Source organism: Homalodisca vitripennis, chromosome 2 (genome assembly GCF_021130785.1).
Source record: "Homalodisca vitripennis isolate AUS2020 chromosome 2, UT_GWSS_2.1, whole genome shotgun sequence".
In the NCBI taxonomy this organism is placed as follows: domain Eukaryota; kingdom Metazoa; phylum Arthropoda; class Insecta; order Hemiptera; family Cicadellidae; genus Homalodisca; species Homalodisca vitripennis.
In genome coordinates this window covers 153,310,771-153,454,949 of record NC_060208.1, presented here as the reverse complement: position 1 = coordinate 153,454,949, position 144,179 = coordinate 153,310,771, and positions in this window count along the sequence as shown.

Here is a 144,179-nt window from a genome sequence, read left to right as displayed (position 1 = left end):
TTAAGTTTATTATATACAATATGATAGATGAATAATCTACAGTAGTTACTTATGTAGCCTACTTGTGTTTGTGAGCGTATTATCAAATTAATAGTAAATCTAAATAATTTGTATTATTAATTATATTATTTCAGTATTTTAATATCGCAATAACGTAAAAAATGGAAGTTAAATTTGACTTCTAATACTTGGGGATTAAAATCAAAGTTATACCTTTCACTTCGAATTATAAATGATATTAAATGTATATGTATATGTATAAGTGTGTGTGTGTTTGTGGTGTGTGTGTGTGTGTGTGTGTGTGTTTTGTGTGTGATATGTTGTATATATATTTATAATCCTTTTTTATGATATAGACTACGATAGATAAATAATCCACAATAGTTACTTACACGCTCGTGTTTATAAGCGTATCATACAACTAATAGTAAATCTAACCTGAATTGTACGATATAGATACGTATATAGATACTGTTTTTAGGTTTAATTTTAATGATATAAGAATATAGCAACTAGAAAGGTAGATAATGCTATATGTCATTATGAAATTAGTAAATATGCATAAATTCAATGGCATTAGCAGTTTATGTGATTATTTCGATGTTAAAAATCTCCGTTAAGGCTTAATACCTAATAAATTTTACTTCATCATGTAACGAAATTTAGTTTTAAGTTATTTTCTAAATGTAGTACCTTATATTTTTTACCTTTAACTGTTCTAGGTTTTGGTTCCTATTCGCTCCTCAAAAATCATATTTAGTTACTAAAAAACTTCGCGTAAGTTTTTTGTAAGATATACTCAGGTCACGAGTTTTTTACCGCGTTGCAACGAAATTGTATGAGAAGCAAATAATCACTTAAAGTGATTTGTATGTTTATTATTTAAGTTTAGCCACATAGAATTTTTTTTCAATAGTGCTTAACGTAATGCTGAGTTGTGTTACGTTAAGAATAACATCAATTCTAATTTAGATCTATCGAAATATTTTATTACGGATATCTTTTCCGTTATTATATTTACTAGGTGTATAATAAGGTGAGAATATGTTTGCTCTTTTATATCTTTTTTGATCCTGTGTAATTGGGTACGGTAACTAATAACAAAATAAAAATGTACTGTGATATCAAAACCAAAACGTCGAATTTCATTTCACACCAAAATAATTATCATATTAGTAGTATGCCGGAATATACAGCAGTGAATGCATACAGTATAAGGAAAACTATTTTGTGAGTTACTGATATCAAAGTTCCAAGTCACAACTATTGGTGATTGTGAGAGTTGGTAGTTACTTGTTTGAGAACTAATGCTCACTTGAGATATTTAGAGTTTCGAGGCATTAAGGTGAATAACAATGCTATAGTTTCACAGACAATAAGTTGTGAAGAATCAATTTATTACGTCAAAAATTTTACAACGTATTAATATTCAATTAATTAATAAGGTGATTATATAAAATCAACCAGTAAGCGTAAAAACCTCTATGTTAGCACAAGAGATTATTCTCGTTTGTTTCATCATTGATATATTTCCTGTTCTATAAAATGTGTCACATTGAATTTGTTCTAGTCGCTCATCTGTGTCAGCAAACTTTATTGGTGTAGGAGAATTGCTTTGTGGACATCGACCTCACATATCTACCGTCCACCTCCTTGTCATTACATTAAAATCCTCTGGGTTTTGGCTTGAAAGAATTTTTTAAAATCAATTAACTATTTTTTTCGATAGACTAGTTTATAATTTCCTTTGGTATCGACCACAAGTATCTATTAAGTAACCTACTTTGTCTAGTGGTTTCAATATAAAGGATGCAATAAAAGTCGGACTGCTGTCTTACTCGTCTATTATGTTTTAAGTATGCACTTGCAAGGTTTATTAGCTCTTGTTCACTTCCGTTAATGTTACCTACACATTCATGTGTCAATTAAACAAATTAATTAATATATAAATGTCTGAACGTTTAAATATAACGCTCAGACAAGTGACGATGTAGACTAATTTGTGTATGTATGATCGTAAGTTAATTGTGAATAACTTTATCTATATGGTTTAAATTAGGTAAAGATCGACCTAAACTGTATCTATATTGCTGTTGAAAATGGTTCATAACGGTCAATTGGAGGGTTCAATTTCTACTAGGATAGAAGCGAAAACCGTAGAATAATCAAACTAGGAAACAAAGTATATTTTGAATGTTGTTATATGACATATTATAATAACTGGTCAACATATGTGAAGAAGTTAGTTTGCTTGATTGGATGGTTTCATACCAACAGAATCGTTGTCTTTATATCAAGCTAAACTATAAAGGGCCTTTCTAATCTGCTATGGTGACTGTGATCATTGATGAAAACTAGAATGAACAACAAGCCGGGAGCAAAAAAACATTATTGTCAGTTGAGAGGCATTTATTTTGACATGTTTGTTGCTCCGGGCTGTCGAAGCGTACCTTTAAAGTGGTCAGGCTCGCTTATGCCTTGATGGAATTCGTTGGAAAATGTTCTTCTAGGATTGTAATAACATTTTAAAATATCTCGTATCTAGTAAATGTTTTCATAACTATGTATATATTTTTTTTTGTTAATTTATTTTACTTACAATATTTTCAACATGTGCCCATTGTTTAATGTTAAAGAAAACAACACAATTTTATATTTGTAAAATCTCTCTCTTATTTGCCAAAACCTACGTGAAAACTTTGGAACTAGTCCTGGAGATAATAGATTTTTATAAGGAAATGCAAAAGGAAGGCTAGTGGCTATAGGACAAATTTCTCAGCCTTTGTTTATATGTTATATTTTATTTAAAATTATGGGTAGTATGAGCTAGAGAAGTTTTTTGTGCCGAACTCTTTTTCAATATAGCAGAATTCGCATTAAGCAAATATTTGAGTTTGACTAATTCCTATCATGATACATTGGAAAATATATGAGGAATTTATAAACATCTTCGAAATTTAAAATTTGTCCTTCTGTCATAGTGGCCATAAAAAGTTTGGAAAAGAAATTATTTGTGGAACAGTTCTTATAGCTTATAGTGCAAAACTCAAAAAGGTTTTAGAATTACGAGGTCAAAATATTATTGCTATGTTCTAATATTTCCAAATTGCTGACGTAAAAAGTTTTCATTAATATACGACATTACATGAATAAAAGTGAACACGATAAGTACCGTATATGTATGTATGTATATATATATATATTATACAGTGTGTGTAACTTAATTCCTGAAACGTCAGAATATATTCCAAACTAATTGAGATATGTAGAATTTTCATAATATAGATTAAAATAATTATTTTTCATTTTTTAATGATAACAATATCTCGGTCCACTTTTTCAAAAGGGAATTGAGCGGTTTCACTGTAAAATATCAAATTACAACCCCTATCTTGTATCAACATTTACCTTTCATTTCATTTGAAAGGTAAATTCAACAAGAAACATAAATACATAATCAAAGCATCTCTACGACAATCCTACCAAAAGTTATGCGCAAAACACAAATACCATTTATATTTTCTACCATTGGGATATTGAATTTAGTATCTCGCGAATCATTTAATTTACCAGGACCCTTCATATTTTCAAGATTATTTTCATTTTCATGAAAAAAACGCTATTCATTTTTGGGCCTGGAACTTGTTTTACGTTCGTGGCCTCTAATGTCGAATTCCTAATGGATTCAGGATAGATATATTTAGGCTTTCCTGATATCTGTGAGAACACATTATGTTTTGGCATTGCTTTCTATGTCGAGGAATTAGAAAATAAACTTGTTCTACTAATTTTTATTCTTTAATAGGAGTACAACGAAGTAAAACGCTTTCTCGAAAGATATGTTCAAAAGAATATCAAAGTAGCATCATTTTGTAATTCCTCTGCCCCAAATTTAACTTTCTGCTATAAAGCTTACTTATCGTCATAAGGAAAATGACAGCGCGACTCTTGACTACAGTGGCTACGAAATGTGAATCTCTAATATCAGTGAATTGATAGTTCCTAGCATCAATAATTCGTTATAGCTTACTTACTAATCAGCTTATTAATTGGCATAATATTATAAGGATACCTGTACTGCTCTTCATCTATTAAGAAAATAGAGAAAAATAACATTCTTTTCGCAATGCAATAGTATTGATTCTGTCCTATTGGAATATTCTATTGAGTATCATCTATTTACACAGCTATATAAGATATAATTTTTATTTTAAACGACATAAAACCAATAATAATACAATTTTTATTTGCAGAATTTAAGTTGTTTGAAATAAATCTCTAGTATAAATACATTTAATTCGCCCATGTATACTTACTAAACCTATGAATATTATGAAATTAACTAACAACGCTGTAACCCGTCAATGTGAAAACAAATTTAAAAAAACTGTTCAACCTCTAACCTGATCTATATTAAACAAATCCTCATTTACTGCAATGTTTTTTGTTCTTTTATACTATTTCCTCCTTTGTAGGGCAAAACAGAATTCCAGAGTATAAATTCCATTGGATTATTTGTTTTAATTTTATAACCTATGCGTACAGACAATTAAATGAAGTTTTAGTTACGATTCCTAGTTACTTAATTAGAAAAATAAATAAGATCAATTACACCGCAAGATGCATTTTTTTCCTAAGCAATTAACTTTAATTTTTGATAGATTAAATACTAGTAGAAAGATCTGGCTCTGAACTTTATTTATAAAGGTTCGAGGATTACTAAAAAAAATCTAAGTAACCTGTACTAAGTAATCTTAAAAATAAATATCCTACTTAAGGAGTATGGTATGATATACTTCTTGTTATTGTATTTGTAATATTCTATATTTAAATAATATTTAAAGCTTCCTTAATGATAATGTTTAAGAATAAGCTCGCTATTTAAGGAATATAGTATACATATTGTTTATATAGTTGTTATAATAGATGCATAATAAAATTTGTACAATAACTTTAACAACAATGAATATATTCATTGCCATAGAATTTCAAAGTGGGACTTATGATGGAATGTTACTCGTTATCAGCAAAACAATAACTCAGATCATATGTTTGCTCCTCCGTAATTTATACTACCAAGGCAGTTTACAGACACTGATTTATTGTGTTCAAAACATAGTAAAATATGTTTCAACTGTACAATAGTGTTATTACTTATCCTCCTTCTTCAGTTTTCCTGTTATTTTTTAACATTAAAATAACTGGCTTACTAAATGCAAAGAATATAATACACGTTAAATAATGTGTAATATGCAAACTAATAAAACAGAGTGTACCTTAGGTGAAACTTGAAATTTTTAGAAGTATTTAGCCTCGTGGCATAATACTTATTAGATTTGTTAGTATTATAATTAGTTGTATATTTCAATAATCGTGCCATAATTGTGAATAAGTTTTTGCAGTTATTAAAGATCCTTCTTAAAATCGTATTTTTCAGCATTCGTTTGTCCTCATTTGTGTTGAGTCTTCATAGAAATATCTAGACTTGAAACAGAAAACTTTGTAAATAGGTTTATATTGACCCAAAAAAGTTGATTGACCCAATCAGTAAATCGTTTTTGGCTCAATAGCTCAAATTATAGTCTGCCTTTTATATGATAACTATTAATATAATGTTTCTAGAAACGTGAAGCAATAAACATAGGTTTTCTTCATTTATGGAGAAACTTTATTGATTTTGGCACCAAAAGGCAAAATGGTAGTCCATACGTTTGCCTGTAAGTATGCGTGTTAAGGCTTGACAGAAACGATAGTCTTGAAACTTGATGTTTAAGTAGTTTAAGTTTGTTTTTGACAAAGAAAACCGTATTGGTTTTAAAGCCATTGGGTCAAAGCGCAGTCCGTCTGTTTGCTTAAGAGAAATAAAAGTTTTGTTACGTACTGTCAAGTCTTTCGATAATCCATTGTTTTGGTTTATTTTATACCAATGGTTCTAACAAACATTTTTCAAACAATGGCCCATATGTGTGTGCGTACATATATATACACACACACACATGTTTTTTGTCTTTTTTAACTGGTATATATATATACACATATATATGTAAAACCTTCAAGTAGATAGTAATATGGGGTTCCTGGCGCACTTTCGGAGCCGACCGAAAAGCAATGTAAAATACTGTTCAATGTACCATAAAGGAAGCTGAGAAATAACACAGCAAATCTCAATGAAAAATTAACCGAATCTACAGTCGTTCGTCTCCAAAAGCGATCGGTACATTACTATCTACTCTGTGGAATGAAAAATTAACCAAATCTGAGCTTCTACTTTCTTAAGCTGTGCTTTGTAAAATGTTGTCAAATCTGCTACGAATAAAGGATTTATCTTAATAAAATTTAATCAATTTAAAACATTTTTACTAAAAACATACTGTACTTTAATAAAAAACTTTTCTACTAAATAAACAACATGAACTCACCAAGCTCTCTTCAGTTTCTAGCATTTCAAAAACTTACAAAGAAAGACAATTTTAACGAGTTCAACGAATTACCAAAACATTTTAAAGAACAGTTGATACTTTCCTTAAATGATACAGAATTCAAAGAACTTGTAAAGTCTTTTGCAGAAAAAACGTCTAATGGAGTGTTTTACTATCGGCAAAAAACTAAAAAAGTAAGGGATTACATATTTAATATAATTACGAAAGATATTGAAAAGAAAGTAAAAAATAAACAAACAGAGAGTTTTTCATCGTTTTTTTATGACATTTTTTCCCATATTATACGTTCTTTCAAGATAATCAAGACTTAATTGATGAATTTCTTAGGAATTTTTGTGAGTATCAAGATTTATCAACACAATTCATTAAAGAGCATTATAGAATTTTTCTTATAGAATATAGCCACATTTTGTGTGAAACAAAAGGTATTACTGTAGATAATATTCCATGTGATTCCTATGAAGAAAGACACCAACTATGGTTATCAAAACAGTACTATGACGTGGGGAGGGACTGCAAGTTTTAGAGTTAAGACTTTATTCTACAAAGTTAATTGTTATAATTTCTTTATCTTTAATAGTCTTCTTTCCAGTAACAATCAAGTGTAATTTTTCATTTTTGTTTAATTCTTTAATCTTTTTCTCATCCAAAACAGTCAAAAATCTGTTCGGCAAGTGTACTTTACAATCTTCCAACTCGGCAATTATTGTAAACCCGAATTTATCTTTCATTTTTCTGTTTCTCCAAATTCAAGATTCTATGTTTCTTCCTTTCTTCCAATTCATTTAACTTCTTATACTCTTTAAACTTACATTCTCCAATATCATTTAACTCTTTCAAGAACTCCATTTAAATAGAAAAAATTCAAAGTCAAAAAGTGCAAAACCATTTCTCGGTCGACCTTTTCTCCTCCCTCTGTCTCTTTCTCTCTCCCTCTCTTTTTATGCCTATGACACGATCACTTCTGCCGTTTATATAGGCTAGGATCTATATTCAGGCTAGAGAGAGAGAGAAGAGCGAGATACGGATAGAGAAATGGTTCCGGAATACGATCTGAATACTTCTGAACTTGGTGTTTTCTCCGCTATGGCCACTCGCATTGAAACAGTTCAGAAGTAAACTTCCTAACCGACCAAACCGAATTCGCGGACATATATACTCAGCAACACAATACAACAGCCCATCGAGAAGTAAAAATTTAAGAAATTAATTTAAAATATAATTTGAAAATTACAAGTAACAAAATGTACGCATATTTAAAATAGGTAAAATTATCTAACATTTTGAAAAAGAAAATGTTATAATAGTAAACGGGAACACAATTTTTATTCTTAAAAGCAAATCTGCATTACCGACATTTTAGTTTCCGAAAGATTGCGCTGTGTGTATCAATGACAGTCGAGGTGTGCTACTACAGACCGACCATCACGATAATCGCTTCGCCTGCGTCATATCCGTAGTGATATCACGCCGTGAGAGGCGCAATCGTTGGTTTACAAGCACCATTTAGTTAAATAAATTTTTCTATCTAAATGGAGCGCGATAAAATATCATGTCCGTTCTGCAAAATAGAAATTTTAAGAAAAAACTATGATCGCCATTATAATTCTAAAAGTCATGAAAAAAACAAGCAAATTTACAATAATGAACTAAATTATTTAAGACAGTGGGCTAGAGAAAATAAAATTGCCGATCACGAAAACATGTTTAATATTGAGAAATTACGTGAATTAAAGAGAAATTTTAAAGTTGAAAAGAAAGATCTTAAAGTATTTAGTGATGAAAAAATTCAATCAATCGCCGCTACGAAAAGTTATCTATCAACACTAACGAAAAAACTAAGTCTGAAATGATCGAACAAATAGATAAACACAAATCTGAAAATATCATCGATGTCGAAGTTTTTATCCTCTATGCACGGTCTGTTCAAACAATACATTTTAACGAATTTGAACGACAATTCCATGTCAATTTACAAATATCTTTCAATTATGCGGTCAGAAATTAAAAGTTTAATCGAGAAATTTCAAGAAAATGTTAAAAATATGAAGGGCTATCTCTCTTTGGAATGTGAATACGAACGAACTTTAGTGAATGGTGAACCGCAAACATGTCTAAATGTATTTTACTATCAAAGCAGACGAAATCTTTGACGTAAACGACTTTATTACTAAGCAATTTAATAAATTAACACATCGAGAACAAACGAATAATCCAAATAAAGGTTCCGGATGGACATTTAAAAGTTGTAAACAACTAGTTTTGAGCCTTAACAAACACGAAATGATGAATGCAGGATCATACATCGATTTACCAAAGAATATCAAAGATAAAAAAGCTTGTATAAATATAAAAAATAGAGATGATTTTTGCTTTATTTACTCAATAAGATGTGCTATTGAAAAACCAGAAAGAGACTGTGAACGTGTAAAGCAATACGAAACATTTGTGAATGACGAAATATTTTCAGGTTTTGAGTATCCAATGTCTCTGAAAGATATACAAATATTTGAAAAACGAAGCTACAATTCCAAGTATAAGTATCCAACAATGTCTATCAATGTCTACAGTTTTAATGAAAAATATTAACATTGTTCCGTTACAAATTTCTGAAAAATATGACGCTGAAACAAACATTGATTTATTGTATGTTAAACAAGATGATAAATCTCATTATGTTTTGATAACCGATTTAAATAAGCTTGTTTCTTCGCAGTTGTCTAAACATAAAGAAAGAAAATTTTTGTGTAGAAGATGTTTAAGCCATTTTTACAAATCTGGAGATTTAACAGATCACTTAGAAATTTGTAAAAATCATGAAGTTTGTAAGCCAATTAATGCCATTTCCAGGTCAAACAACTAAATTTACTAATTATCAAAAGAAATTTAACCATCCGTACGTAATTTATATGGACTTTGAGAGCATATTGGAAAAGATTCCGACATGTAAGAACAATCCAGAAAGATCAACTACAACCAAGATTCAGAGGCACATTCCTTATGGTTTTACTCTATATTTAGTGTCGAATGTGACCAATCGCATGTACAAACCGATATGTTATCGTGCCAAAAATGAAGAAGATTTGAAAAACGTCCCGACAAAAATTGTTTGAAGAACTCAATAAATTATCGAAATACATAGCGAAAAAATATAATTCTAAGAACATGAAACCTATGAAATTGACAGAAGAAGAAGAAATTTCGTATCAAAATTCAAACGTTTGTCATATCTGTGAATGGTCTGCTTATGATGTTGGGTCAATTCAGTATGGTTTTACTCCTGATAGTTGGAAAGATAAGAGTTATAATAAAGTGAGAGATCATTGTCATTTAACCGGCAAGTTTCGAGGCGCAGCTCATGCATGTTGCAATCTAAATTTGAAATTTCCTCAGAATATTCCCGTTTTCTGCCACAATATGTCAAATTACGATACTCATTTGTACATAAAAGAATTGGCTAAACAATATGGAAATGTTGATTTGATTGCAAACACCGATGAAAAATATATAAATTATTCTGTAAATTCTGGATATGGCTATGAATTCGAAGGTGATAAGCCAAGAAAATTCATCAAGTTTTTCGTTTTTTGTAGACACGTTCAGATTCATGGCCTCGTCTATAGAAAAGTTAGCTAAAAATCTAAAGAGAGAAGACTTCAAACATACAAATCATTTTATACAAGATGGACTGAATGAGATAATAGAAAGACAGCCAAATGACGACGACGAGATTTTTAAAATTCTATCTGGAAAAGGAATATTTCCCTATGAATTTATCGACAGTATTGAAAAACTTGATTACACAGAAGAATTGAGAATTCAAGATTTCTATTCACTTTTGACAGATGAGAGCATATCTGAGAAAGATTTTCAACACTACTTAAATGTTTGGAACAAATTAAAAGAGAAAAATCTTGGAAATTACTCTGATTTGTACAATATCCAAGATGTTTTATTGCTTGCTGATATATTCGAAAATTTCAGAAACATTTGCCTTAATTGTTATAAACTCGATCCGGCACACTATCTAACAGCTCCCAGTCTCGCATGGGACGCAATGTTAAAACTAACGAAGATAGAATTACAATTAATTAGTGATTATAATATGTATTTGATGATCGAAAAAGGTATTCCGCGGAGGCATTTCTCAGTGTATTAAACGATATGTGAAAGCAAATAACAAATATTTAAAAGATTTTGATAAGACAAAGCCCGAAAACTATTTACTCTATCTCGATGCAAACAACCTTTATGGGTATGGTCTTATGCAAAAACTGCCGTTTAGTGATATCAAGTGGATGGATCCTAAAACGTATACAAAAGAAGAGTGGCAAGAAACAATTTTAGAACTCACTGGCGACGAAGATTATGGCTATATTCTCGAAGTCGATCTTGGATATCCAACAAATTTACACGAACATCACAAGGATTTACCTCTTGCTCCAGAACATTTTAAAAAACAAACTTTGCACAACTCTACTGGATAAAACTGAATACGTTGTTCATTCGAGAAATTTGAAGTTCTATTTGGAACAAGGTATGATTTTGAAACATGTGAATAGAGTTATTGCATTCGATCAGAAGCCTTTTATGAAAGAATACATTGATTTTAACACAAACATGAGAACCAAAGCTACAAGCGACTTTGAAAAGGACTTTTATAAGCTGATGAACAACTCAGTTTTTGGAAAATCTATGGAAAATGTGAGAAACAGATGTGATATTAAGCTTGGAAATGAAGAATTTTCAATGAAACAAGCTAAGAAAACAAATTTCAAATGCTTTAACATCTTTGACGACAACTGTATAGCGAGTCACATGTACAAACAAAAGGTTAAATTTAACAAACCGATTTACATAGGATTTTCAGTTCTCGACCTCTCAAAATTGCTAATGTACGAGTTTTATTACAACAAATTAAAGAAGTTTGATCCAGATTTGAATCTGTGTTACATGGATACAGACAGTTATTTTCTAGAATTGAAACGAGATCCTTTTAAAATTATTAAAGAAAATATAGATGACTTTGATACAAGTGATTATCCAAAAGATCATGAATGTTTCACTACTAAAAATAAGAAGGTAATAGGGAAATTCAAAGATGAGTTAAATAGCGAAGTTTTAGAAGAATTTTGTGGTTTAAGGTCTAAGATGTACTCGTACAAATATCTAGATAAAAACCCAGTTAGGTGTAAAGGAATTAAGAGAAGCGTTGTAAATAAAACAATAAATATCGAAAACTTGAAGAGATGTTTGTTCAAAGATAAAGAAGAATTTAGGGAGATGACAGTCATCAAAAGTTATAAACATGAGTTGTACACTGTTACCATAAACAAGCTGGCACTGAACGCTAAAGATGATAAGAGAATTGTCCTAGAAAATAAGATCGATACAGTACCGTATGGCTATAAAAATGAAGCAAAATCTGATATATTAGACGAATTAAATAAACTTGGAAACTTTGATATGTAAATGGAAGATGATTTAATTCACTGTCACAAGTGTAAAAAGAAAACGAAAAATATAGATTCAAAAATCGTTCAAACTCAAAATGGATTGTATAGAATCGCTGCAAAATGTTCAAAATGTAAGACAAACAAGAGTAAGTTTATAAAGAATCCAAATCCAAAACCTGTTAAGCAAGAATTGAAGACTAAAGATGAGATAGAGATTGAAGCTCGAGAAATTCATGCACCAGTACGAAAAAAGTTTAAAAAGAGAAAAATTATAACATTAGGAATTGACGATTTATGGGCAGCAGATTTAGTTATAATGTCTAACTATTCAGATCAAAATGATGGATTTAAGTATATGTTAAATGTTATTGATACTTTCTCAAAATATGCTTGGTCAAGAGCTATCAAAAGAAAAAACGGCAAGGATATTTCAAAAGCTTTCGAAGATATAGTAAAAGATGCCATAAGGATCAATCACAAACCTCCTAACCTACTTCATACAGATAAGGGTTTAGAGTTTAAAAAATAAAGAATTTAACGATGTTTTGAGGAAATACAACATTAAGATTTATCATACTGAAAACGAAGAGAAATCAAGTATTGTAGAGAGATATAACAGAACTCAAAATGAGAGAATGAAAGTAATTTTTGAGATTAATAAAAACTTTAAATGGATCGATATTCTTCAAAAAATCGTAAACAATTATAACGATACAGTTCACAGCACAATCAAAATGAAGCCTAAAGACGTAGATAAGGATGCAGAAAAGGAGTTATTAGAGACCGTTTTCAAGTATGTTCCACCTGAAATTCACACGAAAACTAAATTTAAAGTCAATGATCATGTAAGAATTGTTAGTAAAAAACAAACATTTTCGAACAAATATAAGAACAATTGGTCAAGAGAAATCTTTGTGATTTATCAAATTAATAACACAGATCCTGTAACTTATAGTATAAAAGATTTAAATAATGAAGAAATAACCGGAAAGTTTTATGAATATGAATTGAAGAAGTCAAAACTGTAATATAAATTTTCTATATATAAATGGCGCATCAAAAGAAATGTACAAAGTGCAAAGAATTTAAAGATTTAAATGAATTTTATAAAGATAAAAATAGGAAAGATGGAATGCATTATAATTGCAAAGATTGTGAAAGGGGAATATCATAAAGAATTATATGATAAAATAGAAAAATTAACTTTGAAAGATAAAGAATGTCTTAAATGTAAAGAAACTAAAAAAATTTCAGAGTTTAATAGTGATCACTATAGTAGAGATAAGAAAAGACTCATATTGTAAAGATTGTGTAAAGAAGAATCACCATAGATTATATTATGAAGATACTCAATGTGAATGTGGAAGAACTATAAAATGGTTAAATAATTATCAAAAAACATTTACAAACAAAATATCATAATTCAAGAGTTTAACATTTTCATCGTGTAATAATTTTTTCTATATAAATGGAGTCTCAAAAGAAATGTACAAAGTGTCAAGAAGAGAATAGAAAAGACTGTTATTGTAAGGAATTATACGTTAAAATGGACAAATTAACTTTAGAAGAAAAAAATTGTTACTTTTGTAAAGAAATTAAAAATATTTCTGAATTTAATAACTGGCAGTATAGTAAAGATAGAAAAGATGCTTTTTGCAAAGATTGTGCTAAAAAAATTTTCGGCGAAAGTTATAAAAACGAAATGCCTTTGTGAATATGAAAAAAAAATTCTACGATGGTTACCTAGTTATGCTAAACATTTACAAACAAAATATAATAAATCGAGAGTTTTTAGTAAAATTTAGAAACATTTTCATCGTGTAATTTAGATATTCTATAAATCAGTCGAGATTCTGCCATATTTGTAGTAAAATGATTTCCGTTGTATAAAATATTCAAAGATTCTTTCATTTGGTTATACAGATTGATAGAATTTGGTTCGTCATCAATGAACAAAATCTCTAATTCAGGATAATTTATTTTTAGATGTTTTAATCGGTTTGGTATTTCTCGTTTCTGAGCTCTGATAACGTAATAAGGCCATTCCCACATGTGATTCTTCTTAATTAACACAAAAACATGGTGTTTTTTCTTATCAAAATCTTTTACATACCATATCTCTCTTCATTAATTCCATTCGCAATTCTTGATTCTCTATTTTCAAGGATTTCATTTGACCTGAAATTTGTAACTGTTTTATTTCATCTTTTTAAACTGCTTATTTTCGTTTTCAAGTTTGTACACACCAAATTTACGAATACTTGGTAAAACTTCTTCTAAAACCCAATCTTGAAACATTTCTGCTATTTTCATTTTAGATTTCAAGATTAAAGAATATATGCCTGCTTCATTTATGAAAACAGTGTTTTTTTGAAAGTTTGAAGGCGGGGGCGAATCACCCCTACCTTCAGAATGTATGTTTTCGAAGCTTTTTTTATATTTTTCTTTGACATGTTCTTTAATTGCTTTCTTCGTATCTTTATATTCTAACACCTCTGCAACATCTTTGGCCTTAAACCAAAATTCATTATTTTCGTCAACAAATGTTAAAATTTCTTTATTATTGAATTTGAGTAGATTCACAACTGACTCCATTTAGATAGAAAAGAAATTTAACTAGTAATTTGTATTTCGAGAATAAAATCCAGATTCATTAATGAAAATAGTGTCAGGATGAAAGATTTTGAAAGGGTCTATGGCATAGACTCTTGTAATTTATATATTTAAAGGCTATTTTCTTGAAAATTTGAAGGTAAGCTATTCAATAGCTCCCCTTGATTCATCATTCTTTCGACAATCTTAAATAAATTGTTGTTTTACTCTCATTATTTAATAAATTTCCCTCAGAGTCTTGAATAGTCAGAACGATTTTTTGAATTCTTTTAATATTTTTTCTAATTGGAATATAATCGATTTCATTCGGTTTTTTCACTGATTTTTGATCCATAAGCAACATTTGGGAAAAATGTGTACAAAATTTCAGATTCTTTGTGTAAGTGTTCGGTATGATTTTCAAAACTAGGTTCAACGAGGATTACAATGTACTTCAATTACATCGAACGGTCTAAATTTTGGCGTTTTTATTTTTCCTAAATATACCTGATTTGGCTCAATAGTTTCTTGAACAAACCCTAATAAATCTACAATAATTGCTGAAAACATTATTCTTACTGGTGATTTTATTTGAATTTTATTAGAGAGATAATTTTTTTTGCATTTCAAACTTGTTTTCGTCAAAGTTTAAAGATTTATCTGATTGTTTGAATGTTTTCAGATAATTTTTAAGGGAATTTTTTATTTGATCGAAAGTATAATATCCTTTGTTTAAACCATAGTATTTTGTTATGTTCTTCTCACTAAATCCTATGCAATAAGGAGAACTTTCACTAATATTTATTACAAAATTGTCGGAATAAAAACCGCTTAAGCCGATAAAATAATTTGATTCTTCCTCTAAGTGTATAGGATGTTCCAAGTTTAAAAAATAATTGAGAGCTTTCTGAAGTCAACTTGAACAGCTTCATTTTTCGCAAGCGTTGCTTCAAGATGAAAAATCTTCTATTTAAATGGAGAAATTTTTAAAGCAAAAAGATCAGATAAAAACTTCAAACGTTTGAAGAAAATAAGAAAGATCAACCAATCAGATTGTTAATTGTTGGTTCAAGTGGATGTGGAAAAACAACTTTATTATTGAATTTTATCTACAATAGGTTGATTCCTTATTCCAATTTGTATGTTTTTAGTAAATCTTTAGAACAAGACGCATATAAAAAATTACAAGAAAGATTTGAGAATATTGAGAAGAACTTAAGTAAGAAAATATCATATTTTTATAATGCTTCTGAGGACATAGTTCCGTTAAGCGAATGTAAACCGAAATTCTTTAATCGTTTTCGATGACTGTATTTTAGAAAATCAAGACGTTATTAAGGAATATTTCGTAATGTCTCGTCACAAAAACATATCTTGTATCTATCTTTTCCCAATGCTTTTCAAAGGTTGATAAACAAGTTATTAGAAATAATTTGAATATGTTGTGTGTTTTTAAGCAAGATGATCACTATTCGAGAAAGATTTATAACAATTATGTGGGATCTGATATGAGTTTTAACCACTTTAATGAATTATGTGATAAAATTTGGAAGGAAGACTACGGATTTTTAACTATTAATCTAACTTTGAAGCCTAAAAATGGCAAATATTTGAATAAATTTTCCAATATAAACGTGTGATAATCTAGTTGTTTTCATGTTTTTACGTTCACGTTTACGTTTCGTGTTCTCGTTTTTACGTTCCACGTTCACGTTTTACGTTTCACGTTCACGTTTTACGTTCCACGTTTCGTGTTCTCGTTTCGTGTTCACGTTTCCACGTTCCACGTTCACGTTTTACGTTCCGTGTTCACGTTCGTGTTCTCGTTTTCACGTTTCGTGTTCACGTTTCCACGTTTCCACGTTTTACGTTTCAAAATTTTCCTAAATAAATGGCGAACGTAACTTCAGAAGAAGCAAAAAAACTTGATCAAATAGAAAAGAAATTAATCAAAGAATTTAAAGAACAGATTCGAATTGATGAAAAAGAACAAGAATTTATTCAAAAAATTAATCAACCTGTAACATCTGCAATAAAAAATGTTGAGGGCAAAAATTGAAAATGTTTTAAGCGATAATCAAAATTTGATGAATTTGGTTCCAGTTGTACGACAATTTGCTGATATTTCGATACCAGAATCTGAGTTTGAATTGCCAAAATTACCATCTTCAACACCATTTAGACCTCGAATCATTGAAGACTCTACCATAGTTGAACCCAATAAGTCCTGGAACAACGGATATAATAATTGGTGAAATTGATAAAAAATTTCTTCCTAGAGCAAAGGATGATAAAATTTGGTTTGTATTGGGACAGAAAAAAGAAAAGTTTTTATGATTGGAAATTTGCCCGTGAATTTTGAGCATAATGATATCATTATTAATGAAAAAACATATGAAGGAACTCAAGGTTTATGGAGAATTATTAACAGGCACTGATGTTCCAAAAGACGGTTTATATTCTGAAGAAGACTTGAAAAAGTATACTGAAATTTTATGGAAATCTGATTCAATTTACAAAAATAATGATCCATCAACTAAGAAAACCAAAGTCAAGTAAAGGTAAAAAATATCTCAATTTGATTAAACCAATTTGGGAAAAAAGAATCGAAGGATCAGGTGTAAGAAAAATACAGTGATAATAAGATTGAATACAGATATATCGACGATTTGACAAAAACTCGATGGAATTATTAATTATATTTATGCTCAAGAAAAGGCTGGAAACAACAATTTTTTGAACGAAAAGAAAGCGATTAAAGATTTTATTTCGATACAAACTTGATGAAATGATTGAAAAACCTGATGGAATTAAATATTTTAAAAACGAGTTTTGCCGGCAATAAGTTCATTCTATGATTGAGGGTAGTGGACTTTTGAATGATTTTATCAACAATTTACCTTTTGAATTACACGTACCAACTTATCAGTATCTGGGGCCTGGCACAAAACTCACGAAAAAAAAGACTAAAAAGAGGAGATCCTGGTATAAATAAATTAGATCAAGCTGCTATGGAACACGATATTTTTTATGCAAAACATAGAGACACAAATTCCAGACATATCGCAGATAAAGTTTTGCAAGATAAGGCAATGGATAGATTTTTATCAAAAGATGCTAGTTTAGGTGAAAGATTTGTTGCGCTTCCAACAGCTGGAGCAATGTTTTTGAAGAGAAAACTAGGAATGGGAATCGAAGAGAACTTGAAATTTTAACTATATAAATGGAGGTGAACGTAAACTTCAGCAAAAATCAGAAAGAAAAAATAAAATCCGCTTTTAAGAAGAAAATACCCGTTAGTATTCAATTTAAAATAGATCAACTAAAAAATGGCGAAGATAAGATATTTTTAACAAATAGACAATACAATAAACTCGAAAAACATAAGAAAAACAATAAAGGAACCAGAATAGAATTTTCTTATAATCAGTTGAAAGAACTTAAAAATGGTGGACTTTTGAAAGATTTATTAGATTTTGGAGAAAATATTCCAGTTGTTAAAAATGTTGTTCCTTATGTTCGTAAAGCTGCTCCAATCGTTAAAAAAGATGTGATTCCAATTGTTCGAAACATTTTAAATTGGTTAGATAAAGAGTTGGAAGATGTTACAGGATCTGGATTAGATGAAAAAAACTTTGAATTACGTGAAATCAAACATTGAAAAAAAAATTTAAACCTTTAACATTCGGGGAATTGAAGAAATCTGTAAAAACATTAAACATTTTAGAGGAATTTTTATGAGAGATACATTACCTGAAAAAGTTAAGAAAATTTGAATGTGGAATTGTGAATTTAGACTCGATTATGGGAAGTGGAACACATTGGATTTGTTATTATAAAAATGATAAGAATGCATGTTATTTTGATTCGTATGGAAGAATTGAGGACAAACCACCTATAGAATTGATTAAATATTTGAAAAAATCAAGCGTCTACTACAATGACTCTCAGATTCAAGACTATAAAGATCCCCCAATTTGTGGTCATTGGTGGGGGGGGGGGGGGGTGGGGGGGGGGGGGGGTGGGGGGGGGGGGGGGTGGGGGGGGGGGGGGGTGGGGGGGGGGGGGGGTGGGGGGGGGGGGGGGTATCGCCTCTCCAAGCCATCAACAACACAGTGAATGAGTTTTGTTACAGCATCAACAGTCGAATTGTTTTTCCTGAATCCGTACCGCTCAGGGTTAAGAATTTCAAACCGTTCAAGAAAACCTTCAAGCCTTCCTAATGAAAACCTTTTAGAACATTTTGCTAATGACTGGAAGAATGGAAACAGGACGGTAATTACTTGCGATGCAAGGATCATCCTTTTTAATGATCGGAATCACTCTTGCTGTCTTTAAAGCTGAAGGGAAAACGCCTTGGGCGAAGGACAAATTTTTTAATTTAGTAAGTGGTGTAAAGATGTGCTTGGAGCAAGGCTTGATTAGCCACACTGACATATCGCGTTGATGTCGCTGGACTTCTTCGGCTTGAGGTCTCTCAAGACGACTGCCATCTCCACCTCCCCCACAGGAAACAGGACCATGGAAGAGACCGGTCTCACTATTAAATTTTCGACAAGATTTTCACAAGACAAGATGTGTTTGAGTACAGCCACAGCCAAAACAAAGTATTAAATTCGTAAAATTAACTAGAAAGGGGTCGTCTGTTAAGTAGTTGTATTGTATTGAGTAGTTTGTTTGTGATGTAACGCTTTTTATTACTTCCCACGCACTTTTTTAAAAATTATCTGCGTTCTCCAATTTTTGCTCAACATCCCATGCTTAAGCGGCTTTTATTTCCTTGAGATAATTTTGTTTAAATGTTCTATAAGAAGTTTTGAATTTGTTATTATTATATTTTAAATAAATGGAATGGTAAAATTTTAGCCTTTCTCGTAAGCAGAGAATATCCTGAGTAATCAGGTATTACTCTTTTTATGAGATCGCTCCTTTATCATTCTATATGGGCAAGTAATCTTTAGGTAATAATTAAGACAGTCATTGAACGCATTTGGAATGATTCCTCTACGTGTTCAAAAAGCGTCTACAAATGACCAAGATTCTCCTTGGAGGAATCTGTTGAGAAATTGTCCAATGTTTTCACTTTTTTAAATCTCTTTTAAATTTTGCTGAAAGTGGTTCGTATTTAGGATTGAATGGTTTGATTACAGTCCCCTGTGCGATGTGGTCAGGAGATGGCCGCGTCGAAAACAGTAACAAAGGCGCCCGGTAAGTTTGTGAAATGGACGTTGTCGATGGCTGGTACTCGATCTAGCAGTCCACTCGACGTTGGTGTGTTCACGGACCAGTCAAAAGAAGGTGTGAGAAACATTGCGAAACCGCTGGGTTTGAAGGGGTTGGTGTGGGTATAATAGCATCAATGTTGAAGATCTAACCAGTCCATAAATGAATTTCAAAATGCCACGGAACGTAACAAATTTAGAAGGGACTCGAATTGTTGCAAAAAATTTTGTGGAAGCCAACCGTTTCGGGGATCAAATATATAGCAAATTATTACAATGTTTTCCAGCAAAATGTAGACTGATTTTTGTACCTTCCAACTCAGTGGTCGTGGTCAACTCTGAAGGGGTTTGGTAAATACCAGTTTCGATTTGACAAAAATGTGCCACACCTCCCCCCTTTGTATTGCGTTTGATTAAATATACGTTTGCCAATTGAATTAATGTCAATTCTTGAATGGAGCAGCACTTTCAGGGTGTGAAACACTATGCTTAGAACATAATGAAAATTATCAGGTTAGCAGTTTCGTCTGCCATGAGACCGATAGCTCCTCAATTTTTGGATGCAATCTATTGATTTTGATGCAGCACTTGAAAGTGTTTGTAAAGAATTTTGAATTTTAGGTTGTTAAATTTTGATTTTGCAATTCGAAAAATATTTACCCAATCGTTTATTTTTTTTTTTTTTTTTTTTTTTTTTTTTTTTTTTTTTTTTTTTTTTTTTTTTTTTTTTAGTCATAGAGCAAAAGTCTCGTTATGGCACACGTATAAACAAGGCTCGGATTCGCGAAAGCCGACGAAGACCTTTTTTTTCGGGGCTTTTTCAACGAGGATTGGTCTGCTTCGGGTGTCTCTATGAGGTGAAGGAGACGGTTGCTGCACCAGCCCAAAATGTGACTCCAAGCTCCTGGCATGCATTTTGTAACCAAGTGCCTTGCCTAAGTAGTGGCTTACTTTTTGGTTTTTAAAGATGCATTACTCGTGGTCATTGTACAATCCACCCCTTCTAATAAGAATAGAAGCCTAGTGCAGACAGTTCTGTCAATGTAGGGGGGCGTTGACTAGTTCCGTTTCGTCCTTATTTATTGGATGGTCAGTTTGGCACGGTCGTGTCGGTGGGGCAGAGTTGAGACGGATTCACCTTAGCAGTTTTTCAAGCTTGGCAGTGATGCAGGAGCTTCTAGATGTCTTATATAATATTGTACTGGCTGCCACATATGGCAAAGATCGTTTGGTTACCCGCTATGAGAACATAGTCAATCTACCAGGTGGAGGGGGCTAGTATCTAGGAATTTCACGGTCTGCAGCTTTGCTCCCGGCCTGCAGGCGTACTTACCAACTGTAGTAATCCCCAGTTTCCACTCCATACTTTGAACTAGTTCGGCAATATCCGCGGCCATGGCTGTACCGCTTTGATTCCAGTTACCATACAGGAAAGTGCGAGTAGTGATGCTTTTGGTTTAAAAACAGGTTGCTGAGGCCTTCTTTACCTTGGAGTTGGTTTTTGGAGTGTCGAGTCATATTTGGCTGTATTCGTTCACCGCTCGAGTGTTTCGGCTTTGCTTATAAATTTTAATTTTGTTTCCGCTTTCCTTCGAAATTCAGTACTTCAGATGCAAGCAAACCTGTTGTTTAATTTGGAGTGGTGTTTTCTTTAACCACTCTGCACCGGTCCTCTCGGATCAACACCATTCTCCGCCTCCCACCACTTGCCCACAACCACCCTGTGTCTCTCTCAGATTCCGCGCAGCTCCGGCCTCAAGCCATCCTCCACCGTGAGTCCTCAGGTTGTTGATGACAGCCACGGGCCATTTTACACACTGCTCATCCATACAGATAGCTGGCAAATTCCACACTGAAGTTAGCCGACTCCGAACTCACGAGGTGTCATGACAGGACTGTGGCGAGTTATTACAAACAAATACTCTTGGTTCTGTGTACTGGCAGAACATGTCGCTTATCGTTTTCTTATTGGTATGGTCTAATTACATTACACGGCAAGTTGTTCCTTTCTAGGTTCAGCAATATTTTCCTGAAGAATGGAGTTTTCCTTTACCAGATCCTCTATAGTTGGGATAGCTCAAGGCTGGGTAGGGTAGACGTAGAAGAGGGAGTGTCCAGAAATCGGAAATTAATTATGGGAGAGAGTGACACCACACAGGGCCGGTTGAACATTTAGCGGATTGCCACAGGCACACATCGAGCGCAGGTGGGGCATCGAGGTAGAATGTCGGTAACCACGTGTGTTCACAAATAGGCGTCGTGGAACATGTCGCCTGTGACGGTAAAGGATGGCGAGACGGTGGGTGTAGTGACAAGCGGCAAGCTGCAAGGCGCTCCAGCAGACGGTGAACGCTGCGGCATCGACAGTCGTCTCATAGTGACGGGGTGAGGCCCAGAGTGCTTGGCGTTGCCTACTGTCATTATCTTATAGCGGGAGTCCGTTTTAATGAAGCATCGCAATCTTTTCCTAGAAAATCCATGATATATCTCCAATAATCAATAATTAACAAATTGAACAGTAAACATTGAACAATAAAATATTATAACAACGAATTTAACAATATAACGGTAATAATTAAAATAAACAGGCAATAAATTTAACAATACGAAAAATAGAAAAAGTCATGAATAAAAACTAAAATGAGATAAAATTCTTATTAGATTTAATAAAATAGTCCTTTGGTTTTAAGCAAAAAGATAAGCTTGACACGGATTCGATCCGTGTAGGCAGAAGTCATAGATGCCAGCGCCTTAACCACTGACCTACGAGTGCCTTGGAGGGTAGATGTAGGCAGTAGTACATAGGTTGTGTATTATGGAGAAAAAAAAATTGAAGGCACGTTGTATGTTGCTCTGCAGTTCCGGTTAGCACAATAGGTGAGGTGATATGCAGAACACAGTACATACCTTCATGTCCGTTTTACTGCAATTATTTCAATGTTTAAAGTGTCCACAGTCTTATCGGAACCATAATGCACATCCGAAACTAAGAGTTAAAATTGTTCAACATAATTCATTTAAACCGGAGACATAAAAACTACCTGTAGTTCATTGGCGCATCACCACCCCCTCAATATGAATATGACCCTCATTACGTTAGACTCACATACAGAACTTAACATTCTGTATGGCGGTTATCAGACATGTTATAGTATGAGATATATAATTGGAAGCTTGTGTTGTAACAAATGAACTGTTGTTTAGTGCTATGGCATTAAATATATACATGGATTGGAAAGGAGATTAGTTTTTGCTAATACCAATATAATTAATTAGGTAATACCAGCATTAACGTTTTAATTAAACATCTATTTACATTATTAATAAATAACAAAGCTAAAAGCTTTAGCTTGCAATATGTCTCTTACTATAGTGATGAAAATATCTGTTATAAAAATCTGACTTTAATATATTCACGACGTACCAAATTTTAAAAACGATTCCTTCATAATAGTACAAACTCCAAGACAATGTGAATTAGTTTTGTTATTATAAATCAATGTATCTGAAAATGTAACCGTAGATAAAAAATATTATCTAAACGATATGGCATGAATTCAAATTAGTAAAATCTTTAAGATAAGAATTGTATTTTAACTATGATATTTTGACAGTAAATGCCAATTTATGATTTATAAAGTTAGAATCATTTAAAACAGGTTATTTACCAACTTGCAGATTAATAAATTTCATAATGTTTTTTTTTTTTTTTTTTATAATTTTATGTAAGTCCGTTATTAAAAATAACAAACACAATAATAAAAAAACGTTGTGGGAAGAACAAGAATTTGAACTTTTGGAAAAGAAACCAATTTTTTTTGGAAAAATAAAGAAAAAAAAAAAAAAAAAAATTTTTTTTTTGTATACCTTTTTTTACCCTTTAATTCAACAAACCTACAAACGCTCATTAGTCAGTTGAATTAACCAAACCGATTCTTCACAGTTAGTTTTGATACTCTATCTTAGGCCCAATTTAACGAGTTTTGTTTTTGGTGGTAAAAGTTTTATTGTCTGGTTTGGATATAAATTAATTCCATTGCGTCTATTTCTCCAGCCAAAGTAATTGATAATTTTCAAAAAGTATCTAAAAAGCTTGATTTTCATTGTTGTCTATCCCTCTGAAACAAACCAGAACTTTACAGATAAAAATGTCATAACATATTGTAACCGATTTAACCTATTTTACTCGTTCACACTTTATAAATTAAGAAAGCGGTTAATCACTAAATAGAGTTAGCAGTGAAAACAAACTAAACAATACATTAACTAGAGCTATTAAAATCGTATGTTTACTGCTGATAGTTACGTTTGTGCATTCTTATAATCAATGTATTTAAAATACCTGAAACACGATTTTAGTGTCCAAAAGTTAAACACAAAACAGGTAACTTTAAGTGTATACTTCTTTGCTGAGAGCCATTTACAGGTTATAGATTATAATCGTATTAAAATGCCATTTTATGAATTGTGTACATGTGTGTTATTTGATATATTACCACTAACCAAAACAAGTAAGACAGTAGTTTAGGAAACAGTACTATAGGAGATGTTGGGTACTAATGACCTCAACGCACCTGGTTAAATGAACGTCACACTTACCAAGATTTACTGTTGCGATATCTATCTCGGTTAGCTCTATTAATCATTTCAATTTTGAGACAAGAGAAAACCTTCATGAATTTATTGCGTAAAATAATAATCCCAATAAATTCTCTCCAAATTCTTGTTTCACAAATTGCGCATACTATTATTAAATTTTATTAAATGAATATTTTAAAAACCGTTTTACATTTTTTCAACACTGTAAATATATTTGACTGTCATAAAATTTACGTTCGTTCTTTAGTTTCCTTATATTTTCTGTAAGTGTATATTAGGTACGAAATACACCTCACTAATGAGTAGGAGGATTGAAAAGATTAATATAAAGTTATTTTCAGTATAATCAAATTTGTTTAAGTTCCGTATGAAAAATGATCATAACTTTTATTATTACTTTTACTCAATTTTTTAAATAACGCTAATAACGAGTTTATTCAAAACTAGGGTAGTGTGAGGTTTTACTTAGGGGAATAGGGAATAGGATGGTCAAGAAGCAACTGAACTTGCTGATTGTTTTGACAAGTAGCCTCAAGGGGTATTTTTCGACACGACGTTACAATCTAAGGCTAAGTAGTTTAGCTGTTGGCAAATTGTAATTTGTTTTTTAAATTAAGTTTTAAAAAACCTAATTAATTCATATAGATAGAATTTTATTTTAAGGCCTTAAATTTTAATAACTTTTACTGTCCAAAATGAGGGTGGGTGGACGGATATTAAAATTAATGAAATATTTGTAAGCGTTAAACATGTTATCAAGTTATAAGTGATTGAAATGTTCTAGATTTTATTTAAATTGTTTGGGGGGGGTGGGGGGGGGGGGGGGTGGGGGGGGGGGGGGGTGGGGGGGGGGGGGGGTGGGGGGGGGGGGGGGTGGGGGGGGGGGGGGGTGGGGGGGGGGAACTTTTTCCTTAATGTTAAAATAGTAAAGTTAAATCTTAGCTTTAAATAAAAAAATAATATTGAAATAATGTATCATTTCACTTCCATGAACGGTTAGAAACAAGAGTGACAAAATATGTGAGCAACTCGCTCAGCTCATTGTTGTTTTTATTCCCCTGCCGTGTATGAATGCTCCGCATTTTTCATTGGATAGCATAAGGTAGTTCTCTTTCTTTTTATTTAATTTTATAATAACGTATGGTGCTTGAGTACAATATAGGTATTCTTGTAATTAGATATACTAGATATTGAGATGTTTCTACAAGTTTAATGTCAATCTAGTAGAACGGTATAATTTTGAAAGTGATTGAAACATAATAGTGCATGTGCCTTATAAGTACAGTGTATATACTATTTGAATTTAATTTACACAATGTATTTAGGGGACTTCAATTAAATGATTTCTCCCAGTTTCATGATGATTTGTTAGTTCATCTTTAGCAGAGCCTATCACTCGTGGGGACTGGAGCAATTTGATTTCTCCGTCTGTCTCTTTGACTGACGGCAAGATATCTCGAAAACAAACTATACTATAAACTTGGAACTATACATGAGGTTTCGTTTTTTATATGAAAAATACTGTATTCGATGATGGTGCACGGTCACTTCAAGGGATTTACCTGAGCGTTAAGAATATGTTTACTTTGGTTTTATGAGTATCCGCATTTTTGCAACGAAAATATATTAAAAAATATAAATGTATAAAGAAATTCAGGATACGCACAAGAGATTCAAACATGTGACATAACACATGTAGCCTAAATATATAAACATATACATCATGTTATAGTAGCTTGATGTGTAGAATTTACTATTTGATCACATTATATAAAAACCGATTTAATGAATAAAAATGTGAATGTTTTGTGTAACATTAAATGTTGCGAAAGATATCAAAAGTATAAATTAAATGTTGCTTGAAAACACTATTTCTATAATAATGAGTTACAGATAACTTTTGTGTTAAAATTTTTTATGGTTGTTTGTCTTTCTAGCTTACTGCAGTACATCTAGAAAATAAAATTAACAAACTATAGATTTAAAGTTTCGCATGTAATCTCAGCAAAGTCTGTTACGACACTGGTATAAAGCAACACTACCTATTTAGAGTTATTAGGTAACTGTATACTCCAAGTATACTGTTTAAGTGTATCTTTCTCCTACATTTAAAGAGCTAATTAAACATGAATGTACAATTTCACAGCAGACTGGCATGCACTGTAGTATGAATCGCATTGACTGTATTCCATTGAGAGTGTTTTTGTTCTTTCCTTATCTATCTGTATGTCCTTCGAGTTTTATAATTAAATATCATCACATTGATCATTGTTGCATTAAATCAACCCTTCCTACTACGTGATATGTAGAAAACTTTGTTGCTCCACCGTACTTAGAGATTGTGTCTAAATCATCGTAGTGTTTTAGATCAATGAGCTTTAAAAAAAATTAAGAAAATATAAATCTTTTACACTAATTACTACTATTATTTTAATTATTATTACTATGTTTAGTGCTGACGATACCGATATATTCGTTGTCACATCAGGTAAAGATTGTGAGATACCATTTCAATACCTCTTAACTTAAAATACGCTTTAAAGTAAGTAAGTTAGTTTTGGTCTAAATGTCTCTGAAGTCCAAAAACATGTAAAACGTTAATTTTGATCTTATTCATCGCCTACTATTTAAATATTTTAAACGATCATGACTCCAGATTCTAGGAGTTAAGTCTCTGAGGGTCAGGTTCCAGACGCTGCACTAAGAGGACTGTGGGCTGGAACAATGACTAAAATTGCAATAAAGTTTAAATGGTGGACTTTTTTTATGACTGATAAAATTATGATTTTATAATTTTAAAATTAAATAATGCTGCTATTTTTAGTAGTGCAAGTAACTGTAAAATTTCCTACCGTAAACCCTCTATTTCAATCTCCTTTTCTTGAAAAAAAAACATGTGTAACGTACTTTTTCGGGAGATATAACTCAATGTGGTTTTAAACGAGAACCGTTTGTCAATGTTTAAGAACGATAGAGTCTAGGAACTGTGTCATATGGACATGGTTTTAAATATATGTAAACGGAAAACCTTTCAATAAATATGCAATAATTCAGGAAAAATTTAACCTGAAAAATATGGTTATATAGATAAACTATAGATAAACTCCTACTGAAGTAGCTCGGCTGACGATAGTTCCTCCTTAGACAAATTAATATACTGATGTCAATGAAAATCTGCTTGTGTGATTATACAGTCTGTTCAGCTGCTAGACTGGCACATTTCACTATCAATTTCTACCTTCTGTAAGTATCCAATAGTCATTAAAACCTTAAAACTCTGTTAAAGACTTACAATATACGTTGAAGATACCTTAATGAAGTCCAAAACCACTCCATGTAGGTAAACGGAATTTCCTATTAAAAGCTCATCTTAATTATAAATGAATTTCATGTTTGGATAGTGACTGTCATCAGTAATATTGTCCTGTTACTGTTTTGCTTTAGGGCCGGGACAGAAACTAGTTCAGGATTGTGTTAATCTTTCACAATTCTACTGTGAGTCTTGAATGTTATACAACGAACTACAAACTACTAAATAAATGTTTCATTTGTCTGAGATTAAGGAATCTTAAATCTCCTTAATACGCAAGCGATAATACTCGGATGATATAATTCCCTTGACAATAAATACTTTAAGTAGGAGTACTTAAGTTAAATTACCAGATTGTATCACTCAACCTCTCCGAGTTATTCTGTTCTCTGTTGTTGTCAAAAAGTTTCATGAAATCAATAATTAAAATTTCTATAATTATATTAGTTTTCAACTAGTAATATTACTGTGCTTAAAGTGAAGTTATGTAATAAAATAAAATATAAGGAGCTAAAAGTGAAGGCGATTATTAAAACTATTAACACCAGAAGAAATCTGAAACTGGAACAGTTAGGACGAAATATTCTATATAAAGTTATAAAATAATTTGAAGCATTCAAAACTTTTAAAAGTTTTTTATCAGTTTTATAGTATATTTTTGTATTTTTAGTAACATATCCTTCAGCGCAATATATCATTTTCTACATGCTTTATGTTTATGGTACCATAAAGGTCTGCTTGAATTGTTGACGTATATAATTTTGAAATAATACGTGGAACATAAAAATGTATCATTCGGATACGATCGTATTTATAACGTTACCTTTTCACTCGTAGCAAGATAGATAGTCCATTTTAGTATCAATAATCGTAGACATCACTTAGCTGTGAAGTATATTAATAAATATATTGTTATATCTAAAATACATTAGTAATAAATCACATATAATTTCAAAAAGGTTTCTTTTTCTTAATTGTCAAACGCCGTATGTCGTTAGTGTCATATAAATAATATTCAAAAAGAATGTGTGTTGAGTTATTGATATTAAATAGTTCCACATCTCCTTCCGCTACTGCAGCGTCTGAAATCTGACACCGACACAGAATATTTGTCACATCTAAATCCCATAAATTTTGAAACATCCTGCAAATTATTTATATAGTGTTGTCATCAGCGTAAAAAAGGCTTCGATTAACTGGTCTTTCCATGCTTTATTTATACTTTATTTTTCATGCTCAAGTTAGGTATATTAGAAGATATCTGTGTTGGGGGTAGCAACACCCTTCATATCCATAATCTTTCTATTACTATCCCTTTCCTTTACTATTAGTTAAGGTGAAATAAATTTATATAGATTGATGAGGCAGACTGCCGGCATTTGAACAACTCTATACTTACTTATACTTTGTTAGTTGCATAATTGTGTTCCTCTTGAAAAGTTAATATTTACTACATTTGAGATGTTCATTGTTTTATAAAATATATTTACATTTTATTTATTAATGTAACTAAACTTGAGCTAAGCTACACTTTTAAATGTTTTTTCATTAAATTCTTTTCACATCAGAATGTTTAAATAAACAAAATTCTGATGAGCTAGGTAAGGTTACATATCACAAAAGTGCGCTGAAATCACACCTCGACACCGAATTATAACATTCACTTTTCGTTCTATTATTTATTATTTTGCTCTAAAAAAGGGATACGTGTTACTATATCATATGGTTGTAATCTGCTGGTTTTACTAATTTTATTTTTTCTACTGTTTTCTTATTGCAATCGTGAGTATTCGTAATATCAATTTAAAAATATTCATACATGCTCAACGTAATCATACGGAGTGACATGCATCATCATCGAAGTTAGTGCTGCTAATATATTAATGAAGCTTCATGCAAAATTTAGTCTATATTTCAATTATATTTTGATATATCGTGTGGACAGGCAGACAAAATATAATAATATTTGTCCAGCTTCACGAGTATTAGGCCTAGTTTCCCCTCTGGCAATACAATTTACTTTGACACTAAATAATTTACAATATAAAATTTATAAATGAGGAACATTGTATGGTGAACACTGAGCTAGATGATGGTGTGTGTCACTTTAAGGGTTTAGGCTGTCTCAACGTACCCTTTTACATTCGTCTTAACGGCACCCATGTTGGCAACGATAACATAGCAGAATAAATAAATTGAAATTAAACAAAGTACTTTCTTAAGAGATTTTTTACATTTTGTATATTACTACGTGTAATATAACTATCCCAACACATAACATTTCATTTTATATTTTTACACTGATATGAAATCTAATTTGAGGAAGAAGTTTGGACGTATCATGTGGAGGGATATTTCGAGAAAGATTTCATGTGTAGATTTTTAAATTTGTCTGAAAATTTACCTCTACATTAATAATAATGTCTAACTATGGAATTTCCCTGAGCGTCGTTGAAGCCTAGTAATCAGATGATTGGTACAAAAGCTCTTATTTGTTTGCCGAAATATGTAGAAATTTCTATTAGGTATGATTGTGTGTTTCGCTATCTGTCAATAATGAACGGAGGACTTGAAACTTTGGAAGTATCACCTCAGCAAAGCATATTTCGCAACTCTTGGGGTATTCATACCTTTTAATATTAACTTGTTCGTGACCTCTTACTTTATATTTTAATACACTTGAACATTATACCTTTTCTACGTAGTTTAACCACTATATTATTGGTTATGACCTTTTCTATTTAATTTTATTATAATGAAGCCACTGTTTATACATTTGAAAACAGCTGTTTAATAATCTGCGTTCACAGTTAAAATTTTAAGCCTACTGTAATAGTAATATAAGTATTCTACGATAACCTTATTATGGTCATGCAAAGCTTCTGCATCAAACATTGAAGTTACAACTTCACCATTTCAATATTGCAGACCAACAGAGATGGGGACACTGGCTCACTGAGTCTGCAATCCGATTACAATCGAAGGATTGTTGTACGTTTGAAGTATATTGCATCAGTATTTCGTTACCAACCGTATCTACTCAGAGTGCCTTACGTTTAACTTTATATTAACTTGGAAACAGTTATTTAATGCTCCTATCACAGACAAATTGCCTTACGATGTAAGTTAAATTAAGTTTTAAATGATTAAACAAGTCTTTCGGTAAAAAAGTTAGACCTTAACTCAAGCCATATATTTATTGTAAAGCTAATTTATTAATTAAATTAAAATATTATTAAAATTTTAACTTACCTTTATATTCTTTGTTTTCCTATAGTCACTACTTTTACATAATAGAATAGGAGTGTGGAATTTAAATGGCTCTTATATGTTTTTCCAATTTCTCACGATATTATCTTTAAAATTCTGCTGGTCATTGTACAATAATAGTATATAACTCTGATTTCTTAAAGGCATCATACCTTTTGTCCAAAACCACTCCATGTAGGTAAACGGAATTTCCTATTAAAAGCTCATCTTAATTATAAATGAATTTCATGTTTGGATAGTGACTGTCATCAGTAATATTGTCCTGTTACTGTTTTGCTTTAGTGCCGGGACAGAAACTAGTTCAGGATTGTGTTAATCTTTCACAATTCTACTGTGAGTCTTGAATGTTATACAACGAACTACAAACTACTAAATAAATGTTTCATTTGTCTGAGATTAAGGAATCTTAATCTCCTTAATACGCAAGCGATAATACTCGGATGATATAATTCCCTTGACAATAAATACTTTAAGTAGGAGTACTTAAGTTAAATTACCAGATTGTATCACTCAACCTCTCCGAGTTATTCTGTTCTCTGTTGTTGTCAAAAAGTTTCATGAAATCAATAATTAAAATTTCTATAATTATATTAGTTTTCAACTAGTAATATTACTGTGCTTAAAGTGAAGTTATGTAATAAAATAAAATATAAGGAGCTAAAAGTGAAGGCGATTATTAAAACTATTAACACCAGAAGAAATCTGAAACTGGAACAGTTAGGACGAAATATTCTATATAAAGTTATAAAATAATTTGAAGCATTCAAAACTTTTAAAAGTTTTTTATCAGTTTTATAGTATATTTTTGTATTTTTAGTAACATATCCTTCAGCGCAATATATCATTTTCTACATGCTTTATGTTTATGGTACCATGAAGGTCTGCTTGAATTGTTGACGTATATAATTTTGAAATAATACGTGGAACATAAAAATGTATCATTCGGATACGATCGTACTTATAACGTTACCTTTTCACTCGTAGCAAGATAGATAGTCCATTTTAGTATCAATAATCGTAGACATCACTTAGCTGCGAAGTATATTAATAAATATATTGTTATATCTAAAATACATTGGTAATAAATCACATATAATTTCAAAAAGGTTTCTTTTTCTTAATTGTCAAACGCCGTATGTCGTTAGTGTCATATAAATAATATTCAAAAAGAATGTGTGTTGAGTTATTGATATTATATAGTTCCACATCTCCTTCCGCTACTGCAGCGTCTGAAATCTGACACCGACACAGAATATTTGTCACATCTAAATCCCATAAATTTTGAAACATCCTGCAAATTATTTATATAGTGTTGTCATCAGCGTAAAAAAGGCTTCGATTAACTGGTCTTTCCATGCTTTATTTATACTTTATTTTTCATGCTCAAGTTAGGTATATTAGAAGATATCTGTGTTGGGGGTAGCAACACCCTTCATATCCATAATCTTTCTATTACTATCCCTTTCCTTTACTATTAGTTAAGGTGAAATAAATTTATATAGATTGATGAGGCAGACTGCCGGCATTTGAACAACTCTATACTTACTTATACTTTGTTAGTTGCATAATTGTGTTCCTCTTGAAAAGTTAATATTTACTACATTTGAGATGTTCATTGTTTTATAAAATATATTTACATTTTATTTATTAATGTAACTAAACTTGAGCTAAGCTACACTTTTAAATGTTTTTTCATTAAATTCTTTTCACATCAGAATGTTTAAATAAACAAAATTCTGATGAGCTAGGTAAGGTTACATATCACAAAAGTGCGCTGAAATCACACCTCGACACCGAATTATAACATTCACTTTTCGTTCTATTATTTATTATTTTGCTCTAAAAAAGGGATACGTGTTACTATATCATATGGTTGTAATCTGCTGGTTTTACTAATTTTATTTTTTCTACTGTTTTCTTATTGCAATCGTGAGTATTCGTAATATCAATTTAAAAATATTCATACATGCTCAACGTAATCATACGGAGTGACATGCATCATCATCGAAGTTAGTGCTGCTAATATATTAATGAAGCTTCATGCAAAATTTAGTCTATATTTCAATTATATTTTGATATATCGTGTGGACAGGCAGACAAAATATAATAATATTTGTCCAGCTTCAAGAGTATTAGGCCTAGTTTCCCCTCTGGCAATACAATTTACTTTGACACTAAATAATTTACAATATAAAATTTATAAATGAGGAACATTGTATGGTGAACACTGAGCTAGATGATGGTGTGTGTCACTTTAAGGGTTTAGGCTGTCTCAACGTACCCTTTTACATTCGTCTTAACGGCACCCATGTTGGCAACGATAACATAGCAGAATAAATAAATTGAAATTAAACAAAGTACTTTCTTAAGAGATTTTTTACATTTTGTATATTACTACGTGTAATATAACTATCCCAACACATAACATTTCATTTTATATTTTTACACTGATATGAAATCTAATTTGAGGAAGAAGTTTGGACGTATCATGTGGAGGGATATTTCGAGAAAGATTTCATGTGTAGATTTTTAAATTTGTCTGAAAATTTACCTCTACATTAATAATAATGTCTAACTATGGAATTTCCCTGAGCGTCGTTGAAGCCTAGTAATCAGATGATTGGTACAAAAGCTCTTATTTGTTTGCCGAAGTATGTAGAAATTTCTATTAGGTATGATTGTGTGTTTCGCTATCTGTCAATAATGAACGGAGGACTTGAAACTTTGGAAGTATCACCTCAGCAAAGCATATTTCGCAACTCTTGGGGTATTCATACCTTTTAATATTAACTTGTTCGTGACCTCTTACTTTATATTTTAATACACTTGAACATTATACCTTTTCTACGTAGTTTAACCACTATATTATTGGTTATGACCTTTTCTATTTAATTTTATTATAATGAAGCCACTGTTTATACATTTGAAAACAGCTGTTTAATAATCTGCGTTCACAGTTAAAATTTTAAGCCTACTGTAATAGTAATATAAGTATTCTACGATAACCTTATTATGGTCATGCAAAGCTTCTGCATCAAACATTGAAGTTACAACATCACCATTTCAATATTGCAGACCAACAGAGATGGGGACACTGGCTCACTGAGTCTGCAATCCGATTACAATCGAAGGATTGTCGTACGTTTGAAGTATATTGCATCAGTATTTCGTTACCAACCGTATCTACTCAGAGTGCCTTACGTTTAACTTTATATTAACTTGGAAACAGTTATTTAATGCTCCTATCACAGACAAATTGCCTTACGATGTAAGTTAAATTAAGTTTTAAATGATTAAACAAGTCTTTCGGTAAAAAAGTTAGACCTTAACTCAAGCCATATATTTATTGTAAAGCTAATTTATTAATTAAATTAAAATATTATTAAAATTTTAACATACCTTTATATTCTTTGTTTTCCTATAGTCACTACTTTTACATAATAGAATAGGAGTGTGGAATTTAAATGGCTCTTATATGTTTTTCCAATTTCTCACGATATTATCTTCAAAATTCTGCTGGTCATTGTACAATAATAGTATATAACTCTGATTTCTTAAAGGCATCATACCTTTTTTGTTAGTATTTTATATGCAGTACTGTCATTCTTACAATGTAGATAATATATTTTTATTTTATTTTATTGATTTTTCTTTATTTTTTGTATAAATGCATCAAGAAACACACAATTCTAATGCGTACCTTACAGGGGTGTCAATAACAATTATTTTACTAAAGGAGCAAACAATTCCCTCAACTGGAACTTTCTTTACCTTACGTGTTAAAGGGAGACTCAACTATACGTGCCTCAAGCAGCAAACAATAATAATTAGGTGCGCATTTCTCAATTGACCAAGACATTGACATTTTGGACTCACACAAGAACATCAGTGTGGGGTATTTGTCACGTTAACACGACGCAGCGCAACACCAGTAGCTCGTGCTACCTGGGGAGAACGAACCTCCTGTCTGGTCGTTACTCAAGTATTAACTTGCTCACTAGAGAGGATTTTCTCCGTAATCTGAGATGAGATATATTTATCAGAGTTGAAACGGATTTATCGTGGCCTTATAATGGCTTCTAAGGCATAAATAGCACCTGAACTGCTTGGTCCACCAAGTTGGACCAAAGGAGTAGATATTTCCACCTTGTGAAAAATGTTTGGACGTTGTTTTTATCTCTTAAGATACATATAAAACGCAGATTTAAGATTCCACTGTCTTACAGCGTACTCACGTAACTGAGCACTGCTCTCACTCTGCTAGTACCATGCCAGCGCAAGACACTAAACTCTAATTTAAATATTTTTTTTTCGTAAAAAACTTTTAGTTTGAACCACTCGAAAATTGTTTAATTTTATATTCACCTAAAAATAATTTAAATAAAATTTATATAGTAATATGGATTATAACCGATAAGAAATGGTTTGTTTCGAACATTAAAAAAATTAACTATTACTGGTATATGACAAACGCAATTTATAAAGATAACTCCCAAGTAAATTTGTTTTAAAATTGATATTTAAAATTATTCCTCATATACAAATTGAGTAAATCTTAAAAAAAAACTTGTTTCCTAAAAAATAAAAGTGTAAATATCGTTTAAACTAAATAAAAAAAGGGTTCTAATATATGGAAAATATATTTTTACTAACCGCAATGTTTTTACCGAAATATTCAAGCAAGTAGCACGTCTCTAACAAAGGCTCAACTGGGAGAGAGGGTGCTTTGTAAACATAGCCTGGAAGCCGCCCAGGTTAAATATGGACAGTAGAATATAAAGCTGGTTTTGAATACCACCTTTTGTTTAAAATAGTTTAAATATAAAATGCATACTATTCAGTTGAAATATACATTATAGTTTACGCTTACGCGCATTCTCCGCAAGCGCAAACTCTTTGTCTATTCGTAGAAGAAATAAAAATAAAGAATAAATAATGTTTTAATTTTAAACTTTGCAATATACTTATTGAGAGCAAAAACATTGTGAAACAAATGTTTTTTAATTATAACTGAAGTAAATTGATCTGAAATCAATCCTTATACGAATATAAAAAATAACTTTTGAGGAAGAAAAAATAATATACTTCAACTAATCAACTGAACTTAGTTTCCAAGCAAGTTTGTACAACATTATTATATTAGACCAATCAAAGTGTAATGTTGTGATTTATTATGAATTAAATGAATTTACATCTATAGTAAGCTGTTACAAGTAATTAAGGTTTATTGACACGTCTATTAAAAACATTATGTATAAGCACCACTGAAACGAAAGTGTACATAATTGAAGTATATCTTATTACAATGTTCATGATTAAGAGCTTCAGATGGTATTCATAAATAGCTTGTGGTTTTGCAAAATGTAAAGCAAAATTAAGATACTAATTTTGCATTCCATATCTTCATTACACTACGGATGAAGCACTGCATGCTTAATATTTCATAACATTATCAACTAAAAGTACATTTTTCCTAAAACTTTAAATTTTATTATCAGGATAACCTCGGCGCTTACTAGTGATAAGGTTTAAATAACAAAGGTTAAACAAACTCAATGTTTTCAAGCTATAAATTTAAAGACATTGAAAATGGTACTTAAATTAATTGAACACAAGATTACTGAAATATCTCAGTAAATGTTAAGAAGAAGTTACATTTTATCAGCTCTTTCAATTAAAAACATACGTTTCCTGCAAATGCATTTAATATAGAAATTCTCGCAATTTTAAAGATCCAGCTCCAGTTCACCTTCCACTTAGTTAAGCGTCTGAAATCTGACGCTGTCACAGACTTCAGCACTTCTTGAGGCAATGGGAATGCCTATTACCCTGGATTTCGCAATATTTTTGTTTATTTTGTAATCTAGGTGTGTCTTTTGTCAAAACTATGTAAATTGTTCGTTTTCAGCTTCATATAATGTACTCTAAAAGAACGTAAACTTAAAAAACTGCCATTTAGAAATTCATGTTTTCTAATGAAATGACGATCACATTTTAACTATTGAAAGGTTTACATTAAAGGTAATCAAAATTCCATGATAGTTACAACATGGCTTTGGTTTCATAAAATGGTTTTTATTCATTAAAATAAAACTACGTGTTATTAAAAATCTTGTCGTGATCTGTAGCAGTTTATAATTCAATATAAAACTTTTAGACAGTAAACTGGATTCTCTAACTCATTCAATCGACTGGTGACTTCCTCAGTTACTATATTTTTACATTAGCAGAATGTAAACGAAATGGAAAGAACGAAACAATTTAAGAGTTAGATCCTCACAATGACCTAATTCTTCTCAATAACGCAGCTCTGATAATCATTTTATTTCTTTACGTCTGTCTCAGGAACACTTAGTGAAGAATCCCTTAGCGGCTGATATTTTGTTTATAAGCTCATAAAGTATATAAACTTATCAGGTGATTCGAATTACTCATAGAATATAGGATGATGCTATTGGTGCCGAGGTAATGTGAAATCAGTAGCTAGTTATCTATATGTAACCCCGAAATTTATTTCAATTTAAATCACGAAATAAGCTCGTCAGACAAACTCAATTTCCTCCAGCACTAGCAAGTTACCACGAATAAATAAAGAAAACTTCTATCTCAGAAATTTAAAGTTCCCTGCAAAATATTCTGATTCCTATTCCGGTTCCGACTTAATAAACAGTACCACCTGTACTGGGATATATGATAGTCAATGAAAGATGTTTAGATCTTATGATTATTTTTATATTGAAATGTATATTTAAGTTTAATGAGCATTTTACTGGAGCCCTGAAGTCGAAGAGTTAAACAGTTTTTATTAACTGCGAAATGGCTAATATTTTTTCTCCAATACTCCATGCTATTTGATTAAATAGCTTCAATGGTTTCAGTTAAAACTGAAATATTTCGTGCCAGTGATAACAAAATTTATTAATAAATTAATTTTATTATTTAACACACTCATGATGCGTTGAATAATATTTATGAGGCATATTCTTTTACGTAATATTTCAATGTTTATGTATAAGAGCTTCAGATGCTAGGTTAAATTGCAAATGGTTTTTATTTTAGCATCTACAAGTGAGAACCTCCAGTTCAAGTTAATTTAGTTTCTAACGCTATACATTAGTATGCCTCTGTTCCTAAACGAGTTATATCCATATAATTTTAAACGCATCCCTTATTTTATTATTAAAAAGCATATGAAATATTTTTAACGAATTTCTTAGCGTAGTGAAGTAAAATTTAAAATTTGTCTTAATATATTCATCGAACTATTAATGTGAAAAATAAGGTTAATTACAGTGAACCATGTCAAATCAGGACAATACGCAGTAGACTGCATTAAGGGATTCTGTATGTATGTATGTATGGGAAACACAGCTGGTCGGTCAGTACTAAGTGAGGTTTACTATGTTATCATTACAAATACGTATTATATTTGTTCTCGATATGATATATGAATGACGAAACTATATAAACTTAAATTGTTCTTAGAAAGCTATTAATTTAAAATTAAGATCTATGATTTCATAGTGGTTATAATAGTCAATAGACGATATATTATTGCCGTGAAAATTGGAATATGCCACTAGATGAGTTACTTACGTGCATAATATATTTGACCATCTCTAAAGATACCGACTCAGCTAGTAATTGCTAAGTGCGTGCTATACCAGCCAGATAATTAATGTCTTGGTCGCTTTACTAATATGTTGTGTAGACTATTTGCTTTATTAATACGCTTGTAGATTCGAGTTTCTGCAAGTAAGAAACGATAAATCAAAACTTTTTAGAGTATGTTAGTTTAATCTATTACGGGCTAAATATCTTTGCAAGTAGGCAGATTTTGTCAATAGGGTAAGTTTGTATGGGCATATGGCCCAGCAAAACCATACTCACAGCAGCAATTGGTAGTGAGATGTCCATAAATACCTTCTATAAAGACTTATTTAGGATAAAATAAACTATAAGATAAACAGCATTTAAAAGTAGTGTTAACTCAATACTTTTACATTAGAAGCACATTACAACACTACACCTAGTACACGAGAACAAACTTTAAATGTAATTAAATTTATTCCATCATAGGCAATATTAGTCATAAAAACATTATTTAGTTATTTCAAGCTCATAACTTTTGAAATTTCCACAGTTTCATTGTCAATTTCTCTATTTAAATTTCAATGTTTCAATAAGTTTAATTTTCCAATCACTATATTTATACTTTATGAGTATAAATGGAACTGTAAAATGATATACCTTGGATTGTTTTATTGATACGAGCTGAAACAAAGATAGTGGTATATTTTTAACAAACAATCGTATTAAAAGAGTTTCCACAAACTGTATAAGTTATTACCTTTTACTATACAACTCCACAGTACACAACACCTCTTTAACAAGGTCTTGAGTGGCGAAGAAGGTCCTTTGTAAACATGAACTGGAACCCGTCCAGTAATATATTGTGATTTAAGGACAGCAGAATATTCGTTTACTACTTTTACTATACAACTCCACAGTACACAACACCTCTTTAACAAGGTCTTGAGTGGCGAAGAAGGTCCTTTGTAAACATGAACTGGAACTCTTCCAGTAAAATATTGTAATTTAAGGACAGCAGAATATTCGTTTACTACTTTTACGTTTCTTTCATACAGAACAATGTGAATTTAGGTAATTTCTGGCATGCCGATGACATTTAAATTTAGTCATAATTATAGCTAACTTTAACTTATTTCTTTGTAGAACTCAATGTATATAATTTAAGTGCATTTAATGATTAACCTATTTTAATCTTTAATTCAGATGTTATTACTAATTTTTAGACCTCAAAAAAGAAAATCTCTCGAAAAACATCTTAAATAGACTTTGATGTGTATGAAAATTTTAAATACTATTTTTCCTGTGGTATACTTCGCAAATTCGTAAAGGGAAATATATATGAGTTGTATCCCAGTGAGGATAGTTTGTAGCTTAATATTATAAAACTAAAACACAACTGACAGAATTGCTTTTAGGTCTAATGTATGATATATATTTTTTTCTACGTCTCATCGTTGCAATTATATATGAACTAATACACCTGTCTCTATAATTAATTTTACTATGTTTTACTATGTTAGTGCCCATAAAAAATAATCTAGTTTAAGTTGCACTATATTAGTCTGGAATCTAATGTCATTCAATAACTTTTATAATGTCTGAAAGTTCTATAATGTTTTTTTTAACGTGTTAGATTACTTTTAACTGGGATAAAAAACACTTTTCATCTACAAAATAACCAAATAATTAAAATATTTAGTAGATTTTCACCTATATCACCCTACATGCAGCTTATTGAACGAGAATGAATATAACATATAGAGAATGCATTCGAAATTTAACTGCAAGATGACGGGTCGACAACATTAGAAAACTAATTGGCTGACATCACCTCCCAAGATTAAAATAATTGTTAGATTTCCCATTCTAACTTTTAAGTGTAGAGATAAATAGTGTTTGCTCGGGCTTAATCGTTCCTAGTTATGTTTACAGCGATATTGTATTTTCAAATTTTTTAGCAAAGGAACAGTGTAGCGGTTACAGAGGTTTTTCCAAGTTAACGAATCAAGCAATGTCGAGCGTGGCTGCTGCTTGTATGGGTGACAGCTGAGGGATCTTGCAAGCAGAACGCCTGTCCGGCCTTTTGAAATTGGTTAAAACCCCTAACATCGCTTATTACAATGAGACATCCTTTACTTTTTTTAAAGTTTTATTTTTACTTAGTTAGTAACGTCTTAAAGATCACATCTTTAGGATTATACCAAAACTACTTGAAATTATTGCATACGTTGCTTTTTGTCATAGTAAAAAGATTTTGTGAGAATAATGTCTGGAGATTGTTTATAGTCGCACTGTATGATAAAGGTAGAAGGCGAATGTTGTTCAATATCATTCTGGTGATAATATATTTCATTGGACAGAGTCCAGTCTATGTTTACAAAGCACCTTCTCTTCCACTTAAGTGATCGTTAGGGAAGTTTTGTTTTTCTGGATGAGCTATTCAGAGCCACATGAAAAGGCAGTGGATTCATCTCTCATCTGATCAGATTCTTTGTAATGTTCCTGAATAATGCTTTTAGTTTTGTTATAACTTTATTTTTAGCACTATTTTTTACAAAACTGTTAAATAATCATAGTGCTATTGATAATTAGCAAAACATGCAAAATTTGGATACTGATATTTCAGTATTACTCTAATATTTCAATTGGAAAAATAGTTTCCAGACGTATGTGATGAATGTTATCGTATGTTGAAATACATTTTAATGGGAAATACTTTGACTGGATTTGTTTACCTCACTTATTTAAATATTTAGACATCATATGTTTCACACAGTTATCTCATTAAATAATAAGAATAGGAGTTTTGTTTAGGACAATACGTGTTCACCTGAAGCAGTACACTAGAACAAACGAGGCTTAAATTTCGAGATCAAAGTATAAGATTTTTACCAATGAAAAAGAATCAAATATAGGAAATATGTTATCATGAGATGAATGCTTCTAAAGCTATTACAATTCTCTTAATAAAATATCATGATATAGTTTGAATCGATTTAAAATGTATCGCGTGTGCCAAAACTAAACTTTCATGGCTACTTATTTACTGTTAATAAATGCAATATTCTGGTATTTTATAAGTCTTTTCACTGATATCTATCTAAATAAAAAGCCAAATTCTAAAAAAACTTAACGAAAATATTTTGGAAATGGAAGTTAACAGAAAGTAAAGTAAAGTAATGTTTTATTTTACCAAGCGATGTTAGGGCTAAGAATCCCTCTCTAACACTTAACCTGGGGACCAACGGCTTAAAGGTGACTTCCGAACCACCACCACCAATGGCCGGGCAGGCGGGCTGCTTGCAAGGACAGGATCGCTCAGCGGCCACCCATCCAAGCAGCAGCCACGCTCGGCGTTGTTTGATTTAGTTATCTCGCGATAACCGCCATACCTGCTACACTACACCATTGGCAACAGAAGAATCGTTCGCAAATTTGGAACTTTAGTTTCATATTCTATGATCAATGTAATCTGACAAGTTGAGCAATCCAATATGATTATTTATATAGAGCGTGATCCAGATATAAACACGAGGACACAGAGCAAGCTCATTCAGTTATCTGTAGGTCATATCTTGTTATAGCTTGTTCACAGGAAGTGCAGACTTGTTTGTACATATGGGCATTAAATGTCACATCACAGTGGTAGATTCCTTTTGGTACGATATATTTTCCCTATTGAATCCCATAGCGGGCAAAAACACCAACCAACTTGCGTTGTATTTTTTGAAATAATACTCTGTATATTACTTATGTCTCTCAATCTTAACTGTAAGACTTATACTCAATATTACGATGTACCAGGTATTTTGTTTAATTAGTTAAATTTATTTACAAGTTAATAAAGTCAACATTAATAAACTAGTCCTATTAATACCAGTATGTATTTATTCATTGTACATGTGAAGCTGAAAACTTCAGTGTCTATTCTAGTCAGTGAATGTATATTGCTGTGATATATAATGAGGCAGACACAAGTCAACTGCTCAAAGTTACAAGTAAGCAGTGATTTGCATTGTCAGCATCCTTGTGATTAGTGAGGAGGTTAAGATAATAATCAGCTAACAAGGTCTCTGTGGCACAGGCTGTTGATTGTTCTATCCTGCAAGGCTGGAAGTACATATACGCAAAGCCTACACATGTTTAAATTATGTGACAAACTAAACTTATCTGTAGACTTTTCCGAGGAATTCACTAAGTTCAAAATTCATAATAATCTTCTTTAACAATAAAAGATTGTTAGTTATTTATGTATCATTGGGTCCTATTCCTATTTTTACTTTTCTATTCCTAGACTTTTTCTGATTTTTCGTTTGTGTTACAAGCAAAATCTCAAATGTCAATCTCAAACGTTTCAGTTTAATAAAATATCTTAAGTAATATTGTATTCAAGAGAAACATTGTTAAACACTATATTGTTTTTTGTTGAGTAGAAATTTGATTCCACTGAAGTTAAGAATCTTATATTTTAATTTATATTTTACAGGACGATAAAAACAATGTTTTTTCAACCCATGCAAGTTTTAAAATGTTTATGAATGTAATACAAAGACATCAAATGGTGACGATTGTGTACTCTATAAAAATACATATCAGAACTCATATAAATACGTCACCTATATTGCTCTAACATGTGTAAAAGTAATAAATTGTGATTTTAATTGGGAAATAAAAATAAATACAACACAAACAATCTAATCTAAACAATATGTAAATTACTTATATGTAAAGTGACTTGCTATAAAACTAAGTGTTAACATGTTCTAACTGAACTAATTAAACAATGAAACATTAGAAAAATCAAAGTGTGGTATTTAATAACGTTTAGCAATAGAAATATAAAACCTATTTTAAATTTTTTACTAACACTTACCCCTTGACTTACACGTCCTGTAAAGACGTCATAAGCATATACTATTTAAATGGATTTAAACCCCTCTAGAGATAATGTCGTAAAAGTAAAGTAGTAAAACAAATGTTACAAATAGCCAAGTTTTCAGCTTCACATGTACAATGAATAAATACATACTGGTATTAGTAGGACTAGTTTATTAATGTTGACTTTATTAACTTGTAAATAAATTTAACTAATTAAACAAAATACCTGGTACATCGTAATATTGAGTATAAGTCTTACAGTTAAGATTGAGAGAAATAAGTAATATACAGAGTATTATTTCAAAAAATACAACGCAAGTTAGTTTGTGTTTTTGCCCGCTATGGGAATCAATAAGAAAAATATATCGTACCAAAAGGAATCTACCATTGTGATGTGACATTTAATGCCCATATGTACAAACAAGTCTGCACTTCCTGTGAACAAGCTATAACAAGATATGTCCTACAGGTAACTGAATGAGCTTGCTCTGTGCCCTCGTGTTTATATCTGGATCACGCTCTATATAAAATAATCATATTGGATTGCTCAACTTGTCAGATTACATTGATCATAGAATATGAAATTAAAGTTCCAAATTTGCGAACGATGCTTCTGTTGCCAATGGTGTAGTGTAGCAGGTATGGCTGTTATCGCGAGATAACTAAATCAAACAACGCCGAACGTGGCTGCTGCTTGGATGGGTGGTCGCTAAGCGATCCTGTCCTCGCAAGCAGCCGCCTGCCCGGCCATTGATGGTGGTTCGGAAGTCACCTTAAAGCCGTTGGTCCCCAGGTTAAGTGTTAGAGAGGGATTCTTAGCCCTAACATCGCTTGGTAAAATAAAACATTACTTTACTTTACTTTCTGTTAACTTCCATTTCCAAAATATTTTCGTTAAGTTTTTTTTAGAATTTGGCTTTTTATTTAGATAGATATCAGTGAAAAGACTTATAAAATACCAGAATATTGCATTTATTAACAGTAAATAAGTAGCCATGAAAGTTTAGTTTTGGCACACGCGATACATTTTAAATCGATTCAAACTATATCATGATATTTTATTAAGAGAATTGTAATAGCTTTAGAAGCATTCATCTCATGATAACATATTTCCTATATTTGATTCTTTTTCATTGGTAAAAATCTTATACTTTGATCTCGAAATTTAAGCCTCGTTTGTTCTAGTGTACTGCTTCAGGTGAACACGTATTGTCCTAAACAAAACTCCTATTCTTATTATTTAATGAGATAACTGTGTGAAACATATGATGTCTAAATATTTAAATAAGTGAGGTAAACAAATCCAGTCAAAGTATTTCCCATTAAAATGTATTTCAACATACGATAACATTCATCACATACGTCTGGAAACTATTTTTCCAATTGAAATATTAGAGTAATACTGAAATATCAGTATCCAAATTTTGCATGTTTTGCTAATTATCAATAGCACTATGATTATTTAACAGTTTTGTAAAAAATAGTGCTAAAAATAAAGTTATAACAAAACTAAAAGCATTATTCAGGAACATTACAAAGAATCTGATCAGATGAGAGATGAATCCACTGCCTTTTCATGTGGCTCTGAATAGCTCATCCAGAAAAACAAAACTTCCCTAACGATCACTTAAGTGGAAGAGAAGGTGCTTTGTAAACATAGACTGGACTCTGTCCAATGAAATATATTATCACCAGAATGATATTGAACAACATTCGCCTTCTACCTTTATCATACAGTGCGACTATAAACAATCTCCAGACATTATTCTCACAAAATCTTTTTACTATGACAAAAAGCAACGTATGCAATAATTTCAAGTAGTTTTGGTATAATCCTAAAGATGTGATCTTTAAGACGTTATTAACTAAGTAAAAATAAAACTTTAAAAAAAGTAAAGGATGTCTCATTGTAATAAGCGATGTTAGGGGTTTTAACCAATTTCAAAAGGCCGGACAGGCGTTCTGCTTGCAAGGACAAGATCGCTCAGCTGTCACCCATACAAGCAGCAGCCACGCTCGACATTGCTTGATTTGTTAACTTGGAAAAACCTCTGTAACCGCTACACTGTTCCTTTGCTAAAAAATTTGAAAATACAATATCGCTGTAAACATAACTAGAAGCGATTAAGCCCGAGCAAAAACTATTTATCTCTACACTTAAAAATTAGAATTGGAAATCTAACAATTACTTTAATCTTGGGAGGTGATGTCAGCCAATTAGTTTTCTAATATTGTCGACCCGTCATCTTGCAGTTAAATTTCGAGTGCATTCTCTATATGTTATATTCATTCTGGTTCAATAAGCTGCATGTAGGGTGATATAGGTGAAAATCTACTACATGTTTTAATTATTTGGTTATTTTGTAGATGAAAAGTGTTTTTTAACCTAGTTAAAAGTAATCTAACACGTTAAACGAAAACATTATAGAACTTTCAGACATTATAAAAGTTTACTGAATGACATTAGATTCCAGACTAATATAGTGCAACTTAAACTAGATTATTTTTTATGTGCACTAACCTAGTAAAACATAGTAAAATTAAGTATAGAGACACGTGTATTAGTTCATATATAATTGCAAAGATGAGACCTAGAGAAAAATATATATCATACATTAGACCTAAAAGCAATTCTGTCAGTTGTGTTTTAGTTTTATAATATTAAGCTACAAACTATCCTCACTGGGATACAACTCATATATATTTCCCTTTACGAATTTGCGAAGTATACCACAGGAAAAATATTATTTAAAATTTTCATACACATCAAAGTCTATTTAAGATGTCTCTTTTCTTTTTAGAGGTCTAAAAATTAGTAACATCTGAATTATAGATTAAAATAGGTTAATCATTAAATACACTTAAATTATATACATTGAGTTCTACAAAGAAATAAGTTAAAGTTAGCTATAGTTATGACAAAATTTAAATGTCATCGGCATGCCAGAAATGACCTAAATTCACATTGTTGTGTTTGAAAGAAACGTAAAAGTAGTAAACGAATATTCTGCTGTCCTTAGATCACAATATTTTACTGGACGAGTTCCAGTTCATGTTTACAAAGGACCTTCTTCGCCACTCAAGACCTTGTTAAAGAGGTGTTGTGTACTGTGGAGTTCTATAGTAAAAGGTAATAACTTATACAGTTTGTTAACTTATACTCTTTTAATAAGATTGTTTGTTAAAAATATACCACCGTCTTTGTTTCAGCTTTAAATAACGTATCAATAAAACAATCTTAAGTAAATCATTTTTCAGTTCCATTTATACTCATAAAGTATAAACATAGCGATTATAAAATTAAACTTATAGTTCATTGAAATTTAAATAGAGAAATCGACAATGTAACTGTGGCAATTTCACTACAAGTTATGAGCTTGAAATAACTGAATAAGTTTTTTATGACTAATACTACCTATCAAGGAATAAATTTAATTACATTTAAAGTTTGTTCTCGTGTACTAGGTGTAGTGTTGTAATGTGCTTCTTCTGTAAAAGCATTGAGTTAACACTTCTTTTAAGTGCTGTTTATTTTATAGGTTATTTTATCCTACATAAGTCTTTATAGAAGGTTTTTATGGACATCTCACTGCAAATTCCTGCTGTCAGTATAGTTTCGCTGGGCCATATGCCCATTCAAACTTACCCTATTGACAAAATCTTCCTACTTGCAAAGATATTTAGCCCACAATAGTCTAAAAAGTTTTGATTTATCGTTTCTCATTTGTAGAAACTCGAATCTAAAAGCGTATTAAATAAGTGAATAGTCTACACAACATATTATTAAAGCGATAAAAACATTAATTAACTGGCTGGTATAGCACGCACTTAGCAATTACCAGCTGAATCGGTATCATTAGAGATGGTCAAGTATATGCACGTAAGTAACTCATCTAGTGGCATATTCCAATTTTCACGGCAATAATATATCGTCTATTGACTATTATAACCACTATGAAATCGTAGATCTTAATTTCACATTTATCTATTATATAAAAATGAAACTGTTCGTGTGTAACAGCATCACTCACAAACGGCTGGACGGATTCGCCTAATTTTTTTTTTATTTGTTCGTCTTGATCTGTAGAAGGTTATAGGATACTTTTTATCCCTTTCCCGATTCAGGATTCCGCCCCACTGGTTACAGAAATACCCGTAAGAAATGCATTGCAGCAAACATATGTTATTAAGTGAAAGAGTCTTTTCAAATTTTTAATCAGCTGTTCTTTGTAAACATATATAATGCGACAAAAAATATATTTATATATAATTTAATTACTACACTTATAGTTTTAAAGCATAGAGTAAGCTTAAGAGAAACGACAAATTTTGTTTAAACTGTTTCTGCAATCACTGTTAAACATAGACTTTACTATCCAGATAATACAATTCAAATTTGACGTAAAAATTCACCTTTAACTGCAATATTTATTTAATATAAACCATGCTCATGCTTGATCAGAAGAGCAATGCAGATATCATAATTACTATCTTACGTTGGCTACAAATATAAAGAATGTTATAAAGTCAACCTTAGTTGTTTTTTTTTGACAGAAGTATCAGGAATGTGGTACATACCTTCATAATGCGCCCAAGAAGCTCACGAAGGAACGACTATCAATGATCTCAGCAATGTTTAGAATGTGATAGAAAATGAATAAGTGAATATAGTGTACTGTTTTCAACGGGAAATTGCGTGCGAAGCCGCGGGAAACTTATTGAAATGCGCAGCGAAGCGCGCCGGGTCCGCTAGTAACTTTCTAAGAACAATTTAAGTTTATATAGTTTCGTCATTCATACATCATATTGAGATAAAATACGTATTTTAATGATAATATAGTAAACTCTAGTAAATCCTATATAGTAATTGACCGATCAGCTGTGTTTCCCTTACATACATGCATACATACAGAATCCCTTAATGCAGTCTACTGTGTATTGTTTTGATCTGACATAGTTCACTGTAATTGACCTTATTGTACACTTATTGTATACTTAACTACGCTAAGAAATTTGTTTAAAAAAATGTCTTGTATTGTTTAATAATATGAAGGATGCGTTTAAAATAATATGGATATAACTTGTTTATGAAACGAGGCAAACTAAAGTATAGCGTTAGAAACTAAATTAAATTATACTGGAAGTTCTCACTTGTAGATGCTAAAATAAAAACCATTTGCAATTTAACCTAGCATCTGAAGCTCTTAGCCATAAACATTGAAATAATACGTAAAAGAATATGCCTCATAAAAAATTATTCAACGCATCATGAGTGTGTTAAATAAAAATAAATTTAATTTAATATAAAATTTGTTATCGCTGGCACAAAATATTTCAGTTTTTACTGAAACCATTGAAGCTATTTAATCAAATAGCATGGAGTTTTGGAGAAAACAAATTTAGTAATTTCGCAGTTAATAAAAACCGTTTAACTCTTTGACTTCAGGGCTCCAGTAAAATGCTCATTAAACTTAAATATAAAAAAATCATAAGATCTAAACATCTTTTATTGACTATCATTTATCTCAGTAGGGGTGGTACTGTTTATTAAGTCCTCCAGGACGGTGTCCATCGTGAGCGACAGTCATGCCCGACATCTTGCCGGTATGATGAGGGCGATGGTGGACGGTGACACTGATGTGAGTGGCACCTGCAAGCCCGGCGTCGGCCTCCTCAACACCACCCCAGACCCCGCCCCTCCTCCGGGAAACTGCTTCGTCTTGGTCTCCGGGAATAACGATGTGGCGGCTGGGAGGCAGAATATAATCTTCGGCAACCTTGAAGAAGTGATTAAAAACTGTAGGATGACGTCCAAGGTACTAATTACACCCTTGTTTCCAAGGTACGACCTGCCCCCTGACAGAACCATACAGAAGAACATCAGAATCGCCAACGCCTACATCAGCGAGCTCTGTGTCCGGAGGGAGGGAGTGGAGATGGTCGATATCAGCCGCATCGGTCGGCAGTTCTTCACCGCTCACGGCCAACATCTTCGTGCGAGTGGGAAGCGACTGCTGGCAGGCCTCATGGCGGAGCACCTGGCCTCCATGACTTCGAAGCCTCACTGCCCGCGGCCCACTGCCCCGTGGAACACCGGAGGAGCACCGGACCCTAGCCGTCGTGGGACGCCGGGGTTGCCGCCGTGTGACCCAAGGAGGGCTTCTCCTGGGACTTCTGCTGCGATGGCCACGTCTTCAGCCGGCGCCTCTGCACTGGCGGTTGTCGGGAGGGAGTCTACGGACGGGCGGCGGCTTCAGCGTGTCACCTACGCGGAGGCTGTCGGTGGATCCCATGGCGGAGAGGCGTCGCCTGATGGTACATGTTTTTTAGGGGCCCCACCTGCAGCAGTCGGAGTGATCTGACTGTTGGTCAAAAAATACGATTGCTTCACCAAAATTGCCAATCAGCAACCAACAAACTTGATGAAATTCAATTGATGTGTGAAGTCCACAAAACAGATGTTTTGGTTATATCCGAAAACGGCTTTAACAAACAAAACATCCACATCTGCAAAATTCCAAATTACAAATTCGCAAATGTTTACTGTCGACACCACTCCAAAGGAAGAGGCGTTGCTATTTTCCTGAAGAACCACTTTTCATTTTCCACATTTTCAATTCAGGATACAGTTGACCGAGATTTTGAAGCAGTCGGTGTCAAAATTCAATCACACAACTCAAATCTTTTCATCATTGGAATATATGGGTCTCCCAGTAGAAACGAAGAAGTCTTTTTTTCAACCCCAGAGTCTCTGCTCAAAGACCTGACGCACAAACTCAATGAATTCGTCCTGGTGGGCGACTTCAACATCAACGCAATGGACAACAATCATCCAACCACAAAAAAATTTGAAAATTTGTTGAGGTCTTTCGGCTTAGAGTTGTTAATCAGGACTCCAACGAGAGTAACTGCAACAACTCACACAGCCATAGATAACGTCATCACCAATCTTCCGAGCGTCGTAGTTTCCATGGTTAACACAGCAATCTCGGACCAATACGGCCAAGAGGCTATAATTGGTGGAAAGAGATTCGAAAGGGAGCCCAAAATTATCAAAACAGTAAGAGACATACGGCCTGAAAACATCGCTCTTCTCAATGCAACCCTCTCAAAAGAAAAGTGGAATTTTCTAAATTCAATGCAATCCGTAGAACAGCAGTTTAACATTTTTAACGAGGTCCTTCTCTTCCATCTGAATGTTTGCTGTCCTACAAAAACATTAAGAGTTTGTTCCACAAGGACAAACTCCAAGTGGATCACTAGAGGCATATTGTTCTCAAGAGAAAAACTTAGATTTTTCTCGGAAATCAATAAACCTTCAACGAGCAAAGAATTAAAGTGTTTTTTTTTCCAAAAATATAAGAAAGCCTACAAGAAATTGATCCTTGCAGCGAAAACCTACGATGTCTCTAAATCCATAACATCATCAAAAAACGTTTCTAAAACTGTTTGAGGCATCATTAACATTAAGAAAACCCTGATAAACAAATTAAAATTGGGGATAAGCTTGTGGATGATGCAAAGGAGGTGGCAAATGAGTTTAACAGATTTTTCGCTTCTGTTGCTTGTGAGCTGAATCCAAGACCATTACAGCCCCGAGTGAACCCTACGCGTATGCAGAGTCCTGTATCCTCAATGGGTTTAGCGCCTGTCGTTGAAGAAGAGCTCGAACGAATTATTCAGCAGCTCCCAGCCAAAAGTTCAAATGATTCCAATTTAATATCAATGCGTCTCTTTAAAATATGCTCTAAGCACATTTTGAGACCTTTAACCCTTCTAATTAACTTGTCTTTTGACCAAGGAGTTTTTCGCTCACTCCTTAAACTCGCGAAAGTAAATCCAATTTTCGAAAAGGACGACCCCAGTTCCACAAACAATTACCGGCCTGTCTCAATTTTGCCAGTAATGAGCAATTTTTTGAAAAGATTTTTTTGTCAAGAATGCTACAGTATTTGAATATGCACAACCTACTTTCAGAAGACCAATTCGGGTTCAGAAAGGGTAAATCGACAGAAGACGCGGTAGCAAGTCTGGTGGATTTGGTTGTAGAGGGATTTGAAAATCGTAGGTCCACCCTAGGTGTGTTCCTCGACTTGTCTAAGGCATTCGACTGTGTTGACCACAAAACGCTGCTCAAAAGGCTGGAATTCTACGGCATCCGAGGCGTGCCACTCTTATGGCTCAGATCATTTCTGAGTAACAGAAATCAAGTTGTCCAAATTTCAGACCAACTCTCCCAACCAATTCTGCTGAACTATGGAGTCCCTCAGGGATCAATCCTCAGTCCAATCTTGTGTCTCATTTATGTCAATGACATTGGGTCATCACTACTACATGGAAAAATTGTGCAGTATGCTGATGATACGACTCTCTGTTTCAGTGGAAAGACAAAATCTTTGTTGGAAGAACGATCTTTTGTTGATATCAGCAACTGTGTTCAGTACTTCAACAGCCTCAATCTCATAACAAACACACAAAAATCCAACCCCATGAACTTTTCTCTTCGATCTGTAGACTCAGAATGTGACCCTGCCATCATGTTGGCAGATTCCATTCTGGAAGAAGTTTACAGTATCAAATTCCTTGGAATACACCTCGATCGGGGGTTGAAATGGAATGTTCATATTGGCCATGTTTGCAAAAAATTGACTTCAGGCATTTATGTCTAGAGGTCTTTAGCCAAATATTGCCCTACTCAGGTCCTGATGACGGCATATTATGGTTTGATCTACCCCCACCTTACCTACGGAGTTTGTGGGGTGCCAGTGCAAACAACCAGTTGATAAGAGTGTTCAAACTGCAAAAACAAGCGGTTCGGATAATCGCTCATTTGAATTTTCGAGAGTCCTGCCGAGAAACCTTCAAACATTTGCAGCTATTGACTCTGCCTAGTCCCTACATTTGCGAAACGACGCTGTTTTGTACGTCTAAGTGTGCCTTGGCAACTGGCCGAGACATTCATTCGTATGAGACCAGAGGCGGGGAAGCCTACCGAACTGGACAACACAGAACGGGAGTTTATGAACACCTGCCCTCACAAGCAGGTGCATTTCATCAACAAGCTGCCCAATGGGATCAAAAATACACCATCGCCCCAGGCGGTCAAAACTCGGTTGAAAAGCTTTTTAGTGTCACAAGCTTTTTACAATGTAGCCGAGTTTTTGGCATTTAACTGGGAGACCACCCAACAGAGAGATTGACTTTGGCTGAGGAGGTGGGGAAATTGGCGAATGGATGTGCGATGAGTGAATGTGGAATTGTATGTATGAGTGTGATCTCGATGTGGTGAGAGTGGACAAAATTTTAGTTATTATAGTGACGTTTGCTATACATGTTATACATGTCTATTGCAATAAAAAAAGATTGATTGATTGATTGAAGTCGGAACCGGAATAGGAATCAGAATATTTTGCAGAGAACTTGAAAATTCTGAGATAGAAGTTTTCGTTATTTACTCGTTGTAACTTGCTAGTGGTGGAGGAAATTGAGTTTGTCTGACGAGGTTGTTTCATGATTTAAATTGAAATCAATTTCGGGGTTACATATAGATAACTACCTACTGATTTCACATTACCTCGGCACCAATAGAATCATCGTATATTACATGAGTAATTCAATTCGGATCTCTTTCAATCAAATCAAATCAAATCAAATTTCTTTATTTGCCAAGACATGGTTAACATGTATAGCATGCGTCAAATGACGTTATTGTGACTAAAATTTTTCCATCCGTTCTACATCAAAATCCTCAATCAAACATACAATTTCACCTTCATTCATTTCCCTTTATTCGCCAATCATCCCACCACCAGCGACGGGGAGACATACCTATTGGCTGGTCTCCCAGTTTTTTGCCAAATACTCGTCGACATTATAAAATGCCTGTGTCGCTAAAAAGCGTTTTAGACGAATTTTGAACGCATAAGTTTATATACCTAATAAGCTTATAAACAAAATATCAGCCGCTCTTAGGATTTATCACTAAGTTTTCCTAAGTAAAGAAATAAGATGATGATCAGAGCTGCATTGACTGAGAAGAATCAGGTCATTATGAGGATCTAACTCTTAAATGTTTTTGTTCTTTCCTTTTCTTTTAAATTCTGCTAATGTAAAAATATAGTAACTGAGGCAGTCAGATAATAAAATTTACTATCTAAAAGTTGTATATTGAATTATAGATTGTTACAGATCACCACAAGATTCTTAATACCACGTAGTTTTATTTTGGTGAATAAAAACACCATTTTATGGAACCAAAGCCATGTTGTGATTATCATGGAATTTTTATTACATATAATGTAACCCTTTCAATTGTTAAAATGTGATCGTCATTTGATTAGAAAACATGAGTGGCTAAATAGCAGTTTTTCAAGTTAACGTTATATTAGATTACATTATATAAAGCTGAAAACGAACAATTTACATAGTTTTGACAACAGACACACCTTGAATACAAAATAAAAAAAAATATTGTGAAATCCAGGGTAATAGGCATTCCCATTGCCTCAAGAAGTGCAGAAGTCTGTGACAGCGTCAGATTCCAGACGCTTAAGTAAGTGGAAGGTGAACTGGAGTTGTATCTCTAAAGTTGCGAGAATTCCTATATTCAATGCATTTGCAGGAAACATATGTTTTTAATTAAAAGAGCTGATAAAATGTAACTTGTTCTTTGTAAACATTTAATGTGATATTTATATTAATATATATGTTCAATTAATTAAAGTACCAATTTAAAAGCTTGAAAACATTGAGTTTGTTTAATTTTTGTTATTTAAACCTTATCACTAGTAAGCGCAGAGGTTATCCTGATAATAAAATTTAGAGTTTTAGGAAAAATATACTTTTAGTTGTTAATTTTATGAAATATTAAGCATGCAGTGCTTTATCCGTAGTGTAATGAAGATATGGAATGCAAAATTAGTATCTTAATTTTGCTACACATTTTACAAACCACAAGCTATTTATGATTAGCTTCTGAAGCTCTTAATCATGAACACTGTAATAAGATATACTTCAATTATGTACACTTTCGTTTCAGTGGTGCTTGTACATAATGCTTTTAATAGACATTTTAATAAACCACAATTACTTGTAACAGCTTAATATTGATGTAAATTCATAATAAATCGTAACATTACATTTTGATTCGTCCAATATAATCATGTTGTACAAACTTGCTTGGAAACAAGTTCAGTTGATTAGTTGTGAAGTATATTATTTTTTCCTCCTCAAAAGTTATTTTTTATATTCGTATAAGGATTGATTTCAGATCAATTTACTACAGTTACAATTAAGAAACATTTGTTTCACAATGTTTTTGCTCTCAATAAGTATATTGTAAAGTTTAAAATTAAAACATTTAGTGTTATTTTTCTTCTACGAATAGACAAAGAGTTTGCGCTTGCGGAGAATGCGCGTAAGCGTAAACTATAATGTATATTTCAACTGAATAGTGTGCATTTTATATGTTCATTAATGTGACAACGTTTATAAGAATTTAAACTATTTTAAACAAAAGGTGGTATTCAAAACCAGCTTTATATTCTACTGTCCATACTTGACCTGGGCGGCTTCCAGGTCATGTTTACAAAGCACCCTCTCTCCCAGTTGAGCCTTTGTTAGAGACGTGCTACTTGCTTGAATATTTCGGTAAAAACATTGCGGTTAGTGAAAATATATTTTCCATATATTAGAACCCTTTTTTTATTTAGTTTAAACGATATTTACACTTTTATTTTTTAGGAAACAATTTTTTTTCTAAAGATTTACTGAATTTGTATATGAGGAATAATTTTAAATATTAATTTTAAAATTTTAAAACAAATTTACTTGGGAGTTATATTTATAAATTGCGATTGTCATATACCAGTGATAGTTAATTTTTAAAAATGTTCCAAACAAACCATTGCTTATCGGTTATAATCCATATTACTTTATAAATTTTATTTAAATTATTTTTTAGGTGAATATAAAATTTAAAGAATTTTCGAGTGGTTCAAACTAAAAGTTTTTTTACGAAAAAAAATATTTAAATTAGAGTTTAGTGTCTTGCGCTGGCATGGTACTAGCAGTGAGTGAGAGCAGTGCTCAGTTACGTGAGTACGCTGTAAGACAGTGGAATCTTTAATCTGCGTTTTATATGTATCTTAAGAGATAAAACAACGTCCAAACACTTTTCACAAGGTGGAAATATCTACTCCTTTGGTCCAACTTGGTGGACCAAGCAGTTCAGGTGTTATTTATGCCTTGGAAGCCATTATAAGGCCATGATAAATCCATTTCAACTCTAATAAATATATCTCATCTCAGATTACGGAGAAAATCCTCTCTAGTGAGCAAGTTAATACTTGAGTAACGACCAGACAGGAGGTTCGTTCTCCCCAGGTAGCACGAGCTACTGGTGTTGCGCTGCGTCGTGTTAACGTGACAAATACCCCACACTGATGTTCTTGTGTGTGTCCAAAATGTCAATGTCTTGGTCAATTGAGAAATGCGCACCTAATTATTATTGTTTGCTGCTTGAGGCACGTATAGTTGAGTCTCCCTTTAACACGTAAGGTTAAGAAAGTTCCAGTTGAGGGAATTGTTTGCTCCTTTAGTAAAATAATTGTTATTGACACCCTGTAAGCTACGCATTAGAATTGTGTGTTTCTTGATGCATTTATACAAAAAATAAAGTAAAATAAATAAAATAAAATAAAAATATATTATCTACATTGTAAGAATGACAGTACTGCATATAACATACTGACAAAAAAGGTATGATGCCTTTAAGAAATCAGAGTTATATACTATTGTACAATGATCAGCAGAAGTCCGGAAGATAATATTGTGACAAATTGGAAAAACATATAAGAGCCATTTAAATCCCACACTCCTATTCTATTATGTAAAAGTATTGACTGTAGGAAAACAAAGAATATAAATGTATGTTAAAATTTTAATAATATTTTAATTTAATTAATAAATTAGCTTTACAATAAATATATGGCTTGAGTTAAGGTCTAACTTTTTTACCGAAAGACTTGTTTAATCATTTAAAACTTAATTTAACTTACATCGTAAGGCAATTTGTCTGTAATAGGAGCATTAAATAACTGTTTCCAAGTTAGTATAAAGTTAAACGTAAGGCACTCTGAGTAGATACGGTTGGTAACGAAATACTGATGCAATATACTTCAAACGTACAACAATCCTTCGATTGTAATCGGATTGCAGACTCAGTGAGCCAGTGTCCCTATCTCTGTTGGTCTGCAATATTGAAATGGTGAAGTTGTAACTTCAATGTTTGATGCAGAAGCTTTGCATGACCATAATAAGGTTATCGTAGAATACTTATATTACTATTACAGTAGGCCTAAAATTTTAACTGTGAACGCAGATTATTAAACAGCTGTTTTCAAATGTATAAACAGTGGCTTCATTATAATACAATTAAATAGAAAAGGTCATAACCAATAATATAATGGTAAAACTACGTAGAAAAGGTATAATGTCGAAGTGTATTAAAATATAAACAAGTTAATATTAAAAGGTAGGAGTACCCCAAGAGTTGCGAAATTATGCTTTGCTGAGGTGATACTTCCAAAGTTTCAAGTCCTCCGTTCATTATTGACAGATAGCGAAACACACAATCATACCTAATAGAAATTTCTACATACTTCGGCAAATAAGACAAATAAGAGCTTTTGTACCAATCATCTGATTACTAGGCTTCAACGACGCTCAGGGAAATTCCATAGTTAGACATTATTATTAATGTAGAGGTAAATTTTCAGACAAATTTAAAAATCTACACATGAAATCTTTCTCGGAATATCCCTCCACATGATACGTCCAAATTTCTTCCTTAAATTAGATTTCATATCAGTGTAAAAATATAAAATGGAATGTTATGTGTTGGGATAGTTATATTACACGTAGTAATATACAAAATGTTAAAATCTCTTAAGAAAGTACTTTGTTTGATTTCAATTTATTTATTCTGTTATTTTATCGTTGCCAACATGGGTGCCGTTAAGACGAATGTAAAAATGTACGTTGAGACAGCCTAAACCCTTAAAGTGACACACACCATCATCTAGCTCAGTGTTCCTTATACAATGTTCCTTATTTCAAAATTTTATATTGTAAATTATTTAGTGTAAAAGTAAATTGTATTGCCAGAGGGGAAAATAGGCCTAATACTCGTGAAGCTGGACAAATATTATTATATTTTGTCTGCCTGTCCACACGATATATCAAAATATAATTGAACTATAGACTAAATTTTGCATGAAGCTTCATTAATATATTAGCAGCACTAACTTCGATGATGATGCATGTCACTCCGTATGATTACGTTGAGCATGTATGAATATTTTTAAATTGATATTACGAATAATCACGATTGCAATAAGAAAACAGTAGAATAAATAAAATGATTAAAACCAGCAGATTACAACCATATGATATAGTAACACGTATCCCTTTTTTAGAGCAAAATAATAAATAATAGAATGAAAAGTGAATGTTATAATTCTGTGTCGAGGTGTGATATGTTACCTTACCTAGCTCATCAGAATTTTGTTTATTTAAACATTCTGATGTGAAAAGAACTTAATGAAAAAACATTTAAAAGTGTAGCTTAGCTCAATTTTAGTTACATTAATAAATAAAATGTAAATGTATTTTATAAAACAATGAACATCTCAAATGTAGTAAATATTAACTTTTCAAGAGGAACACAATTATGTAACTAACAAAGTATAAGTAAGTATAGAGTTGTTCAAATGCCGGCAGTCTGCCTCATCAATCTATATAAATTTATTTCACCTTAACTAATAGTAAAGGAAAGGGATAGTAATAGAAAGATTATGGATATGAAGGGTGTTGCTACCCCCAACACAGATATCTTCTAATATACCTAACTTGAGCATGAAAAATAAAGTATAAATAAAGCATGGAAAGACCAGTTAATCGAAGCCTTTTTTACGCTGATGACAACACTATATAAATAATTTGCATGATGTTTCAAAATTTATGGGATTTAGATATGACAAATATTCTGTGACTGTGTCAGATTTCAGACGCTGCAGTAGCGGAAGGAGATGTGGAACTATATAATATCAATAACTCAACACACATTCTTTTTGAATATTATTTATATGACACTAACGACATACGGCGTTTGACAATTAAGAAAAAGAAACCTTTTTGAAAATATATGTGATTTATTACCACTGTATTTTAGATATAACAATATATTTATTTATATACTCCACAGCTAAGTGATGTCTACGATTATTGATACTAAAATGGACTATCTATCTTGCTACTTTCTTTTTCAGGACGATGAAGCAAAGAAATTTGAAACCGTAAATAAATTCGCCTGAGTTAATTTTAGCGGCCTGAAGTTTACACTTTTAAGAGTAATACTAGCTGTTTCCCGCGGCTTTGCACGCAATTATTTTCATCAAATTCCGTAGCCTACTAAATCAAAGCACATATTATGTAATATAATGGTCTAATATGATATTTTGCAAATTTAAGTAGGCATGTATATATTATTTCTTCGTTCATGTTCAGATGACCAGAGTTACGTAGAAGGACTAACTCATATAACAAATTTTGTACTTGCATTATAGTTTCTGGTTTCATTAGATGAATATAGATTTATTGTCTTTTAAAGGATAAGTAACTAACATAACTAAGATTATTTATAAGTCTATATGTCTTTCTAAATCGTAAAGTACTCGTAATATACTTTACTAATTAAACTATTCACTAGAATACTTATTTTTTTATATCTTATTACTAAAGGGAACTTTTTCCTTAATGTTAAAATAGTAAAGTTAAATCTTAGCTTCAAATAAAAAATAATATTGAAATAATGTATCATTTCACTTCCATGAACGGTTAGAAACAAGAGTGACAGAATATGTGAGCAACTCGCTCAGCTCATTGTTGTTTTTATTCCCCTGCCGTGTATGAATGCTCCGCATTTTTCATTGGGTAGCATAAGGTAGTTCTCTTTCTTTTTATTTAATTTTATAATAACGTATGGTGCTTGAGTACAATATAGGTATTCTTCTAATTAGATATACTAGATATTGAGATGTTCTACAAGTTTAATGTCAATCTAGTAGAACGGTATAATTTTGAAAGTAATTGAAACATAATAGTGCATGTGCCTTATAAGTACAGTGTATATACTATTTGAATTTAATTTACACAATGTATTTAGGGGACTTCAATTAAATTATTTCTCCCAGTTTCATGATGATTTATTAGTTCATCTTTAGCAGAGCCTATCACTCGGGGGACTGGATCAATTTGATTCTCCGTCTGTCTCTTTGACTGACGGCAAGACATCTCGAAAACAAACTAAACTATAAACTTGGAACTATACATGAGGTTTCGTTTTTATATGAAAAATACTGTATTTGATGATGGTGCACGGTCACTTCAAGAGATTTACCTGAGCGTTAAGAATATTTTTACTTTGGTCTTATGAGTATCCGCATTTTTGCAACGAAAATATATTAAAAATATAAATGTATAGAGAAACTCAGGATACGTACAAGAGATTCAAACATGTGACATAACACATGTAGCCTAAATATATAAACATATACATCATGTTATAGTAGCTTGATGTGTAGAATTTACTATTTGAACACATTATATAAAAACCGATTTAATGAATAAAAATGTGAATGTTTTGTGTAACATTAAATGTTGCGAAAGATATCAAAAGTATAAATTAAATGTTGCTTGAAACACCATTTCTATAATAATGAGTTATAGATAACTTTTGTGTTAAACTTTTTTATGGTTGTTTGTCTTTCTAGCTTACTGCAGTACATCTAGAAAATAAAATTAACAAACTATAGATTTAAAGTTTTGCATGTAATCTCAGCAAAGTCAGTTACGACACTGGTATAATGCAACACTACCTATTTAGAGTTATTAGGTAACTATATACTCCAAGTATACTTTTTAAGTGTATCTTCCTCCTACATTTAAAGAGCTGAATGTACAATTTCACAGCAGACTGGCATGCACTGTAGTATGAATCGCATTGATTGTATTCCATTGAGAGTTTTTTTGCTCTTTCCTTATCTATCTGTATGTCCTTCGAGTTTTATAATTAAATATCATCACATTGATCATTGTTGCATTAAATAAACCCTTCCTACTACGTGATATGTAGAAAACTTTGTTGCTCCAGCGTACTTAGAGATTGTGTCTAAATCATCGTAGTGTTTTAGATCAATGAACTTTAAAAAAATTAAGAAAATATAAATCTTTTACACTAATTACTACTATTATTTTAATTATTATTACTATGTTTAGTGCTGACGATACCGATATATTCGTTGTCACATCAGGTAAAGATTGTGAGATACCATTTCAATACCTCTTCACCTAAAATACGCTTTAAAGTAAGTAAGTTAGTTTTGGTCTAAATGTCTCTGAAGTCCAAAAACATGTAAAACGTTAATTTTGATCTTATTCATCTCCTACTATTTAAATATTTTAAACGAACATGACTCCAGATTCTAGGAGTTAAGTCTCTGATAGGGTCAGGTTCCAGACGCTGCACTAAGAGGACTGTTGGCTGGAACAATGACTAAAATTGCAGTAAAGTTTAAATGGTGGACTTCAAAATTTTTTTATGACTGATAAAATTATGATTTTATAATTTTAAATTTTAATAATGCTGCTATTTTTAGTAGTTTAAGTAACAATAAAATGTCCTACCGTAAAACCTCTATTTCAACCTCCTTATCTTGAAAAAAAACATGTGTAGCGTACTTTTTCGGGAGATATAACCCAATGAGGTTTTAAACGAGAACCTTTTGTCAATGTTTAAGAACGATAGTGTCTAGGAACTGTGTCATATGGACATGGTTTTAAATATATGTAAACGGAAACCTTTCAATAAATATGCAATAATTCAGGAAAAATTTAACCTGAAAAAATATGGTTATATGGATAAACTATAGATAAACTCCTACTGAAGTAGCTCGGCTGACGATAGTTCCTCCTTAGACAAATTAATATATTGATGTCAATGAAAATCTGCTTGTGTGATTATACAGTCTGCTCAGCTGCTAGACTGACATATTTCACTATCAATTTCTACCTTCTGTAAGTATCCAATAGTCATTAAAACATTAAAACTCTGTTAAAGACTTACAATATACGTTGAAGATACCTTAATGAAGTCCAAGACCACTCCATGTAGGTAAACGGAATTTACTATTAAAAACTCATCTTAATTATAAATGAATGTCATGTTTGGATAGTGACTGTCATCAGTAATATTGTCCTGTTACTGTTTTGCTTTAGGGCCGGGACAGAAACTAGTTCAGGATTGTGTTAATCTTTCACAATTCTACTGTGAGTCTTGAATGTTATACAACTACTAAATAAATGTTTCACTTGTCTGAGATTAAGGAATCTTAATCTCCTTAATACGCAAGCGATAGTACTCGGATGATATAATTCCCTTGACAATAAATACTTTAAGTAGGAGTACTTAAGTTAAATTACCAGATTGTATCACTCAACCTCTCCGAGTTATTCTGTTCTCTGTTGTTGTCAAAAAGTTTCATGAAATCAATAATTAAAATTTCTATAATTATATTAGTTTTCAACTAGTAATATTACTGTGCTTAAAGTGAAGTTATGTAATAAAATAAAATAAAATATATACCTGTATGTAGGCCTCAGAATCATACTTATTCTAATTACGTCTCTTGCAATCTTCTTTTTTCCACGATAATTCCAGTGCCATAGTTGAGTTTGCCTTGTTGTCTCAATGAAGAAAAGATATATGCAAACTTAGGTCTGAAAGTATACTAAGGTCAAAAACCATCTACTCCCTTTGTAAGAGAACACTTTTTAGGAAGTTTTATTCAAAATGTTAGTAAATATTTATTATGGGTTAATGAAGCCTTTGTTTTTTTAACTGTAGTCTGGGAAAGAATGGATCTTTACAGCATTTCAGTTTAAAGATGTAACTCAATCACGTACTGTTATCAGTAGCCAATTTATGAGTAGATGGTTAAGTACGTTTTAACTTTTATTTTGTGTTTTCCACAACGGTAAGCCATGGCTGGACTCTTTTAGGGATAGTTGAACCAATACTAACTCAATAATATCATAATTACAATAACTAGAACTCTCAATTCGATGTACCTTCCAGATTAGTATTGCATTTGATCGAGGTATATACATGTGTTTTTTAGGAACGTATTGTTATAATAATCAATATTGCTAGATCTTTACAAGGTAAGTTATATCAGAAAATGATAAATAGAATAATAATAATAAAATGCTAATTTTCATCCCAGCGGCCCATCGTAAACTCATCAACGGAGTAAAATGCCTTTGACAGCAAAAAGTGTCTTAATCGAGATTTTAATTGCTTGTATTCATTAATTCGTTTGAGATCTCCAGGGAGCTTATTGATTAACGTGACACCCTTTTGAGATGGCAAGTGTTCGAACATAGTCGTTCTATGGTGTTCAGTTCTGAAGTTGTTCATGCCTCTGGTTTCGTACTGATGGATGTCCCTGCCCTGAACCAGTTCATATTTGAATCGCCAGTACAAGGTGACGTCGAGAATTAAAGAGGCTGGGTAAGGTTATAAATCCAAACTCCCTGAAGGCAATTTTTCACGACTCTCTGGGTTTTAATTTCGAAATTATTCTAACAGCTTTCTTTTGTGTTCTAAATACTCTGTCAAATTTGTATTCAGAACAGCTGCCCCATAGTCTCGAACCGGTGGTCAAATGTGGATGTAATATGCCAAAGTAGGCTGTTTTCAGTATATCCAATGAGCAGAATTTTGCTAGATTGCGTGAAACATAATTGCCAGAGGAACTTTTGAGCAAACACTGTCAATGTGATCGCTCCAGGTCAGTACTCGATCCAGGTACATCCCCAAAAACTTGGTGGACTTCATCTTAGATAGCTTCATCCGCCATCACAATTGGTCTGTATTCATCTTCTTGTTGACGGAGACAAACTTTTATTACGTTAGTTTTGGCATAGTTAGTTTTTAGATTTATCTTTGAAAAGTGCTCGATGTATGCGTTTAGTTCAAAAAAGGCTTTGATCTCAACCTTGAAGTACGTTGATCTTGTTTCGTACTTGATCTGATGCATATTGAATCACCTCTCAATTTTGAATTAATGAATTCAATCTGTTGACGTATATGACAAAAAGTATGGGCCCCACAATTGAACCCTTGGGAACACAGTACTGCAATTTTACTTTGCCTGACAGGGTATTCGCGATCTGCACACGAATGAGGTATGACGAAAGCCATTTATGCGGCTGACCTCGGACACCACATGTCCATAACTGATGCAACAGTGTCCCGTGATTAACACAGTCAAAGACCTTTGAAAGGTCGAGAAATATGCTGAGCACTTGTTCTCGCCTCTCCAAGCCATCAACAACACAGTGAATGAGTTTTGTTACAGCATCAATAGTCGATTTGTTTTTCCTGAATCCGTACCGCTCAGGGTTAAGAATTTCAAACCGTTCAGGAAAATCTTCAAGCCTTCTAATGAAAACCTTTTAGAACATTTTGCTCATGACTGGAAGAATGGATACAGGACGGTAATTACTTGCGATGCAAGGATCATCCTTTTTAATGATCGGAATCACTCTTGCTGTCTTTAAAGCTGAAGGGAAAACGCCTTGGGCGAAGGACAGATTTATCAATTTAGTAAGTGGTGTAAAGATGTGCTTGGAGCAAGGCTTGATTAGCCACACTGACATTCCGTTGATTTTGCTGGACTTCTTCGGCATGAGGTCTCTCAAGACGACTGTAAAAAGTTTTAAAGATTACACCTACGCCTCAGTCTACAGTGAATTACAATAATGTTTCTAAACTTAGTGTCTCACATTTAAACTAAAGTTTAACGACAAAGAAGCGATATCTGCTTGTAAATATGACGTTGATACAAATTTAGGCAACTGTTATAGTAGTAAAGGTGATGAAAACTTCATTTGTCAGACTACTATATCTAACAATTTGACTGATGATATACAAATCATCCATCTCAATGCTCAAAGTTTTAATAACAAAGTTGACATCATTAATGTATTTTTAAACCAACATCAACCTGATTTCTTTTGCATATCTGAAACTTGGCAAAATGAACTCAATAGTCATTGTGTTTATTTTAATGGCTATTCTCAATCATCTGCAACTACTCGGAAGTCCCATATACATGGCGGTGTTGCGATATTTTCTAAGAATGTTTACGACACAAAAACACTACAAAACATAAATGAGCTCTCATCTGAAATGGACATTGAGTGTACAGGAATCTCCATTTTGAAAATTAACATGAATTTAATAGTAATTTACAGGCCACCTAATGGAAATTTTGATGTCTTCTTAACCATTCTAAATGGCATTTTTTCTTTCGCTCATAAGACATCGTACCACACCACAATATGTGGGGACTTCAATATAAAGTTTTTAGATAAGACTTGTAACAAAGACAAAACTTAGTTGACTTACTAGATTTAAACTATTATAACACTGTTATAAAGGAGCCCACTAGAATAACTTCTCATAGTGCTACTCTAATTGACAATATAATTACCAACTTGCCAGTACAAAATATTATTAAGTCGCATGTTATAAGAACAGTTTTTTCTGACCATGATGCTCAAGTTATACATTTTGTTAACTCCAGTAAAAAGTTAATACCCGAAACCGCAACAATAACTAAGCGATATATTTCTGACAACAACTGGAAATATTTTGAAACACTTTTAAACTCAGAAACTTAGAATGATGTATATAACTGTAGTTTAACGAACGAAAAATTTGAAATGTTTACTAATACATTTAATTATTTCTATAACTTAGCCTTTCCAGTGGTTAGTAAAAAGGTTAATCTTAGGAAAAGAAACTAGCTTGAACTGGATAACTAGAGAAGTAAGAGAGGCTAATCTTAATCTTAACTATCTTAAGTCATTTCCTAGGAATTTAGTACCTGAGAATGTTGTTGAGGATGCTAGGAGTAAGTATAATGGTCTTGGAAAGAATACAAAAGCTAAGTTCTACGATGAACAAATTATGACCTCAGACAACAAGTCTAAAGCAATGTGGAATGTTGTTACTGTAATGACACAGTACCTATGAGATGTAAAGAAAAAAATAAATTTAAATATGAACTTTTTGTAAATGGATTGAAAATAATTTATGGCAGCTTGTTAGCGAGCACTTTTAATAGTTATTTTTCAGTAGTAGCCGTGGACATGGTGACCAGCATTCCACACCCATCCGAGCCTGCGGTGCTTGTACCCCCCAGCCCGGTTGGCAGCATGTTCATCAGTGAGGTGTTAGTCTCTGAGGTGTGGGATGTTGTGAGGCGGCTGAGGAGCACGCGTTCAACTGGGATGGATGGTATCCGTGTTGGTATTATAAAAATGTGTTTTCCGTTCATTTCTATTGTTTTCACTCATTTGGTAAACTCCAGTTTAACCCATGGCATTTTTCCATCTGTATATAAAATAAGCAAACTCATACCGATATTTAAATCAGGCTCTAAATATCAGATAGAAAATTACAGACCAATCAGTATCCTATCGGCATTTTCAAAAATCATTGAAACTATTATGTGTAATAAACTTATCCAATTCTTTCACCAACAAAATATGTTAAGTCCGCACCAACACGGTTTCCTAAAAGGTAAATCTACGTCTTCTGCAATTTTTAATCTCATTAATTCCATTATAACTTCTCTTGACCACAAGCTGTACTCGATAGGCATCTTCTACGATCTCAGCAGGGCGTTTGAATGTGTCAGACATGACGTTCTGTTGAGTAAACTTGAGGCATATGGCATTCGAGGTGTTGCGCTTCAATTATTTGCCTCCTATTTAAAAGACAAAAAACAAGTCGTAGAAATATCCACAAATACAGGTATTCACCATTCAAATGAGGGAGTCATTAAGTTCGGCGTACCACAGGGCTCTATTTTGGGACCAATACTGTTTGTCATCTACATAAATGATCTTCCCAAAAACATCAACCATAGTAAGATTATCATGTATGCCGACGACTGCACTTTACAAACATCAGAGTCTACTGCGTCAGCAGCAGTTGATACTGCCAACAATAGCCTCGCTCAAGCTTCTGAATGGTTTTGCAAAAATGGGCTTGTTCTCAATCCAATCAAGACTGGCACTATACGTTTCACAATACTTAAAGCACCCAACAGTCACATATTCCCAGGCAGTGGACTCACCTACAACAACAACTCATTGCAAAATTTTTCTGCATTTGGACGCCCATCTCAACTGGGAATCTCATGTGGATGTCATCTGCAAAAGGCTCCGCCCAGTCTGCTATGCTCTCGGCCGCCTTGCTCAGGTATGCAGCATCCGAGTCCTTCTCGCTGTATACTTCTCCTATGTTGAATCAATTTTAAGGTATGGAATTATTTTTTGGGGTATGTCAAGTAACAAAAATTTTCAAAGAGTTTTCAAAATTCAAAAATGGTGCATAAGAGCAATGTTGAAAATGACCAGAAGGGAATCTTGTCAGTTGGTGTTTAATGAATTAAACATAATGACGTTGGCTGGTCTGGTGGGGTATGAGTGCTGCATGTTTGTTAGAAATAATCCCACTCTGTTTACTGCTGGCGCGGCTTGCCACTCGTATTCAACGAGGGGCGCGCAGCGACTGACAGTGCGGCAACATTCGACTACATTTTTTCAAAAAGGGCCACAATACATATGTACTGTAGTATATAACAGGCTGCCACCAAACATAAAAAAAGAGACAGGTGCTTATACTTTTAAAAGACTTTTAAGAGAGTGTTTTGTAACAAAAGGCTTTTATAAGAAGGACTTTATACAAGACATGTAAACTGTATTTTCTTTGTTATATATTTGTTCTTACTTTGATGTGTTCAATTGTATTGTAATTTGAACGAATAAAATATTATTATTATTATTATTGTTAAATTTGTTGTTATAATATTTTATTGTTCAATGTTTACTGTTCAATTTGTTAATACTAATTATTGTAGATATATCATGGATCTTTCTAGGAAAAGATTGCGATGCTTCATTAAAACGGACTCCCGCTATAAGATAATGACAGTAGGCAACGCCAAGCACTCTGGGCCTCACCCCGTCACTATGAGACGACTGTCGATGCCGCAGCGTTCACCGTCTGCTGGAGCGCCTTGCAGCTTGCCGCTTGTCACTACACCCACCGTCTCGCCATCTTTACCGTCACAGGCGACATGTTCCACGACGCCTACTGTGACACACGTGGTACCGACATCTACCTCGATGGCACCCGCTATGTCAACGCCTGTGGTGTCACTCTCCCCATATTATTCGATTCTGGACACCTCTTCTACGTCTACCCTACAGCCTGAGCTACCCACTATAGAGGATCTGGTAAAGGAACACTCCATTCTTCAGTAAAATATTGCTGAACTAAAAGAACAACTGCGTTATGTAATAGACCATATAATAGAAAACGATAAGCGACTGTTGCAGTACACAGACCAAATATTTGTTGTAAACTCGCTACAGTCTGTCATGACCACTCGTGCGTCGGTGGCTAACTTAAGTGTTATTTGCCAGCTATCTGTATGGATGAGCAGTGTGTAAATGGCCGTGCTGTCATCAACAACCTGAGGATCACGGTGGAGATGCTTGAGGCCGAGCTGCGGAATCTGAGAGAGACAGGGTGTGGCAAGTGTGGAGGGGAGAATGGTGGATCCAAGAGGACGGTGCAGAGTGGTAAAGGAACACCACTCCAAATAAACAACAGGTTTGCTGCTCTGAAGACTGATTTTGAGGAAAGCAGAAACAAATTAAAATTTATAAGCAACCGAAACTCGAGCGGTGAACGAATACAGCAAATATGACTGCTCCAAAACCAACTCCAAGGAAGAAAATTCAGCAACCTGTTTTTAAACCAAAAGCATCACTGCCTTTCCGTATGGTCTGGATCAACGGTACAGCCATGGCCGCGATATTGCCGAACTAGTTCAAAGCATGGTGACCGGGGATACTACAGTGGAAGTAGCCTGCAGGCCGGGAGCAAAGCCGTGAATTCTGATACTACCCCTCCACCTGGTAGTTGCTATGTTCTCATAGCGGGAACCAACGATCTTGCAGCTGGGCAGCAGTACAATATTTATAGACATCTAGAGCTCTGCATCACTGCCAAGCTGAAAACTGCTAAGGTGATCCGTCTCAACTCTGCGCCACCGACACGACCTGCCAACTGACCATCCAATAAATAAGGAGACGGAACTAGTCAACGCCTACATTGACGAACTGTGCACTAGGCTTCTACCTTATTAGAAGGGGTGCATTTACAAGACACGGTATGCATTTTAAAACCAAAAGTAAGCGACTCTTGGCAAGGCACTTGGTACAATGCATGCAGGAGCTGAGTCACATTCCTGATGCAGCACCGTCTTCGCCTCCTATTAACACCCGAAGACATCCTCTGCCAGCCGAAATTCTTCGTCGGCTGGCGAAACCGAGCCTCGTACGCTGCCATACGAGACTTTTGCTGACGCTTTCGAAACGACGAAGAATGACTACGATAGTAAATATGTTTCGAATTGCAAATCAAAATGTAACAACAAAATTCAAAATTCTTTACAAACACTTTTAGTGCTGCATCAAAATTCATAGATTGCATCCAAAAAAATTGAGGAACTATCGCTCATGGCAGACGAACTGCAACCTGATATTTTCATTATCTCTGAGCATGGTTTCACACCTGAAAGTGCTGCTCCATTCAGAATTGACAATTATCAATTGGCAACGATATTTAATCAAACGCAATACAAAGGGGGAGGTGTGGCAATTTTTTTCAAATCGAAACTGGTATACCAACCCTTCAGAGTTGACCACACCACTGAGTTGGACTTTGGAGCGGAAGGTATAAAAATCAGTCTAAATTTTGCTGGAAAACTTGTAATAATTTGCTTATATAGATCCCCGAACGGATGCTTCACAAAAGTTTTTGAACAATTCGAGTCCCTTCTAAATTTGTTACGTTCCAAGGCATTGAAATTCATTATGACTGGTGATTTCAACATTGATGTATTATACCACACCAACCCTCAAACTCAGCGGTTTCGCAATGTTCTCACTTCTTTTGACTGGTCCGTGAACACACCAACTCGAGTGACTGCTAGATCAAGTACAGCCATCGACAACGTCATCACAAACTTACCGGGCGCCTCTGTTACTGTTTTCGACGCGGTCATCTCTGACCATATCGCACAGGAGACTGTAATCAAACCATTCAATCCTAAATACGAACCATCTTCAGCAAAATTTAAAAGAGATTTAAAAAATGAAAAGATAAAAATTCTCAATAGATTCCTCCAAGGAGAATCTTGGTCATTTGTGGATGCTTTTAAACACGTAGAAGAATCATTCAATGCGTTCAATGACTGTCTTAATTATTACCTAAAGATTACTTGCCCATATAGAATGATAAAGGAGCGATCTCATAAAAAGAGTAATACCTGGATTACTCAGGATATTCTCTGCTTACGAGAAAGGCTAAAATTCTACCATTCAATTTATTTGAAATCTAATAATAACAAATTCAAAACTTTTTAAAGAACATTTAAATAAAATTATCGCAAGGAAATAAAAGCCGCTTAATTAAACATGGGATGTTGAACAGAAATTGGAGAACGCAGATATTTTTTAAAAAAGTGCGTGGGAAGTAATAAAATGCGTTACATCACAAACAAACTCAATACAATCAAATCCAAAACTAAAAATTGACGGTAAGTTAATAGACGACCCCTTTCTAGTGAATTTCACGAATTTAATACTTTGTTTTGGCTGTGGCTGTACCAAACACATCTTGTCTTGTGAAAATCTTGTCGAAAATTTAATAGTGAGACCGGTCTCTTTCATGGTCCTGTTTCCTGTGAGGGAGGTGGAGATGGCAGTGAGTGAAACGGTAACGTTATAAATACGATCATATCCGAATGATACATATTTATGTCCCACGTATTATTTCAAAATTATATACGTCAACAATTCAAGCAGACCTTCATGGTACCATGAACATCACACATGTAGCAAATGATATATTGCGCTGAAGGATATGTTACTAACAATACAAAAATATACTATCAAACTGATAAAAAAACTTTTAGAAGTTTTGAATGCTTCAAATTATTTTATAACTTTATATAGAATATTTCATCCTAACTGTTCCAGTTTCAGATTTCTTCTGGTATTAATAGCTTTAATAATCGCCTTCAACTTTAGCTCCTTATATTTTATTTTATTACATAACTTCACTTTAAGCACAGTAATATTACTAGTTGAAAACTAATATAATTATAGAAATTTTAATTATTGATTTCATGAAACTTTTTGACAACAACAGAGAACAGAATAACTCGGAGAGGTTGAGTGATACAATCTGGTAATTTAACTTAAGTACTCCTACTTAAAGTATTTATTGTCAAGGGAATTATATCATCCGAGTACTATCGCTTGCGTATTAAGGAGATTAAGATTCCTTAATCTCAGACAAGTGAAACATTTATTTAGTAGTTGTATAACATTCAAGACTCACAGTAGAATTGTGAAAGATTAACACAATCCTGAACTAGTTTCTGTCCCGGCCCTAAAGCAAAACAGTAACAGGACAATATTACTGATGACAGTCACTATCCAAACATGACATTCATTTATAATTAAGATGAGTTTTTAATAGTAAATTCCGTTTACCTACATGGAGTGGTCTTGGACTTCATTAAGGTATCTTCAACGTATATTGTAAGTCTTTAACAGAGTTTTAATGTTTTAATGACTATTGGATACTTACAGAAGGTAGAAATTGATAGTGAAATATGTCAGTCTAGCAGCTGAGCAGACTGTATAATCACACAAGCAGATTTTCATTGACATCAATATATTAATTTGTCTAAGGAGGAACTATCGTCAGCCGAGCTACTTCAGTAGGAGTTTATCTATAGTTTATCCATATAACCATATTTTTTCAGGTTAAATTTTTCCTGAATTATTGCATATTTATTGAAAGGTTTCCGTTTACATATATTTAAAACCATGTCCATATGACACAGTTCCTAGACACTATCGTTCTTAAACATTGACAAAAGGTTCTCGTTTAAAACCTCATTGGGTTATATCTCCCGAAAAAGTACGCTACACATGTTTTTTTTTTCAAGATAAGGAGGTTGAAATAGAGGTTTTACGGTAGGACATTTTATTGTTACTTAAACTACTAAAAATAGCAGCATTATTAAAATTTAAAATTATAAAATCATAATTTTATCAGTCATAAAAAAATTTTGAAGTCCACCATTTAAACTTTACTGCAATTTTAGTCATTGTTCCAGCCAACAGTCCTCTTAGTGCAGCGTCTGGAACCTGACCCTATCAGAGACTTAACTCCTAGAATCTGGAGTCATGTTCGTTTAAAATATTTAAATAGTAGGAGATGAATAAGATCAAAATTAACGTTTTACATGTTTTTGGACTTCAGAGACATTTAGACCAAAACTAACTTACTTACTTTAAAGCGTATTTTAGGTGAAGAGGTATTGAAATGGTATCTCACAATCTTTACCTGATGTGACAACGAATATATCGGTATCGTCAGCACTAAACATAGTAATAATAATTAAAATAATAGTAGTAATTAGTGTAAAAGATTTATATTTTCTTAATTTTTTTAAAGTTCATTGATCTAAAACACTACGATGATTTAGACACAATCTCTAAGTACGCTGGAGGAACAAAGTTTTCTACATATCACGTAGTAGGAAGGGTTTATTTAATGCAACAATGATCAATGTGATGATATTTAATTATAAAACTCGAAGGACATACAGATAGATAAGGAAAGAGCAAAAAAAACTCTCAATGGAATACAATCAATGCGATTCATACTACAGTGCATGCCAGTCTGCTGTGAAATTGTACATTCAGGTTTAATTAGCTCTTTAAATGTAGGAGGAAGATACACTTAAAAAGTATACTTGGAGTATATAGTTACCTAATAACTCTAAATAGGTAGTGTTGCATTATACCAGTGTCGTAACTGACTTTGCTGAGATTACATGCAAAACTTTAAATCTATAGTTTGTTAATTTTATTTTCTAGATGTACTGCAGTAAGCTAGAAAGACAAACAACCATAAAAAAGTTTAACACAAAAGTTATCTATAACTCATTATTATAGAAATGGTGTTTCAAGCAACATTTAATTTATACTTTTGATATCTTTCGCAACATTTAATGTTACACAAAACATTCACATTTTTATTCATTAAATCGGTTTTTATATAATGTGTTCAAATAGTAAATTCTACACATCAAGCTACTATAACATGATGTATATGTTTATATATTTAGGCTACATGTGTTATGTCACATGTTTGAATCTCTTGTACGTATCCTGAGTTTCTCTATACATTTATATTTTTAATATATTTTCGTTGCAAAAATGCGGATACTCATAAGACCAAAGTAAAAATATTCTTAACGCTCAGGTAAATCTCTTGAAGTGACCGTGCACCATCATCAAATACAGTATTTTTCATATAAAAACGAAACCTCATGTATAGTTCCAAGTTTATAGTTTAGGGATACGGGTTTAGGCATATTTTAGGTGTAAAGTTTATAGTTCAATTAAATATAATGAAAAATGTAATATCGAAAACAAATTAAGTGCAATTACAGGAGAGTTGAATAAAAGGTTCGAAGTCTCCTGTTCAAACATATTTTAACTGTTGTTAAACACATTTCATTTTTAAACACATTTTATCAATTTTTATTTAAAAATAAAACACTGGAAGGTAACATCTATTAATACACAGAGACAGAAACTTAAATATTTTTAGAGATTTTTGCTTAATAAAACTCGATATGGCCACCGTTTATGGATTTGCGGGTATCAAATCAAAATTCAATCTCCCACCAAACATTTCTTGAGTAACTATTGCAATAGCACCCCTTACTTGCTCTCATGGATTGTTAAGGTTTCCAAACTCTACCAAATTATTTGGTGTTTAGTCTGGACTCCTTAATGACATTGTATCAGTCATCCTCTCCCAAAACATTCACGTCACCATAACTTGTCATCCAGAACATAGCGTACATGGTATTGAAAATGTGGTCTATCAATCAATCAATCTTTATTGCAAAGCCATGATTTACATGTATAGCAAACGTCAATATTAAAAGTTCAGAGCTAATATTTTGCATATTCTCCCCATATCAGGATTACATTCAAACATACTATTCAACAATATTCATGCATTTTACATCCTTTGTCAATTATCCATCTACAGCGCCAAAGTCAATCTCCCGATTGGGCGATCTCCCGGTCAAATATCAAAAACTCGGAAACATTATAAAATGCCTGTGACGCTAAAAGCGTTTCAAACGACTTTTTTACACATTGGGTGTTGAGGCAATCTTTATCCGATTGGGCAGCTTGTTGATGAAGTGAACCTGCCTGTGAGGGCAGATATTCGTAAACTGGTGTCACAATCCTGCGTAAACTGGGCTTTCCGTACTTTTAATTTCGCCTATTTGGGGAAATGTACAAATTTACATTATTTCACAATAAATTATAACTTTTAAAATTATATGTAAAGAAATATGGCTGAAAACATTTATCTTGCAATAACGCAGACTAAACGTTAACTTTTAGAGATTCACGTTCATGCTTGATAAACTCATGTGGTGGTTCTAACCCCCAAATTCTACAGTAATGTATATTGACATGACTATTAATGCGAACAGTTTCTTTGTGTTAAAAAATTACTTTTGTTAAGAAACCATCACCTTTATTCTGGAAACGTCTGCGATAAGCTACATTTCTATAGGATAAGAGGATTTTGGATATTTGTCATCGTTATGGTTAGAAAAGGTATAACACGTCAATGGGAGGATAGGAATCTGTTCTCTTATCAAGTGGGGGAGGTATAAGTACATACAAAAATAGAGAACATAAAGAAGAAAATAAGGGAAAGAAAAGTGTTTAAACATACCCAAAAGCTCGTTGGAGTCTAGTCCAGGCGTTGTGACTGCAGAGAATGCAAGTCCTCAATTCAAGTCACGAGTAAGAGAAACACAATCACACAGGCACGGATAAAAGTAGGATACTAACACAAAATTCGAAACGGCTCATTCTTTGGCACCGAGTCGTGTCCTCTGAAACAATGGACCAGGAAGGCTATGGTCAGGAGGAGGCAGTGGTAAAGGCAAGTCGCTTCCGGCTCTATGTTATTTTGGTTACGCCGAATTGTATGTGCAAATAATATATTCAGCTCTTTGAAATATTGTGAATAACTTCAAACCACACATTAGTTGTTCATAATGTTGTATGTACTTACCATACATACTTGTGCCTGAGAAGCCTACTATATTAAAAAGGCGTCTACTGGCGGCTTGATTTCCACCTCGGATATTAGGGGTAGAGTGAAAAATCCTATCCAAGAGGCTGTCTGAGTCTTCAACAGAACTCCGTTTGTGCTAAATTTCTTCTATATACGACACCGGTGTTCGAGGTGATGTATAGATTAACAAATAAAAATTTGATCAATGTACACTTTTATAAATGTTTGGATCGGCAATAATAAATATCGAATATTGACACAGGAATATTTATTATGAAGTCTATGTTTATAGTTTACCATAACACGTCTCATCATTATTTTTCAGTATTACGCTCACTAATATGTTTCAAAAGAACAGACTCTATCAGCATACGTTTTATCAATCCCAAAATTCAAATCCTGACTTTATCCTGACATTTCTGTAGGGATATAAATGGATTTAAACCTGATTTAACATGACAGATCCGATTCTTTTAATTGAATTCCTGAACTCGTTTAGTACCCTCTGGCGTTCTCTTCTCAGCCTCAACAAAATGGTATTTTAATATACGGGATCCTACTTTAAATATTTTTGAGTAATTTGTAATTAAAAGTGAATAAATTGAGCAGCTTATAACATAATGATTATGTGTACTATCTGGTAGATAGGTAGATGAATGATAAGTTTTATTTAATGTTTCTTTTACATTATCAAAAGCTATCAAAAGTATTAGTATCCATAAAGATTATTCTATAGAACATCGCTAAGCTCATACTGAACATAATGACTAAAGGAGGTTGAATACTTTGGTTTTATACATGTACCAAGTCAATAATTTTGTAAAAATATCACATTTTGATGATTTGTATATAATAATATGATTCTTACTGCAATTCCAGTTTAAAAGAATTTATGTAATTAAATTATATTCAACTTGAAATGGCACATAAATACCTGTACTGATTGAACATTGTAATATTGAAAATTTTGGGCTCTAATAACGCTAAAAATTAAATAACTCCTTAGCGGTCTAAATACTCTATCAGTTAATAATTTTCATAAATAGTCTTTATTTTTAACCGATTTCAAGAAATAACAACTTGCACCATCACCTCCTTCCGCTTCTATACCTTGAACACAAACTCACCTCCTTTCCGACTGTCCACTCCAGTTCCGCCGTTCCACAGCCTTTTCAGTCATCGCTGGTCACGACGATAACACTGCCACTGCTTGGCTTGTTTTCGCTTTGGTGGGCCGTATTCCCAGTAAGTGAAGCTTTATCCCCTTTAGTAAATTAATCTCTTTACATACATAACCTACCTCGAGGCAATTAAAAACATACAATTTCTATTAGTGGTATTTAAACTTATGCGTTATGCTCCATATCTGCTTAATAGGTTCTTCAGTCTGGCACGTTTCTTACGTCTCCAAAAGGATAATTATTCAAGACGCTACTAGTGATCATGAGAGTACGTATAGAGTATGTATAGTACCGTATACCATGAAACAAGATAAGAGTACTGAGAACGGGAATTATTACTGTAGCCATTACTGAGTCTCTGTCTCCGTTATAGAATACATCGCTGTTCAAACCGCAGCAGAGGGAATCATGGGATCTGTCTTTAAAGCGGGAGAGCCTTTTAAGATCAGAGTCTTAATACGTACCTGATAGGTGCATACAATATATAAAGATATTAAATTAGTGACACATGCAATACTAAATCCCAATCAGTATATTTCTTTCAGAGACTTTCTTACGTTTTCAATTTAGAAGCAAAATAATGCAAATTTTTTAAATTCCCTAGTTATTATTGAAGAAACCACATTTCTCTTTAAATCACTTAGTACTCAGTACTATTATTTCTTTTACATACAAAATTGTCAATATTAAAAAATCCGCACCAATATTTGAATTCTGAATAAACAAACACTCTCAATCAAACTTTGCGATACGGAAGATATTTCTGTATTGGTCCAATAACTAATAAGTCTAGATATCACATCGACCGTCCACTCATAGATGATATACGGTTATATAGCAGCTTAATCTCGACATCTGACATATATGGTGCAATATATCCCACAGTAATGGCACGCTATACCATATAATGGCTTAAGGTATAACTTAGCCTCAGTGTAAGGAATAACTAACTAGATGTTTGACGCTTTCGCAGCGTAAGAATAAGTTTTATTCGTTAAATAATGCCATCCATACTAAAACCTTTATACTTGTGTATATTTTGTGAATAATGTTTAGCGATAACATGGTAAAACAATATTTGCCTAAAAAATAATTTATATTTTAGATTCTAATTTAAAACTTTAACAAACAAAATAAATACAATACTATCGCAATTGAGGCTGTATACAGAAAGCAAGATGTATATCTTACATTGATTAGTTCAACCTTTCGTACAAATGAAAAGATCTTAACATCTATAAGGTGTTAATATAATCAAAGGAGTTGCATTTTGTAGCCCATACCGTTAGTTTGCACACCAACTATTTATTTATTATTTTAATAATAACCAATACATTTCCAAGTTTACTCATCCTTTCAATTGAATAGAATATTCTACTTAAAATCATTATTATTTAGATTTAGTATCTATTCCTCATAAAACACTGATGTTTTCACCAAAGTCCCGACCAGAATTAGATTCTTAGAACTGCCTAAAACATTTATTTGCAATAAGTTAAGAATTTACCTAACTTATAATCTACTGTATGTATGGGAAAAACTAGTTTTTTTACATTTTATTAGCACATTAAATAATATACACTATTTAATGTTTTAATATCTTATGTTTAATATCTTAATAGTAATATTGTTCTATTTGAAAAGCTTAAGTATATAAAGAAATACAATTTAAAAAGTATTTTAAAGCCTACAATGACGTGTATTTCCTAATCAAATACGGTAATACCTGTGCTTATTAGGCTTTTACAGTCAATATTCTGGGATAAAAGCAACAAAGTTGTTTCTATGCTAAACTGAGCTTGTTTAATGGAAACGATGGGAAGCTGTACCCTTAGCATGGAGTTGTATTTTTGATTGCGTTAGCATCGAGATGATTAAGTACAGGTTTATGTAGGAGAGTTTGAACTGAAGGTGGGTAAAACTAAAATGTTAGCTAGAACTACACTACTAATATTTAATTTCTTTAAAATACCAATATTTGTGAAGGAGGTCATGCAAATGCTTCTATTTTCGGTTCATAAAAGACTCCAATGTCTTTCTTAAATCCGAGTAAAAGATAACATTTTCAACCATTAAAATAATAAATATTTGCACATGGAATATCACCAAAACCTTTTCTAAACTGTGACATCCATCTGCCTCCGTGTAGAGAATGGTGAGAGAATAAAATAGGTCAAAAATTGAGAGAGTTGTCAGGATCAAATATTTTTATACGACTTTTTTCAAAGTTTGTGGGTATTATGCCATTACAGTTTTCCCTACAAGATTCAACACTGTGGTAAACTATGGAGTACATTTTGTTGCAAGACCACGTATAGCTTTTTAGGTTGTGTTATTTTTACCCCACCTCAAAAACAATTTTAGTTAACAGAAGGTTAAAATTAAAATAAAATAATAAATTTTATTAATTATATTTTTTAATAAGTGGTAAGGTGTTAGAGTAGTAAACAATATTTTTTTTATTTAATGAGCAACTGCAACTCCACTGTACGTAATATTTATATGTAAAACTTGATTTAACGTAAATAAACGCTGTTTTAATTTTTTTATTAATTTTATCTTAAATTTAGATTTAAACATGTATCCGTATCAATTCCTTCCTTTTTTAAAACAGTAAAATAATATTCTATTCTTTGCATTTTATAAATATTGTAAAATCAAATTTACAGATTTGTTCTTTCTTTAAAACAGAAATTTTCAACCGTGTGTGTGCCAATCCTCGCTCGTCCAATCAGCTGAAACGACTAGAATTCATTTAAAATGGATACTCGAAACGATAGCTATATCGTGCATTAAGTATAAATCCAAGTGAAAATACGAAGAATAAATTAAGTATAATAATTAACGGTGTCTCCAGGAGCAGCAAACCCCCAATCTCTATTCTTCCGATGGCAAAAGCATACGAAATGTAGTGAATCACGACACAGTTAGGTAAATTGTAGCATTTTACGATATTTCACTTAAATTTATATTACTTACAAGATATAATTCGTGGTAATTATGTGTTACACATAGTTACGCAGTTACGTAACAAATACACATAATGTAACCCGTTTAAGCTGATTGTTTTGATGCTGGTTCCTTACATGATTAAAACCCTTGCAGTTCCACAAATTAAAGTTTTAACTGATAAGAATAAGAAAAACGCCATAATATTTTTAGGGTATTATATAAGAAGTTTGAAGAGGTTTGAAAATGTTTTATAAAAGAGGATATAAAATTATTTTTTACGGGAAACCGTAAAATGCTTATAGAAGCATCGATTTTAGTGACAAAGTAGTTATTTCAGTGTTATTAATTAGGAAGAAACTATATAAATTTCACAAATACCGGAATATTTGCCAAATATATTGTATAACATAGGCGTTTTTTTTCTACCAACAAAGGACTACATTAGATTCTGTAATAAGGAAAAATATTTCATTCCATATAATCTATTTTATTAACTGGGTACCCCATATAGAGTATGAAAGACAAAGGATTATTCCATTTAATTATCGTCTATAAATAAGCTGCAGACACGCTTTTGTTTCTCACTGAAAAGCAATTGTCCTTGTATAGGAAAATGCTTTGTCATAAAATGGGAAATGGGTATCCTAAAAATACACACTATTTTAGTACACCGGAGTTTACTTGAGTGTATATAAATATCACATATATACATGTATAACGTAATATGCGTAATATAACGTACGTCATTTGAACATATTCTGATACAGCTGTTGAACATTTTCAGTCTGTGTGAGACAAAGCGATCAGTTGACACCACCATAGACAGCTCATTAGATAATTAAAACCTTAGACCATCCGCCAACCACATAGCTGCTGAAAGCGTCCTTTAATGTAGTTTTCCTCATATTTGCAGGTAGTTTGTGGAACAACCTTTAAATCTGTATATACTGAACAGTGATGAGAGGAAAATTTGATTCATTACATTATTAAAACATGTATTTGATAAACTCTACAAATAATAGTGAACTTTCAGTACAATGTTTTATCTCGTGATTTACATCATTTAGTGGATTACACTATAATATATCAATACACAACTCAATTGATATACAACAGAAAACAAACATATTTATATACCAGACTTGTAAAATTTTATTGTTAAATCATAGATATATAATTTAATCTTTCTTCTACCATGGATTTAGACTGTATTATTACAAATGAGTATTATTTATGTGCACACAATACTAAAATTCTCCTCATTCATTTCATAAAACTCATGGCTTACAAGCTTCATGAAGCTAATAAAAGTGCAAGTAAACGCTACCGGTAACAGGGCTCCATTCAGTGCAGTCGCGGACTGCTCAGGGGTGCAAACAGACATTAAGAGGGCTAGTATGGGCACTACCAGTTCATGCATGTTCACTGTAAAAATCATTTTAATCACTCTATTCAGTATCGCCACGGTCTGTGAAGACGTGCAAGCAGCCAAAAAGAGTCGAGTTAGGTAACAGTATTGTAGTACTACTTACTAATTTTGCGATGTGTATGTTGTAATGCTGACTAGTGATGTGGCATACAAAATACTTACTACAAAGGGAAACACTAATAAATTTCGAGGAATATTGTTAATCTGTTCATCTATAACATATCCTCTAAAGGCATTGTATCAAGTTACTTGCCATTTTTATTAAGAAAAAAACTGATTTAGTTGAAAGTATAATAAATTTAAGTAAATAAATATTTTCTTTTTCTAAATCTGGCAAATTCCAGGATATGTCGACAACAAACTGTGGGTACGGCATTTAGAGGTAGCTGTTGGTCAGATTTAAAATCATAAGAGTTAAGGGTTTAAGAATATTCATAACATGTTTCACAAATTTCAATTTCCTAGCTTATAGTAATTTCAAACTATATGAAATACACATACATAAAGAGACCGAAAACAAAGAATTGTTAGGCATATCATTCATAATTATTGTTCTTTATTGTTTTGCCTTGAAGCATTTGGTAAAACAATTCTTATGGAACAATCCTATGGAAAAAGATTATGTGAATCATAAAATTAATAAATACGACAATAGACTTTGATGTGTGGAGCCTGAGATTATCTTCAACGACACATATTCTAGGCTGTCTACAATCCAGTCACTATCAACCTTTGAAACCTGGAATAATAAGGTAGATCCAATAAGAAAACAATAAAATTTGTAACATATCATTTTTTCAGGGGCTTAAAAAGAATGTTTTTTTTTTATTTAGAAAGGGGAATATTTTTAGTTTAATGACACGTTAAGATCTTTATTTCTTCCACCTACAATTTCACAAACTCAACGCAGAAGACGTCAGCTGGCGGGGTCAGGCTCGACCAGGTATGACACGGAGTTTCAGGATAAGTCCGTTGGAGATCGCTTCAAGGGCTGAAGCGCCTTGCAGCGGACGGCTCAGTCGCCGTCACCGCCGCACGATACGACGCGATAAGGTCCAAGTAAGTCCAAGCCGTAGTAGGTACTCATTTTGCCTGCTATAACACGTTTTTGCCTACACTTGCCTAGTCACTAACGATACGATCAGTAAATGGGATTACGTATTAAAACTGCTAATAGAATATTATTTTAGATATAAAATATAGCGAGAAAATAAATCAGTACGAATAGGACTACATTTTATTACTAGTAGTAATAAAATTTAGTAGTAGTAAGAGTTTGAATTTTGTTTTATCTAGTTTAACGTTTCTTTTCGAGGCCGCTGGGTTGCTTGGCGTTCGTTGGCACCAGCGTTCCTTAGTTTCGAGCTCAAGTCGAGCTAGGCGTGATTTCGAGTGAACTAGTGTTCGCATTTAGGTTTTATTTAGTTTATCGTTTTTTTCGAGGTCGCTGGGTCGCTTGACGTACTTTGGCACCAGCGTTACGTAGTTACGAGCTCAAGTCGAGCTAGGCGCGATTTCGAGCGAACTAGTGTTCGCATTTAGGTTTTATTTAGTTTATCGTTTCTTTTTGAGGTCGCTGGATCGCTTGACGTATGTTGGCATTAGCGTTTCTTATTTTTGAGCATGTGTTGAACGCAACTGTCGTGTTAGGAAACGTTTAGGTACGAGAATAGTCATCCCAAAGCATATTCTAATGCCTTCCCTTTATTTCCTTTCGTTTCCGAGACGGAGATGATGAAAGTCTGTTGATACGTTGATCATCGGTGCTGTATTTGCTTCGGCTTCTGTTTTTACATTAATTGGGGTCTGAGCTGAACTTGGAAACTACCTCTCCCTTTCGAACCCTGGATTTTACCCCTCTCGGCTGTTCTATCCGGTTATATAGTATGATAAACCATCCCTACCCGATAATCGTTATATATGCACCATGCACAGAGTTGTAGAACAACATACCACTTTCTCATCGAATAAGTAAATGGTTTTAGGTTACATGGCACTAGCAACCATTTACAGATATCATTTTTAAACCGTATGTCTTTTTCCTGAATGTATTATTTATTAGTCAGTAGTAATTACTGCCTTGAAAAATAATTAACTTTAAAATTATGTTTAAATCCAATACACTTCTTTTATTTCAGCAATTATATTTTTGCCAAAGTATATTTATGGTTGTTCTTTTTATATTAATAAATTACCTCACCACCACTTATAGTAGGCAGAAATATATAGTATTAAAGGTAGAATATCCCATTATTTGTTATTACTTTTTATTTGTTGATTTTTGTTATTACTATCGTTCCTCTCTATTTAAAACGTACTGGATTTAGATATGAGAGGTAAATTTATTCAAAATTAACCGAGGAACCTATAACCATTGAATACAAGCTTCCAATCCCCATGCAGTAAGTCAGATAGAATTGAATGTGGAAATAAGGTCATTTCCCAGTGACCGACACATATTTACTTAGATACTCGAGATTATGTTAGCATCCAGACGAGCCAGATAACTCATTGTTATTTGGAATCTGACAGAATCTGCAAGCTTGTGACATTATGAGGTGGATTTGGAAGTTTGCAGTGACGATAATTTACAACAAAGGCGTCTTTCCGTAAACATAGCTTATTCTGACACTTTTATAGCATTCATAAAAATTGTTTAATCATTCGTTACAACCATTTGATTACCATTTATTGTTGTTTACCATTTGCAGATTTCAGCTTCAAGCTTTTGTAGTTTATACAGCCCAAACAAATCGTATGGGCTTTTTCCATTGTCTGATTCATTGTCAGTTTTACCTTCCTGCCAGCGAATATTATTTTAATGCATCACTACCATGACGTAACATACTGTAATGTATTGAATTACAATAATAATTATAATAATAATTATTATACATATTATAAATTGTTACTGGCAAGTTAAAGCCACAGCCAAAGACCAACTGTATGATCGTATGATGCTGTGACGTCATATGGGGTGATCAGTTTGAATAAATGCCATTGGCTGTTCTCATCACGCCACCAGATCATACCACCACTACCACTTCCAGTGTCCTGCCCTTGTCTCTCTCTCAGTTACCCTCCAACCTTAACCGAGCATAGTCGATGATGTAAACTAATTCAGTCTTTTATTCCGATTCCCCGTAACCCGTACACAACAATTGGCGACGAGGTATTAATGCGATCCCGCGAGTGCAATGCAACCTGTTCGATTGTGCGTAAATAATTTCTCCGAAAATTATAGTGGGAGGAAGTGTGTCTGTAGTTTGGCGTCACGTGGACTCAAAATCGGTACATTTTGATGTTGGAAGACAAGGTCGTAAATTGGAACATTTCGCCTTTATTTAGTGAAACAGTAAAAATGGCGGGAATTATTGGCGGAATCGGTGACTTCGACAACAGTGCAGAAACTTGGAATTCGTATGTTGAACGATTTGAATTATTCGTTGACTGTAACAGTATTAGTGACGACAAAAAGGTTAGTACGTTACTAACAGTCGTGGGTGTGAAAACGTACAGTTTGTTACGAGATTTATGTACGCCGGAAAACCCTTCAGTGAAAAAGTTCGATGAATTAGTGAAGTTAATTCTGGACCATTTGTACCCGAAGCCATCATTCATAGCTGAAAGGTACAAGTTCAGCAAAAGGAATCAGCAGGAAGGAGAATCAGTCGCAGAGTACATCGCCAGCCTCAAGAAGTTGTCTGCATACTGCGAGTTTGGCGCATCCCTCAACGACTATCTCAGAGACAGACTGGTGAGCGGCATCAGGAGTGAGTCGACCAAGCAGAGGCTGTTGGGAGAGACCACCCTAACCTTCGACCAGGCTGTGAAAATCGTCTGCTCAGTGGAAGCGGCGGAGAAGAATGCGGCGGCATTGACAGTGAACGGCGGCAGCCGGGTCCAGCGGATGGCAGCGCATCACCACCCACATGTGAGAGTCGGCGGCAGCGGTGGCAGCGCGAGCTACAACGCAAGGCACGAAGTCAAGGTGCAGTGTACGTGCTGTGGGCAGTGTGGTCACTATAGGAAGCAGTGCAAATTGTTTGGTGTTGTGTGTCACAAATGTGGTAAAAGAAATCACATATCTAAGGTATGTCGATCTACTGAAATTAGTAAGTTACCAGACAATCAGCTTTCGAAAGTTAAGAAAGGTATATCTTATCAGTCTAATTTTCAAAACAAGAAAAACAAAGATTATAAGAAACATAATTTTGTAAATGATAGTTCAGAACTGTCAGATTCAAATAATTCTAAGAATTATGTTCAGAGTGATGAAAATCTTGAGAGTTATGTCGAGGACATACAGAATTTATTTAAAGTAAATGAAACTCACGGTGAAAGAATTAGAGTTGACCCAATTAAGATTAAAGTCCTAGTGCAAGGTCGAGAAACCATATTTGAAGTTGATACTGGAGCTAGTGTCACAGTGTGTAGTGAGGATTTTTATGAAAATAATTTTAGTTCTTGTAAATTGTTAGAAAACGACCTAACTTTGAGTTCGTACACTAATGAACCTATTATACCTGTGGGCAAAGTTAATGTTGATGTTTGCTATGAGAAAATACATAAATGCTTAGATTTGTATGTGATTAGAGGAGGTTCACATCCTTTAATGGGTCGTGATTGGCTTAAAGTACTGGGAGTTGACATTTCGTTTAAAAATAACTTGTGTGTTATAAACAGACCTATAGATAACAAGGCTAATTTCGAGACAATGACGTCCGAGCTAACTAATCAATTTCCAGAAGTGTTCACTGAGAAACTAGGTCAGTATACAGGCGAACCAGTTAAACTAAATCTAAAAGAAAATGCTAGACCTAGGTATTTTAAGGGTCTTTTCTCATGTTGTAGAATGCCTTATGGAATCTCATCAGCCCCAGGCATATTTCAAAGAGTTATTGAACAATCTTTGCATAATTTAGAAGGCATATCAGTGTTCATGGATGATATTCTTATCACCGCACCTAATAACGAAACTCATGTAAGTAGGTTGCAAGAGGTTTGTAAACGCCTGAGTGAAAAAGGATTTACCGTAAAGAAAGATAAATGTACGTACTTTGTAGACAAAATCGAGTATCTTGGTTTTAGTATCGATAAAGATGGACTGCATACCTCTGAATCTAAAATTAAAGCTATAAATCAAGCACCTGTACCTAAATCTGTCACTCAAGTCAAAGCTTTTATTGGCTTGGTAAATTATTATGGAAAGTTTATCAATAATTTGTCAACAATCTTGAGTCCGTTGTACAACTTGTTAAAAAAGGACGTGCCATTTGATTTTGATGAAAAATGTCTCAAATCATTTAGCCATGTCAAGGATGTTTTGACTAAAGCACCAGTTTTGGCGCATTATGATTCAAAGTTGCCTGTAAAACTAGCAGTAGACGCAAGCTCGACAGGGCTGGGCTGCGTACTTAGTATCATAACTCCTGAAGGCGTTGAGAAACCTATTGCATACCACTCTCGTACTTTATCACCAGCTGAATGTCAATATTCACAAATAGATAAGGAAGCTTTAGCAGTAGTATATGGAGTAATGAAATTTCATCAATATTTGTATGGCCGAAAATTCACATTGTGTACTGATCACAAACCTTTAATTAGCATATTTGGACCGAAAAAGGGTTTACCTGTTTTCGCAGCAAGCCGATTACAAAGATACGCATTATTTTTAAGTGGATACAATTTTGATGTACAGTATGTAAGGTCAGAAAAGCATGGTAACGCAGACGCATTATCACGCTTACCATTAAGCACTAAACACGTTGTAAATAATAACAATGAACCAAGGTGGAAAGGTACCTATTTACACTGTTCGCTGAAAGTTCAGTACCTTTAACTTTTGAAGATGTAAAAGCTGAAACCCAAAATGATCCTATTATAAAACAAATACATAACTATGTGATGTACGGATGGCCAAATTTTTTGTCAGGAGAGAATAGGGAATTGTTACCTTATTTCCAAAGGAAGGGCGAGCTAACAGTTGAGCATGGCATTGTTATGTGGGGATATAAAATTGTTGTTCCTAACAAGTTGCGTAGCTACGTATTAAATGAGTTACACGCGAGTCACTTGGGAATTGTAAAAATGAAGTCAGTAGCAAGATCCTATATTTGGTGGCCAAATATAGATGAAAACATTGAAAGCCTAGCGAACAATTGCTCTTCCTGTCTTATGGAACGTTCTAGTCCTAGTAAGAGTAATCTACATGTTTGGCACTATCCATCTATGCCATGGGAAAGATTGCATATTGATTACTTGGGTCCTTTCAAAGATAAGACCTACTTGGTAGTAATTGATGCTTACACTAAGTGGTAGGAAGTATTTGAAGTAGGCTCTACTTCAGCTAAGCTAGCTATAGAAAAGTTAAGAGAACTATTTTCTAGATTTGGATTACCTGTCACTATCCATAGTGATAATGGACCACCATTTACCTCAGTTGAATTTAAAAATTTCATGCAACTTAATGGTATAAGACATACATTTTCACCAGCTTATCATCCTCAGTCTAATGGTCAGGCTGAGAACTCAGTTAAGTATGCTAAACGTAAAATAAGATTGGCTTTTCAAGAAAATATTGATACTAAAGTAGCCTTGAATAGGATGTTATTTGATTACAGAAACTCCGTTCATAGTACTACTAACGAGACACCTGCCAAATTAATGTTCAATAGACCACTAAAATGCAGGCTAGATTTACTCAGACCTAATGTAGCCAGAACTGTGCAATTAAAACAGGACAAACAAAAAGAATATTTTGGCGGTAGAAAAACGAGAATTCTATTTCCTAATCAATCTGTATTAGTGAGAGATTATCGCTCTAAAGACAAATGGATAGAGGGCATTGTAATAAAACAGTTAAATAATGTGATGTATTCTGTTATGACAAAAACTGGTTTAATTTGGAGTAGACATATTGATCAGCTGATAGGACTACACAGTAGTATTGTTGACAGTGACAGTCAAATTCCACCATCTCAGGACCGTACAGTTGCGGAGCGTGAGACAGGCGCTCAGTGTCCGCCAACTCCAAGCCCAGTCAGAATTAGTAACACTGACCTCACTAGATCAGCTGGTCTCTCCCCCTCCTCACCGCATCATACCTCTCCATGTCACATCACTACCCCTCATTCTAGACCACGTCTTTCTCTACCCTCAGCTGTTCCTTCTCCTGTCACTAGAACAGCTGATCATACAAACAGATACCCAACTCGTATTAGGAAACCTGTAGAGAAATTAAACTTGTAAATAACTTACAGTACTTAAGGATGACATTTACTAATGATATGTGTTATTTATATTTAAATGTGTTTATTATATATTTATTATTACACTTGTATTGTTTAATTTATCTATGACCGTAACCCGTACACAACACATACCACGAGGGCCTTTGTCACTCCAGTAGTATGTAAGCCCGATTTGCATACCTAGTATCTGTAAGACTGGTAATACAAACATAGTAAACTATTATTCGATTCACTCAGTAAGGTTCACAAGGTTAAAAATATAAGAAAGTATACTTCAGAAATATAAATTCAAACTACAATGTGAGTTCCAAATGTTGCATCGTCTTAACTACGTTCTCATTGTGCAGAAACGTATGTATCCAACAAATTTCAGCATGAACATGAAGTACAGTCATATTTTTAGCATAGGATATGAAAAATAACCTAGACTTACATAAGTTCAACAGTAAAAAAAATAGCAATACGTTTTACATCTGTTTTTACATTTTTCAATAGGCATTGCGCCAGTTTTCCAATAACGAATATCAGAAACACAGAGATACATATGTATGTTTGGCGCGCTAATTAAAGGCAAAGCCTCCGAGGGTTAATTGTGCTGTTTTATATTACTATATGCGCCGTTTTATATTTCTCTATAAATAAGAATAATTAAATCTACTTGGAATAAATTATTTCATTTACATATGCACTCAGTACAATGTTACACAACGTACACATGCAACTGCAAGTGAGTTAGTGACTTATGAATAGTAATAATGTTTTATTAGCCTCTCTACATAATATAAGTCCGCTAGGGTAATTTCCTTCTAACATAAAACATTATTTTAATTTCAAATAAAACTCGGAATTTGTTTCAGGAAAAGTGAATCATGCATAAATGTATAAAAATGAAATTATAGAATGCAATATTGTAAGTTTACACGGTGTTCATTAATTTAATGCCATTGCTATTACTTAAGTGATATTTACTCGTATGTATTTATATCCATACATGTGATTGAATTCATTTCTATCGATAAATGGATTGGCTATTGGTAGTTGTACTTATATTTCATGAGCACTGCGTAAATATAGCAGCTTACCTCTAACTGAGATACTTTAAATAGTCTATAAAACTAAAACATATAACTGTTCGATTGTCCGGAGTCTATAAAAAATGTATTTTATCTGGTTTAGGATATTGTATTTTTGTAATTCTATCCATCGCAAAAACCGAGGTATATAAGGTTATGTAAATAAATGACAATCGAAAAAAATTAGTAAATGTTTATCAGTATAGAGCAAGGAAGAACATTATTTCCATTCCATTAGAGAAGTTTTAATTCATTATGATTTTCCTGTTGTTCAGGGCATTCGTGCGTATGAAATCATGCAAATCAGTATTTAAATGTAACCATATTCAAATTCTAAGAAATATTCACACGACAGAGCTCTTTCAGATAAATGTAACAATTGCATTAAGTTTTTTGATTATTAAATGTATTCAGAGAATATTTTCATTAGAGTATGTAGTGCGAAATTATATAATCAAGTAAAATTACACAAAATACTACCGATTTACAAACATATATAATATTAGCGTATATGTTATTTGCGTTTGATCACACATGGACATTTACAATTCTACGAGTAGCGGGTTTAATAATAGTGAAAATTATTAAATAAATGTACATTCTCCTTCACCTGACCTTATACTTATACCTTTACACGAATTATTACTTAACTAAGATATTCCTTCTGGTACTGTTTACTCTATTCTTGTAAACCATGAAAAGATTTAAATGAATTGTGAGTATAACATATACTCCTATATTAAATGTCAACTCTACTCTAATTATAGTACATTATATATACGCTAGACTCCTGAGGAGCACAGTGTGAATAGTGCCACTACCTTCTATAGAAAGCGGGGGTTAAACAATTAGGCAGTGTTTGACAACGCTAATACTACTCTATCTATACTGAATAATAATAACACTTGACTCCAACGGGTCTCAGCAAGACAGATTGAATAAAAGTGTAATACTGACCTATATTTCTATTATATTTATTTATAGGTTTAAATACGAGTAGGTTAAAATATGCTGATATTACATATTCTATTTACTAAACTACTGCTTAATGTAATGTAATACAACGTTTCTTATTTATTTATCTTCAACTAATAAAATGTCTTGGAAATTACCTTATCGATTACTTCGCCAGTACACAATCAAGTAAGGCCAGCCTCAAGCCGACTGCCCAGTACAACAGATAGCCTACTCTGGTAATTAATTGGCACACCCAGCCCTGTTACTGAGGAAACAGCCAATAATTAGTTAACAAGCTCTCTCAGGTACAGCCAGGTGATTGCTCTGTCTAATCTGGGTCTGACTTACGCTGGTGTTATCAAAGGCAATCAAACAGTAAGTGGCTTCTAAATTAATGCGTTACCCCAAACAGGTCTAACAGTCGGTATAAGTTTTAAGTACTGAATTGTAAGGCTTTTAGTCTACGATTTATTTATATACCTCGGCTTAAACATTTCCTGTTGGAGATTCACCACTTAGTTATTATAATTAGTTTTTTTTTATAAATTAGGTCTCCAAACTCACCACATTCATCAAAAATAGTCATACTAAGTTGGTTTTCAAGTATCGGGATTGTTTTAGGACGTTTGCTACTTTATGTGTTTGATTTAAAATGTTTCGTTTGTCTTGAAGGACCTAAATATATTGATAGTTGTATTATTATACTCGTTCAATCGTATTTAATGAAATGAGGTCATCCACAAACTGTATACTCAGACAAACAATTAGCGTCACAAATAATTAATCGACACAGCCTGTCAGCCCTATTAAAGAAAAACCGGTAAATAATTGGCTAAAAAGCTTACTACGGAACAACCAGCTGATCTCTGTTTCCGACGGGCTCAAGTTATACAGTTTTATCAGAGGGAATACATTAACAGATAACTCAGGCAGAAATAACTCAGGATTGTTTTGTTAAAGTTGTAGAAACGTTATTTTACTACCTTATTCGCACGCATTGACCTTTGCCCTTCTTGTTAGTAATATTGAAGAGGATTTAATATGAATCTGATTTTTAATACTGTACTTAATATCAGTTAATAATATCATAGCTCTTTCTATGTCAACTCATGACAATTATATTGCCCTTATTTCTGCTATTTTAGCATGTTATCGTGAAGTGTTATCGTTATTGGTGACTTAAACCCCAAAGTGGTTGGAACGAGAAAATATCACGTACAGATAACGGGTGCTGCTGGAAATGGCGTCCAGTACTGGTCTTGTCACGGCTCATCACAATATGATTCGAGCATCGCAAGGCTTCCAAAAGGAACTTGTGTCTTAGATTATAGTGTCGATTATTTCATGAACCATCTGTATCGTTTCTGATATTTTTGCCCTTGAGATACGCTAATTTAAAAAAGCCTTATTTTAGCAAAATTAAAATATTAAAGATTGATTTTTAAGGAATTACAGTAAAACTTTGTTCTGATTGTTATCTTAATTCACTTATATACTAATATAACGTAATGATATTTTATATTAAAAGCTTTGTATTGTTTTGAAATAAACACCTGTACGACTTTATTTTAATTATAAACACTTTAAATTCTTTGAGAGAAATAAATTCTTAAAGATTGAAGCCGAACAACTTTGAAAAAAATAAAAAATAACTAAACCATTTATGAACTGAGTAGGTAATCTTCTTAGTTAATTTAGATGTGCAATTCTAAACTTTAATCATAAAATTTAATGAGCGCTTGTTTGTAACCAAGAAAGCGTAAAGACAGATAGACCCCACCCAAACCATTCTCACAAACTCAATTTTACAAATTATTCACCACTTTCTTGATATTACTTAGACTCCTAAGGTGTCACACAGTATTGCATGTTCTTCAGATGTCTAACATCAAATATATAAGTTTATAATCATCTTAATAATTTCACTGCCATGGTAATAACACAAAAAAAAACAAATTCATACTTTTATTAATTGTTACGTGTTGAGGTTTAAACAGCTTACACAATTTACTACAAATAGCAAAACTGTTATTTGTAAATGGTCCTGAAATTGTATGAGTTAACTATGCGTAACATTTTCTTTATTTTTTTCATAAATTTAATTGGTATTGTCAAAAACTTAAATTTGAAAAGTTTTTTCTTATAATACTTGAAAACAACTATATGCGAGCATTATGTTCTAAGCTCATAAAGTTTGTTTTGTGTTTATTGTTGTTTTTTGGAATTTTTCAAACCGAAACAGTTAAAGCGATTTAAAGTGACTTCCGTTGACCGTATATTGACTGGTAACTTTAAAGTGATTGGCAAGACAAGTTCACTGTTAGAGAAAATCCGACGCATAAGACTAGTTACATTAATACTTTTATAGATTATTAATATTGAAGATGGTGGAAAGAACGAATTTAATCTTTTATATATCTTCTAACATATTACAGTCAGAAAATAATAAAACTAAGAAAGAATAAGAGAGTAAATAAGACTAAATGGGATGAAATATGTATATAGTCTATAAAATAAAAGTAAAATACATAAAAACAATAATTATACGTTGTAAATATAAGTAAAGTATATATTTCATCACTTTACAATGAGTATTTCGTTTTGCCGAAGGCATGTTTGGAGTAACTATGACTGACAATTATGGACAGAAGAGATGGTTTGCGGTAGCTTCATTGCAGCACGTGGTGTGGTGAACCACATCAGACACGGTGATGTCGCTGATGGTTGACAGCTTACAAACTTTGCTTCTAAACTTGGAAAATGTTAATATAGTTCATCCTTTTTTATTTAATAACTGCAATAGATTAAATAAAAATGTATATAAATATATAAACTTATATTTGCTATAATGTGCAGTTATATTCTCAAATTGTCTCAGTTCAGGTATATTAAGGCTCTTGTTAAAAACGCATTACTGGCCGTCTATGTGATAAATCTTAATAGATTGGTGTTAGACTCTTGAAACATTGTATAACGTTCCTCTTAATCTAAAGAAGAACCCTATTCTTTTTGTTATAAAATGGTCAACATTAGAGGTAAATATATAATATTCTAACATTCTTAGCTTGGCCTTAAATTGTTAACCATACAATAAAATTACAGAATAAACAAGTTTTTAAACAAACGAAACAAACATTTTCATCAAACTACCAACACGTGAAGATACTGTTGGCTGGGTCGGTAAGACATTCGTTATGTTCTTTCGGGTTCTTCGATACTCAGTTGTATCTTCGGTGATGGTGGGTTAATTGTATCACCTGTACTAATAAGTACTCCTTTCTAAAGTACCATCATATATTTTAATTTACGTTACAGTATTTATATGTAGCATATATGTTACAGTATTTATGTGAAAAATGTTTAAATAGATGATTACTTTGGTCATTGATGTTGTGAAATGAGTAATGGATTTAATACTAATAAATGTTACTTTTAATTTATTGGTACATAATGTATATATTGTCAGTAGGTTTAATATAAAACCTAAACCTATGGCTAAACTATGAGCAAAAACGTTATGTGACATATAATGGCAAATTTATATAATGATTCACCACATATAATGATTTACTATTCATTGCATAAGTTAACTTTCGTTTGATTTATTAAGTTCATTATTTTAAACTATTGTTGTTTTTTGAAGTAAATTAATATAATTTTAAGTTCAAGCAGCAAAAACTGTTATATGATTTTTGTTCCTTAATTTTTACAAACTTATTGCTAATTTTAAATCTTGGAGAGTGGATAGTTATCGATGTGAATTGCAGCGAATTAACACACCAACTTAACACTTTAAACAGGAGTCAATACGAAGTTCCCGGGGGTAATAAGACGGTCGGTCAACAACTTAACTTGTGAGTGTTTTGACATGTAGCCCCAGAGGTATTTGTAACGTCCAGTTCACAGTGGCATTTGAATCGTCAAGTAAATATACTTCCTCCACTACATGTTAAACTATATTTTTCTTCGCATAATAAAATGTCATTGCAAAAACCAATATTTAATGTTTCTTTTGTATCTATAGTCGTGATAAGAAATAAATGTGGTTACAAAAATATATTGTTAATGGATTTAGAGATAGCTTCTTAAAATATTTTATTAAATACTGCCATACAATTTCTTACTTGTTACCTTTAGTAATAACTATCTCTCATTGGGTAAAGTTTGTCTTCTGTTTAGAACAGGAGTGATTAGTAGTACTAATAAATCACTACTGCAAGATCAATCTAGTTTAACCTCACCTGAGTGTGGTTTTAACTTTCCTAAGTCATGTACAAGTCAGCAGTAGTGTTTAACCGAGATTGAAGTAGATTGCAGTTGAGCAAATTACGGCTTAATTGGCTAAAGCTACATTATATAAATATGTGTACTATAACTGAAAGGTTACAGATATTAAACAATAAATTATAAATAATATGTAAATAAAAAATGAACATAATACAATGATAAAACAATACTTTTCCTGTACGCGATTTTTCGACGAAGACACATTTGTCGTCGAGTGCATAGATGTCATATTTGGATTTAAGTAAAACATTCATTATAAAACATTTTGTACTTTGGTTGTGTCTTTGTCAATGTGTATTTTTAAGAAACAAACTACGGTACATGGAATCAATTAGTCCAACAAATGGAATCGACCAACGCAATAATTAAATTAAATTAAACTTAAAAAACACTTCTCGGACAATTATACTTCATAAAGTTCACGTAATTGTTTGTATACTTTTCATATATCAACAATGAATATAGTTAGCAAGTTAATTCAGGTTTACTGGTTAAACGCGGAAACTTTATTTACACTCTTTATTATGTAAAATTAAAAAATGCAAAATGTTATTAATTTAGTTCAATAATTGTATTAATTAATCTGTGATACAACTATAGATAATGCTATGCAATATTGCATCCTGATTTTATTAAGGACGGTTACCAACTAAAAGCCCATCAAAATGCAATTTAAAAACATGTAATTTTCATCTTTCAGTGATACAAAACATCAGTAACACTTCGTTCCGAGATTATAGGTTGTGAAACAACTTTTAGACCCGCCAATGACCACGTCATTAAAATTACATTTAATCGATGCATAAATATAATACCGCTATTTAAAAGAAAGTATCACTGTAAATATGATATTAATGGCTCGATGTCAAAAACTATAAATGCTTGGTTTATTTTGATTAAAAATCTTTTTGAACGTTAAAACTTAAGAGTATATTTTTTTTGGATAAATCATTATGATCTTACTAAGCTTTATATTAAATTAATTTTTATTTTTAAATGTAACGAACATATTCAACTTTACAGTAAAATAAATGTGTTTTACATTATTTTTGTTTCTGAATGTTTGCAAAATATAAACATTATTTTATGTTTAAGAGATAAAAATGATTTTGCACATGCAGAACTGTCGTTACAATGGCAACTTTAAAGAAAAAAGGGTTCAGTAAACAACAAGGACATAAGTAGATTTCTTTGTACGCGTTATAACCTAACAAATATGCTCATCCTATCGCAATAGCCCATTTTATTTTTACATGCAGATTTGAATTTGTTTCATATGAATTTACTTACCTTTTTTATGTTTTTAACACTGGAAGGAGCAAAAATAGGTTAAAAAATAAGGTTTACATTATTTTTATATAATATAATGAATTATTATTACTATATAAGAGAACGATTATTATTCGATTTTCGTTGGAATACTAGATTCTGTAAAATGTTAAAGGAGTTACAGATCTGATTATACTGAAACGTGTATGGATTAAACTTTATTAAAATGTTCCATTTTTTAATTCTTTAATTCTCATATATTACTAAGATTTACACACTGGTCTTTCATAAAAACATAAGTTTAATTACAAATAAAAATAATGCAGCGTTCAAAAATATTGTATGAGTGTTAAAAATTTAATTGTAGAAAATATAACGCATGTAGCTCATTAATCTTATAAATAAACGGGTTTGTTAAGAAACCATATCAGGGTGAAAATATTAAATCACAGTTATTATTTCACTCAATATTGAATCTTGAATTACGGGTCTGTAACGATATCGGTTCATTGACAGAACTTTCACAGTAACTTCAAAGTGAATCCGACTTCTTTTAGAAGATTTAATACTTTTACTTTCTATTGATTGGTTTTTTTTAATATTTACGATATTCCTTGTTATAATCCTGTGTTTTTTTATTGAACGTTTCAATAACAAATTAGTAGTAAACAAATTTGTTTACTCTTGGCAAGACCTTATCGTGTTATAACTAATATTCGAACACACAAAATAAAGACGCAACTGTGATATTAAGATGTCATAACAGTTACATTTCCAAAAGAGTTGGATAGTTTTTTTTATCGATGTAAAATGCGCCGAACAGGGCAATGATTTTTAGACGCATAGAATAATTAAAACAAATAACTAAACCAATGCAAGTTGTTCTTGTACTTCAAACATAATTCTATATACTTAACTAACTAACTATCCAATAGTTAGTATTTAGATACGAGGGCTTAAGTTCATAATCACTAACATACTTATTATTACATACTAATTATATTATTAGTTTTTTTTTTTTTTTTTTTTTTTTTGGCTTCTGTCATTGAGCATGGGTTCTGAAAGTACTGTTGCAAGAGGTTATGCGGATGCAATTGAGTTGTAAATAACACATCTATTTTGGTTTTTGAATCAATAACAGAATTTTAATACTCACTAAAAAAATATAAGGGAATCAAAACATTAACAATATTTAGTACTTAATTTATTAATTCCAAATCGGAAACACCAGAACATTGGTTTGGCAGGATGTTTTTTGGCAACTCAAAGGACATTGATTTTATTATAATAAAGTTCCTAAAGTTCGTTTAATTCGTTTATATGTATAGCTAAGAAGGCCCTAAACCTATGCATACATACTTTTTATCTATTAACTATTGTACGTTTAGAATATGATTGCATGAATATGGATTATTGTTAATGTATATTGATATTGTTATATGTATATAAGTACAGCTCATGTAATATAATTCTGGGTACGTGGTGAAATAAGGAATGATCCTGTATTTTTAATGCATGCGGTGGCTATGGTGCAAAGAATGGCATAATCTGAAAAAATATATAATGCATCCATGTATCGGCGTAATATAACGGATTTTGAAAACGATAACCCGTAATATTTTTTAAAATATCCAGGCTAAACTTCGTCTACAGCCAGTACTTGCAAATAGCTAGGATGAGTTAGTTAGTTAATCTAATTAATACAAAATTTCAAGATGGCAGCCATTCACCGCCATATTTTATTAATGGTAACATTAATAACAAATAATATACGCAACGTGCTGATCTAGTTCGTTCACCAATTTATAAAACGTTTCCAACGGAATCATTCGCATTTGGGCAGAATTGTTATATTGGTTATTTCATAACATAAATTAAAATGTTATACTTTTCCTTACATTTTCTGTCAACTTCGAGCAACATTTATTCTTAATTATTTTTTAACATGTTTTTTTATAACTCTTAAGGTTTGAAGATTGTGAGCTTAAAGGTATTTTAACTTTTATTCATAACGGCTGTTATATTTAAAAAAAAGATTAGTAAGAAAACCACTGTAGTAATATAAGGTTAATTTTCAAAATCTTATTAAAATTCAGACTTTTTATTCATCAATATTTTTCTTATGGAGATTTCCTTATCTTTAGAGGCCAGTGAGGTGGACGCTGGGTAATTCAAACACTTTATTTTTTATCTTTTTGATTATTTGTTATGGTATTTAAATTTAGACACAGAATTTTACTTTGATTAAGTAATGAAAAGTGGTTAAATTTAAGCACTTCACTTTGCGTAATAGCGATATATTCACACAAAAGGTTACAAACCAACAGTACAAATTGTAAAACTTTTAATTTGCATATCACTGACCAAGCACACTTGCGATTGTTGTTTCATTCATCTAACTCGGATTCGAATTTAACATAAAGCTTCAACCAAATCTGATATACACTGATTTAAAGCCCATATATAGTGATGGAAAATGTCAAAACCTCATTATCCTTTCAAACCTAGTCAATAAAAAACTATAAACCAAGAAGCGCTATTAAAATATTTAGAAAGAACCGTCAAAAACTAGTTTTTTTTTTCAAATAACCAATAATAGATCTAGAGTTAAAAGTAGTAGATAAATAAACTCTCGTTTAATGTATGAAAATGTTTAATATATACCACACCTCGTGTCACGTAATAGGTTTCGCTATAGTTGCTTGTAATATTTCAAGTCCGTAGTTCAATTTATTTTAAAGTACTCCTGCGGACAGAGAGAGAGGCAGTTGGTTTTGCTGAAAACATTGTACATCCCCCTATCGGGTAGTACGAAATTTTGTAAGCCACCTGAGGGACAGGCTTCAATGAATTTCAGCGAACTCTATGGTTGGATATGCACTATCATAAATGTATTTGTACTATATCGAAAAAGCTTCGTACATAAATTAATATCTGCAGATTAAATATTTTTCGATACATCTTGCCATGTTATGCATTCATATTTTTTCACTTAACTGGATTTCATAACAGTGTTTAAATAATAAAGTCCAAACCCATTATTTGTACAGTATTACACTGAATATGTCAGTAAAATATTATGTTCCACGTGTTGAGGTATTTTGATAACGCGTATAAATACCTCGCATATTCTGCTTTTTTATCGTTGTCATCATGGTTATTTATAAGAGCAATGTATCTCTGTAAAACTTTATGTAATGTTTTACATATATTTGGGACAAAAAGTCAAATCATTCATTCATTAAAAATTATTTGGCCAAACAAACAGGTAGAATATTTTCCCAGCCTCTCGAGTGATGGCTTCTCTGAAGCTCTTCCATTTATAAAATATTATTTAATTTTTATTCCAAAACATCAAGCACTATCTGCGATATTACATAGCTTGAAAGGTATAAAATATAAGAAGAACATTTTTACACATAAGTCGAAATAAATTACACAAAATTACAAAACTAAACAAAATTGCATGTTATCCTGTTTATTTCAGTTTTAACCATACATATTATGTACTGGTTTCAGAAAATATGGTCAAACCGGACATGATAAACATTACAGTTTGAGATTTATAAACTTTTGATAATGAAAGCTGCTCTCAAATTCAGCAGATTGACAAAAGTTTAAGAAGCGTTATTTCTGAAGAGAAACATATTGTGAGGTTAAATGGGAAAAAAATAAATTTAAAACCTGTTTTTCACAACTTTACATAGAAAAAGTATCATAATTTTAACCATATTAGCGTTTATATTATAGATATATTTGAAATAAAAACAAATAAGATATATATATATATATATATATATATATATAAAATAACAGCTACATATTGTATGTTCAATCTTTAGTACTAATAGTAATGTCAAAGTAACGAAAGAGAAAATAATAATACATTTTACAAACTAAACATAGAACATATACAATAAACAATACACAATTACAACATAACCAATTTAAAGTACATAACGTACACGTAAAGTACATAATAAAGAACATAAAAAATTAAAAGTAAGTCTTCAACCATTATTTTGTTATTGTTGAAACTGAGACTATATCAAATAATTTCAGTGTTTTTAAAGTATAATACAGTAAATAAAAACTACAAACAGACATCATAAATATAGTTATTTTATACAATATAGGACTATCTATGCAGTTAAATAAAACCCTGGAGAACCATGTGCTGATACTTCTAAGGACGTAAACTACAATATTATTATTGTAGCATCATCATTGTATATCCTAGTAAATAATTAATATAGCATATGACTATGATTTTCGAGGTACTAGTAAGTATCATACATTGTATCAAAGATCAAAAGTATGTGATGTCACAAAATATTTACAGACAGACAGAATAATTTAATCACTGACTTTACTAACGATTTATGTTTCTCATATTGCATGATTTATACAGCTAGCAGTAGGAGATACCGCAACAGTAAATCTCGTACGTGTGACGTCACTAACCAGGTGCCTGAGACTATTAGTACCCAACTCTCAATCAGTACCAAGAGTCGAATAACTTAGACATTCAATAAACACAGTATGGGTATAAATGGAGTTATTTTGTGCAATATATCTAGGAGGAAACGAAAGATTTTGTTAAAACTAGCTTCAAGGTGTAAAGTATTTGTTATATTTTTGTAGCTCGGAGCAATGTTTAGTTAAATCGGAAATATTAAGTTTTCCAAGATTGGATCTGTGGTTAAAGACGAGTATTTAATAACTTTAGCTGCAAAAATTCAGAATATTGCTGGTAGTATGGATTTCAGTAAGCTATTTTAATATTCACGTTCCCAGACAATATACCTTTGATTCATTCAGTAAATTGTACTTCAATTAAATGTACCACAGTACCAGAATCATACTTATGTACATTTTTAATATTAAATGGATGTATATGTCTTTCCGTAACAAGTTTCGTGAAGTTAAGCGATCTGACTTTGGTTTTGGTTTTTAATTGGTATATTCAGTGCAAAGGCGCATTTCTTGTTTGATGAATTATATGTCCGGTACCATATTTCAGTTTACCTCTTTCCCTTTCAAAAAGCCATATATGTAAGTGGGTTTGAGAGGCTTCAGGCTTGATTCGGTCGCAAATCTTCTATTTCGGGCCTTTGTAATCTACTTCCAGTCTATGAGCGCTGTTAAAAATTAAAATTTACTGCTTTGTTTTTCTATTCATAAACAGAGTTTATTATGAAATATGTTTGTTTTATATCAAATAGTTATCTAGATAATGTGTACGGAAACTAATGTGGACATACACTACTTCATGTTTAAGAAGTGTAGTTTTCCTATTCTCAGTAAAAGTAACATTGTATTTTATAATATAGAACATCTTTCATGCAATATCTGCTAGTTAATATATATTTAACTACAATATATTTCAAATTCTTGAAAATCCATTGATTATTAAATATGTATGAATAAAATGTTTATTTTCGATCTAATTTAGAACAAGACTGGTTTTCAGAAGTGAAGCGTTTCCTGTAGGAATTAAATAAATTGTTAATAAAAATTGAAATTATTTATAATACTAATTAATTGCTATATAACCAGTAGAATAAATAAACATTTTTGTCAGAATTTTATCCGAAAATGTATTATCAATCGTTACTTTCTATTTATATGAATCGGTTAGCAATGCGAGGTATAAATGCATTGCAGCAATACATAAAGGAATCTTGGTAAAGTGCAGTAAAATTCATTTTTATGACACATCTGTAAGTAACGACTCTGCTGAGTCTGATCACCGTCAAGTGAACAAGCCTCACTAACTATCTCCCTACTTCTAACGCCGAAAGAGACGTGCTGACGATCTCCTCACCTCCAATATTGTAAGACACGTTCTAACGATCAACGACGACCTTAAGCTTGTCTCTTAAGTACTTGTGTACTTTTGTCAGATCATTTTTGTACAGATTTGAATATTCAAAGTATATATTTTATGTTGAAAATTTACACTAAATATATTGTTAAGTGACAATTTATCAATATAACTTAAACAAACAATTATTGCAAAGAGAAAATCGTCACGTGTTATAAAACCAAAATATTTATTTTTAAATGTGTATAATATATTCTCTTTTTTTGACAAAAGTCTAAAAATAAGGTTAAAAGTATGTAAAAGCGTAAAAAAAAACACTACATCTGGTTTGAGTTTAGTCGCCGCACATTCTAGATAAGCACCGTCTATAATAAACTTTCAACAATAAACAAACAATATCATTTTTGTAAGTAATCCTCAAAAATTGTGTCATTAAATATTGAATAAAATATTACGACGTTCAGCTAAGCATTTTTGAATCATATTTGAGTTATATGGCCATTAATAGTTTATTTATATTAAACGCTAATGCTATTTTTTACGGTACACAATCAGTTATGTCCTAAATAAGAGTTATTACTAAACAAATAAGTACAAATTAGCAAACTATTTTTGATACATATATTTACAAAAATTTGTTTCTTACTTGATTTGAAACTTTTAACACCTCGAGTATTGGGTAGTCTTGGAATTCAAAGCGGCAATCAGGCTGTAAAATTAAGGTTCTATGTTTTAATATAAATCCAAAATTCTTGTCTAGCCCATAATAGGTAAATATTGCTATATCAAAAGTTGTTACTAAAAATATAACAATATTATTTTATTGAAGAAGGAGCCTTTCTCATTGGAAAACAACTTTTTTCTTTACCACATTTTTTGACTTACATATGGACACTGAGTTCACACTAAACGCATTTTAAACTAAGGCTAGATAGTACACACAGCTTTTTCTAGAAAACGTAATAGTAAATGAATGTTGATACGATTATTCTATAGCTTATCCCAATATAAATATATTTAAATGGAATCAAACCTAGTGATTTCGGAATATTATAATCTTTGATCACCTCATTATGCAATTAAAATAGCGTACACCTATGGAACCTAGCTTGTAACAATTTGAAAATTGAGTGCAATTTTACCTAATTAAACTACTGGTCACAAGCTGATACAAATATGGTTTGTAAATTCAACGGTATTGGTTTGTTTATCTACATAATAAAATACGTGCACATAACTCTGTATTGCAGCGTTTATTGAAATAAAATTAGTATTATATGTAATGCTTTTGAAATATATAAGGATTAGTAGAAGAAATATAACCTATCGTCAATGGCAATACTTAGATCCTTACAAATCATGAACGTAGAACTAACTTGGTATCACAAGCGGTTTATTAAAGATGTTTAATTTACGAAAGAAACATTACTATAACAACGAAGAAACTTGAATTATAAAATACTAACCTCTAGTAAACTTAAATATACTATTTTAGTCATCTAATCGAAGTTTTAATTGAAAACAGCAATAAAATAGAAGGAAAAGTTACTTTGTTTCGTACACCTTAATTAGTAAGATGTAATTATAAAAGTATCTTAGAACTTTCAATACAAATTGATATTTTGAAAGTAATTCTTTTGTTGACTTGAGCTTACTTTAACTCAACTTCCAGTTTGTTTGTGGTTCTCATCATTCTCCCGCAGGCCAACTTGGTAATTAGACCGTTCTCTGTTATACACAACAGAGTAGTTCACAGTCTATAGCGACAATTTTCCTTTAAAACAAACCGCCTCCTTGTATCAATTACAGACATACAAAGTCCAATAAATATTACACTACGTGAAAATAAGTAAATATAATGAGTGAAAAAAGGGTTTTTTTAATCGCGGGTTTCAATTCTCTGAATTTTGAGTTATATTCATTATTGTTTTCCAGTATAACATAAATAAGATGTTCTTCTAAACAGATGGGATTACTTGAAACTTTGATATAAACATCGAACTACTCCTAGTGTCAATGAGATTTTATATGCGCATTAATACTATAATTATAACGGTTACGGAAAAACAACTGAACTGATTGATGTTAAGTTCACAACACTGATAATCCTTCTACCGAGCCGATGGGATTATAATTTTAGTAAAGACAGAACATTTTTAAACTTCTAGAAATTAGGATAAACGAACTGGTAATAATTTGACTTTCATTACGACAAACGACAGAATAGTTTATTGGCTATCTACAGAAGTCTCTTTACTGACGATGAATTATTCAGTTATGTATGTTAAATTGTTAAGCAGTACAAACGCAGTCATGTTTGGGTAAGGAGGGAATGTTTACTGGCTTAATCTAACTAAACATTCAAAAGATACTAAGGGAAATAGCAAAATAGGATTGCACTGTAGAGTGTAGGATCTACAACACATTTTCCTTACCCTCGTATTGTAGGCTTTGGATAATATGAAATATTAGAATATGAGTATCAAATTAAGTAGAAAAATGTATCAGTATAACGTTAAACAATTATACAGCTCAAATATTGTTTTTAAGTCAACAAACATTGTTACTCGGTATCGTGATTGATAGATAACACGAACACATCTTGGTATAATGAATATAAATAAAGTTTTGACATACCTTAGCAACGAATCCAATGTCTAAGTGTATTCATAAAACTTATTCGGTATTATAAAATATCATAAATTTGGTATGTGTTTGGTTGAAATGAAACAAAGACTAATTTTTATATAAAAATGAATTTAAGATACTCGGGAGTATAACTAATAATCGTTGGCAAAAATTAATAAAGAGTATCAATTTGTTTACCTTTTTTAAAATTAGTTTACAACTTAAACGCATGGATATTAAGGTGATATATATATATATATATATTCATATAAGTGTATATGAAATATACGATCTTGTAAACTATGAATGTGTTGATGTATTAAAATAAGATCCACATAAAATGAGAATACGATTCAAGCGAATGTTTCGGTGCTGAATTGGACTTCATACTCAAAGTCCATAAAGTTACTGCGAGGATCAAAGCCTTTGAAGGAGAGAAAATGCGATAGAAATTCTCTGAACTCTATCAATAGGATTGTTAGATGTGTTTCCCGACTCAAGAGGATTTATATTTCTGTTTCTATTGTACTTTATTTTCAAATTTTATTGTTACTAACTATCTAATGAAGGAACACTGTATTAATAAGCATCTCTATAACACATGTTGGAATCATATATAGGAATATTTTCCCAGGCTGTGACAGTAACATTATTTATCTCCTGCGACTTTATTATTCATTTGCGGTACCAAGTTAAACTTAGAACTTTCAAAAATTGATGTTGTGTAAATAGTAGGAAAATAAAAAGTTTATTTGAACGTAATTATTTTTAAATTTATTTGAACGTAAATGTGCTTGTATTTAAAATTGGTCACAAACAAGCCCAAATATACATTAAGCATCATTACGGAATTAACATAGTAACACCTTGTCTTAAAAAGTTATCTTAATGATCTGTGTAATGACTAGGATTGGCAGTATTTTTTCGTAACTTAATGTTTTTACATGTATGTATTAAGATGCCGTTATAAGATTCACTGTTTTCATGTTTGACTGATCCACATATTCTGGAACACTCACATAAACCTAGATCAACCTAACTATGAACTAAAACCAAGTAAACTTCTGTCACATTATTTTTGCACTGGTCAGGGTAATACAGCAATAGTAATCGTTTTCAGGTATGGATTTATTTGGGTGACATATTGTATTGCAAGACGTTTATTTACTTTACAACTAGAGATTACATGACTTTACACTACAAAATTTTAAATCACAACTAATCTGTTTTATTGAATTCCTAGTTATTAATTTACTTATTTTACTGTCATATATTTAAGGAATGATATAAAAATTGAATTTTGCTTTATAATTGAAAACATTAGCTTACTAATTAACAGAGTTTATATTGTAGCATTGTGATCACAGGAAATTGAAGAGGACTCGTACAGCTCTTTTGAATGTTATAGTTTATAAAGGTTTCGACATAAAACCATTCTAGGCATACTCAAACACGGAAATGAGCATTCTTACATGTATTTTTATCACTGTGTACCGTTATTACAGCACATATTTTGTAATTTATATGGAGCAAATACTTTATAAATTAAACAACTTTTCGGAAATACTTGGTTTATTCCGAAATTCAAGTTCACCCAAAAGTTTACAAAGTTTACAAACTTTTGATTCAATTTTATTCAAAAATCACTCAATCAATCAAATCTAATTAAGAGTCTGATCAAAAGGTACTGAAATTAAAATTAAACTAAAAATGTATACTTCTCCAAAAATGGTTTAAATTAACAAAACAAAATAAAAGTTCTCTTCTCAAAATACTCAAAATTAATATAACACAAAACTTGATATTTACTTTATCACCAAAATTTAATTCACAAAACTTCAAAAATTTGAATTAAATTTTCAGACTCTGAAAGATGGGAAACTTTAGAAATTTTTAATACAGTATTATAAAATAAAAGATATTAACTATACGCTGGTACGGGACTTACTACTTTGAAGATTACGGAGGCAGATCGGATCTTAAAACGCACTAAAAATTTTAAATACTTCAAATTGACTTTACCCACGAAAAATAAATTACTCTAAATCCCAACTATTGGGTTAGAGAAAGAACTTCAGCTACTAACTCGACCGCTACACGTACTCCTCAATCGCCAAGACTAGACTGACCGCTCCTCCAGCGAGCCGGGAGGAACGCATCACCCGATACGTCACTGACCGATCAGCTGATTGCCGGTCCAACTGAACAAACAATGTCCCCGCACCGCGTCTAGTTAATAAGAGCCTACTTCCTACCGCGATTCAGCATAAATGAATTTGAACTATGGTACAACTGCTAAAAATTTCTGAGATTTATTCCAAATTTTCAAAATTCTATATCTTTGCAAAGTTAGTTTAAAATATAATTTTAAAATTTTTATAATTATCAGACGGATAACAGTGAAAGTTAATATAGACTTTCAAACTATCCCAGTCGAGGATCCTAGTAATATTAAGATTTGCAAACTTACTTAGTGATGGAGTTTATTATAACACAGTTTATATTGCACGGAGTGCATTGATAGTGCGTTCGGATTTCCACCAAGAACATTCTTCTTACTCTTTATACTTTTAGATATATTAAAGATTATTTTCATAGATAATTTCATATTTAAAATTCTCAATTAAACTGTAATTTCAATAACACCATGAGGGATTGTTTCCATTTAAAAGTTTCGTATTTTTTATGATGTCGGTTATAAGGAAATTGATATCAGTAATACTTAGAGCCATTTCGCTGACCGTGAAATGTCTCGCATGTGTGATATTCGCTATTAAACATCAGGGTGCGAATGTTTGATGACGATACTTTTACTGATCATGAGTTTCTTTTTGGGGGCCATTAAGGAGGAATGTGATCCACAGATCGGCTCAGCGATTATTACGAGAATCTAACCAGTCAGTTTGGAACACACATTGGAACAACTACCCTGTGAACAACTACAAGCGTCTAGTATCCAAATCAGTGCCATCAACATGTAACAAAGTAAATACCAATACGATTTTCCCGGTTTCATAGCACACGAGGGATTTTAATAAATCATTTTATCAACAACCATGTCATATCATTTAAAAATATGTTTTTATAAAGTTATGTTATTATATGTTTTTATAGATTCTTGAAATCTATGACAAACATTGATCTGGAATTAAAGCAACGGAACTCTTAGAAGAGATTCTATTTATTACAAAATACAATTTCATAATGTGAAGGTTATTTTTAAAGTATTGGTTACGTTACGATTTATCACTAATGAGACAACGGAGAGAGAAAAGTTAGTATTATTTATTTAACGATTAACACTTGTCTTAATCCATATTCAAATAGTCAGTAATACTGTAATGCCTTAATAACCTTTGATTCGTATAAAGAAAAGAATCTTGGAGCTAGGAAACTCTACAGAATACGTATTCTAACGACTGAAGTTATAGTCGTTTACGCAAGTGTCGTGTTCACCATAACGTGCGAAGTTAAAGTGATTTACTCCACAAGACCTGGGAAGCTTCGTACATAAACTTCAATGTGCCTCTTTGTTGTGTATAACCTGAAGGTTTTGTATATTACTTTACTATTGTACTGTACATAAATCTAAAGCTATTGACATTATGAAAACAAATGTTTCCAACAATTTCATTTATTTTACTATTCTAATTTTAAACACTGCTGAATGCAATAAACAACAGTTTATACCCCTAGTGGCAGTACTATGAGGTGACAATGTTGAGTATAAACATGGGATTAAACTAAGAATGATTACTCTTAATCTAAGTACTTAACTATAGCCTCTACTAGTGCATAATGCATATATTAAAACGGAAATTTAGTTCTTAAAAATCTTGAATGGATTGAGCTAAGCACAATACTGTAATATTAAATAGACATATCACTTCCGGCTTAGTAATATACTGCATATTAAAGGTGTATCTGTCATTGCTGTATGTTGTAATTGCCAAACTGAAGATTCGCATCAGCGTTTAAAATTATTTAATTTGATCTATGATGCATAGTAACTGAGATCTAAATGTTGAGTGATTAACGTGAAACCTTAAGAGTTATCATAATATGAGTAATAATAACAGTTGTTTGAAACTGATTGAAAATTTTGTTAAACAGGTCAATGTTGATCTTTGTTTTAAAGTAACCAATAGAAACATTGTTCATTAATCCAAAAACAACAAGAAATATTTCAATTTTGACACTAGCTAATGAACTTATCCAAGTAATGTGTAATGTTTACTAGTAAAAACAGTATACAATCGTTATCTGTAATTCATGAAGGACATTTAAATAATTTAAAACACACTAAATTAAGCAATATTTCAAATTCTAAAACTTTATTACTATACGACGCATTATACAAGAAATTGAAACTTTATTCCTTTACAAAATGAAAATGGCCTCCTTAAAACCTTAAAAATATACAGAACAATGTGCAAGTCTGGAACTGATTTTAAAATACCTAATATTTTGTTATATTGTATTTTGAGAAATAATTCAATACCATCATTTCATATCTGGCCTTGAAGCCTGAATATCTTCAAACACAACAAATAATCATATTCCGTAACAGTGGCGTTATCGACATAGTGGTAAGCTACATTTATTTCTCGATATTTATAGTGATTAGTAAGATTAGTAAATCATTCTTCCTGTACGTTCAATCTATTAAAATATCAGTAACATATCAGAAAAGGGATCAGGTGACTACACCATTAGCTAATGATTATTCTTGTGACCTCGTTACTAACAGGCGGTTGATTGAGGCAGATACTTAATATTTATTTATCAATCACTTTCGTGTACTTAGCTTGTACGGATAGATAGCCGTAAACGCAAGCATCTCAAACAAACAGTAAAATAACTTAAAACAATATAATATTTTAGATGGACCAATTCTTAGCTCAACCCAAATTTATAGAGTAAACGTTCGTAAATAATGAAGACTTTTTGCTTGATCTATATCTATAAAAAAATATAAATTAAAAAAATAAAAATATAAAATATAAAACAAAAGTGAGTGTGCTCTCAATTATTAGTACAGTTTACTAGTCGTAGAATAAAGAAATGTGATCCTTATCTCAAAGACTATTCTTTGATTTTTGTCAGTGTGTTGAGTTCAGGAAATGGTATTATTCACGTCAGTAAACATTTCCCACTTATTGCCCACGTAGTCGATGGGTAGGTAAACAACATTAGTAGTTAAACCATAATCCACTGTAATGTATCTATCATCTGTTGCAACTGCTCATGAAAAAAATCCTTCAGACAAACCACTTCCCAAGGCCAACGTAATAATTTCGTTACATCTTTAAATATTTGCTACCTAAACGCCTAATGTTTCAACAAAAGTTGAAAAAGTTGAAAGCTATTGTATTAGTAGAGTATATGTGATCTCATTACAAAAAGCGCACTTAGAGAATATACACGACAGGGCAGATTTCCTTGCTGTGCTATGAATATTAACTAGAATATAGCTCCGGGCTTGTTTCATTGTGTAATAATTTTGTCCGTCATTTAATTAATGGAAGTAAATCATTTAAGTGTGTATTTATTTAATCCCTATTTTTAAATCTTAAACAGTTGATGATGCTACTTCAGGTATATTTATTTTTTCTTAAAGCTGTTAACACAACAATGTGCTCAAGAGAGCAATAAATACTAGTTACTTTTGTTTCGTACTTAAAGGACTAAGTGTTTTAGACTAATGTTTATATTTAGTAATCTTTGGTTTAGTGAAAGATATTATTACTATAATATCCTTAAATTTTAGGTCTAGTTAGAATATTGAAGAATCATTTCGATATTCAAGTGTCAAACAGTAAAATATATTAGAGTGGCTAGTAACAAAGTTTAAAAATATTGTTTTTATTTGATTACATATATTACTATTTTAATCATAAAAATAGTGTAGCATAAGACTAAAAACGTAAAATAGTTTCTTGAGAACTCACCTAATGTATATATCGTAGCGTGCCGAAGTATAAGCAGAAAACCCTATCACTAATTAAATTTTTCTCTTTAACTATAAATAATCTGCTAGTAGGATCTGTGTCTCATTTTACTAGCTACGTCTACCAACAGATTATTTTTATTTTCTAAAAACATTATTACTACGTTATTATTTTTATTAATAATTCCAGTACGAGAAGTGGTAATTAGTATTTCTCTTGAAATGCTATAATGGTTATTGTGTTGTATTTATGCAGGGTTTATAGCATAGAACTGAATTATAAATATTGTAAACATCCACGGCGTAACGGTCAGTATCGTCCTTCACTGAGTAGTTTGCGAGCAAAAAGAATAAAGCAGTTTACTCAAATTAAATATATGGTGTCTTAAAAGTCCAAACACCCCCCCATTAAATTTTTTTTAATAGACAGGGGGGAGTAAAAAATTTTCGTACGTCAAAATACTTCTCATTTGACCATATACACAACCCCAAAAATAAATGGTTCTAACTCTATAAAAAGTTAATGGAGGGGGGTCTTTGAAGACACCCGGTATTAAACACATACTCTCAGACATGTGGCCATCAGAATCTAAACAATTTAATTCAGTTTTGTTAAAGTAAAATACTAACTACACATATTTGTAACTTCTAATCCTGTTATGTTCCAACTAAATTTAAAGTTCAAACAGTTTTTGTAAAATGATGGATATAGTTTACTGCTTGGCTAAAGAGAGAGAACATTTCACGACTAGACACAATGCACATGAGTTGCCATGTGCATATGAGTGTCACTGTAAACTACACGTCTGCGGACAGTAATGATTATGTACATCACATGAGTCTAAATAGTTAGTTTATTGCTGTATGCTGTATGTTCTGTCCCTCTAATTGTACCTTGAGTTGATTGTAGTTTTATATTTTAAACCTATTATATTTTTATGTTCGTAAAATAATTTTCTATTTAAGCAGCCATTTTTACTGTTTGATTGCTCTTCCCAAAACAACACCGTGATTTTTGTTCTATAACTACTACTTAAGTATGGTTCTAAACTTACATACTACGCACCTGTTTACACACAGCTGTCATCCAATAAATCATCAGTTGATTCTAATTTAAATACAAATAAATTTACTATCGTATAAAAGTACAGGTTGTATGTCAGTGTTAATATTTAACAATTCCTTATAACAGAGTTTAAAGTTAAAAACAAAGACCTTAAATTTATCTTGTTATAAAATAAATCAGACTAGACAGAAGAATCCAATTAAGACAACCAGTCTAAAGCATACCTGTATAATAACCGTCTTCGTAAAACTCTCTCCCTTAGTAAAATCATTCTGCAATGAAGTGTTCCCTCAATCTTAGTTTGAATTCCGTTTTATTGTGGACACACTACGTAATCAGGGAGCCTCTAAAACACCTGGCACCGACATTAAAGAAGCAGACCTGCAGCTAAAGCCGACTGACGTGGTGTCTGTAGGAGATTCACACGTGATCGGGTGCTGTACCCGTGTACCACGGACCCATCAATTATTGATACGATTTATAATTTTAAAACTTAACAGTTTCAAAAATGTGTAGTAATCGAAGTGTAATTTAAGTCCTCGAAATAAATTTTAAAAGAGTCTTGTTTACCTAGGCCATAAAGAATATAAACGCCTTTTTTTTGTAAAACAAACTCTATTAATTTGTACTAGGGTAGCGGCGCTATACAACCAATAAACTGTAAACCAATAAACTGTATCATAGGAAGATTCAAAAAGAGAGCACTAAGCAAGTTTGAGAAGAAAAATTAAAAATAATAATAATAAACGTCAAACATTGTAACTTAAAAGTAAAATTACACTTGAAAGGAGCCGATGTACTTTGACTTTTGGATGATTTAAGCTTTAGTCTGAAGTTATTAATAATATTATTTCAGGCCAGATTCAGGAGTTATTTGGATGCGTGCAAAGAGTCCATGTATGGTTTTTTAGGATTTCTGGAAAATATATTTATATGCAACTTGGCTATTCAATTAATTCCTACTGGACGTATTATAATTGAATATCGAAAGTGACAGAAACACTTTCAGTAGTTAGTACTTTTAATTTGGCTCAGTAAAGGAGCAACGTATTTCAAAATGGTTCAGGTATACGTCTGCCAATAATCATTTTTTATAGGATAACAATACAATATATAATCTGTACTAAATTTTCATTTAGAATTAGGCTAAATTGGTCACGTCTGTCACATATAATAATAATAATTTATTCATATAATAGAACACAGAGGTGTTTTGTACAAGTGAAAACATCAGTATACAAAGTAGTATAGAAAAACGACAGAACAAAACTGTTTAAAACAGAGATCATAGTCTACATTTAAAACAAAGTATATTCTTGTAACAATTTTTTAATTGTTCCTACTACAAAACACTATTGGTCTTTCAAGACACGGGTATCACAAGAGCCTCTTGGAGACTGAAGAAAGCCTTTTACATCGAGTACGTTTTTATTTTTGAATTTTGATTACATTAGGAAATAAATTGTTTAGAACTAAAATAAAAATTGAATTTATGAAATTGTTGAGTCTGAAATTGTCTGAAAACAGGTCATTTTTGCGCCGTGTGTTATGATCATTATTTAAATATAGAAAAACGATTTTTTTTTAAAAACGAACATTGTAATTGAAAAATGAGAATTGAGGCTTAGGTTAGGAAACCACTAGATCGGAAACGCTATCTACAGTTCTCATCTTCGATTCTCAACGCTCTCTTTTGAAGAGGGAATTATTTTATTAAAGTGGGTGTACAAAAATATTATTCTTTACTTCAAATTTGTCTAAAATAAGCCTAATTAACCCAGCTTAAGAACTTGTTCGGTGACAAATGTAGAAAGGCACCTCAGGGGAAATATATCTGAATTTATCTGCTTCAATAATGTATTTATATGAGTATTCCATTTCAGGTCAAGTATTAGGACATTTTTAGGGGTTTAGGAATAAAATTACACATAAAAGTTTAACAACAGTTTAATTGGTACAGAACCAGATATGGCTTTATACTTTTCTAAATAGGGTTTTAAAGTAAAATTTATTTAGAATAAGGCAGGTGTTATCTGCGAAAAGAGAGTTTTTTTTCTTGAAATGACTTTCAATATGTTTTGGAAGATCATTAATATATATGAGGAAAATTAGGGGTCCAAGGATCCTCGAAGCTCTCCAATCAATATAACAGAAAAATCTGAAAAATACTTCTAGGAATTATTGCGGATTTTAACACATTGAACGGGTCCCAGCAAGTAAGTTCAAAACCACTGAAGTACCAATCCTCGAAATCCATATTTTTCAAGTTTATTATGAAGTATATGATGATCTACAACATAAAATGCCTTGCTGAGTTCACAAAAAGGCTCATGTGTGCTCTTTAGAATCAAGAGATTATATAATTATTATTATATACTTAGATATGGTAAGTTTAATGCTTGATATAGGTTTAAAGCGATATTAATTTTGGGCTATAATATTATTCATTTCTAGGAAATAATACATTTTTAGACGCATGATTTTTTTTAAATACCTTTTCAATTATTGCGATTATGGCTATTGGTCTAAAATAATTAGGATTTACCTTTCCCGACTTTTTATTAAGGTATAATTTTAGTTACCTTTAGATTAGATGGAAATATCACCACACTTAAAGCAGTATTAAAAATATGAGTGAGAATAGCACAGTTTAGGAACAAACTGCGTTAGTGGACAAAATCTTGAAAACCTCAAATATCGTTTGATTTGCTATTTTTTTAACATAATAAATGCTTGTTTGATTTCATTGTAGCTGACATTAAAAAAAATAAAGATTGGCAGTATTGTGAAAAACAGAGTGTCGATGTTGAGAACGCTTGGTGCAAGGGGTGTTGAATGAGTATTATTAAGAGATGAGGCGATCAGGAAAGGATCTGTTATTATCTCTCTTTCGATTTTCAATCTACAAACCACTTCCGAAAACTTATTTTTAGGTTTGAAGCTATTTAATGACCATCCAATTTGCCTCAAGAGGATTACTGCTGTTACAAATAGACTGCAAGGCTTGTCTGGATTTACTTTCAGCAATAAGATTACGGTGACGGCCTCTTAGAAGTATATAGTAAGTTTTGAGCTCAAGAGGATCGGAACGTTGCAAAATATAGGCATCCTGCCAAAGCCGTTGTCTTTTCATCACCTGCCCCTATGGGCTATCACCGTGGCCTCCCAGGACCAGCCAGAACTTTAATTAGAATAGGAAAGTACATATCAAAGAAGTTCATGAGCATGTCATTGAGTTTAGAAAAGTTTGTCTCAACTGGTTACTGTAAGACACTATCCCGAGTTTGAAGAAATCTTCTAAAAATTGCTTTGTTATAATCACTTTATTGCATAAGCATTAAATTAAATTTGTCACACATACGTTAAACTGCTTCTGATTATAAATTCCTTGGTAAAAATCTTATATTTTTGAAATAACTGCTGATTACATAATTGTGTTGTGACATACAGTAAAAAAAGGGAAACCACAAATTAAAGGTATTGGATGAGTTTACCTTTTTTAAACTGTTCGCCACATATGTGAACACGCAAGTAGATAGAGAATTATTGTTATCGCAAGTGGTTGTTACCCACAATAATGAACCTTGTTTAAATCATCGGCCCCACTTAGAGAGGTGACTTCTCAAAGCAACTTTAACCCCGGTGATCATCTTAATTTAATATTTGAGTTCATTTCACTCCTTCAGAAAGCTAAGGTGGTGAGTTTCAGGCATATAAGCGACCAAAATGTGCCAGGCATGTGTTGCTCACGAAGAACACTGAGAGGACGTCATAATAAGTGATCATGTACAAGGATATATTATTGTGACATGGTAAAGTCAGCTATTTGGTTACATGCCAAGTCAATGTTGACTTATATTTGAATTTGGATACAAACTTGTCTGACAAACTCAATTTCCTCCAACACTGGCAAGTTGGGCTGAGAAAATAACCAAGACTTATATCTCGTGAACGCAAAGCTTGCAGCGCAATTTTCAGATTCTTATGAATTTAATAAACAGCATCCGCACGGCGTACAGTTTACCTCTGGCCTCTACTTCAAAATCACAACATTTAGTTTCTGTTTTACCTTTCATAATTAGAACCTTAATTTTAATGAATTGAAAAAAAGACTAAAATAATGTTGGAGCCTGTAATCTGTTTTATCACTAGCCTTACGTTTAATCGCTTGACTTATAGTTTTAAGGGAACGAAACATTTTAATTACCATGGTTCTTTTATAAAACTAAAAACGTTGGATGTGAGAAACGGATTATGAAAGTATAAATAATCACCAATCATTTACTTTAAGTTTTCTGTTTGGAATTTCACAAGCATTTTCATATTATATTACAATATATTATTGGAGACTCTTAGAATCCAAATGGAATCTTAAATCTGTTTCAATATATAAACATTTATTTTGCTTTCTTTGGCATTTATAAACCTTTTATAAAGGATGTATACGTATTCTATACGTAAGCAACTCAAACTCTTATAATATTTTTTGTCTCAATTTCATATTATTTTTTGTTGAGCAAAGTTCAAAGGGAAGATTTTTCCATTTGAACAACCTTACACGGGATTTAAGACATGACCATCCCTTTTTTAATCAACAATCTAAGTGCACCATCCACAGAAAAAATAGCCTACTCCGTTTATATTTCTAGAAGAAGGATTAGGAAGAAATTTCAAATTAAATTAAATTTTCCATTTTTTTTACAAAAACTACCAAATAACCAACATTTGTTAATAGCTTGATGAAAAACGCAATGGGATTTTCACAGTGTACTTTTTTGATTCCTAATTTGTTATTACGTGTTGCCCTCGTTACTGTCGTGGTCATTATAAAACTTAAGAAGGTAAGAATTTCATATACTCATTTTTATTTTTACTTAAAAATATGTACAGTATACATAATATCAACTAGTTCATCGAGTTATTTATAAATAGTTAGTATCTATGTTTTCGCAAAGTTAGTTTAAGTTAGTTTATCGATTACAAAATTTCCACTTAATGTACAGAAAAGAGAGCAAATTAAAATGTTTTAAATCATGCTTCTATTGTGTAACATAGAAACAATTTCTAAAATGTTAGTTATTATGTTTCTAAAAATAAGTAGAGAATAAATAATTTTCTAAGCCTCTAAACAGTCAGAAGATAAATTTCGCCAGTCTGATGAGTGATGGAATTAAATTACGCAAAGGCTTGCACAGATATACACCATCATTCTAATCTATGTAGAAATGATATATAAAGGACAATTTTAATTCTACAGATTGTTCTCAAGACATCCTGCGGGTAATCAGGCTACGCTGAAGGTCAGCGAAATCCCATATACGAGCATGCTCATAATCAAACATGAAGTTTTCTATGTACAAATGCCTATACATGAAAAAGTTCCTGGCAAAGCAAGTTCTTGAGGTATGCAATTCATAAGGGATTATTGACAAAACGGACACACAGGCAGATAGACAAACCAACTCACAGAGTAAGGACTCTATCCAGCACTAATAGTAATGGTTAAGCTAAATAAACTAATATTATATAAGAATTCATTCTCGAAATACCAGTCTGAGTTATAAGCTTTACCAATTCTCATTCAGATTTCATGAAAATATGCATATTTGTGTAGGATAATGTTATAATTTAAAATTATTCTACTCATTTTAAACCAAGTAAGTACAATTATTTTACATTACAAATGATTACACTATTTAAGTTTAATGATTACAATATCTTTATGATGATAGGATACTATCATTGTTCCACAAAGTTGTTTATTTTACAATGAATTCCTTCCCATCATGTTTACTATTAGGCCAATGTTGAAACTTTTTTTAAAGTTCAACTAAATCATACGGGGTGACTTGCACCATCATAAATTTTGCCTATACAGGGTGAGGCAAACCACCCGTACAGTACGTATAGCGGCCAAACCAAACGAGGTAGATTATTCGTAACAACTTACACCCCCCTATTTCCACCCCAAAGAATTTGGAGAAATTATTTTGAAATCTCTAAAACTCCCCAAAAGGGTTGTTTTTGGGGGGTAGAATGGTTTTTAAAAAAATTTTCAAATGTAAAGGTATGTTGAGTTATACCTCATTTTAAAGGTATTTCTTCACTGATTATTTTGATGCAAAAATTTTGAAACTATCTTGCCGCTTATGTACAGGGTACACCAAAACGTAAAAATATCAGGGGTTTGTGGGTAAATTTATTACAACTACCTGCACAAATGTAGAGAGACGATATTTTTATTGAAAACTAATGATGAGATAGCTTATCAAAAAATATCATCAAATGCTACCCTACCCAAAAATTTACACATTTTAAAAATACATATAATTTTGAAATACTTAACAGCTCCAATCTAAAAAAATCAAATTGCAACCTAGGTTGTGTTAAACATAATTAGAAAGGTCTTTAAAAAATAAACATTTTCTACATTTAAAGTTTGTCTCTATCTCCAATGGTTTCAAAACTGTAGTAAAAAATAGATTTTTTAATAATTTTACTCAATGTATTTATTATAAAAATCAGTGCAATGTGCAAGTAAAAAAAAGTTCCAACAGTAAACTCGTCTCTTATGTTTATGATTGAAAAAAAATACTGTATCCAATTTTTAAAAGAGTCTTTTAAAATTTAAAAAGGTATTGGAAAACTGTAAACTACAATGTCTTACGATAAGTGCTGAGTTCTCTCATGAAACAGGAAAATTACCCAGTTATTAAATTAGCACATTTTCAATTATAAAGTTTTACACTTAAATTACACAAAATGTATAGGAGAAAACCTGTTGTTATTTAATCATTGATGTGAGTGCCATGGAAGGAAAGAGTATCCTGTCATTATTAAAAAAATAAACACTTCAAACTGGCTTTGAAAACAAATCTACCATGTTACAGCAGCATCATGGTAAGTTATCAATATGACAATTATAAATTATCAAACTAAAACCAAAATAACCTAGTAACTGACCTCATGAAGAGTTAAAACCGGTGCTCAAACTGCAACCCATTGTTTTCCAGACAGAGTTCAATCCTTGAGGTGAAGCTATCTACAGCTATAATTATCTCTTCTCTACTGATCGTGTTTATAGCCTCCCTTATCCGCTGCATTATGTCCTCTCTAGTTGTTGGTCTTGATTTATACACTAGTTCTTTTAGTCTACCCCACAAGTAAAAGTCCATACACGTTAAATCAGGAGATCTCGCTGGGTAGTTCACAGGGCCGCCTCTTCCAATCCATCTGTCAGGGTATTGCTCGTTTAGAATTAATCAAGAATCTTGGGCGTAGTGTGCTGGTGCCCCATAGTGCATAAACGTTGTTAGACTTCCTCAGGGATTTCGATCAATAAATTAGGCAAGTGACCAATTAGAAAGTTGATATAAACTACTCGGTCTAGGCGATCGTCAAAGAAGAATGGCCCTACAATTTTGTCACCGATAATACCGCACCAGGTATTTAGTGTCCAGTACCTTTGGTTGTCCACTTCTCGCATCCAGTGTGGGTTTTCAAACGCCCAGTATCTCATATTGTGACGGTTCACTTCTCCGTTACTCCTAAACGTGGCCTCGTCACATCACAGAATGCTACGGTGACAGTTTTGATTTTGTAGTAGTTTTTCTCGAGCCCACAAGCAAAAGTTCATTCTATGAAGGTAATCATCTCCATGGAGTTCTTGATGTAATGACATCCTATATGGGTGCATTTTATGATCGTGAACTATTCTTAAAACAGATCTTTGACTCATACCAGAATCAAGAGCTACTCTTCGTGTAGAATCATGCGGATTCAGTTCAAAGTCTGTCAAAACTTCGGGTGCCCTATCACTTCTCACGGGTCTAGCGAGTTTCTTTCCTTTGTTGTGGTCAGGTTGAACAAGAACTGTTTCACGAACTCGACTAGCAAGTCTTTGAAAAATATTCCTGGAGTGACGTTCGCGGTCTGGGTAACGTTGGGCATAAAGAAGAGCGGCAGCTGAGTAATTTTGAAAACATTCCCCTAACTTGTGAGCATCTGGAATGCCTCCTCATTTGAGAACAGCATTTTAGAACAAAGAAAACTTACACTACGTACTTTAAAAAAATTTAAATTAATATCTACCTCATACCACGTAGTCACAAGAACAACTGAATAGGGAGACGATAATAACAGAGATTAGATAAGAGACTAAGGAATTGGTTCCAAAGTTCTTCCAACTCGTGTATTTGGGATTGTTAAAACATGAACACCACGGTTAGATTGCTTTTGAAACATGTTACACTAATGAAAAATCTTGATGTGTTTTTTACTACATTATTTAAAAACAAATTAAACTTAAAAGTCCAACTTATTTACCATTTGTTTCATTATATTTTGATATTAATACAAACTAACTTAGTAAAATTATTAAAAAATCTATTTTTGTACTACAGTTTTGAAACCATTGGAGATAGAGACAAACTTTAAATGTAGAAAATGTTTATTTTTTAAAAACCTTTTTTTGTATAACACAACCTAGGTTGCAATTTGATTTTTTTTAGATTTTGGCTGTTAAGTATTTCAAAATTATATGTATTTTTAAAATGTGTAAATTTTGGGGTAGGGTAGCATTTGATGATATTTTTAGATAAGCCATCTCATCGTTAGTTTTCAATAAAAATATCGTCTCTCTACATTTGTGCAGGTAGTTGCAATAAATTTACCCACAAACCCCTGATATTTTTACGTTTTGGTGTAACCTGTACATAAGCGGCAAGATAGTTTCAAAATTTTTGCATCAAAATAATCAGTGAAGAAATACTTTTAAAATGAGGTATAGCTCAACATACCTTTACATTTGAAAATTTTCCAAAAACCACCCCTACCCCCCAAAAACTACCCTTTTGTGGAGTTTTAGAGATTTCAAAATAATTTCTCCAAATTCTTTGGGGTGGAAATAGGGGGGTTTAAGTTGTTACGAATAATCTACCTCGTTTGGTTTGGCCGTTATACGTACTGTACGGGTGGTCTGCCTCACCCTATAAAATGAAGGTTGAACCAAAAGTAAAAAATTCTACAGGTTAGTTCATTTTCGATATATAACAATTTTAAAATGCCTTGGAAATCTTATAAGCCGATCAGTACTAAAAAGAAATTACAGATAGATAATTTACAGATTCCGGTTTAGAAAAGTGTGATATTAAAAACATTTAGAGGTATTTGAACCGGCATAAATTCATGTTACTTAAATAGTAAGCAATGTTTAAAAAGGCTTTTCAGAAAAACAGCCAGTTCACAGTTATAAATCAATATTGTAGTTTTAAACCTATAATGAGTTGCTAATAACATAATTATTCTGGTGAATTAAAGGTAAAACATAAAATCATTTTGTTTGGATCAGATCAAAATCAATTCAATTACTTTAGAGGCTTAATTTAATCACTTATATTAGTATATTGATGAGATTTTAAAGTGACTTATGGTGTCTGTGAATTAAACGTACAGTAATTCAAAATTGCTCTGATTCGAATTAGAATAAAAGATGACACATTTAATATAATATCGAAATGGCAAGCCATTTAATTTAATTTAATGTAGGATTATTCACCAGATATAAAGAATAATATTTATTTTACTTTCTTTTTCTTAAGTAACGTATAATTTACTTTTGAAAAATATGGGATACCAAGGCTTTTTATTGATTGACATAGCTCATCCAGTTCCGCTTATTATCCAATAATGTAGTCCCTCTTATGAGGCTTCGTAAATCTGTATCTAACTGATTCATAAGTTTGACTCACAACGTAGAATACGCGAAAGTCTTCAAACTGCTTACCATACAACGATTGAGACAAGTACTACAATTTTAGCTTCATATTGAATTTTAATATTAACAATAGGTGTTTAGGGTTTTTGGTGTGGCTTACAAAGTAACAAGATACGTAGGTTTAACCCTAAATGTCTCGAGCTTTAAAGCCATTACCAAAAATACATACACACGCACGGAGTGCTGTAGAATGTTATTTGTGCTCATTAAAACGCGCCCTTCAGGAGTAAGTGGGAGTAACTTAGTCTCCAAATTAATTGTCTTGATACTAAAGTCTTATATGTACATATTTCAATAAGAATATTCAAATATTCTATGACAAAACTACAAATAAATTATTGCAGTTAGTCAATTTTCAATAGTAGTTTATTTTTATGTTCACCTCTTGTCAAATTCGCAATTTGTTACTTTTCTTTATTATTTCACTTTATAATTTCTATAATTTTAAATGTACGAATTTAAATATATATTGATCACCAGAGGTATATCTGTACATATTAGGGAAATCAAGTGAAGGAAATATTGTACTCACTATGTAAAAACACGTATAAATATGCAAATGTATAGTTGAATTAATTTAACGCTATATTACACGATTACATGTTCAAAAGTCAGATTTGTCTTATACTAACGCTTTATACTTAACATTCACATTGTATTGTATGACTATATGCTATGGAGAACACTTTCCAAGGAATTATATAAATTAGACTGTAGATATTTTCTGTAGGGATATAGTTTGAGTGTGTATCCTCACTGTGGGTTTGGTTTACCACATCAGACACGATTCTGTCACTGTTCTTTGTTCACTGCTCACGTACATTGCGACTAAACTTCTAGTTTACCTCTAGTTTAGTCGGACATCAAATGTAAGGTTGTGGGACACGTGGTTCCCAAAACCACTAATTAGCTCCTATTAATGTGTAATATTATTTATGGATTTGTTCTAAAAGTTAAAAATAGCCTTGGTTTTTCTAGAACATACGACTTGATTTTATGGTTGTACTGCCATAAGTTAGATTTCAATCAATTAATTATTGATTATTTTTTAACCTTTGTAAAGGTTTATTGCTAATAATAAAAATCTAAAAGCCCCGACGGACCCACACACAATGGAAAAGTTTTAAATGTGGAACAAAGGCTACTTTGAGATAAGATGAAACATATCTCGCAGAAATTTCATATTCGTATGAAAAAAATATATTTAATACTATTAAAAAAGATTTTTAGGATCGGGTTTCATAACTTGGGTGGATAGTGGAATGTTTCTCTTACTTTTGTGGTATACTTTAGGCTTCTCCACAAAGTTAATTGTTAACGTTATTTGTTATACTTTCCAGTTTAGATTTCAAGTTAATTAACTGAGATATATAAATCAATAAACAGTTATAATTTATTATTCCATTGCATATAGGGAAGGTTGGGTATAAACCAACTATCCCAGTGGAGGCAGTGACGTGTTAATACGCCAGTTGTACTCGTGCCGGTGTGTTTGACACCTACCACAATGTTCTAATGTTAGCTATGGATTACTTCTTGCTTAATCTTCTGTTCTACATCTAAAAGTTATCCAAATTTGTACTCATGTTTTTCGTCGTTCCTAGACCTGTGTCACGCAGCTGTCTCCATAGTCTGAACATCCATGTGTGCGTGCGTGTGTGTGTTTGTTGCAGGTGATACATTATATTGAACTATTGTTGACATATTGTAATACATTTCAATGGAATTAGTAGTAGATGGTCGTGAATATAGAATATGTCGATCATGTATATTATACAATGGTTTAATCCAGGCACTATGTTTATGCTATTACTTTATCTGTAGTCTGGTTGTGCATTCCATTGGTAATGCCTGAAAGCACCGACGCCAAAAGCGCGTTTCAATCGGTTTTCTTTTTGTGATTAGAACACATTTATATTAGGATGTTGTGTATAGTAAAGATGGGAACCCAACGATAAATTATCTGTAATTTGTTGGGACCCAAGATTGTAAATGTTTATTATAAATAAATTTCTTGATTTCTTTCTTGATTTCTTGATCCTGAATTAAATATAGCGGTCCCGCTGACTGGAGGTCGTGACAAGGTGAAAATCATTTAGGTGTTATTTAGCTGCACTTAGTCCCCATATAAATACACGTGTCTCTGTTAAATAACTATCATTCTGAGGACATGAAATTCAGCACATTTAATAGACTTCGGCTCATTATTACAAACTGACAAATTTTTAGTACATTTCCCCTTCCCCTACTGTACAAATTTTAAGGAAAGCCTCTAGTAGATACTTCTATCTTTGCACAGTATCCCGAATCGTCGCTTCAGAACCAGTTTGAAGTGGCCTCACATTCAAGCATATAAAAAGTCATGACTTATGTTTATAGTAATTCAATTTCACAGAACAATAAAGGTGGGTAAAGTGAGAAGGAGACCACATCTGTCAATAACTCACGGAAAAAACTGTCATAGATTTATGGGTATTTTTATAATCAGTTACCATGGAATAAGAACCACCATCTCTGTTCCAAATTGCATTACTCGAAATTTGTAGAGGAAGATTGTCAACTTTGTTACTACAACCGTTAAAGTCATTGAATAAAATATCGTACAATGTTGTAGAGAAATTTGAAAATTTCAGGGGAAATTATAAAAGTAATTTCAATCTCCTCAACTTCAGGGTCCCATCAACCCATCAGGGAAAATGCTCATTATATCCCTCTTTTAAAAAATTAAAAAACGTACGAAGGTACGGTTCTACAATAGTAAATTTAGAATTTGTTCAGTGTAGAATAAACCGTTCTTATTTTAAATCTGCTGTTTAGTAACTTAAAGCTAGCGTAACTTGAGGCAATATCATGGGTAATTCAACAACAAGGAATTACAAAACCCAATCTCCTCGGTACGAGATTGGTCTTGACACGAGTGACAGGCACTTCCGATTTTGGTCCCTACAACCCTATCTTGTAAGCTCTGCGATTAAAATTAGGAGTGAAATATTAATAGAATCATTATAATAAGTTTAAAATATTACTCTCTTCAGCTTAAAAACCATTTTAATCTTAAAAATACAACTTAATATTCTAATTTTAGTGGTATATTTTGGAATACAAATGCACAGAAAGGGACCATATGTATCTCGGCCCGGTACTGGATATTGGGTGTTCAATTATATTATTTGGAATATTATTAAACGTTCCTGATAAAACGCCTGAAGAATTAACTTCTTTTGATATCCAGGCTTTCTTAATTTATGTATTTTTTAAGAGAAACGTGTTTCATAGTATTCATAGTCTTGTGTCATCAGGCAAAAGTACTTTTAATTAACGAACGTGATGGTATTTGAATAATGATAGAATATATGATAGTATGAAGTATAAAAGGGTCCATATTCATGGTGTAGTACCAACAAAGAAAAAAAACATAAATCTCTTTATATTTGTGTATATATATATAGTGCTACAAGGATACAAAATTATGAATATGATTATAATGGTCACAGCCACTTTTCTAGAACTTTTATGGAACAGATTCCTAAAAACAGATGCCTTATTTTCAGAGATCTGGCTCAACGAAATTTACTAATCAGTTTCCTATATGGTGGAAAAGAAATTTCCAGTGAATCCGTAAATAGCTTGAGTTTTCACGCCTACAATAACCAACATTGGTTTAAAAAATATCTTGGAAGGTAAGACATCAATGAGGAGATGGCTACCTCAAATAAAGGGAACATTTAACGTACAGTACTTTAGAAAATTTAGGTACAAATCTTGGACCAAACTACATAAAAGGATGAAGTGAGCAGACAGATTATGCATAAAACAAAACAGAAAATATATTTAAATAACTTGACAAATATTTCCAGATAAACAGACAGTAACTATAGGAAGGCTGTATGATACCTATGAAGAGGCAGAAGGCCCATAAAATCCTATTTACCAAGCTGGGGTGCATTAGACTAAGACTTTCGATCATCATCTAGGCTTAGATGCTTCAAATATTTAAACTAGGTTTTTAGAATACTTGGTTTGTTCAGGTTTAAGAAACATTTTCTGGAGTACCATTTGAGGTATTTGGATGATTATTTTTTTGTTTTAATTAATACAGTCTAATCAAACTGTAGATTGTAAGTAGAATAATTTAACAAAACCTTTAGTAATTATTTTTAAAATTTAATTTGCAAACATGTTTAAAATGTAACGAGTTACATGTTACACGCAAATAACATATTTTTTAAAATGTGTTAACATTTTATAAAACTCACTGTTTTACATATGCAGGAAGGTAAAGCTTAAGTAAAAAATTAAAACTAAACTTTTATTTGTTACACTTTTAGATTTATTGTACTCAAAAAGATAGATAAATTAACACAGTGAAGATAGGGACCCCTGACTCCACTTCTTAAATATTTTAATGATAGTAAATAGGCTGCTGTCCGAAATGTATATGGATAAATTGCAGTGACCACAGTGATATTTATGTCTATAGTGGTTTTCCGGACAACGGCGATCGTTAAACCACTTCCTATCACCTTACTAATATGATTTTTTTCCCATTTTTCAATCTTCTTATGATCTATTCGTTTCTTTAAACATAATATTTTAAAAATATATTAATATCATTAAACATTTTTATCGCTACCACATATGTGTGTAAGATATATAAGGAAATATTTTAATAAACTCTAATTGCTTTTAGTAACAATATTATTTGCCAAAGGTTCGTATAAAGAAGACTTATTTTTCAGAAAGTACATTGGAAAGCAGTTAACAAATGTACGTATAGCTAGGATTACCCCTAAAGGGCTGGTTTTAAAGAAAATAAATCTCATCCTACAGTTCTTCGAGACTGTATATAAACTTGGTAATGGCTCTAAGTCTGTTGCTAAGTGGGAGTAAACACATATTTTACTTCGCAAGAAACGTCCGGCAAAGAAAAATACCATAATTGGTCGTAGGGGTTGGTTGGAGGTAAAAAATGTTGAGCTACTAGAAACATCATGATCTGTATATTAAATTTGTATAATTTATTACATAAGCTACTTGATATTCTAAAATTATTAAAAACTTTACCTTCTCCTACTCATACTTGCATGAAAGAACTAAAACATTATGTACTTTGAGTTAAAGATTACAATAGAACCATAAAATAAGATATATCTAAAGATCGTGTAGACTGTGGTACACAAAATTATACAAAATACTATAGTCAAGCTAGAGAAGAAAAATACCCAATAGGAATAATTATTATTATTATTTCCTATGAGATGGTCCTATCTTTTAGAAAATGGTGGATATCACGAAAATCATTCTCCTTTTATTTTGATATTTTCAATTTATTTCTATTCTATTATTTCTATTTCTTGCAGACAAAAATTAAATATTTCTGGCCTGAATATAAGACTGTGTATGTATCTTCAAATTTCACATATATCTCACTGCAGTAATATTTATCATGAGCTCACATAAAATAGTCTTCAACAAATGATCAATGCGGAACCAATTCAATGAAGAGGCTTTTCAGTCTGTCAGGAAATTATATTTTCATTTATTTGCTTCCTCCATATTTACTCTAACGTTATTTACTCCAACTCTTTATTTCATTTCCTCTCCAACAAAATACTGTCTTCTACTGGGACTGTCTCTATGATTTATTTAGGCTATAACATTTGTATACACCTGTTTAAATTTTGCATTTGTTATTCATTTACTAAAAAATCAAGTTGAAATTTAAAATATTTAATAGATCTTTAGTTTAAACTCTTATTTAAATACTGTATTTAGTTAGTTACATAACAATTTACCTAAGTATTATATTAATTATTACGAAATAATGCAAAGTCGTTCTCTTTTATTTTAATATTAAATTATTATGTATGTAACCAAACAAATTAAAATAATAACCATATAGCTTTAAAATCAAAATATGATGTATATATCTTTCAGTTATTTCAAGATAATATAATTTTTTTTCCCAATACAAGACTAAAAATGTTTAGTTTTATGTTTCATTTGAACACAAATCAAAAAATATTGAAAGAGTGTGACCCTCCAATATCCTTGCAGATATTTAGTGAATAATTTTCTCTATCATTGCGATCAAGTTTATTTTCGATCCAAATTCCCTTGAAGCCCGTGAGGTATGCGTAACTTACATAAAAACCAGAGAAGATAGGTGTTGCAACCTACATCACTCATCAATCCATTGTATATTGAAAGCCACAGAGAGGACAAATAATCCAGTGTCATGAATTGCAATTTGAAAACAGCCATCTTGGAGTGGTTATTATCTGTATATTTAACAATCCCTACTTCCATGTTAATACTTAACTACATAGCTCATATCTGTAATGGGAAAGAGAGAAATGACAAAGGAGCGTAAACTATTAAACGCTGCTTCGGTTGTAAAATAGCCTTCTCGTCCGGTGAGAGCACAAGTGAGTGGTGAAGTACACATCGAGGTCAAGATACTGCTTCGTGGATATGATATGTTTATCGGAGCTACCTTGTCCGTATCTGCTTTAACTCTTTCCCAACCATAAAAAGAGAATAAGTGCCATAGCCGTATTAAATACAAGCTCATGCGCCACTGTCATCTGATAAAAAGTTTTCTAAAGACTCCACTCCGACCACAAAAACAGAATATAGGCACCGAAGTTAAATAATTATCTTGCTATTTTTAACCATAAAACTCATATTTCGTTATACGACTGAAAACAGCTTTAATAGTTGAGACGGATTGTTATCAACAGCAAAGGAATTCCATTCCTAACTCAATGGCCTACACAATAAACCTGCAATCTCTCGTCTACCACTTCAAACTCCAGCACAATACGCTTATAGAAGCTTGACAAGTACTCTATGAACCCGTTTGGCATTTCTAATTCTACAAATACTTTAGAAATATCAAAGTGACTCGCAATATCAAATTCCTCTGAGAATTCTAACACGGTTCTGACCAGTACAGGCGTCTGAAAACACTGTGGCATTCTAAGGTAATTATAGTTTGTAGTAGAGTATTCTGTTAAACTTTGCATGAATTATTTCCCTTCCCCTCTTTCTCTTTTTAGTCTTACTACATCCATCCTCATCGGCCACTGGCCTGGGCGATGATCTTATCAAACATAATAAGTAGGCGAGTCGGTATAGTGTTTAGAGTTTTGTTTTGTTTGTTAAAATTAACTTAAATCATAAGTTCATATGAATACACAAAAACAGTGGTATGAATTTTGTCATTTATTTATGTTCCAACTATAAAAATTATATATTCACATGTTGGTAATTTTATTATCTATTTTTATGTATCTAAGTTTCCTCCGGTCTGCTTGTGTTGAAGTTTTAAAAATTTATAACGATCATAATTATTTTTCTTATTATTAGACGTTAAGGTTTAATTTGTGTGTAATGAACTGTTCCTAGATACTTGGCTATCATTGTAATATAAAAACACTTTAACACTTACAGAAATTGCTATTTTGCCAATTTTGTATATGTAAACAACGTAAAATGTGACTATAATTATTGTTTGATAACCTTCATACTAATTAAGTTTGTAAATGTATTTATATCTGATTAGTTTGTTAAATTATATCTACCTGAGAGTCAATAACACATAGGTGCGAAATGCCCTGAAGAATCTGGCTCCCTGTGACAGTCTACACAAAATCACATTAAACCTCATCGTGTCATTTGCGTTTGATAGAATAAACATTTGTTGCTTAATTGCTTATGTCAACTTTGGTAGTTGGAATAAAATATTTACGATGTACTGTGGCAGACAACCCATCTGCCTGACACACATGTGGGTGTTGTGGTATTAAACAGCAGTTAATGTTGTTGAAACAGCTTTCATCTTATAGTTTATATTCTTTGTCTTTATAAACTTTTGTGATATGGCTATATAAATCAATCATATATTTGATATTTTTCTAGATATTTTACATGATTACATGATCATGAAAGGACTACCAAACATTGTAGTATGAATGCAGAACAACCATCGTGTGGAAACTGTGGCAGTAAAATCTAGGTCATTCAACCTTTTGTAAAAATTGAGACCAATCTTAACTTTATTTTTCTGTACAACATTGGATATGTGGAACGTATTTATCATAACATTCTCACATCAGAGTTTTAAAAACAGAAAATTACATAGCCATGTAATAATATCAGCAACAATGTACCATCAGGAAGGATACACGTAGATCTCTCAGTTAAGGAAATAGAGCACTCACAGTTAAGGAAGTAGGTACTTAACCGTCTCTCTGAACTTCTTCCACCCAGATCGTACTAGAATAGAAAACGTACTAGATGAATAATGTACATAATATGAACAAGTGCATTTTGTTTCATTATCTTTTATTTCTAGTAGTATTAAAATAGTCACTAAGTATTATTCCCACAATATTACAAGACGTACGTAATATCGTATATTACAAGACGTACAACACAGGCATCGTAGGCGAGAAATTCTTGCTAACTTTCTTATGCCATTATGTCTACTAGAAATATATTTCTACAAGCCATATTGTAGTATAGTTTCAAAAACTTATAACTGAAATTTCTCGGCCCAAAATTTATAATTAAATTAGAAATTCGTATATGTATAAAATTATTAAATAAAACATTTATTTTAAGGTATAATACAGGAGTATTTATCAATATAAAGGTGAAGTTTTAAAAATATCAATAAGACTAATTATTTTGGTCAAGATACATAAATGAATGAATGAATAACGTTTATTCCAGCAGTTTATATATACATATATACAATCCTTCTTAGATGAAATAGCTATTATTTTGTATATACAGCAGCTTATATATAGAAGAAATGTAAGATAAGTGTAACGAATAGAACAACAAATATAACAATACTGGAAAGCCTACAATGGGCAATCTGCCTGTGCGTAGGCCTAGTTGCATCTAGCCGCCAACATAAAATTTAAATAATACGCTGGATATGTTAGTAATAGAGTAAGAATAAGGTAAAAAGGATAAAGGGATATATGTCTATTGCTTCTTGAATTTTACTGTAAGTGATTGTTTTTATTCAAGCGGTGGAAAAACAAATGAAATAGAAATGGTATGTGTGGCTAAGCTAAATAATCCATTTATGAAGGAGTGAGATGAGAGAGTGAGTGTCCGTGTGCGTGCGCGCGCGTGCGTGCGTGTGTGTGTAGAGAGTGAGTGTGTGTGTGTGTGTGTGTGTGTGTGTGTGTGTGTGTGTGTGTGTGTGTGTGTGTGTGTTCGGTTAGTAATAGTAACAACGTCATGGTCAAGGGCCAGGTCTCCTGTACCCAGCAGTGATAATGATCTCCGCCTCTGATACGCCTAATTGTAATAGGCGTTTTAAAGATATATAAATATATATATATATATATATATATATATATATATATATATATATATATTATATATATATATAATACATATTTATTGTTAATAAAAAAAATATTGCGAAACTTTTTTTTTTTAATTTTACAAAGACTTAATGGTCAACAACCTAAAGACGTGTTTATCACATATACGGTCCAAAACATGTTTATATAACAATTACGATATTACGATGAAATAAAATATAAAAGTGAAAGCATCGGCAAAATTTAACTTAATTTAATTTAATTTAAACTTGTAAGTCCAATAATATAAGCACTGTGCAGAAAAGAAAAGTCATGATCGCAGTAGTATGTAGATAAAAACTTTTGGGGACATATAGTTAGTAAAAAGGAGAGTTGTATAAATGAATATTAGTTAAATATGAATTACAAAACAAAGTTAGTGAAATAGGGAAGGTCTTGGTGTATAGAGAATTGATCAGCTAAATTATTAACAATGTAACTAACAAGACATTTAAAAAATAATGTAAATATTTATTTGTGGAGTCGCCTGATGATGAAACCCTTTGTTTCGAAAGGCCTTGTTTTGTTAATATTTAGCCTAGTACTATTTAAAAACATTTTCTCGATTGCTCTAAGAGTCTTCAATGGAATAACGACTTAGATGGAGGAACAGCACTGTCGCATATTAATTTAATGAAAAAATCTGTAAAGGAGGTGTATAAACACCCTACATGGGAGCATAATACGCCTATATAGTTTTGATATATATTCAGTATATAGCTTTAAATGGGACTCATCCTGCTATTCCAGACAGATGTTTATAAAGGAATGGAATTTTACATTATTTTTATCAACTATTTTAGAGAGACTTAAATCCTAATGTGAGATTTACGACACTTCTGGAGTGACGGAATATACAAAAAGGGTAACGTTAGGGGAAGGGCAGCCCCCTCCAAGAGCACATGAAGAAGTGTAGCGTGCACTATTTCAGTTGTATGTTTTTGGAAGAAAGGGATGCTAGCTTTCATCCAACCTCTTCCAGTCGAACCTGTAGGGAAGACAATACTCTCTCATGTTTTCCATATTAAAGTGACACATTTGCATTTGCTGCCTGTACATGGTATAGGTTCTACTGGGAATCCGGTAAATCTTGCTGAGAAACGTTAACGCTAACATTTGGACATGTTCAGGTCCAATATAATGAAATGAAATGAAATGAAATGAAAAATGACTTTATTAGAGGCGAAGTTAGGACTATAAAGTCCTCTCTACCACTTAACCTCATAAAAATTAAACTAATATATATATATATATATATATATATATATATATGAATACATTTATAACTAAAACTTAGTCTATTTATTTACACTATATATTAAATGAATCTTAAAATAAAAACAATCATCAATAATTAGTGTAACTATATACAAATTTACAATAATATCGCAAGACACACACTCGCATTCATTCAACTTGCATGCAATTGCCCTAAGTACCGCACACCAAAGCCGCCAATCGCTATACCCCCTGAGCCCCCAGCATCAAGGCCCTGACCTCCGCCCCAAAGCGAGCGCGCTTATCGATGGCTCTGATGTTCACGGGTAAAGCATTCCACAATCGACAGGCAGAAACTGTAAACGATAATGACATAGCAGTATTACTAAAAGAACCATTGTAATTAGGGTAGTGGGGTATGTATTTGTGTATTTATCTTTAGTTTTTCGTGCGCTAGCTTTAGCTCATGGATATATTAGTTCACCTTAAACAACAGTATTGTAACGTATAACCTTACCTTAACTTTAATTAATTTAAACAAATTGCTTGATACAGCTGTTGACAGGTGTTTTAGTGCGGAGGATAATGTCCAGCATTGTTTCTAACAGTACTCAAATGCGAATTACTTTACCAACTGCCATTTCTATCGAGTTGTTGTTAACAAGTTATTTATTAGTTCTGCACAATTAAATTATGTAGTTAAAACAAACTGAAACTTAATTACACTGAATTTAAATTGTGTTATATGTATATGGGTACCTTTCAATACCACCTTATTTGTGTAAAATATTTAAATGAACGATTACTAATGTTCGCTGAATTTTATTTTGACTTGCATCTTAATGATACTGTTTAAATATTAATTTAATCCCAATAGTATTATAAATGCAATAGTTTCATTTGTTTTTCTCGATTGTACGGAAATTTCCATAGACATTCCTAGGGTCCCTTACAGGCCTATTATTACTCCTATCCGGGCTACGCTCCACTGGACTTTCAGTAGCAAAAATCCCATCCCGGTCTCTAAAGTTGTGAAGTATGAATTGAAAGGTCCTGTTAAATTTAATCAACTGTTTTTTTTTTTTGTAAATAATTTGTTATGGCACCACAACCATATGTTTCATTAGTTTACCAATATTTTAATGATAATATTTATTTTTTATAAATTTAATAAAAGTTTAATTGACTTTAGAACTTTATATTATGTTTCAGCTGAAGTACGTCAAAGAGAATGAAACGATGGACTACATTTTAATTTTATAGTATAAGTGTGCTTGATTAGTAGTGTAATGCAGATAGAAAAGAAAAACATAGCCTACACATTTTATTCTCGATTGAGCCAGTGATGAATTAAAAACATTTGATAAATTAGAAATACTATAATAAGACCCACTTTAATTTGCAAGAATGTCTAGATACCCAAGACTGGTCGGCTTTTTTGACTTTTATGATATGGCTTTTTTACACTAACCTTCTTCAACTAGTCCGTAGTAAACTTTTCAGACCTAAGTACATGTGTATATTTTCTTCAACGTCATAACAAGCCAATCTAAACTATGGCACTGGAAAGGTCTTACAGCAAGAAGACTGCAAGATACGTAAGTAGACACTTTTGGGCCGTATTAGGCTTCTCAGTCCTAAGAAATAAATATATTTCCTTCATCGGGACAACGAGGCAAGTAGATTATCATAACTGGGAATAAGCAATCGTTTTAACCAAAGTGTGTTTTTGAGACCTATGTATATGTTATCTTGGTCGGGGAACTAAGCAAACTCAGCTGGTTCATCGAAAAAATATTTTATTTGAACCAGAAATGATCGTATACGCGCAAAACGTAACATAAGAATTAGTCCCTCAACCTCTCATCGTCGAACCATAAACACTGAATAATATGTACTTGATAGTATGTCTACTTAAATTTGGAAAATAAGATAGGAGACCATCATATTACATCAAGAGTCTGTGGGAAAATATCGTGAAGAATATTTCTATTGAGAAAGCGACATTTTGTGATGAGGGTATATTAGAAATTGCATATTACGGTCTTGTATACCCATTTGTCTAGATGTTTTGTGTTGAAACAAGAGCAATTAGAATAATTAAAAAACTTGGTTACAGAGAGTCATATATAAGGAGAGTTTTAGTAGGCACGAATTGCTGACACTCCCATCCTCCTACATGTGCGTAACTGTCTTGTAACTGTAACTGTACTGTCGGTACAAATGTAAAACCGTGGCAGGAAAGTGCATGGTTATAACACTAGATAAAGGAATGTGTTATGAGCAACACATCACAGGCTCCGAGCTTATAAATCTCTACCCTGTGAGGTCGGAGCCAAATTGATCAGTTTGCTTCCCCTCGGTATACGTCAGGAACACAGGGAAACACAGTCTTTAATTATGTTTCAAGAATTTGTAATGTATTTTAAAGTTTTAACCATGGTATTCTGTAGTGGTATAGATAATCTTATATTTTTAATTAAGTATATAAGTGTGTTATATAAATAGTGTTAAGTTTAATTTGATGTAACTCGTACTGATCGTGTATACATTTATTTTAATTACATATCTCATTCTTTATATTAAGACCTGATTAAATGTTAAATTAAATTCATTTTTGTGCTATAAACAATTAGCTTAGAATTAAGATGAAAATGACGGATGCTAGGAATTATTTGAAAAGTTTTTTACAGCAATAAAGAGATTTTAATATTTTTAATATAATTACTGCTATTCCTAAGTAGGCAATGTAATTTTATTTTTTTACTTGAGAGCGTAGCAGCTAACTAACAGTTATTAAGTTACGTAGTATATACATACTTATCGTCTTCACCGACAAGAAGCTATCTTGACGAGGTCATGACATTGTAGAAATATATATTGCAAACAACGGATATTAGTTTGGAGCAATGCTGTTGAAATAAGGGTCATGTTATTATTTTGAAGGAGATATGACTATTTATAAATATATATTATTGAATGAATTTGAGTATCAGATGATTAATAAGCATAATTTTCAGTTTCAGTTTCTATAAGAAAAGGATTATTGATTTAATGTTCAATTACTGCTATACTTACAACGGGGGTAATACCAAAATTGATATCATCAATATTTTCCACTTTAAACAATACCGCTTGTCTTATAGATCAATACCGTTTCCAGTTGCATGGTGACGCACATTTCAATCACCTCAGGTCTCATGTCGTTGAGAGGCAACAGCACGCAGATGTCATTTATTCATTGAAATTAATTATAACACACTTTACCACCTGCTTTCTTCACATTTAACCAATAGGTGTATGATAACATTTAGCTTCCGATCAAATTAAATAAAATTTAGCATTTAATTTTTCACACTTTAATTTTTCAAGAAACTAATAGCATATTGGGAAAATATATACTGATATAATGATTCCTCTTTGCTATATTCCCCATTACAATTTTCTTTAAGTATTAGGGTTTTAACTCGTTTTTTACCAACAAGGACCTTAAAGGAAAATGGAAAATACATTTGGCATTTAATCTAACCAAGTACGTCTCTGTAAATGCTACAATGGTACTACAAAGCCATCTAGAAAAAAGTAATTTTATATTTAAATGGTATTATTTATCACATTATGTATCGGGAATTTTGAAAACTCAATCAAGCAATCGTGTCATGGTGGTAGTACAAAATTATAATGTTTTGTTTCATTCTTAACGTTTCTTCAAGGAAAGTGAAAACTTATAACACAGTAGATAGCCTGTAATACTTATAGCAGCAATGATACATTGTGTGTCGGAACTGTAATAGCTATTTATATGGATGAAAAGTTTCCAATATTCAACATTGTCACGTCATAAGGAGCGTAGCGTTGGAGACTACCTCCGGTGCATGGGTTTTATAGATAAAATTAATATGGAAACAACAAGTAGTACAATAATTAACTAAATATAATTATTGAAATTTTACTAAGCAAAATATTTCAGTTTGACGTAATACTAACCTAGTGAATCCAAATGACTTCAGAATCAGGTGTTAGTTACAATAAATGTTTACAATAAAGTCTTTGTATCTTAAGAGTTAAGGTTATAACTAACTTAAAATTGCTTTCAATGAGAAATTCCAATAAATTACTTAAAATATTGTTAAAGAATATAAAATAACTTAAAATGAATGTATTATAATAGACACGATACAACGCTATTTTAACAACGTATTACGATAAGAAATTTCAATATTATAAATGAATTTTTTATAAGTGAACAGTTATTTAATTATTATTATTATTAATTATATTAATAGTTTAGATGTAATTTACTGTTTTTATCGATCTTAGCTACAAATAATAGTGCCTATATAAATTTAGCACATTTACAGGAGATTGTACAATCAAATAATACTTTATTTACTTTTACAGGTCCTATACTGTCTTAAAACTGAAACAAGTAGTTTTTAAGCGTGTGTTTTTTGAAAATATATTACTAATATTTAGTTAGTGACATTAAACTAAATAATTTTTAAATAGATAAAACTTTATAATATTTAAATAAATTTACGTAAACTTGTTTCAATAAATGCTTACTGTATATTCAGTCATTATTTAATAGTTAGAAACTGATCTTAACATTCTCCGTACTACATAAATAAAGCATTTATCTTAAAAAGCTGCATTAGTTATTATACCTAAATGCCTAGGTCCTCAGAGTGCTACAGAATTTCTCGTGTATAATATCAGCTAACGAACGTGAAACGGTTGACAGACCTCGTTAGGCGAATTTCACAAAAGGGGATTACGGCTTTCAACACAAAGCGTCATCAATATTGCCCTCTATCAATAAAGCTGTACAACTACTACTTTTTCTTTTAAATTTTTTAATCCTAAAAATGCAATACATTTTAAAATGTTATTCATTGTTGATTATCTGTATTGATACTCAAATAATAATAACATTGTCGAATCATGATGAATTGGAATTTATTTGGACTTATGGATGCTGCAATCATTGTGTTTAGAATAATACTTAGCAAATCTATACACAACAGAATCTTTCATTTATGTTTAATTAATATTGACATATTTAAACTGTAATAATCAGGGTATTTATAAAGTTATCTCTTGATTTTATTAGTATATATATTTTGAATATTTACAGTTATACATAGCCTAAGAGTCATTAGGCTCATTGGAATGAGCAGCAAGTCAAACTTGCCTCAAACTATAAAGATTTTACTGTTTCAACAGCCACTGTCCTGCCTTTACTCAATGTGACTTATTTTGTTGGAAGAGGTGCTATATAAAAATTATTTTATTATTTCGTAGACGTATTTTCAAGACGGGTTGCATAGCGGAAGAAACATCCAATGATTTTTTGTGATACAATCCCCATAACTGTTCATTAATCTCATCATAAATGCAGTAAATATTTTATTCCTTCTGGTGACAATAACGATCACAGTGTTATCCGATGGTAAACGTTGGTCTCGAATATCCATTCCTGATAGCAATCTTCGGATAACTTTATTATATATCCTCAGAATCCCCTTACTTGTAGTTCAACTGTTGCAATGACGTGAACTATGGAAAGTGAAATAGTCTGTCAACGTGTACTAGTGAAGTACTGTTTTACAACAGGGTCATTTGGTAAACGTAATTTTCTGAACAGGTGCTTTTGTTATAACTAATTGAAGACTGTAGCTAGCTATACGGTTGTGTATGGCCATTTATATTGATGTGGAAAGCAAAATTGTGTAACATATAAAGATATGATATTGTATAGAATTATGTACCAATTATGTCACCTTAGAATAAGGGGAGAGTAGTTCTGTTCTATCCCCTATAAATCAAAGCGGGTAGGGGACATTTCCTCATGTTAAGATATCAATAGCCCTGTAACACCAAATTGAACTCCACATACTCCAACAATCGTCCTCCGCTGTAAACTAGACCTACCGATCTACACTTTTACCACAATATCTCGAAATTTGCAATTATTGATGTGGCTACACGACGTGTACTTTAGCAATGATTCTATAACAAATTGATAGACAGAAGAATGATTTGAATTTTCCTTGAACACAACGATGTCTCTTGTTCAGTTTGAGATCAAAGTGTTCAGGAATACGTTTACCAGAGTAGCGTTCATAATTTGGATGCACACAACAGGTGAGGAGGTTACACATCTCAATCAGATGTCCCTAATAATATCATAACGTTTGCGATATTTTTTTTATTATATTAATAATTACGGCAGGCAAAAATTGTAATTGAATTGATAATTAATTACTAAATAGCGTGAAGTGTTATTATTTTAAAGATATTTTTGTAAAATATAGTACAACTGTATACATCATTTATAAATACGTTTAAAAAAATCAAATTAGCGAATCATGAAATTTTTATATTATTTAATGATAGAAACATTGATTTTCTCACACAAACATTGGTACTTTAACTGACTACAAGTTTGCAATACATTGAACAGAAGCGCGTCTAATTAATAGTCTCTGTCATAACAATAATGCTAAGTACTTTTCAACTCAAGATCCCAAATTGATCTTATTTCCTGATCACTCTGATAGCTTAAGTAATTGTCACTTTACACGATTGTATTTAAACCGAGCAGTCTACTTTAATGAATAGTATGCAACAGTTTAACATTAGCAGTAATACATTAATAAACGCGTTATATGTGTCCACTACCATTTACTCATTCGGAATAATGTCTTCCCAATAATTATTATGACAAAAATAACTAATAAATTCCAAATTATTATTAATTCTTGTAAAATATACCCTCCAAGATTTGCTTCCCTATTCGTCCACAACAGTTGGATTTGTTAATAATATTTGTGGACTGTATGAGTGTAAAATATACTGGTTTGTAAATAGATGGACTATATATTTAATAGTGGTATTGTAGCAGTATAAATTAGTGTCAGTGTTATAAACAATTATTTTACTTAAGGCCATACTAATTTAAGCAAACTCATTTAAGCAAACCCGTAACAATAGTATTGAAAATGTATTCACTATGTTCTAAATGCTTACTGGAAGTTTACTTTAAGTAAAGGAGCAATGCAGTATGTTTGGAAAACTGCTATTTTATTTGTAATAATGTAATATAGTGGAATCGTGGAACGTAATGAAGTAAAAAGTAGACTCTATTATGTAACACAAGTATTAATCTCAGCAATTTGTCTTTTTCTAATTTTTACTAACAATGCAGTTTTGAGGACATTAATTTAATGTTAATCTCGTACTTTAGGCGCTCCTGTCGGTTTCTTTTCATAATAAGTGCACCTAAAATTCTAGCAACCAATATCCTAAAACTCTTTATTCGAGGAAAGTAGCCAAATTTTGGGTACAACAAACATCCGTGCTATTACGCTGGGTGTCCTAAATTAATCGCCAATGTGTTGATACATTCAGTACAAGGGATACGTTTATCTATAGACTATTGTAAGTAGGTGGGGCTTCCTTATTGATACACATTTTAGTAATTCTAGTTTTGAGGTACCTCCCCTATTGTTTGTGTCATAGAGGCTGTAACTGAGAAAAGCTATTCATTTTGAAATTCCTAATGGACTAGACCGAGCTAATTATCCTTTATGGTTGTAGTTGTATCCTATGTAGGTTAATTAAATGTATAAAATTCTATATACTGTAAATAAGTTTAAAATAATGTATTTAATTTTCAATAAAGATCCACAAAAAGTACTTGCTCCACTGGGATTTGAACCCGGGTCTCGTACTTGTCGGACGAGCATGTTAACACTACACCACAGGGGCCTAACCTTTATACTATATATGTGTATAAATATTATAATATTAAAATCCTACTTTCCACGTAACGATCTTATCTCTAAACGATCTTTAACGATCTTTTATAATGTAACGATCGCGTCAAACAGAATTCCTTTCTGAATTTATTAAAAAAAAAAAAAATAGAGAATACTAAAGAAAAATATCTGGTCACATATGATTTTAATATCTGCGCCTCAAACTCACACAAGAGAGTTAATTCAAACAAACAGGTTCTTTTCATCGACATTAGTACTGACTATCAATGGGCATTGCATCTTATTAATTTGTACTCTTCTTAGATTAACTATGACAGAATATTTATACCAAAGAAACAATATCCCTAATTGAACTTACACCGTTCAAAAATCTTGATTTTATAACAAATATTCTATAAATAAATTGATAGCTTCAACTAATTCGAAGTGAAGTTCAAAGAATTTAAAATAATGTCCCTTCTTCAGTTACCCAACACTACCATACGACCACTCAAAACATTATGGTTATTTACCAGTTCAATAGATAGTATCTAATAGTTATCACATGTGATTTATATTAAAGTGAGATAAAGTTATGTGATATAGATTATAATTGCTGGTAAATAATCTACGAGACCAGTAACTAGTGTTTACGGTTAATTAACGTCGGCCTTTGTACAGACGCCCACAGAGCACACACTCCACACTGCAACTGGAACCGTTACAATACACTTGATTGAAAGTAAACATTTATTGAGGTTTTTTTAATAGGTAGTAGTTTCTCTCTGTTAATATACGTGTATAAAAAAATAAGAGCTGATTATAATATCCTTATCTTATATCCTTCATTCGTTACTTTTATTTTTAGGATATTCTTTTATTTATTGCAGTTACAGAACTTGAAAATCTTAAAAAAGAAGACAATACAAGGCGGTGTAATCTATACATATTTAAACTATCATTATAATTAAAAAATATGTATTTTCTGTACAAATTATGTCAATGGAAAGTTTCATAGAAACTAAAACTGTTACATGTATTTGATAATTGTTCATAAATCAATTACTTTTCTTTTACTTATTGTTTATATACACATGATGCATTTAAAAATAGCATATCAAGTGATTATGGCGATAAAACTTGATTTTTCTTTTAGGAAAACGCTATATATATATATATATACCATAATTTTATTATCATGCTATTATTATTATATTGTATACAAGTATTTGTTTTATACTTACTTAGTATATTAATTTTATTAGCTAAACAAGATTCGAAGTTGATTACTAATAGTCACTTTCAGAATTATTCTTTAGGGTGTTTTTTTGCCTGTAACTTGTAATCTCTGTAATTTTTAGCATTATATTTAAAAAAGGCTTGCCACACATTTAATTAGGTTTGTATTACGAGTAAAATAGTAACATTTTAACTCCTAGTAAAAAATTGTTGTTCATAGTATTCAGTATGCCCTTGAAAAAGGAATCTATGAACACCATAACGAGGAAATAAATTAATTTGAAAAATGTCTTTATTTTATGAGGCGGCGTTAGTACTGATTAAACTTTATCTGTACTTTAACTTCACAATTTAACCTACTGATCGAGCTGTATGGTAGGTGCATTTACATTTTTTTCAAATTCTACTTGTTAAAAAACGTATATTGTCCCATAAGTTTGGGCCAAGAAGCCGTATTTTTTTACATACACCTGATAATCTCGAGAGCTTAACACAAGAATATCAAACTACCAGCAAACACGGAATGAATGGGTTTCTTGTAATAAGAAACTATTTAATTCGGTAATACAATCTGTCAGACAAATATTAGTCAAATTAAATAATCCCTACAGTTCAGGTTCATTATTGTTAGCATAATATTTAATATTTAGATATCTTTAATAAAAATTGAGCTACAGAACTCTATTATGTTTTATTAATGATATGAAGGTGTTTAATACTTTTTTGTGGCTATTTTGTGGCAATTAAACCCATATAAAATTGTTTACTATTGAAAATCCCATAATCTGATATCTTTCAAAACATATTTTATGTAACTTTTGGCATGGCATTACTGAATTGGACACTTTATATTGTCAGGTATACTTCTAGAATAAAATTATAGAAAATACATAATATTAAAAGCCACGAGAAGCTTCAAACTATCATAACGATTATAATAAGTCTAGGTAAATCTGATTGAACTAGGTGTTATAATGGTCGACATATAGAGGCAAGTACTCGTCCTAACAAGTATTGATACAATATCCTTTTCTTACTCACGCTATTAAATATCTCGCTCGCTGCTCAGTTATTTCTTTCGGTCTAAAGCAACCAATATGGTCATTCTTGCTTGGTCAAGCAATTGGTAATAATTATTCTGTTATCTGTAGTAAAATGAACTGATGAACAGAGTCCTGATTGAAGGTGTCTTTTAATTTCTTAAAGCTTTAGATCTCTAGATTTCTGAAATAGACTAAATCAACTGCGTTGTCTTTTTATAATTGAAATATTAATATCAGTAGGGTAATTAAAGTTTAAAAGACCAAGAGATTTACGAAAAGTCCCAAGTTGGTTCCTCCGACTGATAAATTTTCATTACAAACATAGATTTCTTTTTATGGATTCAAAATAGATTATTTAAATTTTAAGAATATAAAATGTCAGCACTTAATTGGTTTACCTTGTATTGTAATATGTTGTAAAGGTAAATACAATACGAGTAAATTAACATATATTCCAGGATTAGTATAGTTGTTAGCGAATATTTAATATAAAACATATTAATTGAAAATATTGAACATCATATATGCTGAAAGCGATCAGAGCCTAGTGGTGGTTTGTCATCCACAGTTCATCAATCAAACTGAACCTGATGTCAATATCGCTCGGCTGCAAAATCGCCCCGCTTTATCATATATTGGAAATTTCCCTTTATACATCACAAGTCCCACGCACCATTCTATACGATAGAATCTGGAATTTATACATTTTATTTTGATCCCGTTAACATAGTTAATATCTGCTATCTAAGATTCAAAACTGTATTATATTGAAGGCAGTAACCAAAGAGGGGTCTATATATTCATGTATAGACGTGTCATTATTATGTGACGTGTAATATCCATCCATAGCTTGTTTTTTTTTAGTTTTGTTTAGATTTAAAGAGTTTTTTATCAGTCTAATCCTTGCAATTGGTTCAGGCAAATTCCCAGTTACGAGTGATTCTTAACCACCTAACCACTCTGCTGTAACAACCTTTCATGCTGTACAGCACCTGGTCTCTACTGGTTCTAGAATTTGTGCCGAAACTTAAATTTATATAGGTACACAAATTAAATGTCTTGGTCGGAAATACGTACTAAAAGAAAAGTTTCAGTAGCTAAGCCATTGCGTTCCTAGGAGGAATCGCGCGCTCTCTCAAGTAATATTTGTTCTAATAAAGGTTATCCATGAAGGTCACTGGGTGTCACCTGTAGTCATTTGGCCCTTATTTTGATGTCTCGAGAGTCTATAGATTCAATCAGCTGCAGTTGGCCCACCAAGCTGCACAAGCATACATTATTACTAATCTTACGAGTAAGAAATAGATCTAGATGGAAGTGGTGACAGCGGTTAGTAATAGGGGGCGTCCATTTAATTTATACATTAGAATTTATGATTACATAATTGAGTTCATATTCTCTGATATATTCTCCACTTGATACTAAAATATGGTTAAAAATATGGTATGATAAATAACGTTTTTAAATTAATAATACAGTAATAATATTTAAAAGTTAATTTCATGCTTCCAGCTAAGGGTTAGCTTTCACGTGAAATTGAGTTAACGTTTTATTTAAACGAATAAAATAAATTTAAGTGACAAAAATTGGTGCCTCTTGTATTTAAACAACATATATTTTGTTTATGGAAAACTTATAATCATTCACCTCGTCTACTATTTAAAATAAAAATTAACTGCAAGTTATAAAAATCGTTTAATACCTTGTGAACCTTTAGTTTGGGGATTCTTTTTAAATTAGAATAAATTTTGGAGGCGTCATAACACATTCCAAAGCCCATAACTAATGTAAACAACAGTATACCAGCAATAAATGTTTAAGCTTCGGTCAGGACCTTTTGTATGTAATTTATTTACATTTCCTGTAAAACGTTAACAAACTCCACCTTCATCCGTACCAGCTTTCAATAACTTGGCTCTAACTCCACTCTTTCGTTCTTTATATGCTAAAGGCCAAGTTATTTGTATAACCTTCTCAACATTAGGAAAATAATCAATTGACAAACTTATAAATAATTTTGTAAAAAGTACTTATTTCAAACTATATGTATGGATTTTGCGAGATTAGTCTTTCTATATAATCTTATACATTATACATATTTGTAAAAATAAGAAAATAAAATAAAATAAGTAAATAATAAAGTAAAAGTAATAAAGTAAAAATAATAAAATAAAAATACGACCTATGTAATATTGTTTTAAAAAGCCCGTAAACGAAAGATTGAAGTTACAAACACAAGGTTTCTCAGAACAGGTATCACCATGTTTTGGATAATAATAAACAGCTTACTTTGATAAAAGTAATTTAATAATTAAAAGGGTTAAGGAATTCTTCTATCCCATCAAGTATAACGGTCTACATCAATGCTTTTAAAACCATCATTTATTACTTCTTTAATTATATAGAAACTAAATGATTGTGTATACGTATAACAATACATTATGTGCATTAGTAAACAACCACTTATTTTATTTAATATTTAAAATGCATGATTATAAAATTTAATACAACGCATTCAATATTCTTAATAGTAGATCATTTTTCTACCTTATTATTAATCTTATATAAAGGACAGTTACCTGTGACTTTACCACAATTCTATGTACTGAAAAAATGGATGTACGTAGTATTATCTACTTATAAAACTCGATTTGTATACTATCGTCCCTTGTTACGTTATATATATATATATATATATATATATATATACTATATATATATATTCTGCTTTATCGGTTTTATTATTATTTACATTTTATATTAATATTCAATTTTTGTACTAATGATAAATATCTATTGTTATTATTATCACTGTTTTTGGGTAGTTTACAACATATGTGTAATTGAATATGCAATGCTATAATTTATTACCATACTTCCATATTTTTTCTAATCTCATATTTTACATATTTTGTACATATGTAATGCCTCTGCCGTTGCCAATTTAGAAATAAAGAATCAGTAGGACATAAATCCCTTTTAAATGATATTCTAAAGCACTCTTGGGTCAAGGGCTATCACAAAAATATTCCAAGCTTCTACTTCATTTTTAGATTTAAGGTTAAAGACAGTGTTTTTGGGGCCTTCCATTAGGGGAGGGAAACAGTTTGTA